The sequence below is a fragment of the Trifolium pratense genome, linkage group LG3 (assembly GCF_020283565.1).
Source record: "Trifolium pratense cultivar HEN17-A07 linkage group LG3, ARS_RC_1.1, whole genome shotgun sequence".
Classification (NCBI taxonomy): domain Eukaryota; kingdom Viridiplantae; phylum Streptophyta; class Magnoliopsida; order Fabales; family Fabaceae; genus Trifolium; species Trifolium pratense.
Window position 1 is genome coordinate 47,215,322 of NC_060061.1, and position 121,896 is coordinate 47,337,217.

The 121,896-nt window shown below is 33.0% G+C and overlaps 9 protein-coding genes, 5 long non-coding RNA genes and 1 pseudogene across 23 annotated transcripts; 8 read left to right on the plus strand and 7 right to left on the minus strand.

Moving 5' to 3' along the window:
• The first annotated feature begins 16,350 nt into the window (after positions 1–16,350).
• On the plus strand, positions 16,351–25,165 carry LOC123917214 (receptor-like protein EIX2). Of its 3 annotated transcripts, none has more exons than XM_045968886.1 (3): positions 16,373–19,159; positions 24,621–24,785; positions 24,897–25,165. In XM_045968886.1, exons 1-3 carry the CDS (start codon positions 16,831–16,833, stop codon positions 24,914–24,916), a joined length of 2,514 nt encoding a protein of 837 aa, XP_045824842.1. In that variant the 5' UTR covers positions 16,373–16,830; the 3' UTR covers positions 24,917–25,165. The 3 variants fall into 3 exon arrangements, with proteins under 3 accessions (XP_045824844.1, XP_045824842.1, XP_045824843.1); XM_045968887.1 differs by lacking the exons at positions 24,621–24,785; positions 24,897–25,165 and adding an exon at positions 19,476–19,778 and having other exon boundaries at positions 16,633–17,665; positions 17,738–19,324; XM_045968888.1 differs by lacking the exons at positions 24,621–24,785; positions 24,897–25,165 and adding an exon at positions 19,476–19,778 and having other exon boundaries at positions 16,351–19,324.
• Positions 22,423–24,528, plus strand: LOC123917217 (receptor-like protein EIX2). The gene has a single exon (XM_045968890.1). The coding sequence runs from the start codon at positions 22,441–22,443 to the stop codon at positions 24,481–24,483; it is 2,043 nt and encodes a 680-aa protein (XP_045824846.1). The 5' UTR covers positions 22,423–22,440; the 3' UTR covers positions 24,484–24,528.
• A 15,741-nt stretch (positions 25,166–40,906) lies between the features above and the next one.
• On the plus strand, positions 40,907–43,513 carry LOC123917216 (receptor-like protein EIX2). Its single transcript, XM_045968889.1, has 2 exons — positions 40,907–43,059; positions 43,211–43,513. The coding sequence occupies exon 1, from the start codon at positions 40,929–40,931 to the stop codon at positions 43,041–43,043; it is 2,115 nt and encodes a 704-aa protein (XP_045824845.1). The 5' UTR covers positions 40,907–40,928; the 3' UTR covers positions 43,044–43,059; positions 43,211–43,513.
• A 3,808-nt stretch (positions 43,514–47,321) lies between these two features.
• On the minus strand, positions 47,322–71,884 carry LOC123917221. Of its 2 annotated transcripts, XR_006812410.1 has the most exons (4): positions 71,825–71,884; positions 47,860–47,928; positions 47,631–47,750; positions 47,322–47,442 (listed from the first exon to the last, which is right to left on the minus strand). It is a non-coding gene; the product is annotated as an uncharacterized LOC123917221 (long non-coding RNA). The 2 variants fall into 2 exon arrangements; XR_006812409.1 differs by lacking the exon at positions 71,825–71,884 and having other exon boundaries at positions 47,860–48,640.
• LOC123917213 (receptor-like protein EIX2) lies at positions 50,066–70,010 on the plus strand. Of its 2 annotated transcripts, XM_045968885.1 has the most exons (3): positions 50,066–50,442; positions 67,500–69,548; positions 69,704–70,010. In XM_045968885.1, the coding sequence occupies exons 1-2, from the start codon at positions 50,094–50,096 to the stop codon at positions 69,530–69,532; spliced, it is 2,382 nt and encodes a 793-aa protein (XP_045824841.1). In that variant the 5' UTR covers positions 50,066–50,093; the 3' UTR covers positions 69,533–69,548; positions 69,704–70,010. The 2 variants fall into 2 exon arrangements, with proteins under 2 accessions (XP_045824841.1, XP_045824840.1); XM_045968884.1 differs by lacking the exon at positions 50,066–50,442 and having other exon boundaries at positions 66,361–69,548.
• Positions 50,468–52,833, plus strand: LOC123917218 (annotated as a pseudogene).
• Positions 54,529–55,282, minus strand: LOC123917220. Of its 3 annotated transcripts, none has more exons than XR_006812408.1 (3): positions 55,196–55,282; positions 54,980–55,038; positions 54,529–54,787 (listed from the first exon to the last, which is right to left on the minus strand). It is a non-coding gene; the product is annotated as an uncharacterized LOC123917220 (long non-coding RNA). The 3 variants fall into 3 exon arrangements; XR_006812406.1 differs by having other exon boundaries at positions 55,185–55,282; XR_006812407.1 differs by having other exon boundaries at positions 54,980–55,029; positions 55,185–55,276.
• On the minus strand, positions 55,449–57,333 carry LOC123917219. 2 transcript variants are annotated; one of them, XR_006812405.1, is made up of 5 exons: positions 57,175–57,333; positions 56,539–56,591; positions 56,167–56,274; positions 55,830–55,931; positions 55,449–55,597 (listed from the first exon to the last, which is right to left on the minus strand). It is a non-coding gene; the product is annotated as an uncharacterized LOC123917219 (long non-coding RNA). The 2 variants fall into 2 exon arrangements; XR_006812404.1 differs by lacking the exon at positions 57,175–57,333 and having other exon boundaries at positions 56,167–56,895.
• Positions 70,287–70,957, minus strand: LOC123917222. The gene is made up of 3 exons (XR_006812411.1): positions 70,889–70,957; positions 70,640–70,779; positions 70,287–70,451 (listed from the first exon to the last, which is right to left on the minus strand). It is a non-coding gene; the product is annotated as an uncharacterized LOC123917222 (long non-coding RNA).
• Positions 71,885–72,756: 872 nt separating the features above from the next.
• LOC123917223 (protein MEI2-like 2) lies at positions 72,757–80,510 on the minus strand. Of its 2 annotated transcripts, none has more exons than XM_045968892.1 (13): positions 80,155–80,510; positions 79,239–79,298; positions 79,013–79,156; positions 78,433–78,917; positions 77,368–77,526; positions 77,163–77,279; positions 76,906–77,057; positions 76,110–76,201; positions 75,073–76,012; positions 74,898–74,982; positions 74,736–74,804; positions 74,315–74,494; positions 72,757–73,519 (listed from the first exon to the last, which is right to left on the minus strand). In XM_045968892.1, exons 2-13 carry the CDS (start codon positions 79,282–79,284, stop codon positions 73,403–73,405), a joined length of 2,586 nt encoding a protein of 861 aa, XP_045824848.1. In that variant the 5' UTR covers positions 79,285–79,298; positions 80,155–80,510; the 3' UTR covers positions 72,757–73,402. The 2 variants fall into 2 exon arrangements, with proteins under 2 accessions (XP_045824848.1, XP_045824849.1); XM_045968893.1 differs by having other exon boundaries at positions 79,239–79,306; positions 80,156–80,447.
• A 9,839-nt stretch (positions 80,511–90,349) lies between these two features.
• LOC123917225 lies at positions 90,350–91,365 on the plus strand. The gene is made up of 3 exons (XR_006812412.1): positions 90,350–90,431; positions 90,582–90,733; positions 91,237–91,365. It is a non-coding gene; the product is annotated as an uncharacterized LOC123917225 (long non-coding RNA).
• A 4,742-nt stretch (positions 91,366–96,107) lies between these two features.
• LOC123917226 (ribose-phosphate pyrophosphokinase 4-like) lies at positions 96,108–100,008 on the minus strand. The gene is made up of 7 exons (XM_045968894.1): positions 99,760–100,008; positions 97,869–98,184; positions 97,533–97,628; positions 97,381–97,449; positions 97,170–97,298; positions 96,583–96,679; positions 96,108–96,495 (listed from the first exon to the last, which is right to left on the minus strand). Exons 1-7 carry the CDS (start codon positions 99,882–99,884, stop codon positions 96,362–96,364), a joined length of 966 nt encoding a protein of 321 aa, XP_045824850.1. The 5' UTR covers positions 99,885–100,008; the 3' UTR covers positions 96,108–96,361.
• A 6,253-nt stretch (positions 100,009–106,261) lies between these two features.
• Positions 106,262–110,883, plus strand: LOC123917227 (glycerol-3-phosphate acyltransferase 1-like). Its single transcript, XM_045968896.1, has 2 exons — positions 106,262–107,111; positions 109,919–110,883. The coding sequence occupies exons 1-2, from the start codon at positions 106,386–106,388 to the stop codon at positions 110,786–110,788; spliced, it is 1,596 nt and encodes a 531-aa protein (XP_045824852.1). The 5' UTR covers positions 106,262–106,385; the 3' UTR covers positions 110,789–110,883.
• A 2,500-nt stretch (positions 110,884–113,383) lies between these two features.
• LOC123915270 lies at positions 113,384–117,176 on the plus strand. Its single transcript, XM_045966408.1, has 5 exons — positions 113,384–113,422; positions 114,466–115,206; positions 115,291–116,109; positions 116,291–116,344; positions 116,611–117,176. Exons 1-4 carry the CDS (start codon positions 113,384–113,386, stop codon positions 116,315–116,317), a joined length of 1,626 nt encoding a protein of 541 aa, XP_045822364.1. The 3' UTR covers positions 116,318–116,344; positions 116,611–117,176.
• A 2,477-nt stretch (positions 117,177–119,653) lies between these two features.
• Positions 119,654–121,238, minus strand: LOC123917229. Of its 2 annotated transcripts, XM_045968898.1 has the most exons (2): positions 121,133–121,237; positions 119,654–121,029 (listed from the first exon to the last, which is right to left on the minus strand). In XM_045968898.1, exon 2 carries the CDS (start codon positions 120,969–120,971, stop codon positions 119,991–119,993), a length of 981 nt encoding a protein of 326 aa, XP_045824854.1. In that variant the 5' UTR covers positions 120,972–121,029; positions 121,133–121,237; the 3' UTR covers positions 119,654–119,990. The 2 variants fall into 2 exon arrangements, with proteins under 2 accessions (XP_045824854.1, XP_045824853.1); XM_045968897.1 differs by having other exon boundaries at positions 119,654–121,238.
• Positions 121,239–121,896: the final 658 nt, after the last annotated feature.

The window sequence follows — 121,896 nt, forward strand, 5'->3', positions numbered from 1 at the left end:
TAACTCATCTCATGTTAAAAACAATTAAAATTTTGCAAGATAGATTTCTATATATTTAATAAATATGACTGTGAAAAAAATTCAAAATTCCGATAGGAGAGATTCTAAACATGAATAAAAAAACTCTTTTAGAAATATAAAGAGTGCATATGAGTTGACTTAAAAACAAGAATCAAATATTGAGACAAAAAATATTTAAAGGACTAAAATATGCTAAAAAGAATACAGGGACTAAAAATAAAATTTAAAATATTTATAGAGATGAAAAATTTCTTTTAACTCTTTTATAAATATATTTTTTACCCGTGCTTGGCACGGGTCCGGATACTAGTAACCTTAAATGGTAAAATTTTATAAAAGTTTGTGCATTTAATACATTGAAAATTTAACTATTTGACTTTTTGAAAGAATAATTTTTTAATACGGAATCATTAAAGAGTGACCCGGGGCACTTGTTGAGAAATTGTTAGGTGAGTCCTCACCTAAGCATTAATGATTAGGCACAATCAATCATATAATTACAAATAATTAATAATTAATTTATGAAATAATTACAACTAATTAATAGAGTAGTAATTAAAACCAAATCTCTACCAATAAGGAAAGAAAAAAAAACATGTACACTTTATAAATAAAAAAAATTCTAATCGCTCAAATTTTTTTGTTTCTAACTAAGCTCTCTTTTTTAATTTTATTTATTTATTTATTTGTTTCAATTATTTTTTCTCTATTTTTTGGGGAAATTTATAGACTGCAAACTATTATGGTTTTGTTTTGTAAAAATGAAATAGTTGATAGTTGATAAACAAATTTATCGATGAGTTAAAAAAAAAAAGTTTATCGATGAGTTCATAACAAATAAATTATAAGGTAGTTTATAGTCAATAAGCTTGCTAATTCAATTTATAGTGTTTAGTAAAATTAATGGTTGGACAAACTTATAATCAATAACTTATTTTGTCAATTAAATCATTCTTCACCTAGGTAAACTTAAAATATAATGAAATAGTGCAAAATAACATGATTGGAACAATTTCTATAAAAAAATAAATAATTGGAATAAGAAATAAACGAAAATATTTTCGTCAAAAAAAAAAAGAAAAATATTTAAACAAACCAAAGAAATAAACGAAAAATATCAAATAAAAAAAGAAATAAACGAAAAATAAAAACTAGAGCTGGAACAAGAAATAATTATATAATGCACACGTTTTTTTTTTCCTTATTTTTAGAGAAGAGATTTGATGTACAAAAAAAAAAAGAGAAGAGATTTGATTTTAATGCCTACTTCATTAATTACTAGTAAGTATTTAATAAATTAATTATTTATAATTATATGATTGGTTGTGCCTAATAATTAATGCTTAGGTGAGGACTCACCTAAGAATTTCTCGCACTTGTTATCAAGACCCATAAAATTTTGATCTCTATTATCCCGTAAATGTAACTCAACTGATCGAGTAAAAAATTACTTTGCTCCGTCACTCGATGGACAGGCGAGTTGGTTGGTCGACGCGTAAAACAAATTATTACTCCAAAAGTTCATATGTTGTTACTATTATTACAACAACAAAAAATATTCTGAGTTATTCGTATAATTTGTTGTACGAAAAATTCCTTCAATAAAATAATTAATACCAACCGACTAATATTTTTTTGAAGCAATTCATATAATTTCTCAATAAAAAATGAAATTGTTATAAAAAAATAACTCACGGGTCGACCCTATCCGATATCTATCCGTTTTTTCAACAAGTTAAATAGGACATATCAACATAGAAGTTCAAGTTCAAAATCTCAACTCATTTTATTTATTTTTCAACTCATTTCATTTAAAATAATAGTTTAAATGAGCCGCCTCACGCGAGCTCGTCGAATTTTTCACACCTACAAATCATTAACCTAAAAATGTGAAATATGGTGAAAAAATCTAACAATTTCAACACAATTATATTCAAACCTTATATGATAATAATGAGTACATCAATATATTAATATTTGGTACCATAAATGTTGAAATGTACCATGATACCAAACATGTTTTTAGGAAGATTCATGGAGTGATAATTAACAAGATTTATTTATAAGAGCTAAATTAGACCTCAAGTTTTGTCATGAACCGTGGAAGGTTAACAACCAAAAGATGTACTTACTAAATTAAACTCTCATCACAAATAAAAGCTTCCAAAACCTAACACCTTTATATGCTGATTGCCTAATGCCTACAATTTCCTCATGTGTTCACTTGCACGGATCCGTAAGCTAGCTCATCAATTTATTGTCTTCAAGTCAATTCTGACACTATCTTGAAATCACAGTTTTACCCCTATCGTAGGTTGTACACTAGTACATATATACTTCCAATATACGTAATATGGTAACCGTATAAACAATTGCGTGGTAACGCTAACCACATGACCAGACAAATATTGGTGAAAAAAATGTTATTAATTAATATTAAAACTTTTTTTTTTGACAAACATTAATATTAAAACTTAAACAATCTAATATTTTAATTCACTAACATACATATATAAATTAACGTTTGACTATAAATGTTATTTTGTTTTTTAAAATGTGAACCTCGTTAATATTTAAAAAGTTGTTTTTTTAGAATTTGACTCTTTAAAGGGGCGTAAGAATAATTAAAGTAGAGAATATATGATGATTTTTATAGGCTAAAGAGTGTGGAGTATTAATTATAAGTCTAGCATATTACGACAAGTTTATAATAATATAGAGAAATTCTTAGATGAGTCCTCACCTAAGCATTAATTATTAGGCACAACCAATCATAAAATTACAACCCATTAATATATTAAATAATTCTAAATAAATAATAGAGTATTAATAAGAGCAAATCTTAACAGATTTTGGAAAATAAGGAAATAATAAAACTCATGCCAACTTGATTTGTTTTTGCGCCAAATTTTTAGTAAGTTATATTCCCTCCCAATTTGTATGTGTGGATGTGGTGACACAATAAAATTGATTTAATTTGTGGTGTTCGATAAAATTAACGGTTGAATTAGCTTATGCCAACTTTTTTATTTTTATATAAACCTTCCTTGCTCACATTAAATTTCACCATAGCATTACAATTTGTTCTTGAATATGCTCTCTCATAAGACACTTCACCTTCGAGATTATTGTTCTTAAACCCTTGTTTAGAACAATAAAATTCTTTTAAGCATGTTTGTTTCTTCTCATTATCATAATATAACTCCTTCCCCTTACGTACATGGTACACTAAAACCCATTTTGAAGGTATGTTCTTGATACAAGTTGTATGCCTCGTCCTTATTATTCACAACTTGACCAAGAAAAATTTCTTTAGATCCATCCATTTCCATATTTTTCCTACAAATAATATAAATGTATTTTAAATGGTGTGAAAGAAAATAGATGTATAATTCTATGATGAAATAATATATGTACCGTTTATAACAATAAAAAAGAAGATAAAGAATATGGACATTCAACCATGTAAATAGAAAAAAACATATAGAAACAATAATATAGATGATGTATAAAAAAGAGAATTACCCTAAGGAAAACAGTTCAACTTTCTTCTTGTTTTGGTTTTGACGGCAACATGACAATTTAGAGGGAATAAAACTGCTAATCACAACCTAGTGCTTGAGTTTTATTATTTCCTAATTTTTCAAGATATGTTAAGATTTGCTCTTATTAATACTCTATTATTTATTTAGAATTATTTAATATATTAATGAGTTGTAATTTTATGATTGGTTGTGCCTAATATTTAATGCTTAGGTGAGGACTCACCTAAGAATTTCTCAATAATATATTAGTTAGGTTTGGTGAATCATCACCAAAATGAAACAAGTGATTTGTTTCATAGACAAGATTCAAGAATCTTATTTAAGTGGTAATTATAGAGTTTGAACTCTGCCTCATGTTTATAGAAAAAATTTAGTTAAGAGATTTATTTTGAACCTAGTATTTTGGTCAAATATATTTTTTGTCTCTATATATTAGCGAATTTTGGTTTTCGTCTCTATAAATAAAATCACAAGTTTTCATCCTGAATTTTTGTTTTGTTGTTTTTTTTAGTCCCTAGAATCTTCTTTTTATATATTATAGTAGCGTTTGTTTTTCTTCAACATAAGTAAATGAATCCCATGAGAACACAATGCTCTAAGATCATAATTCACCATAAACAATTAGAGAATACATCACAGTTGCAGCTCTTTATGCTGTCTTTTGTAGTCGTAGATTGCAGCGCAACCCTATTCTTCTATCTCTTGAAGTCGCGGGTCGCGGCAATTGTGTGTTGAGAGAAGGATTTTACTTTTTTGTTAAAGGAAAATGCTAACTAGGGAACTAGTTAAAGAACCTAATATATAGTAAAATGATTTTGAAACTTGTGTAGTTCATCTTTTCAAAATACTAAAAAAAATGTTCTTTTCGACACAAAAATTTATCTCTTTTAGTTTTCTCGACTAGTGCGACAGATATTAGTTAACCCTTTGTTAAATCTGAGAGATACTTAGATTAAGGTCAATTCACTTTACGCCTTTATTATTTTATTTAAACAAATCAATTTTCTTTTTAATCAAAGCCAACCAAAACTACTTTTAAAGTAATTTTTTAGTATTTTTAAAGGGCCAATCTGAAGTCCCGTTGCCCGGCCCAACCCATGAATAATATAGGTTTGATGGGCTGGCCCAAAAATACATGGTCGCATTTTTGTTTTTTACATCCAAGCATGGATGATGGGACCGACCGATGTGTAAGACTCATTTTTACATCTCTAATAGTTGGGAAAAAAGGTAGAAAAAGGATGATCTAAAATAAATGATCTTGTAGAACATATGAAAAATATGTCATAGAGTAGATTCTTAGATAGAGAAATGATTTCATTTTCTTATTGCAAATAACATGTTAGCCCTAGTTTTAATTTGTATCCATAGGAGGTTTGGTCAAGACTCAGACCTAGGACCTTGGTTGGTTGCATTTTCGATTCTATTATTTTTAAGTTGAAAGATCTCTAATGTTCTCTTTTCTTATACGGAGTATTTTGGTAAACTAAAATATTCTCCGCACGTAACTACAACAACTAATTCTTCAAGTTAATTAAACTCAATTTAAAAAATTGAAAACAAATAATAACTAAATATCCACCACTTATATCACATAATTTCTTTTTCTCTTTTTTCATTACTATCTCTGATCTTGAATATATTAGTAACAAATTTGATGAAACTGAAAATTAAAAACATGATCGAAAAAAGTAACAAGAGAAAAGTGTGTATTTGTGGTGGTAAATATGCTTTAACCACAATCACACGGTAGTGAGTGGTGGCACCCGGGAATAAATGGGAGTGTTATTGTCCCCACAATGACAAGTAACCACGTGAAGTTTTTTTCCTTCATGAGGTTGTGAAGAAGGGAGTATGTGGGGTCCATTAAGGGACCATTTTATATTGTCGGTTACACCTACCGGACAAATGGAAGTTGAAGTTGCTCTCTCACTTTTTGGAGGTGGACTTGTGAATGAAACTGTGATGTCTTATAAGCCACCGTTTCTTCCTTCTAGCTTTCCATTTCTGTTTTTCTGTTATTACAATTTTGTATACTACCATTTGAGTAACATCACGTTATTGTATTATCAGAAGATAGGGCATTAGTTTAAGTGACAAGAGTTTTGAGACCGAAAGTTTGATTTTTGACTATTTTTTTTTTTTTTTTAAACAAGAAAAAAGTTGATGGTTTATAAGTACCACCAACTTATTTACAAAGAAAATACTACAATTGTTGCTGCCAAGGATCGAACCCCTGACCAACAGCCTACACCCGTTCAGTCAGCAAGTGACTATTCATTTGTATAAAAAAAGTTTGATTGAAAAGTGAGAATCAATCTTATGTATCTTTCAACGGAGATTAATTACCATAATCAATGGTAAAAACTTCATATCTATAATATATAGTAACCAATTTTTTTTGTCATTGTTATAAAACACCAATGTAAATTCTGGGATACCAAAGTTTTCACCATGCAATATTTTTTTTTGTACAAAAGAGAGCCTAAGCCCAATAAAAAAACAAAACTAAAGAGTTAGTCTAACATTTTTAGGCATGCAAGTCCCATATAAATCATAAAAAAAAAAACTACGGAGTTCATTAGGAGGAGACTCCACTATCGAACAAATAAAAGAACTCATTGAAATGCTATAATTAGCTAGCCAGTCAACATTTATGTTTCCCTCCCGCCATGTATGACGAACTTGGACTTGCCAATCAAAAGCCAAAAGATTGCGAATGCCTAATCAAAATGAGAGTCACCCCTCCAATAGTGCAATTTCCCGTAATCATGTCAATCAAGAGTTTTGAGTCACTCAACAATGAGATGCAAAATATAATCTCTCCAAGTCATATCCAAACCTATATATAACCCATATCCATGCAATATTTATTATTGTTTCCATTAACATATAGCCCGGCTATTTGCCCAACTAACTATTGATAAGACCCTATTTAATAACGTTACATTATTTAGCTTATATATACTAGTTTATAAGTTCACGTGAGAAATAGATTTGTTTGGTAACATTGTTTTTACAAACTTATAGCTTATTTGTATCATTTAGATTTTCTTTTGCCGCTACTTCTTGCGCGTCCTATACATTTTCATTTTTACTCTTTCACTATTTAAGTAGTGGATGCTATAAAAATGAGAAATTTTGTAAATGCAGTTGATGACTTTTTCGCAAGTGCACGAAAATCACGTAGTAATAAAAATATCGATCCACAGGGATTGTGTGATCAAACTAGTCGAATCGTGTTCATAGACATTATACAGAAAATACACATAAATTGGGGGTATGTTGAGTAATGAATTGCTAGAAAACGTGCTTTATTATAATGGAAAAACGAGGTAGAATCATCGGAATCGCCTAGTCTATAGTTAAACCACATGCAATCTACTATATCATAGGAATCTACTCAAGTGTTAACAACTAGATCGACAAATTAGTGAATCGCAATCTCTTGTCAAAATCCACTCTATTCGTTGTCGATACTCCCCCGATCTCTCGGGCGGAAGCTACCTACAACGAATGATATTAACGCGCGTCAATCGTTCGCTACACTCTATGCCTCAATCTCTCGACCGGAGACACTCGAGTGCTCAATGCAATTCAGTTCAGAAATTAAATCAATACTCTCGCACGTGACTTAACTCGAAATCATTACAACACTAATGAAGGATTATAAAGCATTAAACATCGAATTGCATTAAATCAACACTATGAAAAGAGTAGATTCTTACACATATAGCAGATTACAACTGATCTATCTACATTCTAGACTATCCTAGATCCTACCTCCAAGGAAACTTAGCTCCTCATCGTTCTTCGTTCGCTTCCTCGCTTCATCGCCATGGCTTGTGAATCCATGCTCTCGATGTGCTTGGAGCTATCCTCTGGAGTCTTGAATCGCGATCTTGAAGTTCCAAAACCCAGAATGTAGATCAATTTTGCAGAATTTTCCAACCCGAAAACAGAATTATGCAGAAAATATATATACAGAAGGCAACCACGCCGCGCGCCAGATCTATCACGCCGCGCGTGGTTGCAATTCCATCAACTACGCCGCGCGTGGTAACAGAATCACGCGGCGCGTGATCAAGTCAGAGAACAATCTTCTTCTTCAATCAAGGCTTCACGCCGCGCGTGGTCAAAGCTAGAGGGCAATCCAGTTCCTGAACAAAGCTTCACGCCGCGCGTGGTCAGGTATCACGCCGCGCGTGGTCAGAGTAAAAATCTTGGCTCCCTGTGAGCTCCATCACGCGGCGCGTGATGGACTACGCCCCCAGCGTAGTGAAAATCATTCATTTCCTGCAGTTTTTCCTGTTTTCTTGCAAAACAAGTAATCAAGCTAATGGTTAGATTTCTCTTATATTTATTGCTAAAAACCTACTAAAATGCATCTAATGTTGCTAAAATAGGCATGGATTAGAGAGTGTGACGATTTGTCATCACAACCCCAAACTTAAACCTTTCCTTGTCCTCAAGGAAACAACTTTTACCTCAAGCTTTTGTGTCAAGACCTTGGCATTTTCCTTAAATTCACTCGAATCATACATACGTGAGACTCACCTGATGATCAATGATCCACCTGCAAACAATGCTCAATTGCACAACCGTTCCCGCAAGACATTTTCAAGTAGTTCACACTTTTCGACCAAGGCTCTATGATTTCATCACACTACTCACATGCACTCTTCAGTTTTGGTAGTTCACTCAAATCAACACATCAATGCAAGTCAACAATAATTTTGCAAGTAGTCTAAGAATTCATTCGGTTCACTTTGTGCACACACATTAGAGGTCTTTTAGGGTTATAACGTGGCTTGGCTAGGGTGGATGGTGACATTTTTGGATAAGTAGTAGAAAAACTTGGAGTTAGATCCCCCTATGGTCAAAAATTTCATAAACCAAACCCCTTTTTCCTTTGAACTATAGTGGACTAGAGAACTTTTTCAATCATCAAACAAAGTGTTGCAATTCTTTTGAATTCAAGGCTATCACTTCTTTTCTATATAATTTTGTTTTTTTTTATTCATCTTTCCTTTTTTTTTTTTTTCATTCTCTTCTTTTTCTTCCTTCTTGCCTTGCAATTTTTGAAATTTTTTTTTTTTTTGAAAAATTATTCAATCAACACTTTTATAAGTTCTCTAGCACCCTCACCCCAAACTTTATTTGTTGCTAATTCCAAAGAGCAACCCCAAACTTAGTAGTGAGCAATGCGCATCAACCACTAAGTAGGTGCCTAACCTCCAAGAAAGTCATTCCTTTTTTCATCAAAAAATTTCTTTAAGGTTTTGCAAAAATAACATTTTCTTTTTCAGCTCAAATTGGTTAAGCAAAGGATAATTACAAGTAAGGGTGGATAGAAAGGCTCAAAGGTACCAAGGAACATGCCTCGTGTGTGCTACAAAAGTACCAATCAAAATAAAAAGACGACAAGCAAAATCGAGAGACAATACATGAGTGGATATCACACATAGAAGAAAAGGGAGTGTTTGGCTCAATACCTCTCGGTTGGGTCGAATCAAAGAACCGGTCAAAAAGTGTGCGTTCCCTTCCTTTGCCTCTTGATCACATGAGTGCAACAAGCTATTGCACTGCAGGTTTCACATATCACACACGGAGAAAATCAAGTAATTGATACTCAAGTAACTAGAAGGAACATGCCAAAATATTGAAACAAACTCTAGAGGTAAAAACCATTCCGCATTTAAATAAAAGAAGATTCAAATTCAGAGTACACAAATAAAATATCCAGCCAATATCCAAGCAACATCAAATATTATTACAAACCAACGAAATAAAAGACAATTAAGTAAAGATAGAGATAGAGTAGTAGAATAGAAGCAGCAGCAGCAGAACAGCACGCAGAGAGCCCTTACTTCACAGTTTTTGAACTTCTTACCAACAACAGTGCACGATCTATAATTGAAGAAAAGGAAGGTTAATAGTAGTCACGTGCATTGATTTTAGGACTCACATCTTTTTGAAATACTGAGATAGATGGGTGGATCTGAGGCCTAAAACCAAACACCAGACTGTATACCTTAATACCTGCAAGAACCCTCATGAGATTGAATTAATGAAATGAAGGTTACTGGATTCACTTGCACTGATTTTAGGCTTCACATCGCACTTAAGAACTTTAGTGAAATTGATAGATCTGAAGCCTAAAACCAAGCAGATGAATCTGAACCTTGATGAATGGTGAGTCTTTAGCTAGAACTTGAGAGTTTAAATAATCAGAACAGAGTCACCTGATGACGCCGCGCGTGACTTACTCCACGCCGCGCGTGACCTATTTCAAATTTCTCTCTGGCCCCAAAATCCAACGGTCATGTTGACCAAATTCAAACGGTCAAGTTGACTTGATCACGCCGCGCGTAGCTTTCCTTACGCGGCGCGTGATCACTTTAGCAAAACCACTTTCCTCTCTGCCTTGTTCACGCGGCGCGTGAAAGATACCATGCCGCGCGTGATCACTAGTCAGAGAGCTCACTTATCCACTTTCATCATCACGCCGCGCGTAGGAAGCCTTCACGCTGCGCGTGACTGCACCACGCCCCCAGCGTAGTTCATTTCAACAGTGCTCTGTTTCTGCTCTGTTTGCCGCTGAAAGCTGCGTACCTACCTACATCTTGCAAAACAAAACAACTAATCATTAGAAACCGTTGGGTTGCCTCCCAACCAGCGCTTGTTTAACATCCCGATGCTTGACGTTCCATACCCCTAGGGGTTAAGGAAAAGAAGTGCCACCATGTGGCAAGTAGTGTGCATTCCAAGGTAACTTAAGAGCATGTTTAATAATATGATCATAAACCTGGATTTTAAAACATTGTGGGTCTCCATCATCACACTCCATCTTATCAAAGACATTGAATGTAACCTGCTGATCATCGGTCCTTAGCATGAGCTCGCCCATCTCTACATCGATTAGGGCACGACTGGTTGCTAAGAAGGGTCTACCAAGTAGCAAAGGTTCCCACTCCCTAGTTTCTTCTATGTCTAAGACCACAAAATCCGCGGGAAACACAAATCCAGCAACCTTAACCAATACATCATGGAGAATACCTTCCGGATGCACAACCGATCTATCCGCCAAAGAGAGACTCATCTTTGTCGGCTTTGCTACAGCTCCCGGTATCTTCTTCATCATTGATAACGGCATTAGATTAATGCTAGCACCCAAATCACACAAGGCTTTTTCAATAGTGAGCGTTCCAATGGAACAAGGGATTGTAAAGCTCCCCGGATCTTTCTTTTTCTGAGGTAGCTTCCGTTGAATGAGGGCGCTGCACTCTTCCGTCATACTTACCATTTCATCATCTAATGGTTTTCTTTTCTTTGTGAGCAGCTCCTTCAAAAACTTTGCATAACTTGGCATTTGCTCCAATGCCTCTACTAATGGTATAGCCATCTCAAGCTTGTTCAACACCTTCATGAACTTCTTGAACTCCTTCTCCCGCTCAAGATTCTTAACTTTCTTTCTCCTAGGAAAAGGCATCCTAGCATATGGCGATTCATCAACTCCTTTACCTTTCTCAACCTTCTTACTCTCTTTTTCTTTTATCTCCCTCTGTTTTTCAACTTCTTCTTTCTCATCCTCACTAATCTCCACTTCCTTAGACATATTTTCCTTTTCTACTTTTCCCTCATGTCTCTCATTTTCAACTACAACCTCTTGCTTATTTTCAACTTCTCCCTCAATGACCTTCTTTTTCAAGGGTTTCTCCACAGCTGGCCTTTCCGGTATCTCTCTACTCCTCAAAGTGATTCCATTACAAGTTTCATTTTTCGGATTATCATGAGTGTTTCCACCGAAACCTCCTTGGTTTTGCAACATCGAAAACTGTCTTGACAGCTGACCCATTTGCACCTCAAGATTCTTTATCGAAGCTTCATGATTCTTGTTAGAGGTTGCTTGACTTGATTTCATCGCTTCAAAGTTGCTTTGGGTCATGAGCATGAACTGATTTAGAGTCTCTTCCATCCTTGATGGAGGCCTTTGCTGCTGTTGCGGTGCACCTTGACTTTGCATACCATTCCCCCATCCGGAACCGTTATTGTTGTTGTACGGCTTCCGGAAATTGGCCAAGTAGCGAGCCTCCTCTGAACCCTCCGGGAAGCATCCGCCATTTGGGTGGTCCTGCAAACAAAAATCACAGCGCACATTGTCAATTTTACCTATTGGAGAAGTTTGAACTTGTGGATTGGACAACAGCTTCATCATTGCTTCCATTTGGCTAGTCATGAGCTTTTGCTGTGCCAATAGCGCTGTTTGAGTATCCAATTCCAACACTCCGCCTTTCTTTTTGGCTCCTCTATCATTAGTAGCTCTATACTCGTTTTGAGCCATGCTTTCCACCAATTCTCTTGCTTCAGTTTCGTCACGGTTCTTCAACGAACCACCGGCTGATGCGTCAAGTATCATTCGCGTTTGAGCCCTCAAACCTTGGGTAAACATTTGCATCTGATTGTGGCCATCGAAACCGTGATTCGGACACCTTTTAAGACAAACTTTGAACCTCTCCCAAGCATCATACAACGTCTCACCATCCGCTTGTTCGAAGTTGCTAATTTCAGCCCTCCTTTCTAGGAACTTATGAATAGGGAAGTAACGATCTAAGAACTTCCGCTCCAGCTGTCTCCAAGTCTCAATCGTTCCGGCGGGTATCGTGTCTAACCAATCCTTAGCACGGCCGGTGAGAGAATGCTTGAATAACCTCAGCCTTTTGTCCGATTCGCTCACCCCCGGTGGATCGGTATAGTCGCATGCTTCATAGAAGTGAGACAAGTGTAAGTTCGGGCATTGAGCTTCCGAACCTGAATAAGGATTCTCTTTTAAGGCGGAAAGGACCGTGTTCTTGATGTCGAATGAGACAGGATTCGCCGGCTGAAAGCCTTGATTTGCCAATGCGTCATTGTCTCTCCTCCCATAATCACCAAGGGTACGCCTTGGCGGTTGAGGAACCGGTGGAACCTGTTCTTCCTCCATTGTTGCTACAGTCCGTCCTTGACAGTCCGGTGTATCCCTTAGCAAAGCTGTTCCCCTTGAAGCTTGAGCTTCCCTTGTTGCCTTTCGAATTGCGCGAGCTGTCTTTTCAATCTCTGGATCAAATTGCAGCTCTTGAGGACCTGTTCTCCGCATGCACAATGAAACACACAAGTAGAACTCTCCGGGAGAAAAATATAAAACAGAAAATAATAAAGAAAACACAGAAAATATGAACACTATTGCCTAGTTGAATCAATCACAATCCCCGGCAGCGGCGCCAAAAACTTGATGACTTTTTCGCAAGTGCACGAAAATCACGTAGTAATAAAAATATCGATCCACAGGGATTGTGTGATCAAACTAGTCGAATCGTGTTCATAGACATTATACAGAAAATACACATAAATTGGGGGTATGTTGAGTAATGAATTGCTAGAAAACGTGCTTTGTTATAATGGAAAAACGAGGTAGAATCATCGGAATCGCCTAGTCTATAGTTAAACCACATGCAATCTACTATATCATAGGAATCTACTCAAGTGTTAACAACTAGATCGACAAATTAGTGAATCGCAATCTCTTGTCAAAATCCACTCTATTCGTTGTCGATACTCCCCCGATCTCTCGGGCGGAAGCTACCTACAACGAATGATATTAACGCGCGTCAATCGTTCGCTACACTCTATGCCTCAATCTCTCGACCGGAGACACTCGAGTGCTCAATGCAATTCAGTTCAGAAATTAAATCAATACTCTCGCACGTGACTTAACTCGAAATCATTACAACACTAATGAAGGATTATAAAGCATTAAACATCGAATTGCATTAAATCAACACTATGAAAAGAGTAGATTCTTACACATATAGTAGATTACAACTGATCTATCTACATTCTAGACTATCCTAGATCCTACCTCCAAGGAAACTTAGCTCCTCATCGTTCTTCGTTCGCTTCCTCGCTTCATCGCCATGGCTTGTGAATCCATGCTCTCGATGTGCTTGGAGCTATCCTCTGGAGTCTTGAATCGCGATCTTGAAGTTCCAAAACCCAGAATGTAGATCAATTTTGCAGAATTTTCCAACCCGAAAACAGAATTATGCAGAAAATATATATACAGAAGGCAACCACGCCGCGCGCCAGATCTATCACGCCGCGCGTGGTTGCAATTCCATCAACTACGCCGCGCGTGGTAACAGAATCACGCGGCGCGTGATCAAGTCAGAGAACAATCTTCTTCTTCAATCAAGGCTTCACGCCGCGCGTGGTCAAAGCTAGAGGGCAATCCAGTTCCTGAACAAAGCTTCACGCCGCGCGTGGTCAGGTATCACGCCGCGCGTGGTCAGAGTAAAAATCTTGGCTCCCTGTGAGCTCCATCACGCGGCGCGTGATGGACTACGCCCCCAGCGTAGTGAAAATCATTCATTTCCTGCAGTTTTTCCTGTTTTCTTGCAAAACAAGTAATCAAGCTAATGGTTAGATTTCTCTTATATTTATTGCTAAAAACCTACTAAAATGCATCTAATGTTGCTAAAATAGGCATGGATTAGAGAGTGTGACGATTTGTCATCAGCAGTCTGCTATCTACTTAAGTAGAAGACATTATAATTTTTTTTGGTAGGGTGTCTTTGGGGGTATCCGCTACCTAAGTAGCGTATAAGGATATTTTGGTAAATTTGTACGGTGCACAAGAAAATGGGTAGGGTGGCAAAAGAAATTTTCAATAGCTAATAAGGCATTTTGGACCAAGAAAATCACAAGATGTGGGCCGACAACTAGCAATGAGCCCAATCATACTTATGATATTCCAAAGGATTCTCCTATTTTTTTAAACTAATTTCCCACACTAGATCCCCTTAACATGAGCAGACACTTGAAACTTGGTAAATGATGAGCTAGATTAAGAAACAGAATGTAATGGACAAGATGAATTAGTCCGATGGTGAAGACTTGAGATTTTAGAGTGTTTTTCTCAAGGTTTTATGTTCAAATTCTTTGAGTTCCACTTTTTATATTGGACCAGTCCATATAAAGCGAATCTTTGACTTTAAATGGATCCCTTGCTAGTGGACAGTGAAATTGGTGACCCTTTAATCATTCTGTCCTTAGGCCACCGTATACCAAATCTTTAAAAAAATGTTGCTAAATGTAGTTCAATGATTAACCTTGTCGTAAGGGATCACATTATTTGTACTAGTCCAAAACTCTCTTGATTTGACCCTCTGAGCCTAAAATGAGAAATAGTAACATTATTATATAGTGTGTGATTTACTATCAAAGAGGACTTTCTCATGTTACCTTTAAAAGTGACTCTAAAGTTGTTGATGCTATTGCTTCTAGGAGTGTCGGTATTTCCGAGTTTAGTATGTTAATTTTTCATATTAAGTTGTTATTATTATTATTCCCCAACTTTGAGGTGACGTTTAGTAAGCGTCAAGCAAATATGGGTGCTTACACTATAGTGAGGGCGGCCTATTCTAATGCTAGTCGCTGTCTATTTGAGTCGATTCCTCGTTGTATTGAAACATTTTTGATAAATGAAATGAATTAAGTTTGGTATTGTAAAAAAAAAAAAAGCATCATGCCATACTATTTTTAGGTTTGGAGATTTGAATTGCTGGGTGTGAACTTACTAATGCTAACTTTGTTTAGCTTATTGATTAATGTATATAAATTTCATTTTGATCCGTTGTCTTCCTTTTGAAAGTTATAGTGGAGTTGTTTGTAATAACTAAAATTCATTTAGCTCTGTCATTTTTTCATTTGAAAAGTGTCATTTTGTCAAGTGCAATGTTTTTTTTTGTTAACTATCTGGTTTTGAGGGGAAGGTAAGTAAAGTTGAATCAATGATAATTTTAGTCATTGAGTTCTCTCGAATGATTTATCTTTAACTGAATCTAATTAATCACTTAAGTCCAACCACTTAATCAATCCTATACTTCTACTCGTTTTAACCCTGTCCAAGACCCTTCTTTCTATCCAAGCCCGTCTCTCCCCTAAGCGCGGATTTAGGGCCCCCTCCCTTACTGAATGAATCCCTCACCTCACTTAATCAATCCTATACTTCTACTAGAATTTCTTTGGTTGTCATTGTTGATTCCACAATTTTATATAACACAACAACTAGCATAGATTGAAAATAGAGTGAAAAAAAAAAACCACGATATCGCATATATCTTGAGTAACACTTCTCAGCAATTTCATTGAGAGGTTGCATCAGTCTTGGCAAATGTTGTTTCAACATCAACCCTTGGATGTTGTGACTTCTAACCCTTGGATGTTTGTTATTGAAGTCTTCCAAGTCTTCTTGTTTGGATGTTTCTGGTTTTTTTCTTGCTTCTTTTATACGCCAACAAGTCACTAACTAAGCAATCACACTTCAAGACAAAAATTTTAAAACATGATGAGGTTCAAAGAAATTCCATAAATCTAATTAAGTCTTCATTTGCTTTTACAAAGTCTTTTTGCTTGGAGTTATTTCTTTTTTCAAATAATTAACAAAGGCAACCATACAATATAGTCACAACAGTCATACATCCAAAATGACACTTCGACAACCTGCTAGTTGGTCGCGGGATTTATGCAGCCGATTTTCAGTTAAAAGCTGTTATTTGACGCCACAAAACCTGCTATCGGACCTTGATTTTGATGCAGATTTTGTTGCGGCTGTTCACGTGCACCAACAAAGTTGTGTTTTCTATTTTAAGGACATTGAGACTGTCAGACAATTTGAATGGTTACCACAATTTATATGTTCTTATAGATATAAGAAGATTTATATATGTTAAAATAACACTTTTAAAACTCTTCTTATATTAAAAATATTAAAAACAAAAGTTTGAAGTTGTGTCAAAATAATACAACTCTTGTTATTTCAAAACTTGTATAAACCAAGCTGATATGGTTAAACTATTGTCCACATACTTTCTTATCACAGAATACAAAATTCCAAATGTAAAGCAAACATTTTACCAATAATAATAATAAATTACAAATAATTAGGTACCAAGTTTAAAACATGTGGTTCATAGAAATTATATAATTCTAAGTCTTCATTTTTTTTCAAAGTCTTTCGAACAATCAGTTCTCTGCTTTTGTCCAATTTTGAAACTTCCACAAACCAAGCTGTGAAGCTGATATGGTTAAACTATTGTCCACATACTTTCTTATCACGTAATTCAAACTTCCAAGTTTTCCAATTTATATAACCACACTAGAATCTCCTAAAAAATTATACTCCCATTTCAATTCGATCGTATTTCTTTGATCCAAACAATCACTCATGATGACCATTATCACTACACAAATTCCACTTCTTTTGCTTCTACTTTTATCTTTAACCACATTTCACAAATGCATGTCAATCAATGATCACAAATTGGTTCGATGCAATGAGAAAGATAAAGAGACATTATCAATCTTCAGAAAGGGAATCAATGATAGTTTTGGTCTGCTATCAACATGGTCAACCGAAAAAGATTGTTGTGCATGGAAAGGAGTCTCCTGTGACAACATAACCAACAGAGTTACAAAACTTGATCTCAAATTATCACCTTACTTTGATCCATTTAGAACTTCGACAGGTGAAATCAATATGTGTATTCTAGAACTTGAGTTTCTCAGTTACTTGGATTTGAGTGATAATGATTTTGATGTGATAAGTTTTACAACCATTCAACACAACATCACACATGCATCTAACCTTTTCTACCTTGACTTATCCGACAATGATCTTCAGATGGATAATCTTGATTGGCTTTCTCCACATTCTTCATTGAAATATCTCTACCTTAGTGGAATTGATCTTCATAAGGTAACCAATTGGCTTCAAGCTGTTAATACACTTCCTTCACTATTAGAGTTACAGTTGAGTTATTGCAACCTCAATAACTTCATCATCAACCCATCTATTGAATATTTGAATTTGTCTTCACTTCTAACTCTTGATCTTTCTGTCAACAACATCACCTCTCAGTTACCAAATTGGTTTTTTAATCTCACCAAAGATCTCACCTATCTTAACCTTAGGGACAGCAATATACATGGTGAGATACCTTCAAGCTTGCTAAACCTTCAAAATCTGAGATACCTTGAACTCTCTTATAACCAACTACAAGGTTCACTTCCAGATGGAATAAGCCAACTACCAAATATTCAACACCTTGATCTCTCTTATAACAAACTACAAGGATCACTTCCAGATGGAATAAGCCAACTACCAAATATTCAACACCTTGATCTTAACAGTAACATGTTAAGTGGTTCCAATATTCCTTCTACTTTGGAAAACCTCTCATCCTTAAATTACTTGTCCATTGGTGGTAATAATTTCTCAGGTGAAATTTCAGAAAATACTTTTTCCAAACTCTCTAATTTAGATTGGCTAGATTTGGCAAGTTCTAATTTTGTATTCCAATTTAATTTGGATTGGGTTCCTCCTTTTCAACTCAGTGATCTTTTATTGAGTAATACAAATCAAGGTCCAAACTTTCCATCTTGGATATATACACAGAAGTCACTGCAATCTCTCGACTTATCGAGCTCGGGAATTTCATTGGTAGACACAAACAAGTTTTCGAGCCTTATAGAAAGAATCCCCTATCTTTTTTTGTCAAACAATTCCTTGACTGGGGACATATCAAACCTAACACTAAAGGGAGATATGTTATATTTGAATCGCAATAATTTTACAGGAGGACTCCCAAACATATCACCGAATGCCGGTGGTTATGCCCGTGATGTTGATTTTTCTTACAACTCTTTCTCAGGATCAATTCCACATAGTTGGAAGAACTCGAAATATTTAACAACCATTAACTTGTGGAACAATAAGCTATCTGGTGCAGTTCTGGAGCACGTCTCTGATTGGACACAATTGGGGTTCTTGAACTTGGGAGAAAATGAATTTTCAGGAACCATACGTTTCAAGATGTCACAATACTTATCAGTATTAATATTGAGAGCTAACCAATTTGAAGGGACTATTCCAACACAATTATTCAATCAATCTTCTTTGTTTCATTTAGACCTTGCACATAACAAACTCTCAGGATCTATGCCAAAGTGCATCTATAACTTGACTGAAATGGTTACTTTAACTAGGGAGGACTCATTTGTATATGGTACACTTGAGTTGTTTACAAAAGGTCAAGAATATTATATGGAATATGCTGACAGTATTAGGAAAACTATTGACCTTTCAGCTAATAACTTGTCTGGAGAAGTGCCATCAGAATTATTTCACCTCGTTCAAGCTCAAACGTTAAACTTATCTCACAATAATTTGATTGGTAAAATACCAAAGACGATTGGAGGCATGAAAAATTTAGAATCTCTCGATCTCTCCAATAATAAGCTTTCTGGTGAAATTCCTCAGAGCATGGCTCTCTTAACCTTTTTAGAGGTTTTGAATTTATCTTGCAACAATTTTGATGGAAAAATCCCAATAGGAACTCAACTTCAAGGTTTTAATGTATCAAGCTACATTGGAAACCCAAACCTATGCGGAGCTCCTCTTAATAATTGCACTACGGAAGAAGAAAATCCTAAAAATGCAACTCCGTCTACAGATAATGACTCTATACGAGAATCATTGTATCTAGGCATGGGAGTTGGATTTGCAGCAGGTTTCTGGGGAATTTGTGGTTCTTTGTTTCTTATTAGGAAGTGGAGGCATGCATGCTTTCGGTTTGTTGATGGAGTGGGTGACAAGCTCTATGTAACTTTGATGGTAAAGTTAAATAGTTTTCGCAGAAATTGAGCTCCTGCTAGTGAAGGTTAGTGAAACCTACTTCACAATTTTATTTATCATAATTCATTTATGACTTGTTTCATAATTTATTTATTAATTGTTTCATTGATCAAAATATAGAGTATTTCGTTTTATTTTGTTATTCTATGCATAACTTTTGCTACTTGTTTTATCAGGTGATTCATCATGTGGCTGATTGATCCTGCAAATCATGGTTATGATTTTTCAAAAAGAGCCAAATTGTGATACCACTGTTGCTGAATTTATCTTTCACTTTTTGTAATGTATTTGTTCATTTTGTCAATTGTAATGTTTTGTTCATTCAAAAACTATTGCTCATGTTATGTATCTGTCATCTTATTGGATATTGAAAATAATTTTTCAACAAAACTTAGCTGCCTCAAACTCTACATTGTGTAAAAAACCAATATTGTCATATCTTAAATAAACTGGATTCGAATTTGGCGGGCCGTTCCATATAGACTAAGCTATTTTGACAGCTATAACTCTCCGTACCTGGTACCGGTGGTACATGGTAATATGTTCAGGTAGTTATTGCATTTCAAGATGACTCTAGCGATTAACATTTGACATTTCAAATGAAACTTCAGTCTAACACATTCATATAAGAGAAAATATAGTAGTACTTGAAATTAAAAAACTCCAATAGCATTCTGATGACTACATATGAAACCAGTTCAAATCTTTACAGATATGTATATTCAGATTTTGACTACATATGAAACAAAACACCTATGAAGTAGTAGTTAGCACTTAGCAGTACTAGACCATATGTAAGGTGCCTAGGAACAATATACAAAACAGCCGATCATTCTCAAGCATCTCATCCAAAATGCCATTGGAATTCTCCAACAAAATCACTTGAGCACGATCCATCCGGTTGACGTAGACATATATTCATATATTCAAGTTGCTGGATGCAAATAGTTCCTAGATGGTAACAGAAAAAAATATTTACACAAGCACTTGAAAGTTACATGAATATATTGACCAATTGAAAGTGATACTGAGAATGCATACATAACATAGCAAAACCAAGCTGTACTCAAAACCATGTAAAATTATAATTTAAGCAAATGATGATTATTATGTCAGAAATTGAGTGAAATTTAATTACCTGATCATTATTTTCTTAGGCTTGTGCATCCTTTTCTCAGAATGCTTAGCAAGTTCTTCAGCCTTTCCTTGTAGCAACTTTGTCACTAGTAAACTTTTCCCATTTCTTCTCATGAAAAGCCTGAATAAATTTTCATCCTTCAAATTTCAAAAAATAATTCTACTCATATTTATTATATTACAAACTACGAACATGAAGAATTGAAATATAGAGAGAAAAGTGTAATAACCTTATAAAAAGGGACGACGTGTGAATGAGAGAGCATATTGATGAAAGCATACCCCATATTACAGTTATTCTGTAAGCATAAACAGACATTAGGAAACAGAAATACCAAATGAAAACCTAATCAATTTGTCAATATCAATTTGGTAATGAGGGATGTATATGCCGCCACTTCTGTGATTTAAATTCCCTAATCCAACTGGACGAATCACGAGAAAAGGACTGTGATGAAGACCAGTGTATGTGTTTGGCAAACCCTTCCAATGAAGTTGTCCTAACTGAATTGGATGTCTTAGACAAGATGAAGAAGATCGTGGTCATGGATTCTCCTCGTTTTCATTTACCACAGAACAACGTGGTGGCTGCTTTTCATGTTCATTCTTTTTGCAGTGATATGGCTGCTTTTCATTTTGCATTCTTTTATTCATCCCACCAGAAGAAAGCAGTGATATGGCTGCTTCTCATGTTCATTCTTTTTGCTTACAGATGTAGTTTTGTTATCCATGCTAATCTTCTCCAAGCTACATGGATTTGATTCTAAACTGTTCCCATTCTGTTGCTTATATAAGACTGCAAAACAAACTAACAGAAATACTAATAGAAAAAACCAATCTAACTGACTAAACAGAAATAACTAACAGCCTAAAACCTTATCCTTTGGTTAAGTATTTATTTATGCTCAGACAAATCTTATACTCATGACATTTAGTTATGATAATTAATTACTTTAGTAGAAAGCTTAATTATGTTCTTGATAACTTACTTGGTCATAATTACTGTTTAAGGATCTTGACTTCTCAAATAAAATTCCATCTGTCTATAAAATTTAATCCATTCAAAGGAACTCCCTATTCTGTATTATGAAGAATTATTCCTCATTCAAGTAGAGGATGTTCTCAAGGAAGAACGAGTGGTCGTACAATCCAATAGAATATGAATAATATTCTATGCAGATTAGTTGTGGTTAGTTGGTCTCCAGATCTATGCAGCCAATTTTCAGTTAAAAACTGTTATTTGATGCCGCACAACCTGCTATAGGAAATATATTTTGATGCGGATTTTGTTGCGGCTGTTCAGCATGTTTGGAACACTTCAATTCTGTCAAAATTAGCACGTTCGGATGGAAAACAGAGTGAGTTTGTAATGTTACAATGGTAATGGAAAAGTTCTGCTATTTGATGATTGAAAATTAATTTGGAACAAAACCAAAAATAAACTCTCAAATGTCAGGTTTATATAATTATATTTCATTTTAATTTGTCCGTAAATATCTGTGATATATCATCACATACGTAGTTACTTTACTTAATTTTATTCTAAACATGTGTCACATTTCATTTTAATTTTAAATTGAATTAACCATTCAAAAACATATTTTTTAAAATTTGTGTCAAAATAACACATTTCTTCCTATATTGAAACTTGTACAAACCAAGCTGACATACTTTCTTATCACAGAATACAAAAATTCCAAATGTAAACCAAACATTTTCCCATTAATAATAAATTACAAATAATTTGGCACCAACTTTAAAACATTAGGTTCAAAGAAATTCTATAATTCTAAGTCTTCATTTATTTTTCAAAGTCTTCTAACAATCAGTTTTCTGCTTTTGTACAATTATTATGAAACTTCTAATGTCCACATACTTTCTTATCACTTACTGTAATTCAAACTTCCAATTCTTCCAATTTATATAATCATACAAACATCTCATAACAAATCATACTCCCATTTCAATTGCATCTTATTCTTTGATCCAAACAATCAATCATTCATGACCATTCTTACTTCACAAATGTCACTTCTTTTGCTTCTACTTTTATCGGTAACCACATTCCACAAAATCATGTCTAGCAATGAACACAGATTGGTTCAATGCAATGAGAAAGATCAAGAGGCGTTGTTAAACTTCAAAAAGGGAATCAATGATAGTATTGGTCAACTATCAACATGGTTAACTGAAAAAGATTGTTGTGCTTGGGAAGGAGTCCACTGCGACAACATCACTGGCAGAGTTACAGAACTTCATATTAGTCAATTGCAAGGTGAGATGAACTTGTCTATCCTCGAACTTGAGTTTCTTACTTACTTGGATTTGAGTGAGAATGAATTTGATGTGATAAATATTTCAGCCACTCAACACAACTTCACACATACATCTAACCTTTTCTACCTTGACTTATTCTCCCCCTTTGGTACTCTTCAGATGGAAAATCTTGATTGGCTTTCTCCACTTTCTTCATTGAAATATCTCAACCTTAGTGGAATTGATCTTCATAAGGAAACCAATTGGTTTCGAGCAGTGAATACACTTTCTTCACTATTAGAGTTACACTTGAGTCATTGTAACCTCAACAACTTAATGTTCAACCCATCTATTGAGTATTTGAATTTGTCTTCACTTGTAACTCTTGATCTTTCTGAAAACAACTTCACCTCTCAGTCACCAAATTCGTTTTTTAATCTCACCAAAGATCTCACCTATCTTGATCTTCATTGGAGCAATATACATGGTGAGATACCATCGAGCTTGCTAAACCTTAAAAAATTGAGATTCCTTGATCTCTCTTCAAACCAACTACAAGGATCAATTCCAGATGGAATAGGCCAACTACCAAATATTCAACACCTTGATCTCTCTGTTAACCAACTAAAAGGATCCATTCCTTCAACTGCAGGAAACCTCTCATCGTTACATTACTTAGATATTGGTCTTAATAATTTCTCTGGTGAAATTTCAGAAAAAACTTTTTCCAAACTCTCTAATTTAAATTACATAGACTTAACAGGTTCTAATTTTATTGTATTCCAATTTGATTTGGATTGGGTTCCTCCTTTTCAACTCCATGACCTTAAATTGAGAAATACAAATCCAGGTCCAAATTTTCCATCTTGGATATATACACAGAAGTCATTGCAATTGCTCGACTTATCGAGCTCGGGAATTTCATTGGTAGTTACAAAAAAGTTTTCAATCCTTATAGAAAGAATCCCCTTACTTTTTTTGTCAAACAATTCGATGACTGGAGACATATCAAACCTAACACTAAAGTGTGAAACTTTATATTTGGATCACAATAATTTCACAGGTGGACTCCCAAACATACCGCCAAATGCCATTCAAGTTGATTTGTCTTACAACTCCTTCTCAGGATCAATACCACATAGTTGGAAGGATTTGAAAGATTTATATCATATTAACTTGTGGAGTAATAAGCTATCTGGTGAAGCTCTAGTGCACCTCTCTTATTGGACAAAACTGCAGATCTTGAACTTGGGAGAAAATGAATTTTCTGGAACCATACCAATCAATATGTCACCATACTTAGAGGTGATCATATTGAGAGCTAACCAATTCGAAGGGAATATTCCACAACAGATATTCAACCTCTCTAATTTGTTTCATTTGGACCTCGCAAATAACAAGCTTTCAGGATCTATACAGAATTCTGTCTACAACTTGACTCAAATGGTTGATCATTCTATAACAGATTTTATTACTTTTAGTTCAGTTGAGTTGTTTACAAAAGGACAAGAATATTATATGAGTATAATTCACAAATGTAGAAAAACTATTGACCTTTCAGCTAATAACTTGTCTGGAGAAGTGCCATTGGAATTGTTTCAGCTTGTTCAACTTCAAACGTTAAACTTATCTCACAATAGCTTGATTGGAACAATACCAAATACAATTGGAGGCATGAAATATTTAGAATCTCTCGATCTCTCCAATAATAAGCTTTTTGGGTTATTTAAATTTATCTTGCAACAATTTTCATGGAAAAATCCCAATAGGAACTCAACTTCAAAGTTTTAATGTATCAAGCTACATTGGAAACCCAAACCTATGCGGATCTCCTCTCAATAATTGTACCATAGAAGAAGAAAATCACAAGTCTAGAGGGCATGAAGATGATGACTCTATAAGAGAATCATTGTATCTAGGCATGGGAGTTGGATTTGCAGCAGGTTTCTGGGGAATTTGTGGTTCTTTGTTTCTTATTAGGAAATGGAGGCATGCATACTTTAGGTTTGTTGATGGAGTGGGTGACAAGCTCTATGTAACTTTGATGGTAAAGTTAAATAGCTTTCGCAGAAATCGAGCTCCTGCTAACGAAGGTTAGTGAAACCTACTTCACAGTTTTGATGATCAGCCTAGAGTATTTAGCTTTACTTTTTTATTCTATGCATAACTTATATATCCACTTTATTTGCTACATATTTTATCAGGTGATTCATCAAGTGGCTGATCGATCCTGCAAATCATGGTTATAATTTTTTAAAAAGAGCCAAATTGTGATAACACTGTTGTTGCTGAATTCATCTTTATTCTTTCACTTGATGTAAGGTTTTTGTTCATTTTGTCAATTGTAATGTTTTTGTTCATTCAAAAACTATTGTTCATGTTATGTATCTGTCTTGTTTTTATTGGTTATTGGATATAATTTTCAACAAAACTTAGCTGCTTCAAACACTACATTGTGTAAAAACCAACATTGTCATATCTAAAATAAACTGAATTCGAACTCTACGTACCTGGTATCGTGGTACACGGTAGTTGTTCGATACTCTAGTTTTTCTCATTTGTTCGTTGCAAATGAAATTTGTGGCTTTCTCATATATTAATATAATCAGGTAGTTATCTTCCTATAAGAGAAAATATAGTAGTACAGTACTTGAAAAGAAAATGTATACCTTTCATCACAGCATTCTGATGATATAAAGAGAAACCAATTCCAATCTTTACAGATATGTACATTAACATTTTACATGAAACAAACAGTTAAGATGTTAGCTGTCCTATACCATATGTAACTAACGGCCAATCATGCTTCTCATCGAAATCGCGAATGGAACTCTCCAACAAATCACTTTAGCATGATTCATCGGTTTGACGTAGACATATATTCAAGTTGTTGGATGGAAATAGTTCTTAGATGGTAACAGAGATAAATATTTACACAAGCACATGAAAGATATATGTCAGAAATTGAATGAAATTTTAAGGCTTAATTACACTTTTAGTCCCTTATCTTTATTTTAGGTTTCAAGTTGGTTCCTTATCTTTTAAAAGTTTCAAGTTGGTCCTTATCTTTTCTGCATGTTTCATGTTGGTCCCTCCCGTCAAATTTTTCACTTTTTCCGTTAAATTTGGACATGTGTCATCTTTCCAAGTGTGGTTTCCGTTTTCCACGTGTCCAAATTTAACGGAAAAAGTGAAAAAATTGACGGGAGGGACCAACATGAAACCTGCAAAAAAGATAAGGGACTAACTTGAAACCTAAAATAAAGATAAGGGACCAAACGTGCAATTAAGCCATTAATTACCTGATCATTATTTTCTTAGGCTTGTGCATCCTTTTCTCAAAATACTTAGCAATTTCTTCAGCCTTTTCTTGAATCTGTCATGGACTCCTCAACTGCATTGTGACTGTGTATCTGGAAATGGCGTGTCTGTGACAAGTGAACTATGTATTTATGAATTGTATATTTGCGATTTGTGAGTCTGTGAAATCTGACAAGTGAATGTGTATATGAAGTCTCCTGTATGGATATGCTGTGTCTATTAAGTCTAACCACTTACTCAATCCTATACATTTCGACTGTCATTTTTTCTTTACCGTTTGTAGTCATTAATACATCAACGGCGATTCACCTTATCCGAACAGTAATTAATACATTACACTTCTACTAGAATGTCTTTGGTTGTCATTGTTGATTCCACAATTTTATATAACCAAACAACTAGCATAGATTGAAAATAGAGTGAGAAAAAAAACCACGATATCGCATATATCTTGAGTAACACTTCTCAGCAATTTCATTAAGAGGTTGCATCAGTCTTGGCAAATGTTGTTTCAACTTCAACCCTTGGATGTTGGGACTTCTAACCCTTGGATGTTTGGTCAGAGTTATTGAAGTCTTCCAAGTCTTCTTGTTTGGATGTTTCTGGTTTTTGTCTTGCTTCTTTTATACGCCAACAAGTCACTAACTAAGCAATCACACTCCCACTTCAAGACAAAAATTTTAAAACATGAGGTTCAAAGAAATTCCATAAATCTAGTGTTCATTTTTTTAAAAGTCTTTTTGTTTGGAGTTATTCTTTTTTCAAATAATCAACAAAGTCAACCATACAATATAGTCACAACAGTCATACATCCAAAATGACACTTCGACAAATAAATTTTACAGCAAATTTTAATGATAATTTTGATTGTTGTGAATTCGATAAAATCACACCAATAATAATCTTGATGTGTGGAGCAAATACGATTAAGCAATCAAAATAAGCGAACGGCAATAATAATCACAAATAATGATAAACGGCGAGAAAAGAAAAGGACACAATAAATTGTTTACCCAGTTCAGTCAATGTGACCTAATCTGGGGGAGAGAGCAGCTCTCCGTTCCACTATCAAACTTTGTTCCTTGATTACAATGAGATTCTTAAAAGAGTTGCAAGAAAAATAGAGTTATCCTATTTCTACCCTTTTCCCAAATCTCTTCCCGTGACCAAGAGATTTCAATGAAAGTGTTTCCCAAGGTGATAGAATGATTACCCAACCCTAGAGTCTTCACAAGATGTTTCTCTTATAACCCTAGTTTGTATGTTGGCCTCAGAAACCCTAAAAACTTGTTATGAAAAAACAGAAAACGTGACCCTTTAAATACCCTGCAGCGATTTCCGCCCGAGGCGCAGCTTTTTCCGCCTGAGGCGTAATTTCCGCCTGAAACACCAAAATTTCCGCCTGGGGCGCCAAAACAGAGAGCCCCCTTTTTCCTGCTTCAAATTTCCGCCCGGAACACAGGTTTTTCGCCCGGGGCGGAAAACAGCAGACTAGTGTTGTTTTTCTTCACGTTTTCAAGGCAATTTGCAACAAATCTCCACCTTGCCTTTAAAACGATGGTGATGTCAACTTCCCATCAACCACCGTGCTGCTCTCTCCAACCTCCGTCTACTCTTCAACGAAGTTAATTAAGTCCAAGCAATGCTTGAACTTAGCTCTAGGTAACGATTTGGTGAACATGTCAGCTGGATTCTCCTCTGATGCAATTTTCTGTACCATGATCTCTTTTGTTTCAATCATGTCTCTTACAAAGTGCAACCGGATGTCAATGTGCTTTGTCCTTTCATGATACACCTGGTGATTTGCCAAATGAATGGCACTCTGACTGTCACAATGTATCTTCACACACCCTTGACTAATCCCCATTTCTCCAATCATACCCTTCAACCATATGGCTTCCTTGACCCCTTCAACAAGAGCTATGTATTCTGCTTGAGTTGTTGACAAGGCTACAACAGATTGTTGATTGGCCTTCCACGTTACCGCTGTACCGAACAATGTAAACACAAAACCCGATAAGGATTTTCTAGTGTCTATATTACCTGCATAGTCCGCATCCACATATCCCTCCAAAGCATCTCTTCCTGGATCAGTTCTTGTGTACTTCAGACCACCCTTCAAAGAACCATTCAAATACCTCAGAACCCACTTCAAAGCTTGCCAATGAACTTGGCCCGGATTTGCCATAAACCGACTTACCACACTTATTGCATATGATAAATCAGGCCTACTACAAACCATGCCATACATGATGCTTCCAACCCCACTTGCATAGGGAGTACTCTCCATCTTCTTTCTCTCATCCTCGGATTGAGGACACTGTTTTATCGACAACTTTGAATGGTGACCAAGTGGTGTATTCACTACCTTAGAATCTGTCATTCTAAACCGCTCCACCACTTTCTTCAAATAATCATGCTGAGATAAGAACAACTCACCTTTACTCCGGTCTCTCAAGATATCCATACCAAGTATCCTCTTCGCATTTCCAAGATCCTTCATCTCAAATTCACCATTTAATTTCTCCTTGAGCTTTTGAATCTCATGCTTGTCAGAACTTGCCATAAGAATATCATCTACATAAAGAAGGAGGTAGAGAATGACTTTCTCATTCCTCTTCATCATGTACACACAACTGTCATAGTTGCTTCTCACAAATCCAGTCTTCAATAAGAAATCATCAAACCGACGATACCACTGCCTCGGACTCTGCTTCAACCCATACAAAGATTTCTTCAACAGACATACTTTAGAATTGTCTTCCACAAAACCTTCAGGTTGTTGCATGTAGATAGTTTCTTCTAACTCTCCATGTAAAAAAGCGGTCTTCACATCCATCTGTTCTAACTCAAGATCATACATGTTGACAATAGCCATAAGTACCCTTATAGAACAATGTTTCACTACCGGTGAGAAGATTTCATTGTAATCAATCCCCTCTACCTGAGTAAAACCCTTTGCTACAAGTCTCGCCTTATACCTTGGTGCTTCGACCCCTGGTATACCTTCTTTCCTTTTGAACACCCACTTGCTACCAACTACCCTTTTATTTTTTGGTAATGGCACAAGCTTCCAAGTCTGGTTTTTCTCCAATGAAAGCATTTCCTCATTCATTGCCTTCAGCCAGTCTTTACTATATATGCTTTCTGATGCTTCCCTGAAGTTCTTTGGTTCAGAGTCTTGCACTTCTTCAGCTGCATTCAAAGCATAACAAATAAGGTCAGCATAACCGAGTCTATTAGGTGGTTTAATAACTCTCTTTTCCCTATCTCTTGCAAGCTGATAGTCAGGAACAGTTGTTTCATCACTTCCACTCTCATCAGGTACTTGAGTCTCATCCTCCTTTTCCCTCTCATCAATGGAAGGCTCCACCTCAAACTGAATTCTCTCCATCCCCGTTTCTGGTCTTTTCTCCAGGTCTTTGCACTTCATCCCCATCCGGGTCTCATCAAAAGTGACATCCCTGCTTATGATAAACTTTGATCCTCCAGGCTCCATCTTCCACAGCTTGTAACCTTTCACACCCTCGGGATAACCAATGAAAACACACTTCACAGCTCTAGCATCAAGCTTATCTTGCCTGACATGTGCAAATGCTAAAGCTCCAAAGACTTTCAAGTTAGAGTAGTCTGCCGGCTTGCCACTCCAAACCTCCATAGGTGTCTTTAGATCAATTCCTGTTGATGGACATCTGTTGATCAAATATGCAGCAGTGTTAACTGCCTCTCCCCAGAAACTTTTGGGTAATCCAGCTCCCAACAGCATACATCTCACACGCTCCAGCAAGGTCCTGTTCATCCTTTCAGCCAGACCATTCTGCTGCGGTGTGTATGCAACGGTTCTATGCCTCTTTATACCTAGTTTCCTGCAAAACTCATTAAATTGCTCTGAAACAAACTCCAGGCCATTGTCAGTTCTCAACACTTTCAGTTTAGTTCCTGTTTGATTTTCTATTAAGGTATGCCATTCCTTAAATTTTTCAAATGTGTCACTTTTGTTCTTTATTATGTGAACCCATACCCTTCTAGAATAATCATCAATCATAGTAAGAAAATATGAACCTCCCCCATGAGTGGAAACAGACGCTGGACCCCAAAGGTCCGAGTGAACATACTCAAATGGTCTACTAGAATTATGCACTCCCACCCCAAACTTCACCTTGTGTTGTTTGCCTAATGTGCAGTTATCACAAAATTCTAGTTTGTTCAATTTTTCTTGTCCTAGCAAACCTTGTTTAGCTAGTTCAACTAAACCCCTCTCACTAACATGCCCTAACCTCAAATGCCATAGTTTGGTTATATCTGCAGCCTCTACACTAGTTACTAATGCATTAGAAATAACAGTGGAACCTTCTAAAATATAAAGACCATTAATTTTAGACCCTTTAGCAATTACTAATGCACCATTTGAAATTCTCATTACCCCACATTCAATTCTAGTACAAAACCCTAGACTATCAAACATGCTTATGGAAATTAAATTTCTCTTAAGTTCGGGAATATACCTCACATTCTTCAAAAGGAAATCACGGTCATCAAACATTTTGAGACGGATAGTACCCATACCTTGAACCTTGCACGCCTTATTGTTACCGAGACGGACAACTCCACCTTCTTTAAATTCCAAGGTTTCAAAGTACTCCTTTCTTGGACAAATGTGATATGAGCACCCTGAGTCCATGACCCAGCTTTTCTCAGGTTCCCAACTTGTAACTGTTAGTGCTCCTGCACTCTCATAACCTTCCTCCTCACTAGCGGCAATTTGAACTGACGAACTACCACCACCCCTTCTCTCGGGACAGTCCTTCTTGAAGTGACCTGGTTCATGACAATGGTAACATTTGAACTTGCCACCACCATCACCCTTTGCCCTAGACTTGGACCTGTGTTTCTTCCCTTTTCCTCTCCCTTTGTTTTCACTTCTCCCCCTTGCAATATTCAAGCCTTCTCCACTATCATCAATTTTCATATCTCTGAGTTTAGTCAACTCCTTGGTTCTCAAGGCCGATTGGACTTCATCCAAGGTGATAGTGCCTTCTTTGCCATATAGCAATGCATCCTTGAGATTGTCAAGAGACTTGGGAAAAGCACACAACAGGTGAAACGCTTTGTCCTCATCTTCCAGATTCACATCAATGTTCGCCAAATCGTCAATAATTTTATTGAACTCCGATAGTTGTTCCATTACCGACTTATTCTCCACCATACGAAAGAAAAACAACCGTTCTTTCAAACACTGCTTATGTGCCAAAGACTTCGTCATATACAACGCATCAAGCTTGGTCCACATAGCCACAGCTGTTTTTTCTTTCGCTACTTCTCTCAACACCTTATCCCCAAGGCACAAAATAATCGCACTCAGTGCTTTATTATTCATCTCGGTCTTTTCTGCTGGTGTCAAAGTAGCAGGCATGTGTGCCTCTCCTAGAAGCGCTTCATCACACTTTTGTTGAGTTAGTATTGCCCTCATCTTCACCTTCCACAACCCAAAGTCGTTACTCCCGGTGAACTTCTCGATGTCCCACTTAGAACCCATGATACTTAATTCGTTTGATCCTTTGCCCCACGGTGGGCGCCAATTGTTGTGAATTCGATAAAATCACACCAATAATAATCTTGATGTGTGGAGCAAATACGATTAAGCAATCAAAATAAGCGAACGGCAATAATAATCACAAATAATGATAAACGGCGAGAAAAGAAAAGGACACAATAAATTGTTTACCCAGTTCAGTCAATGTGACCTAATCTGGGGGAGAGAGCAGCTCTCCGTTCCACTATCAAACTTTGTTCCTTGATTACAATGAGATTCTTAAAAGAGTTGCAAGAAAAATAGAGTTATCCTATTTCTACCCTTTTCCCAAATCTCTTCCCGTGACCAAGAGATTTCAATGAAAGTGTTTCCCAAGGTGATAGAATGATTACCCAACCCTAGAGTCTTCACAAGATGTTTCTCTTATAACCCTAGTTTGTATGTTGGCCTCAGAAACCCTAAAAACTTGTTATGAAAAAACAGAAAACGTGACCCTTTAAATACCCTGCAGCGATTTCCGCCCGAGGCGCAGCTTTTTCCGCCTGAGGCGTAATTTCCGCCTGAAACACCAAAATTTCCGCCTGGGGCGCCAAAACAGAGAGCCCCCTTTTTCCTGCTTCAAATTTCCGCCCGGAACACAGGTTTTTCGCCCGGGGCGGAAAACAGCAGACTAGTGTTGTTTTTCTTCACGTTTTCAAGGCAATTTGCAACATTGATGGTTAATTATGTTGAGTCTGTTGGGAGCACTTGAAAAACAGCAGGGGTCTATGCTCTAGGGCCACAAAAGAGGGAGAGGACACATCTCAACTAAATTTTGTACAGCTTATATCAAATATTTTACCTATATAGTGGCTAATGACATTCATATTTAATGAGTTTTGACACTTTGTTATATCTATTTACTATGGAGGTCTTGGAGTAAAATATTTGGATTTTTTTTTTAATTTATTCTGTTAAGTAAACGGATTTTGATATGGACTGGTGCTGAATAGGTTGCTTCGTACGGAAGGTACAATTTGCGCAAGGGTGGATGTATTGAATCAATATAGGTCCTAGAGAAAAAATAGGCCCAAGATATATTGGTTAAGTTTAGGTGATTAATCATGTTCTTGGAAGAATCTAGAAGAATGATGAGTCATTGTTTAGTTTGTTAGGGTTAACCATGCTATATATAATGACATTGGGTGAATGTAAATGATCAAGCAAAATGAATGAAAGAAATTAGTTATTTTAGCTTAGTATAGTTTGTTAGTCTCTTTTAGCAATTATATCTTCAATTTATGAACAACTAAAAAGTTGTTCATAACAGTGGACTCTTCTTATGGCGCGATTTATGCTCAATCGGCAAGGAATATGATTATGAACCAAAATTGGCTTGCCTAATGTAATTCAAAGGGAGCCCGCTAACAGATAAAGTATTTTGTTCTGGATGGATTTTTGGATGGGGAACAACTGTTATGCCAACAGTTCCCTGATTTGTACATGTTAATAACGGACAGAGTCACAAGTCAAAACAGTTGCAGAAAAACGCTGCAGAGATGGTTTTTCGCAAGACGGAAGCTGGAACTGCAGCACTGGTTTCTGCTACAGATATGTTGGAGATTTTAGCAGGTGTGCAGATGCGGAATATGTTGGTCGCCGGATTTATGCAGCCGATTTTCAGTTAAAAGCTGTTATTTGACGCCGCACAACCTGCTATCGGAACTTTATTTTGATCCAGATTTTGTTGCGGCTGTTCAGCAAGTTTGGAACACTTTAATTCTGTCAAAATTATGCGTTCGGGTGGAAAACAGAGTTAGTTTATATGTTACAATGGGTAATGGAAAAGTTTTCCTATTTAATGTTATATTTCATTTACATTTTTTCCATAAATATCTGTGATATATCATCACAAGGAGATGCTTTACTTTCTTATCACAGAATACAAAATTCCAAATGTAAAGCTAACATTTTACCAATAATAATAATAAATTACAAATAATTAGGCACCAAGTTTTAAACATGAGGTTCAAAGAAATTCTATAATTCTAAGTCTTCATTCTTTTTCAAAGTCTTTCTAACTATCTGTTCTCTGCTTTTGTCCAGATATGAAACTTCTACAAAGTACAAACCAAGCTGATATGGTTAAACTATTGTCCTCTTACTTTCTTATTATCACAGAATATACAAAACAATCACCCATTTGAATTACATCTTCCTCTCTGATCCAAACAATCACTCATGATGACCATTCTTACTTCACAAATGCCACTTCTTTTGTTTCTACTTTTATCTTTAACCACATTTTTCAAAACCATGTCTAGCAATGAACCCAGATTGGTTCAATGCAATGAGAAAGATAAAGAGACGTTGTTAATCTTCAAAAAATATTGTGTAATTGTGTTCATGCAAGTTGGTGTCTTTTTTCTTTTTTTTCTCTTTGTCTTTCTGAATTTCACCTAAATTGGATTTTTGAGTATTTCCTTGTGTGTACTCAATGATATAATTTTCTTTAAAGGTTTTAATTTGTATACACCGACGGTATAAAACTTTTTTTCACATACATCTAACAAAATCAAATATTGTGACTGATTGTGTCTGTTTTTTCTCTCAATTTCTTTTTCATTAAACATATCAGTTTTGTTACAATGCATTTTCAAATAGTCCTTTTATTTAACACAGTACATTTTTGGTGCATGAAGCAATGAGAAAGTTTTGTTACCATTCATTTTTGGTGCATATAGCCAATGAAAGTTTGTTACCTTTTGCTGGCAATGTACATACGGCTATTGGTGAAGAGTACCTAAAATGTTGAAGTACTCCTAAAATGGTGAAGTACTCTACATGGTACATACCAGAACCGGGTACGCGTAGGGTACTCGTATGGTACACAACGATCTGTACCCATTTTATTTGGTTGATGGGGATGGTGGATACAGCAAAAACATATCGACAATTGAAAACTCTAATAAAATATTTTGATTTGTATTATATTTTAATTATCTCTCACTTTTGATGAAAATAGTGGAGACGATTGAAAAAGTAAATCTCCAAATCATGATGGTAATAATTCATGCAAAAAACATGTTGCTAATTTTATATTTTAATTTTCTAAAACTACCGTACCCAGTAACCCAGGCAACATGAAGGAAACTTAATAAAATCTTCTTTCTATTATTTTATATATCACTTTAGCATATTAGCTAACATTCTTTTGTATTATATAACTGACTTCAAAATTCAAAGTCTTCCACTAGCCAAGTTTTATCATCTGCATTCCCATTACTCAATGGTAAAAGTAGGGCACACTCTCCGTCCCATAAGAAGAAAAAAAAAGATACATTTATTAAGAAAAATAAAATATATTCGGTAATCGGTTATAATAAGACCTCTTTTACAAAAACATAAGAATTAAAAAAAGTTGTTTTGCCTTGTTAACAATATACTTTCTTTTTCCAAAATTACTCTTCAATTATTAAGAGAGAAATGGTGATCTTTTACTTTTCTTCATTTAATTAGGGGTATTTTGTGAAAAATTATTTAATGCACATTGAACTTTAAAAAGGGTCTTATAAAATGGGACAAATTCTTTTTTGTAAAAATGTCTTATATATTGGGACAGAGGTAGTAATAATTTGAAGTATGACTTTTTGTGTTTTCTTTAAAATAAGTTTCATTAGAAAATGACAAAAGAATTTTATCGGTTATTTTTTTGTTTTGTTTTCACCATGAGTATATATCTGCCCCACTAGACCAGTTCTGACATCAAGTGATTTCAGCTCCCTCCCAATCGTAGTTGCGGGGGATCGAACCGTGGTCCTACCTACCAAGTCCAGCGCTGATCACTACCGGATCAAATAACGATTGATATTTTTAATGGTTATTGATTATGGGAAAATAAAGAAAGAGTAAATTAAATGCAATTTGCAATAAATTTTATGAGAATAAATAAAAGTAAAATTTGAAAATAATAAAAGTCAGTTGTTTTTGTATATAATTTGGGATAATAAAAAGTGATTTTTTTTATGGCCTGTTTTTTTGGCTTTTTTTATAAATGATTTTTGTAGTGTATTGTATTTTTGTTAAAAAAAAATTAACAAAGATATTTTTTATATAAGCTTCAAATGAAAAATCGGTTTAAATAGTCTATCTTAAAGGAAAATGTTAAAGAGTGCATTACTATAGAATCTTCTTCTTGGAATTTGTGCATTTAATGTTTTAAAATTGTAGAATGTTACTCCCCGACCATATTTATAAGAAAAAATCAACAAATTTTTTTGCCCTTAAATATAAGCAAAAGCCACCAAAATCAACTTTATTTAATGCTATTTTTTCAAAATTATCCTCATTACTTGTTCTACTTTTTAAGATGATTATAGAGTCCAATATAAAATTAAAATATTATAAGGTCATTTTAGTAATTGTAATAGAACTTTTACATAAAATCAAGACAAAAAAACAATTTCTTAGTAAGTGTGCGCGCAAATTGAAATATTTGCTTATAAAAGAGACCAGATTCCAACATTAATTTACTTTTTAATTTCCTTTTTTTAACAAGTGTGCTGGGGGCAGTTAGCATGTCGTTGAAGACAAAGCAAAAAGGAAGCTTTTTTCATGCTTTTCCATTAGCTTTTTACGGCTTTTGGACATTTCTTGTTTGAATGTTTTTCGTTTTGTTCTTTCTTTTTTTATACGCCAAATTTCCAAGGGAAGTCACTAAGCAATCACACTCCTACTTTCAAGACAAATCTAAAACATGAGGTTCAAAGAAATTCCATAAATCTAAGTCTTCATTGCTTTTATATGGCTTTTTGTTTGGAGTTATTTCTTTTTCCAAACAATCAGTCCCACTTGCATCACCGTGTGCTATGTCTAGGGGTGTACATGGGTCGGGCAAATCCGGTTGACCCGATCAAACTCACCCAACCCAACCCAAAAAAGTGGGTTGGGTCGGGTAAGTGGGTGTGTATGGATTTCAAAAATGAAAAACCCATAAAAAAAGTTGGGTTACGGGTAAAACCGGACCCAACCCCAAAAACCCACTTACCCACTAGTGCTATGTTTTTTGAAATATTTTTTATGAAAATACTAAAGATTTTTCCATTTGATCCTTAAATATTTTTTATATTGAAAATAAGTTATACTATTTTTTAAGAAAATAGAAAGATTGAATAATTTTTATAAATAAATATGATAATTTATCGCACTATTTAAAAAATAAAAAGAAAAACTTGAATAATTTTCATGAATATATATTATAATTCATCATTTAGTCATTTGATATTAAAAAAAGCAAAAAAAATTATTTGGGTAGCAAACTATCTAACCCGTAAATTAGTGGGTTTACACGAAAAATATGTGATTATTTTTTATTGTGAAAAAAGTTACACTATTTTTCAAGAAAATAATATGGTTCAGTTATTTTTATGAAAAAATATGATGATTCGACATTTAAATATTTAATATAAAAAAATAGAAAATAATTTGGGTAACCCACTACCCAACCCAATCCAACCCGGAAATTAGTGGATTTACCCAACCCGACCCAATGTTATAACGGGTGGTTATTTTCCTCGACCCAATCCGGAGTATCCTATGTGGTTCGGGTTTTGGTTTTGGTCAAACCCAACCCAATCCGGCCCACGTACACCCCTAGCTATGTCGTGTAAAAACAAAAATTATGTATAGTGGATGACTTTGACTAATAAATATAATAATGTGTTGCGACTCATTCATCATACAGTCAAAGGTAATTCAAATATTACCAACAAAAATAAAGTATGGAAAATTGTGGCTAATGACATTCATATTAATTGTGTTCAATGAATGTTTAATGAGTTTTGACAGTTTGTTATATCTATTAACTAAGGATGTTGTTTTTTATTTTGAAAAAATTTCGAAATTGCTATTACTGTAAAAATATTATCGGCTGAGTCGCGGGTGAATATGCTTTCTTTAAGACGTTTCACGTTACTACTCAAAATTGTGCAGAGTAGACTATCAACCGTGAAGTCTCCAAGATAAAACAGTCATCACAATTTTTTTACCGAATTGTTACCGCACTGTAGAATTCGGGCAGAGATACACCCTTCTCTATTGATTCGATGAATCAATTCGATAATTGATACAAGAGTATCAATTCTCTATGGCTGCAAAGCCACTCGATGAAACAATAAAGAAGAAAGAAAGATTTTTTCGGTGAAGAAAAAGACTGCTATAGTGCTATTTATCGTATAATTGCAAAACCGAATTTAATATATCACCAAGACCCGAGTCCGGCCCTGCCCGAGCCGGCCAGACAGCGGCGTGCGTGATATTTGACAAGGAGTGCGTGGTAACCCGTTTACAAAACTAGGTACCCCTTGGGGTCCCCAAGGTGACATTTTTCAATATATAAACACTACTAAGGGTTGTGTTCCCTCCAATGTGGGACTTAAAATTCCTTTTTTCAAATTCACACTCCACTTAGTTCATAGCTTGTGTTTATACTCTACCAAGTTTCTTCCTTCAATTTCCAACAAAGGAGGTCTTGGAGTAAAATATTTGGATTTTTTCAATTTATATTCATGTTAAGTGAACGGATTTTGATATGGACTGGTGCTGAAATTGTTGCTTTGTTCGGAAGGCACACCTTGATAAGTAAGGTGGATTCTTTTTTATGGCACGATTTATGCTCAATCGGCAAGGAATGTGACTATGAACCAAATTGGCTTGGTAATGTAACTCAAAGAGAGACAGATAAAGTATTTTGTTCTGGATGGATTTTTGGACGGGGAATAACTGTTATGCCAACAGTTTCCTGATTTGTACATGTTAGTAACGGACAGATTTGTACATGATTGAAAAATGCTGAAGCAATGGTTAATTTTTCGCAAGATTGGAGCTGGGACTGGCAGAGGGAACTTAACCAGGAGGACCTGGTTTCTGCTGCAGATATGTTGGAGATTTTAGCAGGCGTGCAGATGCGAGACAGCGAGACAGATGTGGTTAGTTGGTCGCCAGATTTTTGCAGCCAATCTTCAGTTCAAAGCTGTTATTTGACGCCGCACAACCTGCTATCAGAATTTGATTTTGTTGCAGATTTTGTTGCGGCTGTTCAGCATGTTTGGAACACTTTAATTCCATCTAAATCAGCGTGTTTGGGTGGATATTGTTTCAAGATATATAACCAACACTTGTAAGACTGTGGAATAGAGGTGTGATCTGCGATGTGCAACAACAGAGTCGTGTTTTCTGTTTTAGCGACATTGAGACCGTTAGACAATGATTGAATTGTTAACAATAATTGAATTGTTAAAATAACACTTTTAAAACTCCAAGTTGAAATTGTAATATTGCTACTTTCGTATTTTCTTAACACAAGCTTTAAAATTTCATGTTTCTCCTATTTTTTCAAGTCTTGTCCTATTTGATGATTGAAAATTTGGAACAAAACCAAAAAGAAACTCTCTCAAATGCCAGGTTTATACAATTATATTCATTTAATTTTTTTCCATAAATATCTGTGAAGCTTCAATCCGGATCCTCGGCTGCCTTAATCCCTGCTGCAATCATGCTGCAACGTGTCCACCATTGGATTGAATTGGCGTGTAATATAATTGTGTGTAATGAAGTTGTAGACTCTGCCTCGCTTCATTCTTCTTTCAACCAGCCACACTGTTTTTTTTGCCACTTTACTTAATTTTATTCTAAACTTCTATCATTTTTCATTTTAATTTTAAATTGAATTAACCATTCAAAAACATATTTTTAAGATTTGAGTCAAAATAATACAACTCTTGTGTTATTTTAAAAGTCAGTTGTTTTTGTTTATAAATCATTTTTGTAGTGTATTGTATTTTTCTTATAAAAAAATTAACAAAGATATTTTCTTTATTAAAGCTTTTGGACACTTCTTTAATTATAAAAGTATTTCAAAATATATTATTGATGAAGTCTTCCAAGTCTTCTTGTTTGGATGTTTCTCGTTTTTTTCTTGCTTTTACAAAGTCTTTTTGTTTGGAGTTATTAGTTTTTTCAAACAATCAGCCCCACTTGCATCACCTTGCTATGCCGTGTAAAAACAAAAATTATGTATAGTGGATGACTTTGACTAATGAACATAATAATGTGTTGCAACTCATTCATTATACACTCAAGGTAATTCAAATATGGATTTTTCTAAACTGTGCAATATTAATATTGCACAGGATAGGATAAGCAATTTCGAGTTTTCAAAATAGCGTAAGGGTAATAATTGAGTATTAATTGTTTTGGCAAGTTTTAGGCAACAGTTTTGAGATGTTGCATAAACAAGTGTTCCCAAAGACAACAAATGTTGTAGTGTTATGGGCAATGTTGTAGTTGTTCTATTTGATGATAGAAAATTTGGAACAAAACCAAAAAGAAACTCTCTAAAATGTCAGGTTTATATAATTATATTTCATTTTAATTTTTTTCCATAAATATCTGTGATGCTTTACTTAAATTTATTCTAAACTTCTATCATATTTCATTTTTATTTTAGATTGAATTAACCATTCAAAAACACATTTTTTAAAATTTGTGTTAAAAAAAAAAAAAACTTATACGAACCAACCTGATCTGGTATAAGATAAGGACCAAAGTGTTACAAAAAAAAAAGATAAAGGACCAAATTGTTACAAAAAAAAAGATAAAGGACCAAACTGTTACAAAAAAATAAGATAAAGGACCTGTAATGTAATTTTGCCAAATAATAATTATTGCAATAGGAAATATGTATTAGGTTATTATTAATTTAATTTAAATATTAATTTTATATTATGTCAATTTACTTTTTTATTTCTTTTTAATAAGGCTTTAGCCTCATTTGGAAAGAAATCAATCAAATGTTTTATCAAACACGTTCTTCTCTAAAAAAACTCTCATTTAATACTATGCATCTATGTTTGCATGATCTTGGTAAAGGATTTTATTCTAAATCATTAGAATCCTTACTCTTGAGACTTGGATTTTATCGATTGGTCCCTAGAATCCACTTTATCCCTACACATACTTTCTTATTATAATCACACTAACATCTCATAACAAATCATACTTCCATCTTCCTCTCTGAGCCAAACAATCACTCATGATGACCATTATCACTACACAAATGCCACTTCTTTTGCTTCTAATTTTATCTTTAACCACATTTCACAAATGCATGTCAATCAATGATCACAAATTGGTTCGATGCAATGAGAAAGATAAAGAGACATTATCAATCTTCAAAAAGGGAATCAATGATAGTTATGGTGACCTATCAACATGGTCAACCGAAAAAGATTGTTGTGCATGGAAAGGAGTCTCCTGTGACAACATAACCAACAGAGTTACAAAACTTGATCTCAAATTACCACCTTACTTAGATTCATCTAGAACTTTGACAGGTGAAATCAATATGTGTATTCTAGAACTTGAGTTTCTCAGTTACTTGGATTTGAGCTTTAATGATTTTGATGTGATAAGTTTTACAACCATTCAACACAACATCACACATGCATCTAACCTTTTGTATCTTGACTTATCTAACCTTATCTACCTTGACTTATCCAACAACGAATATAGTACTCTTCAGATGGATAATCTTGATTGGCTTTCTCCACATTCTTCATTGAAATATCTGAACCTTAGTGGAATTGATCTTCATAAGGTAACCAATTGGCTTCAAGCTGTTAATACACTTCCTTCACTATTAGAATTACAACTGAGTGATTGTAAATTGAACAACTTCATCATCAATCCATCTATTGAGTATTTGAATTTGTCTTCACTTCTAACTCTTGATCTTTCTCTAAACAACATCACCTCTCAGTTACCAAATTGGTTTTTTAATCTCACCAAAGATCTTGCTTATCTTGACCTTTACCATAACAATATACATGGTGAGATACCTTCAAGCTTGCTAAACCTTCAAAATCTGAGATACCTTGATCTCTCTTTTAACAAACTACAAGGTTCAATTTCAGATGGAATAAGCCAACTACCAAATATTCAACACCTTGACCTTTACCGTAACATGTTAAGTGGTTCCAATATTCCTTCTACTTTGGAAAACCTCTCATCCTTAAATTACTTGTCCATTGGTGGTAATAATTTCTCAGGTGAAATTTCAGAAAATACTTTTTCCAAACTCTCTAATTTAGATTGGCTAGATTTGGCAAGTTCTAATTTTGTATTCCAATTTAATTTGGATTGGGTTCCTCCTTTTCAACTCAGTGGTCTTTTATTGAGTAATACAAATCAAGGTCCAAACTTTCCATCTTGGATATATACACAGAAGTCACTGCAATCTCTCGACTTATCGAGCTCAGGAATTTCATTGGTAAATAGAAACAATTTTTCGAGCCTTATAGAAAGAATATCTCATTATCTTGATTTGTCAAACAATTCCTTGACTGGGGACATATCAAACCTAACACTAAAGGGTGATACTTTATATTTGTATCGCAATAGTTTCACAGGAGGACTCCCAAACATATCACTGAATGCCCGTGATGTTGATTTTTCTTACAACTCCTTCTCAGGATCAATTCCACATAGTTGGAAGAACTCGAAAGATTTACTATTCATTAATTTGTGGAATAATAAGCTATCTGGTGAAGTTCTGGAGCACGTCTCTGATTGGACACAATTGTGGTTCGTGAACTTGGGAAAAAATGAATTTTCAGGAACCATACCAATCAAGATGTCACAAAACTTATATGTATTAATATTGAGAGCAAACCAATTTGAAGGGACTATTCCAACACAGTTATTCAATCAATCTTCTTTGTTTCATTTAGACCTTGCACATAACAAACTTTCAGGATCTATGCCAGAGTGCATCTACAACTTGACTCAAATGGTTATTTTTCATCGGGGGGGCTCAATGGTTGGTTCAATTGAGTTGTTTACAAAAGGTCAAGAATATTATATGGAATATGCTGACAGTATTAGGAAAACTATTGACCTTTCAGCTAATAACTTGTCTGGAGAAGTGCCATCAGAATTATTTCACCTCGTTCAAGCTCAAACGTTAAACTTATCTCACAATAATTTGATTGGTAAAATACCAAAGACGATTGGAGGCATGAAAAATTTAGAATCTCTCGATCTCTCCAATAATAAGCTTTCTGGTGAAATTCCTCAGAGCATGGCTCTCTTAACCTTTTTAGAGGTTTTGAATTTATCTTGCAACAATTTTGATGGAAAAATCCCAATAGGAACTCAACTTCAAGGTTTTAATGTATCAAGCTACATTGGAAACCCAAACCTATGCGGAGCTCCTCTTAATAATTGCACTACGGAAGAAGAAAATCCTAAAAATGCAACTCCGTCTACAGATAATGACTCTATACGAGAATCATTGTATCTAGGCATGGGAGTTGGATTTGCAGCAGGTTTCTGGGGAATTTGTGGTTCTTTGTTTCTTATTAGGAAGTGGAGGCATGCATGCTTTCGGTTTGTTGATGGAGTGGGTGACAAGCTCTATGTAACTTTGATGGTAAAGTTAAATAGTTTTCGCAGAAATTGAGCTCCTGCTAGTGAAGGTTAGTGAAACCTACTTCACAATTTTATTTATCATAATTCATTTATGACTTGTTTCATAATTTATTTATTAATTGTTTCATTGATCAAAATATAGAGTATTTCGTTTTATTTTGTTATTCTATGCATAACTTTTGCTACTTGTTTTATCAGGTGATTCATCATGTGGCTGATTGATCCTGCAAATCATGGTTATGATTTTTCAAAAAGAGCCAAATTGTGATACCACTGTTGCTGAATTTATCTTTCACTTTTTGTAATGTATTTGTTCATTTTGTCAATTGTAATGTTTTGTTCATTCAAAAACTATTGCTCATGTTATGTATCTGTCATCTTATTGGATATTGAAAATAATTTTTCAACAAAACTTAGCTGCCTCAAACTCTACATTGTGTAAAAAACCAATATTGTCATATCTTAAATAAACTGGATTCGAATTTGGCGGGCCGTTCCATATAGACTAAGCTATTTTGACAGCTATAACTCTCCGTACCTGGTACCGGTGGTACATGGTAATATGTTCAGGTAGTTATTGCATTTCAAGATGACTCTAGCGATTAACATTTGACATTTCAAATGAAACTTCAGTCTAACACATTCATATAAGAGAAAATATAGTAGTACTTGAAATTAAAAAACTCCAATAGCATTCTGATGACTACATATGAAACCAGTTCAAATCTTTACAGATATGTATATTCAGATTTTGACTACATATGAAACAAACACCTATGAAGTAGTAGTTAGCACTTAGCAGTACTAGACCATATGTAAGGTGCCTAGGAACAATATGTTGTAAAACGGTTTACTGACTTTATAAAAAAAAACAGAAAAACGAATTTTCAAAATTGGCAACGAAACAAATTATTGGCTGAGTCGCGTACTAGGTCGCTTTCTTTAAGACGTTTCGCGGAACTACTCGAATAAGTGCACTGTAGTATATCAACCGCGAAGTCCCCAGGATAAAACAGCCGTTTTCAAAGAAAATACCGATAAACTACTGCACTGTAGTATCGGTCAGAATAACACCAAGTATGGTCGAAAATTTCGAACCACTCTAATTGATATACGAATATCAATTCTACGGTTTACAACCGTTCAAATATTGAAACAACAATAATTTAACGAAGAAAGAAAAAATAGAGAGGAAAGAAAGCAGTTTCTCAGAATGCAGAGAAAAGAAAAGTGATTTACAACTGAAGAAAGTGAAGTGTATTTATAGGCAAGTAGGGAGCTGAAATCAGAGGATTTTTAGGAGCTGAGATAACTCAGTCAAAATTCCAAACGTGGCTAAAAAATAGGACACGCAGGCACACGTATTATTTGACCGTTTTAACAGATACAAATCTGTTCAGACTTGGTCTTAGCACATTTAACATGTGCGAATTAAGGGACACACTAAAAGAAATTTAAATTTCAAAAATTTCTTTTTCTTAGTATTAAAAAATTAATATATCACCCAAGCCCAAGCCCGGCCCGGCCCGAACCGAACCGAACCGAGCCGAGCCGGCCGGTCGGACGGACGGACGGCGGCGGCGGCGCGCGCGCGCGTGTGTGATATTCGACATTGTGTGTGGTCTCCCTTTCTTGATTTAAAGGGAAATTTATTTTCATAGAAATCTGCATCATTAGATTCTATGATCACTTTTTCATTTAGGTCGTAAAACCTATATGCTTTACTGTTTGCTGCGTAACCAATGAATACACATTCATAGGCTCTACTAGCGAGTTTAACTCGCTTCGGGTCCGGTTTACGGACATAGGCTAGACATCCCCAAGTTCTCAAATAAGACAAGTTTGGTTGTCTTTTCTTCAATATTTCATAAGCAGATTCGCTTCTTTTAGATTTGGGAATTCTATTCAAAACAAAGCAGACAGTCAAAATTATTTCCCCCCACCAATGTTTAGCGGCACCAGAATTTAACATAATAGCAACAACTAATTCAGTAAGAGTTCTATTCTTTCTTTCTGCTTTACCATTCATTTCAGGGGAATATGGTGCAGTCGTTTCATGTATAATTCCGTGTTGTTTATAAAAATCATTAAATAAACTAGAATTATATTCGGTTCCCCTATCACTACGAAGTCTTTTGATTTTCGTATTAAATTGATTTTCTATTTCTTTCACAAAAATTTTGAACATGTCAAAAGCATCACTTTTATTTTTCATTAAATAAACAAAAGTATAATCTGAACAATCATCAATAAAAGTGATAAAGTAACGTTTGTTATTCCTAGTCATGGTTCCATCTAGTTCACATATATCAGAATGTATAAGTTCCATTGGTTCAGATTCTCGTATTACTGATTTAAGTTTGCTCTTTGTTATTTTAGCTTGACTACAAAATTCACATTTTTCTATGTCATTAAAACTAAGTTTAGGAATTAATCCTAAGTTACTAATATTAAAAATAGATCGTTTATTAACATGACAAAGTCTAGAATGCCAAATATTAAAATCACACAAAGAGTAAACAGAAGGAGAAATTTTATTAATAATAAATTCATCAACATTCAGCTTAAACATGCCATCAGAGGCGTACCCTTTCCCAATAAAAATACCATTCTTAGTGATGGTGTACATATCAGCCCCAATAGTTTGATTAAACCCAGCCTTATTTAAGAGGAAACCAGAAACAAGATTCTTCTTCATCTCAGGAACATGAAGGACTTCCTTCAAGATAAGAGTCTTTCCAGATGTGAACTTCAGAACCACATCTCCAACACCAGCAACATCAGAGGTGTGAGCATTACCCATCTGCACCTTCTTATTTTCAGCATTCGTGTATGTTTTAAACATAGCACGATCATAACAGACATGGCGGGTAGCGCCAGTATCTATCCACCATCCATCAGTACCACCGACCATATTAATTTCGGTGATCATAGCAGCATATGGCTCATCAGCCACATTCACATTAATATGTGCAAGATTAGCCGGTTTAGGCCTCTTTGGATTTCTGCACTTCTTTGATATATGACCTGTTTTCCAGCAATTGAAGCAGTAAAATGGCTCAACAGCGTCATTTCTAGGAGGTGGTTGTTGCTGATGTTGCTTAGCAATATGGCCCCTAACCGGGTTACCATTCTTAACTCGGTTTTGTACGCGGCTCTGATTCTGATTTTTCAAAGGTTTGCCCGTAGGCTTCAGAGCTGCACCGAATTTCTTTTTATTGGTGTTAGAAACAACCAATATCTTTTCTTCCTCTTTCATATCCTGTTTCCGGGATTCTTCTTCTATACGAAGACGGGTAATCAGACCCTCAATGGAAAATTCCTTTGTCTTATGACGGAGCTGATTCTTAAAATCCTTCCAACTGGGGGGCAGCTTATCAATAATGACAGAAATTTGAAACTGCTCATGTAAAGGCATACCTTCGGTTATAATTTCATGAGCAATCTTCTGCAGTTCATGTGACTGCACTTCCACTGACCTTTCATCAACCATCTGGTATTTCAAATACCTACTCACAGCATACTTCTTCACTCCAGCTTCCTCAGTATCATACTTCTTACTCAGAGCCTCCCACACATCACTGGCTGTATTATAGGTTCTGTAATAATCATACAGATCATCCTCCAATCCATTAATGATATAGTTTTTGCAAACATAATCATTATCAATCCAGAGCTGCCTATCTATTTCTAGTTGCAGCGCTTTTTCTTTAAGCTGTTCTGCCGTGGCCTTGCCTTTGTCTTTCTCGGCAGAGACAGCATCACCGTTGGTGTTAACGGTCTGTTCATTAGTTCCAGAAGCTGAAGCTTCAGCAGGAACCACAGGAATAGGCTGTTTCAAAACGTAGGCACATTTTTTAAGAGTCAGGAAGAAAAACATTTTTTGCTGCCAACGTTTGAGATAACTCAGTCAAAATTCCAAACAGGCACACGTATTATTTGACCGTTTTAAGGGACACACTAAAAGAAATTTAAATTTCAAAAATTTCTTTTTCTTAGTATTAAAAAATTAATATATCACCCAAGCCCGAACCGAGCCGGACGGACGGCGGCGGCGGCGCGCGTGTAATATTCGACATTGTGTGTGATCTCCCTTTCTTACAAAAGTGGGTACCCCAAGGGCACACCCTTGGATTGCCACCTTGTGGTATATAAACACTACCAAGTGGTGTGATTTTTCCAATGTGGGACTCAAAGAGCCTTTTTTCAAATTCACACTACACATGGTTCTAACAAATGTGTTTACTTCAATACCAAGTTTCCTCTTATTCCTTCATCATGTTCCAACACAATATACAAAACAGCCGATCATTCTCAAGCATCTCATCCAAAATGCCATTGGAATTCTCCAACAAATTCACTTGAGCACGATCCATCCGGTTGACGTAGACATATATTCATATATTCAAGTTGCTGGATGCAAATAGTTCCTAGATGGTAACAGAAAAAAATATTTACACAAGCACTTGAAAGTTACATGAATATATTGACCAATTGAAAGTGATACTGAGAATGCATACATAACATAGCAAAACCAAGCTGTACTCAAAACCATGTAAAATTATAATTTAAGCAAATGATGATTATTATGTCAGAAATTGAGTGAAATTTTAATTACCTGATCATTATTTTCTTAGGCTTGTGCATCCTTTTCTCAGAATGCTTAGCAAGTTCTTCAGCCTTTCCTTGTAGCAACTTTGTCACTAGTAAACTTTTCCCATTTCTTCTCATGAAAAGCCTGAATAAATTTTCATCCTTCAAATTTCAAAAAATAATTCTACTCATATTTATTATATTACAAACTACGAACATGAAGAATTGAAATATAGAGAGAAAAGTGTAATAACCTTATAAAAAGGGACGACGTGTGAATGAGAGAGCATATTGATGAAAGCATACCCCATATTACAGTTATTCTGTAAGCATAACAGACATTAGGAAACAGAAATACCAAATGAAAACCTAATCAATTTGTCAATATCAATTTGGTAATGAGGGATGTATATGCCGCCACTTCTGTGATTTAAATTCCCTAATCCAACTGGACGAATCACGAGAAAAGGACTGTGATGAAGACCAGTGTATGTGTTTGGCAAACCCTTCCAATGAAGTTGTCCTAACTGAATTGGATGTCTTAGACAAGATGAAGAAGATCGTGGTCATGGATTCTCCTCGTTTTCATTTACCACAGAACAACGTGGTGGCTGCTTCTCATGTTCATTCTTTTTGCAGTGATATGGCTGCTTTTCATTTTGCATTCTTTTATTCATCCCACCAGAAGAAAGCAGTGATATGGCTGCTTCTCATGTTCATTCTTTTTGCTTACAGATGTAGTTTTGTTATCCATGCTAATCTTCTCCAAGCTACATGGATTTGATTCTAAACTGTTCCCATTCTGTTGCTTATATAAGACTGCAAAACAAACTAACAGAAATACTAATAGAAAAAACCAATCTAACTGACTAAACAGAAATAACTAACAGCCTAAAACCTTATCCTTTGGTTAAGTATTTATTTATGCTCAGACAAATCTTATACTCATGACATTTAGTTATGATAATTAATTACTTTAGTAGAAAGCTTAATTATGTTCTTGATAACTTACTTGGTCATAATTACTGTTTAAGGATCTTGAATTCTCAAATAAAATTCCATCTGTCTATAAAATTTAATCCATTCAAAGGAACTCCCTATTCTGTATTATGAAGAATTATTCCTCATTCAAGTAGAGGATGTTCTCAAGGAAGAACGAGTGGTCGTACAATCCAATAGAATATGAATAATATTCTATGCAGATTAGTTGTGGTTAGTTGGTCTCCAGATCTATGCAGCCAATTTTCAGTTAAAAGTCATCCTAACCTCGAGATAAAAATGCATGCGGTTCGGTTTGGTTCGGTTGATTTTTAAAAAGTCATCCAAACCAAACCAAACCAAACCAATGCGGTTTGGATCGGTTCGGTTGGTGCGGTTTAAAACATAACGATTGTACCGAACAATTTTAAGCATAAAAAAAAATAAAAAATTGAAGTTCCAAAATAACATTGTAGTACCAATAAAAATTATTTATCCAAAATAACATTATAGTAACTTACAATTTTAAATATATAAAAAAATTGAATTTTCAAAATAACATCACGGTACCGATAAAATTTGTTTATTTAAAATAACATTACAACACCAAAATAAAATTTCAGTACAAAAAATAAAAACAACTTGAAGTTCGATTAATTTGGTCGACTGACTTGGTAATTGGGCATGTATATTGGAATATAAATATATTTTCTTTTACGATATTGGAATATAAATATATAATAGTAACTTAATACGGTTTTTGCGGTTATCCGCGGTTTTTGCGGTTTGCGGTTTTGCGGTTTGCGGTTCAGTAAGAAAGCCATCCAAATACATCCAAACCAAATGCGGTTTTTGCGGTTTTCGGTTTGCTTTGGTTCGATTTGCGGTTTTACTTTTGGATTGGTTCGGATACGATCACCCCTAGTTACAATGGTAATAGAAAAGTTCTGCTATTTGATGATTGAAAATTAATTTGGAACAAAACCAAAAATAAACTCTCAAATGTCAGGTTTATATAATTATATTTCATTTTAATTTTTCCGTAAATATCTGTGATATATCATCACATACGTAGTTACTTTACTTAATTTTATTCTAAACATGTGTCACATTTCATTTTAATTTTAAATTGAATTAACCATTCAAAAACATATTTTTTAAAATTTGTGTCAAAATAACACATTTCTTCCTATATTGAAACTTGTACAAACCAAGCTGACATACTTTCTTATCACAGAATACAAAAATTCCAAATGTAAACCAAACATTTTACCATTAATAATAAATTACAAATAATTTGGCACCAAGTTTAAAACCTTAGGTTCAAAGAAATTCTATAATTCTAAGTCTTCATTTATTTTTCAAAGTCTTACATCTTCCTCTCTGATCCAAACAATCACTCATGATGACCATTCTTACTTTACAAATGCTACTTCTTTTGCTTCTACTTTTATCTTTAACCAAATTTCACAAATGCATCTTATTCTTTGATCCAAACAATCAATCATTCATGACCATTCTTACTTCACAAATGTCACTTCTTTTGCTTCTACTTTTATCTTTAACCACATTCCACAAAATCATGTCTAGCAATGAACACAGATTGGTTCAATGCAATGAGAAAGATCAAGAGGCGTTGTTAATCTTCAAAAAGGGAATCAATGATAGTATTGGTCAACTATCAACATGGTTAACTGAAAAAGATTGTTGTGCTTGGGAAGGAGTCCACTGCGACAACATTACTGGCAGAGTTACAGAACTTCATATTAGTCAATTGCAAGGTGAGATGAACTTGTCTATCCTCGAACTTGAGTTTCTTACTTACTTGGATTTGAGTGAGAATGAATTTGATGTGATAAATATTTCATCCACTCAACACAACATCACACATACATCTAACCTTTTCTACCTTGACTTATTCTCCCCCTTTGGTACTCTTCAGATGGAAAATCTTGATTGGCTTTCTCCACTTTCTTCATTGAAATATCTCAACCTTACTGGAATTGATCTTCATAAGGAAACCAATTGGTTTCGAGCAGTGAATACACTTTCTTCACTATTAGAGTTACACTTGAGTCATTGTAACCTCAACAACTTAATGTTCAACCCATCTATTGAGTATTTGAATTTGTCTTCACTTGTAACTCTTGATCTTTCTGAAAACAACTTCACCTCTCAGTCACCAAATTCGTTTTTTAATCTCACCAAAGATCTCACCTATCTTGATCTTCATTGGAGCAATATACATGGTGAGATACCATCGAGCTTGCTAAACCTTAAAAAATTGAGATTCCTTGATCTCTCTTCAAACCAACTACAAGGATCAATTCCAGATGGAATAGGCCAACTACCAAATATTCAACACCTTGATCTCTCTGTTAACCAACTAAAAGGATCCATTCCTTCAACTGCAGGAAACCTCTCATCGTTACATTACTTAGATATTGGTCTTAATAATTTCTCTGGTGAAATTTCAGAAAAAACTTTTTCCAAACTCTCTAATTTAAATTACATAGACTTAACAGGTTCTAATTTTATTGTATTCCAATTTGATTTGGATTGGGTTCCTCCTTTTCAACTCCATGACCTTAAATTGAGAAATACAAATCCAGGTCCAAATTTTCCATCTTGGATATATACACAGAAGTCATTGCAATTGCTCGACTTATCGAGCTCGGGAATTTCATTGGTAGTTACAAAAAAGTTTTCAATCCTTATAGAAAGAATCCCCTTACTTTTTTTGTCAAACAATTCGATGACTGGAGACATATCAAACCTAACACTAAAGTGGGAAACTTTATATTTGGATCACAATAATTTCACAGGTGGACTCCCAAACATACCGCCAAATGCCATTCAAGTTGATTTGTCTTACAACTCCTTCTCAGGATCAATACCACATAGTTGGAAGGATTTGAAAGATTTATATCATATTAACTTGTGGAGTAATAAGCTATCTGGTGAAGCTCTAGTGCACCTCTCTTATTGGACAAAACTGCAGATCTTGAACTTGGGAGAAAATGAATTTTCTGGAACCATACCAATCAATATGTCACCATACTTAGAGGTGATCATATTGAGAGCTAACCAATTCGAAGGGAATATTCCACAACAGATATTCAACCTCTCTAATTTGTTTCATTTGGACCTCGCAAATAACAAGCTTTCAGGATCTATACAGAATTCTGTCTACAACTTGACTCAAATGGTTGATCATTCTATAACAGATTTTATTACTTTTAGTTCAGTTGAGTTGTTTACAAAAGGACAAGAATATTATATGAGTATAATTCACAAATATAGAAAAACTATTGACCTTTCAGCTAATAACTTGTCTGGAGAAGTGCCATTGGAATTGTTTCAGCTTGTTCAACTTCAAACGTTAAACTTATCTCACAATAGCTTGATTGGAACAATACCAAATACAATTGGAGGCATGAAATATTTAGAATCTCTCGATCTCTCCAATAATAAGCTTTTTGGGTTATTTAAATTTATCTTGCAACAATTTTCATGGAAAAATCCCAATAGGAACTCAACTTCAAAGTTTTAATGTATCAAGCTACATTGGAAACCCAAACCTATGCGGATCTCCTCTCAATAATTGTACCATAGAAGAAGAAAATCACAAGTCTAGAGGGCATGAAGATGATGACTCTATAAGAGAATCATTGTATCTAGGCATGGGAGTTGGATTTGCAGCAGGTTTCTGGGGGATTTGTGGTTCTTTGTTTCTTATTAGGAAATGGAGGCATGCATACTTTAGGTTTGTTGATGGAGTGGGTGACAAGCTCTATGTAACTTTGATGGTAAAGTTAAATAGCTTTCGCAGAAATCGAGCTCCTGCTAACGAAGGTTAGTGAAACCTACTTCACAGTTTTGATGATCAGCCTAGAGTATTTAGCTTTACTTTTTTATTCTATGCATAACTTATATATCCACTTTATTTGCTACATATTTTATCAGGTGATTCATCAAGTGGCTGATCGATCCTGCAAATCATGGTTATAATTTTTTAAAAAGAGCCAAATTGTGATAACACTGTTGTTGCTGAATTCATCTTTATTCTTTCACTTGATGTAAGGTTTTTGTTCATTTTGTCAATTGTAATGTTTTTGTTCATTCAAAAACTATTGTTCATGTTATGTATCTGTCTTGTTTTTATTGGTTATTGGATATAATTTTCAACAAAACTTAGCTGCTTCAAACACTACATTGTGTAAAAACCAACATTGTCATATCTAAAATAAACTGAATTCGAACTCTACGTACCTGGTATCGTGGTACACGGTAGTTGTTCGATACTCTAGTTTTTCTCATTTGTTCGTTGCAAATGAAATTTGTGGCTTTCTCATATATTAATATAATCAGGTAGTTATCTTCCTATAAGAGAAAATATAGTAGTACAGTACTTGAAAAGAAAATGTATACCTTTCATCACAGCATTCTGATGATATAAAGAGAAACCAATTCCAATCTTTACAGATATGTACATTAACATTTTACATGAAACAAACAGTTAAGATGTTAGCTGTCCTATACCATATGTAACTAACGGCCAATCATGCTTCTCATCGAAATCGCGAATGGAACTCTCCAACAAATCACTTTAGCATGATTCATCGGTTTGACGTAGACATATATTCAAGTTGTTGGATGGAAATAGTTCTTAGATGGTAACAGAGATAAATATTTACACAAGCACATGAAAGATATATGTCAGAAATTGAATGAAATTTTAAGGCTTAATTACACTTTTAGTCCCTTATCTTTATTTTAGGTTTCAAGTTGGTTCCTTATCTTTTAAAAGTTTCAAGTTGGTCCTTATCTTTTCTGCATGTTTCATGTTGGTCCCTCCCGTCAAATTTTTCACTTTTTCCGTTAAATTTGGACATGTGTCATCTTTCCAAGTGTGGTTTCCGTTTTCCACGTGTCCAAATTTAACGGAAAAAGTGAAAAAATTGACGGGAGGGACCAACATGAAACCTGCAAAAAAGATAAGGGACTAACTTGAAACCTAAAATAAAGATAAGGGACCAAACGTGCAATTAAGCCATTAATTACCTGATCATTATTTTCTTAGGCTTGTGCATCCTTTTCTCAAAATACTTAGCAATTTCTTCAGCCTTTTCTTGAATCTGTCATGGACTCCTCAACTGCATTGTGACTGTGTATCTGGAAATGGCGTGTCTGTGACAAGTGAACTATGTATTTATGAATTGTATATTTGCGATTTGTGAGTCTGTGAAATCTGACAAGTGAATGTGTATATGAAGTCTCCTGTATGGATATGCTGTGTCTATTAAGTCTAACCACTTACTCAATCCTATACATTTCGACTGTCATTTTTTCTTTACCGTTTGTAGTCATTAATACATCAACGGCGATTCACCTTATCCGAACAGTAATTAATACATTACACTTCTACTAGAATGTCTTTGGTTGTCATTGTTGATTCCACAATTTTATATAACCAAACAACTAGCATAGATTGAAAATAGAGTGAGAAAAAAAACCACGATATCGCATATATCTTGAGTAACACTTCACTACAAGAAATTTGACATTTAGTGACGGCAAATGCCCGTAGCTAAAGATCACAAAACCGTTGGTATAGGCCAAAAAACCTACACCAACGGGCGTTTTGTTCCGTGGACTTTACTTCGCTGTACCCACGGAAATTTCCGTTGCAATAGCCTATAGCTACGGCAGTTTCAGTAGTTGGAAAAAATCATGGACCTATACCCACGGCCAATGACACCTATTGAATTTGCTATACCCACGGTGTTGTCCGTTGGTAAACTTTTGGATTTTTATTTTTTATTTTTTTTCTTCATATTTTTACTCAACAAATATATTTTTGCCCTATTTTTCTTAATAGTATTAAATATACACGACTGACTATATTTTTTGTATACATCACTATACTTATGAAACAAAACAAATAAAAAACTTCAATTATATTGAAAAAACAAATCTTACAAGCAAAATAGGTCAAAATGTCAACCTAAAGAGGATCATAATGTATTTAAAAATATACAACAAAGTCAGAACAATCTCAAAACAAAAGTTACAAGATATCATGTCAATTAAATTTTCAAATTACTATGTCAAAATCAAATTAGCTTTAATCTTCCACTCTTCCATCTTCTTTAGTGTTGTCTATACTTTGAGAATTTGTTTGGTTAGAGGAACTAGAACCCCCTGAAACATATTTTAAAAAAAGAATACAAGTTACAAACTGAACTTGATAAATATTTCCATAATATTGAATATGAACTCAAAGGGTAAAATATAATATATCCTAATAGATGGAACCTATTGACAATAAAAGGATACAATTCTATTTTTCAAAGACATCACAGAATCCTCAATGACATGTAAGTAGAATTATACCTAACATTTTTATGCTTGTTATTTGCAGTGTTTACTCTGAGACTAATACCCTGCATGTTCTTGTAAATTAAAAAGCAAGAACGAGTGACTAGATGTCTTAGGTATAATATGTTACAAACAAATGAACTGAAATATTATATAGCATATAGAATTAGGTACTGTAAACAAAAGAGTTATGTCATTGGTAAAATATTCAACTTATCACCTTGAACATACATGTATTGCAAGAAGGAAGTGACAATAAGTAATGTTCATTACAGCACCAGTAGCTTCCATGTGTGATTCAGTCATGGACATCCTGCAATCAATGGATAAAGAGGAAGTTAAATTAAATGAGACTTAAAGAGTAAACAAGTTTAAGTGGCAATAATACTAACTTAGACGTTTTAAGTAAAGTTAGCAAGTCTCTTTTATATAAAATGAATTTATTAACAGAACCCATAGTTCTACAGTAAGTAAGACTTGCCTCTTTTGAATTCACTTTTGAGTTTTTCAACCTTGTTGAATGATGACTTGAATCTACACTTGAACATGGTTATTTTATGTCTTCAAAAGAATCCATCAGTGCTTTTCATCTTAGCATTACCATGAGCTGATTTGGATGGGAGAGTAAGCCTCCTGTAAAATTAAAACATATACAACACAACCAATTATATAAATTTGTGAGATTGATGAGAAGATCAATAACTCTAAAAGACTAGTTAAACCATTTCATATTCTAGATCGGTGCATTGACAAAAATTATAACATAATTGATTGATAAGATAAATGAACTGATGCCAAGTTTGCAGTTCCTCCAAATGGCCTAAACTAAGGATGTAGCTGGAACATAAGCATTTGGACCAATTACCTCCAAATTGCTATGGGTATAGGGCAATTTTCTTGTAGTGTTCATTAGTGTTTGGATACTTGCAGAATTCGTTATATCAGAGATACTGGAAGCATTTGGAACCTATTGAAAATAAAAGAATACAAGTTACAAAGTATATCAACCAGAATATAATAAGAATTATGTAGAACTAATGGTATGTGCTCCACTAATGAGAATCACTTTGTTAAGAGTAGATTACTTCCTGCACCACAATTTTCAATTGCTTGGTAAGGATCCAATTTGTCTACATATTACAACAAATGCTTTTAAATATAAGCACATAATTATTTATCGAAACAAATTTGTGTACATTTACCTGCTTGGAGTTGAGAATTAATGAATGCTAACTTGATTTTGGCGACTATGCCCCTTTCTTGCTAATAGGAAATGCCAAGTTCTCCAATGTTAATTGACATTAATAAGCCTGCACAAAACTTATATATCATTTTTGTATAATTATTTAATACAAAGAGCTCATTTCCAAACAAGAAAACCAAATCAATTCATAAACTAGATAAAGAAATCCACCCATGATTCATGTATGTAATAGAAGAACAAACTAAATAGAGCCGAAAGATACGCCAATGGCTCACAAAACAAAATCGATAAAGCTTGCTGATTTCTAACAGTAATAATCGACCTGCAACACACAATGCAGGAACAGATACGCAGAGTAGATGTGTCATACCAGCAGAGAAGAAACGAACACCAGCTCCAAAAATCTGAACCTGTGAAAAAGATCTGACACAATGCAAGAGCGAGAATAAGGCCAAGGGATCATACTTATGAATTTCTAACCCAACATGGACAAAGATTTTGGATCCAAAAACCATTGGCTTAGAGAACCTAGAAACAAATAATCCCTAATTTTTCACATCTACATACTAGTAATTAGTAATCACTATATTTCATATCTACCAAAATCTAGAAAACCCAAAATCAAAATCCAGAAAGTATAAACAATTAACAACAACCTAGAAACCAAAAACCAACAAAGCGCCATTCAAATAGGACTAAATCTTGTCAGGTTTGAAATTGAGTCGAATATGAAAAACATACAAATATTAATAAAAAAAATTAACACCAAACTTCGAATTGAGCCAAGAACAGAGAAATTTAGTTTGGGATGAAACTAAAGCTAACCACAAATTTAAGGAACAACAAAGTCAATTAGGGTTTTTATATGGGATTTGAGGAAGAACACACAATTCAAATTAAAGCTAATGACAGATGTAAGGAGCGACAAAATCAATTGGGGATTTTATATGAGATTTGAGGAAAACACAATTGAAATTAAAGCTAAACACAATTGAGGAGAACTTACCTGGCGAAGAAAGCGATGGGAAAGAGCCGCGGGAAAGAGATGGGAAAGAGAGCGGCGGTCGACTCAGTGGGAGAGAGCGGCGGTCGATTCAGTGGGAGACCGAAGGATTAAGCGATGGGAAAGAGAATGTGATGATGTTAGGGTTTGAGATCCTTTGAGTTTTTTTTCTTATTATTTTCGGAAATCAAAATCAAAATAAGCAAAAGGTGTCCAGACCTATACCCACGGATAAGAGACACCTACACCTACGGCTAGAACTACTGTGGCTAAAGGTGTCCGTTGGTATATGGAATATTTCTTGTAGTGCTTCTCAGCAATTTCATTGAGAGGTTGCATCAGTCTTGGCAAATGTTGTTTCAACTTCAACCCTTGGATGTTGGGACTTCTAACCCTTGGATGTTTGGTCAGAGTTATTGAAGTCTTCCAAGTCTTCTTGTTTGGATGTTTCTGGTTTTTGTCTTGCTTCTTTTATACGCCAACAAGTCACTAACTAAGCAATCACACTCCCACTTCAAGACAAAAATTTTAAAACATGAGGTTCAAAGAAATTCCATAAATCTAGTGTTCATTTTTTTAAAAGTCTTTTTGTTTGGAGTTATTCTTTTTTCAAATAATCAACAAAGTCAACCATACAATATAGTCACAACAGTCATACATCCAAAATGACACTTCGACAAATAAATTTTACAGCAAATTTTAATGATAATTTTGATGGTTAATTATGTTGAGTCTGTTGGGAGCACCTGAAAAACAGCAGGGGTCTATGCTCTAGGGCCACAAAAGAGGGAGAGGACACATCTCAACTAAATTTTGTACAGCTTATATCAAATATTTTACCTATATAGTGGCTAATGACATTCATATTTAATGAGTTTTGACACTTTGTTATATCTATTTACTATGGAGGTCTTGGAGTAAAATATTTGGATTTTTTTTTTAATTTATTCTGTTAAGTAAACGGATTTTGATATGGACTGGTGCTGAATAGGTTGCTTCGTACGGAAGGTACAATTTGCGCAAGGGTGGATGTATTGAATCAATATAGGTCCTAGAGAAAAAATAGGCCCAAGATATATTGGTTAAGTTTAGGTGATTAATCATGTTCTTGGAAGAATCTAGAAGAATGATGAGTCATTGTTTAGTTTGTTAGGGTTAACCATGCTATATATAATGACATTGGGTGAATGTAAATGATCAAGCAAAATGAATGAAAGAAATTAGTTATTTTAGCTTAGTATAGTTTGTTAGTCTCTTTTAGCAATTATATCTTCAATTTATGAACAACTAAAAAGTTGTTCATAACAGTGGACTCTTCTTATGGCGCGATTTATGCTCAATCGGCAAGGAATATGATTATGAACCAAAATTGGCTTGCCTAATGTAATTCAAAGGGAGCCCGCTAACAGATAAAGTATTTTCTTCTGGATGGATTTTTGGATGGGGAACAACTGTTATGCCAACAGTTCCCTGATTTGTACATGTTAATAACGGACAGAGTCACAAGTCAAAACAGTTGCAGAAAAACGCTGCAGAGATGGTTTTTCGCAAGACGGAAGCTGGAACTGCAGCACTGGTTTTTAGCAGGTGTGCAGATGCGGAATATGTTGGTCGCCGGATTTATGCAGCCGATTTTCAGTTAAAAGCTGTTATTTGACGCCGCACAACCTGCTATCGGAACTTTATTTTGATCCAGATTTTGTTGCGGCTGTTCAGCAAGTTTGGAACACTTTAATTCTGTCAAAATTATGCGTTCGGGTGGAAAACAGAGTTAGTTTATATGTTACAATGGGTAATGGAAAAGTTTTCCTATTTAATGTTATATTTCATTTACATTTTTTCCATAAATATCTGTGATATATCATCACAAGGAGATGCTTTACTTTCTTATCACAGAATACAAAATTCCAAATGTAAAGCTAACATTTTACCAATAATAATAAATTACAAATAATTAGGCACCAAGTTTAAAACATGAGGTTCAAAGAAATTCTATAATTCTAAGTCTTCATTCTTTTTCAAAGTCTTTCTAACTATCTGTTCTCTGCTTTTGTCCAGATATGGTTAAACTATTGTCCTCGTACTTTCTTATTATCAAAACAATCACTCATGATGACCATTCTTACTTCACAAATGCCACTTCTTTTGTTTCTACTTTTATCTTTAACCACATTTTTCAAAACCATGTCTAGCAATGAACCCAGATTGGTTCAATGCAATGAGAAAGATAAAGAGACGTTGTTAATCTTCAAAAAATATTGTGTAATTGTGTTCATGCAAGTTGGTGTCTTTTTTCTTTTTTTTCTCTTTGTCTTTCTGAATTTCACCTAAATTGGATTTTTGAGTATTTCCTTGTGTGTACTCAATGATATAATTTTCTTTAAAGGTTTTAATTTGTATACACCGACGGTATAAAACTTTTTTTCACATACATCTAACAAAATCAAATATTGTGACTGATTGTGTCTGTTTTTTCTCTCAATTTCTTTTTCATTAAACATATCAGTTTTGTTACAATGCATTTTCAAATAGTCCTTTTATTTAACACAGTACATTTTTGGTGCATGAAGCAATGAGAAAGTTTTGTTACCATTCATTTTTGGTGCATATAGCCAATGAAAGTTTGTTACCTTTTGCTGGCAATGTACATACGGCTATTGGTGAAGAGTACCTAAAATGTTGAAGTACTCCTAAAATGGTGAAGTACTCTACATGGTACATACCAGAACCGGGTACGCGTAGGGTACTCGTATGGTACACAACGATCTGTACCCATTTTATTTGGTTGATGGGGATGGTGGATACAGCAAAAACATATCGACAATTGAAAACTCTAATAAAATATTTTGATTTGTATTATATTTTAATTATCTCTCACTTTTGATGAAAATAGTGGAGACGATTGAAAAAGTAAATCTCCAAATCATGATGGTAATAATTCATGCAAAAAACATGTTGCTAATTTTATATTTTAATTTTCTAAAACTACCGTACCCAGTAACCCAGGCAACATGAAGGAAACTTAATAAAATCTTCTTTCTATTATTTTATATATCACTTTAGCATATTAGCTAACATTCTTTTGTATTATATAACTGACTTCAAAATTCAGAGTCTTCCACTAGCCAAGTTTTATCATCTGCACTCCCATTACTCAATGGTAAAAGTAGGGCACACTCTCCGTCCCATAAGAAGAAAAAAGAAATACATTTATTAAGAAAAATAAAATATATTCGGTTATAATAAGACCTCTTTTACAAAAACATAAGAATTAAAAAAAGTTGTTTTGCCTTGTTAACAATATATTTTCTTTTTCCAAAATTACTCTTCAATTACTCCCTCCGGTCCTTATTATAAGAAACAATTTGGAAAAAACACACATACCAAGAAACCTTATCTTTCTTAATAAAAATTCTAAAATTTTACAATCTATTCCAAAATTAACCTTGGTGTATTAATTTATCCTTAGGGAATATATCACTCTAATTAATGCATAACTTTGGAATGGATACAATTTAATAAGGGTAAAAATGGAATTGTAAGAATAAATTTAATGATTGTTTCTTATAAAAAGGACCAAATTTTTTTTCCAAATTGTTTCTTATAAAAAGGACCGGAGGGAGTATTAAGAGAGAAATGGTGATCTTTTACTTTTCTTTATTTAATTAGGGGTATTTTGTGAAATATTATTTAATGCACATTGAACTTTAAAAAGGGTCTTATAAAATGGGACAAATTCTTTTTTGTAAAAATGTCTTATATATTGGGACAGAGGTAGTAATAATTTGAAGTATGACTTTTTGTGTTTTCTTTAAAATAAGTTTCATTAGAAGATGACAAAAGAATTTTATTGGTTATTTTTTTGTTTTGTTTTCACCACGAGTATATATCTGCCCCACTAGACCAGTTCTGACATCAAGTGATTTCAGCCCCCTCTCAATCACAGTAGCGGGGGATCGAACCGTGGTCCTACCTACCAAGTCCAGCGCCGATCACTACCGGATCAAATAACGATTAATATTTTTATTGGTTATTGATTATAGAAAAATAAAGAGAGAGTAAATTAAATGCAATTTGCAATAAATTTTATGAGAATAAATAAAAGTAAAATTTGAAAATTTTAAAAGTCAGTTGTTTTTGTATATAATTTGGGATAATAAAAAGTGATTTTTTTTATGGCCTGTTTTTTTTTTGGCTTTTTTTATAAATGATTTTTGTAGTGTATCGTATTTTTGTTAAAAAAAATTAACAAAGATATTTTTTATATAAGTTTCAAATGAAAAATCGGTTTAAATAGTTTATCGTATAGGAAAATGTTAAAGAGTGCATTACTATAGAATCTTCTTGGAATTTGTGCATTTAATGCTTTAAAATTATAAAATGTTACTCCCCCGACCATATTTATAAGAAAAAGTCAGCAAATTTTTTTGCCCTTAAATATAAGCAAAAACCACCAAAATTAACTTTATTTAATACTATTTTTTCAAAATTATCCTCATTACTTGTTCCACTTTTTAAGATGATTATAGAATTCTAATGTAAAATTAAAATATTATAAGGTCATTTTAGTAATTGTAATAGAACTTTTACATAAAATCAAGATAAAAAAATTATTTCTTAATAAGTGTGCGCGCAAATTGAAATATATGCTTATAAAAGAGACCAGATTCCAACATTAATTTACTTTTTAATTTCCTTTTTTTAACAAGTGTGCTGGGTGACCCTATCTTAAAATGTCGTTGAAGACCAAGCAAAAAGGAAGCTTTTTTCATGCTTTTCCATTAGCTTTTTAAGGCTTTTGGACATTTCTTGTTTGAATGTTTTTCGTTTTGTTCTTTCTTTTTTTATACGCCAAATTTCCAAGGGAAGTCACTAAGCAATCACACTCCTACTTTTAAGACAAATCTAAAACATGAGGTTCAAAGAAATTCCATAAATCTAAGTCTTCAATATTGCTTTTATAAGGCTTTTTGTTTGGAGTTATTTCTGAAATAATTGGAAATGGAGAGGATCCTAACTCCACTTGCATCACCATGTGCTATGTCGTGTAAAAACAAAAATTATGTATAGTGGATGACTTTGACTAATAAATATAATAATGTGTTGCGACTCATTCATCATACAGTCAAAGGTAATTCAAATATTACCAACAAAAATAAAGTATGGAAAATTGTGGCTAATGACATTCATATTAATTGTGTTCAATGAATGTTTAATGAGTTTTGACAGTTTGTTATATCTATTAACTAAGGATGTTGTTTTTTATTTTGAAAAAATTTCGAAATTGCTATTACTGTAAAAATATTATCGGCTGAGTCGCGGGTGAATATGCTTTCTTTAAGACGTTTCACGTTACTACTCAAAATTGTGCAGAGTAGACTATCAACCGTGAAGTCTCCAAGATAAAACAGTCATCACAATTTTTTTACCGAATTGTTACCGCACTGTAGAATTCGGGCAGAGATACACCCTTCTCTATTGATTCGATGAATCAATTCGATAATTGATACAAGAGTATCAATTCTCTATGGCTGCAAAGCCACTCGATGAAACAATAAAGAAGAAAGAAAGATTTTTTCGGTGAAGAAAAAGACTGCTATAGTGCTATTTATCGTATAATTGCAAAACCGAATTTAATATATCACCAAGACCCGAGTCCGGCCCTGCCCGAGCCGGCCAGACAGCGGCGTGCGTGATATTTGACAAGGAGTGCGTGGTAACCCGTTTACAAAACTAGGTACCCCTTGGGGTCCCCAAGGTGACATTTTTCAATATATAAACACTACTAAGGGTTGTGTTCCCTCCAATGTGGGACTTAAAATTCCTTTTTTCAAATTCACACTCCACTTAGTTCATAGCTTGTGTTTATACTCTACCAAGTTTCTTCCTTCAATTTCCAACAAAGGAGGTCTTGGAGTAAAATATTTGGATTTTTTCAATTTATATTCATGTTAAGTGAACGGATTTTGATATGGACTGGTGCTGAAATTGTTGCTTTGTTCGGAAGGCACACCTTGATAAGTAAGGTGGATTCTTTTTTATGGCACGATTTATGCTCAATCGGCAAGGAATGTGACTATGAACCAAATTGGCTTGGTAATGTAACTCAAAGAGAGACAGATAAAGTATTTTGTTCTGGATGGATTTTTGGACGGGGAATAACTGTTATGCCAACAGTTTCCTGATTTGTACATGTTAGTAACGGACAGATTTGTACATGATTGAAAAATGCTGAAGCAATGGTTAATTTTTCGCAAGATTGGAGCTGGGACTGGCAGAGGGAACTTAACCAGGAGGACCTGGTTTCTGCTGCAGATATGTTGGAGATTTTAGCAGGCGTGCAGATGCGAGACAGCGAGACAGATGTGGTTAGTTGGTCGCCAGATTTTTGCAGCCAATCTTCAGTTCAAAGCTGTTATTTGACGCCGCACAACCTGCTATCAGAATTTGATTTTGTTGCAGATTTTGTTGCGGCTGTTCAGCATGTTTGGAACACTTTAATTCCATCTAAATCAGCGTGTTTGGGTGGATATTGTTTCAAGATATATAACCAACACTTGTAAGACTGTGGAATAGAGGTGTGATCTGCGATGTGCAACAACAGAGTCGTGTTTTCTGTTTTAGCGACATTGAGACCGTTAGACAATGATTGAATTGTTAACAATAATTGAATTGTTAAAATAACACTTTTAAAACTCCAAGTTGAAATTGTAATATTGCTACTTTCGTATTTTCTTAACACAAGCTTTAAAATTTCATGTTTCTCCTATTTTTTCAAGTCTTGTCCTATTTGATGATTGAAAATTTGGAACAAAACCAAAAAGAAACTCTCTCAAATGCCAGGTTTATACAATTATATTCATTTAATTTTTTTCCATAACCTCGGCTGCCTTAATCCCTGCTGCAATCATGCTGCAACGTGTCCACCATTGGATTGAATTGGCGTGTAATATAATTGTGTGTAATGAAGTTGTAGACTCTGCCTCGCTTCATTCTTCTTTCAACCAGCCACACTGTTTTTTTGCCACGTTACATTATTTTATTTTTTTTTGTACTTATATTTTAGATTGTGGTATGCTCAATATTTTATTTTCGTTCAGCAACAGTTTAATCTGTTTCGGAAGTTAGTTCTAACATTAAGTGGTTTCATTCTCTTCCGATCGCAGTTGGGGATCGAACCGTGGTCCTCCCTACCAAGTTCAGTGTCAGTCATCACTGAACCAAATAACAATTATTATCGACATTTTATTTTTATACAAAACTAATTTAGAGACTCGTATGTGCGGGTTCGTTAATTTTTATTAAATATTTAAATTTGTTTATATTATAGTAGAAAATTCATTTAGAATAAATTATTCTAAAAAATTAAAAAATATTATTAAAATATAAGTGAAATTATTGTGTTCTTTCTTGTAAAACTTGTCAAATCAATAAAGGTTATACATTATGGGTTCGATCCCCGGCTCATTGTAAACAAAAAAGAAATTTATTTTATTAAATTTATTGTCCTGTGTATATTTTTAAATAAATTGTAGGGTTAAATATATTTTTAGTCCTTACATTTTACCCTATAGTCAATAATACTCCCTACATTTTTTCCGTTACTATTTTTAGTCCTCGCAGTTTAAATTTTAACAGAATGCTGACTTGCCACCTATTTTTATTTAAAAAAATAAAGGATTAAATACATTTTTGTCCTACATTTTACTCTATAGTCAAGAATAGTCCCTACATTTTTAATAAAAAAAGTGCCAAGTTAGCATTTTGTTAAAATTTTCTACTTTAATATAATAATAAATTTAAATATCGAATAAAAATTAATGGACCCGTACATATGGGTCTCTAAATTAGTATTATATAAAAATAAAATATTGAGCATACCACAAAGTCCACAATCTAAAGTATAAGTACAAAATAAATAAATAAATAAATAAATAAAAAGCATAATCTAAAGTGGCAAAAAAAAAAGTGTGGTTGAAAGATAAATTAAGCGAGGCAGTATACAATTTCATTGCACACAAATTACACGCCAATTCAATCCAATGGTGGACACCTTGCAGCATAGATTAACGCAGCCGAGGATCCGGATTGGTGAAGCTTTACTTAATTTTATTCTAAACTTCTATCATTTTTCATTTTAATTTTAAATTGAATAAACATTCAAAAACATATTTTTAAGATTTGAGTCAAAATAATACAACTCTTGTGTTATTTTAAAAGTCAGTTGTTTTTGTTTATAAATCATTTTTGTAGTGTATTGTATTTTTCTTATAAAAAAATTAACAAAGATATTTTCTTTATTAAAGCTTTTGGACACTTCTTTAATTATAAAAGTATTTCAAAATATATTATTGATGAAGTCTTCCAAGTCTTCTTGTTTGGATGTTTCTCGTTTTTTTCTTGCTTTTACAAAGTCTTTTTGTTTGGAGTTATTAGTTTTTTCAAACAATCAGCCCCACTTGCATCACCTTGCTATGCCGTGTAAAAACAAAAATTATGTATAGTGGATGACTTTGACTAATGAACATAATAATGTGTTGCAACTCATTCATTATACACTCAAGGTAATTCAAATATGGATTTTTCTAAACTGTGCAATATTAATATTGCACAGGATAGGATAAGCAATTTCGAGTTTTCAAAATAGCGTAAGGGTAATAATTGAGTATTAATTGTTTTGGCAAGTTTTAGGCAACAGTTTTGAGATGTTGCATAAACAAGTGTTCCCAAAGACAACAAATGTTGTAGTGTTATGGGCAATGTTGTAGTTGTTCTATTTGATGATAGAAAATTTGGAACAAAACCAAAAAGAAACTCTCTAAAATGTCAGGTTTATATAATTATATTTCATTTTAATTTTTTTCCATAAATATCTGTGATGCTTTACTTAAATTTATTCTAAACTTCTATCATATTTCATTTTTATTTTAGATTGAATTAACCATTCAAAAACACATTTTTTAAAATTTGTGTAAAAAAAACTTATACGAACCAACCTGATCTGGTTAAACTATTGTCCACATACGGTAACATGAAATAATAATTATTGTAATAGGAAATATGTATTAGGTTATTATTAATTTAATTTAAATATTAATTTTATATTATGTCAATTTACTTTTTTATTTCTTTTTAATAAGGCTTTAGCCTCATTTGGAAAGAAATCAATCAAATGTTTTATCAAACACGTTCTTCTCTAAAAAACTCTCATTTAATACTATGCATCTATGTTTGCATGATCTCTTTTTGGTAACGGATTTTATTCTAAATCATTATAATCCCTACTCTTAAGACTTGGATTTTATCGATTGGTCCCTAGAATCCACTTTATCCCTACACATACTTTCTTATTATAATCACACTAACATCTCATAACAAATCATACTTCCATCATCCTCTCTGAGCCAAACAATCACTCATGATGACAATTATCACTACACAAATGCCACTTCTTTTGCTTCTACTTTTATCTTTAACCACATTTCACAAATGCATGTCAATCAATGATCACAAATGGGTTCGATGCAATGAGAAAGATAAAGAGACATTATCAATCTTCAAAAAGGGAATCAATGATAGTTATGGTCAGCTATCAACATGGTCAACCGAAAAAGATTGTTGTGCATGGAAAGGAGTCTCCTGTGACAACATAACCAACAGAGTTACAAAACTTGATCTCAAATTACCACCTTACAGAACTTTGACAGGTGAAATCAATATGTGTATTCTAGAACTTGAGTTTCTCAGTTACTTGGATTTGAGCTTGAATGATTTTGATGTGATAAGTTTTACAACCATTCAACACAACATCACACATGCATCTAACCTTTTCTACCTTGACTTATCCAACAACTTTGTAGATAGAAGTAGTACTCTTCAGATGAATAATCTTGATTGGCTTTCTCCACATTCTTCATTGAAATATCTGAACCTTACTGGAATTGATCTTCATAAGGTAACCAATTGGCTTCAAGCTGTTAATACACTTCCTTCACTATTAGAGTTACAGTTGAGTCATTGTTACCTAAACAACTTCATCATCAACCCATCTATTCAGTATTTGAATTTGTCTTCACTTCTAACTCTTGATCTTTCTGTCAACGACATCACCTCTCAGTTACCAAATTGGTTTTTTAATCTCACCAAAGATCTCACTGAACTCATGCTTCAAGAAAACAATATACATGGTGAGATACCTTCAAGCTTGCTAAACCTTCAAAATCTGAGATACCTTGATCTCTCTTTTAACGAACTACAAGGATCACTTCCAGATGGAATAAGCCAACTACCAAATATTCAACACCTTGACCTTAACAGTAACATGTTAAGTTTTACAACCATTCAACACAACATCACACATGCATCTAACCTTTTCTACCTTGACTTATCCTCCACTGATCTTCAGATGGATAATCTTGATTGGCTTTCTCCACTTTCTTCTTTGAAATATCTCTACCTTAGTGGAATTGATCTTCATAAGGTAACCAATTGGCTTCAAGCTGTTAATACACTTCCTTCACTATTAGAGTTACAATTGAGTGAGTGTAACCTGAACAACTTCACCATCAACCCATCGATTGAGTATTTGAATTTGTCTTCACTTCTAACTCTTGATCTTTCTGAAAACAAATTCACCTCTCAGTTACCAAATTGGTTTTTTAATCTCACCAAAGATCTCACTGAACTCATGCTTCAAGAAAACAATATACATGGTGAGATACCTTCAAGCTTGCTAAACCTTCAAAATCTGAGATACCTTGATCTCTCTTTTAACAAACTACAAGGATCACTTCCAGATGGAATAAGCCAACTACCAAATATTCAACACCTTGATCTTAACAGTAACATGTTAAGTGGTTCCAATATTCCTTCAACTTTAGGAAACCTCTCATATTTAAATTACTTGTCCATTGGTCGTAATAATTTCTCAGGTGAAATTTCAGAAAATACTTTTTCCAAACTCTCTAATTTAGATTACCTAGAATTGACAAGTTCTAATTTTGTATTCCAATTTGATTTGGATTGGGTTCCTCCTTTTCAACTCAGTTATCTTTTCTTGAGTAATACAAATCAAGGTCCAAACTTTCCTTCTTGGATATATACACAGAAGTCACTGCAATATCTCGACTTATCGAGCTCGGGAATTTCATTGGTAGATAAAAACAAGTTTTCGAGCCTTATAGAAAGAATATCTGATTATCTTGATTTGTCAAACAATTCCTTGACTGGGGACATATCAAACCTAACACTAAAGGGTGAGTTGATTTTATATTTGTATCGCAATAATTTTACAGGAGGACTCCCAAACATATCACCGAATGTCGGTGATGTTGATTTTTCTTACAACTCCTTCTCAGGGTCAATTCCACATAGTTGGAAGAACTCGAAATATTTAGGATCCATTAATTTGTGGAATAATAAGCTATCTGGTGAAGTTCTGGAGCACGTCTCTGATTGGACACAATTGTGGTTCTTGAACTTGGGAGAAAATGAATTTTCAGGAACCATACCAATCAAGATGTCACAATTATTCTTGAACTTACATGTATTAATATTGAGAGCTAACCAATTTGAAGGGCCTATTCCAACACAATTATTCAATCAATCTTATTTGTTTCATTTAGACCTTGCACATAACAAACTTTCAGGATCTATGCCAGAGTGCATCTACAACTTGACTGCAATGGTTATTTTTAATGGGGAGGGCTCAATTTATGGTTCAATTGAGTTGTTTACAAAAGGTCAACAATATCATATTAAACTTTCCAAAATTAGGAAAACTATTGACCTATCAGCAAATAACTTGTCTGGAAAAGTGCCATTGGAATTATTTCAGCTTGTTCAACTTCAAACCTTAAACTTATCTCACAATAATTTCATTGGAACAATACCAAAGACAATTGGAGGCATGAAACATGTAGAATCTCTCGATCTCTCCAATAATAAGCTTTCTGGTGAAATTCCTCAGAGCATGGCTCTCTTAACCTTCTTGGAGGTTTTTAATTTATCTTGCAACAATTTTCATGGAAAAATCCCAATAGGAACTCAACTTCAAAGTTTTAATGCATCGAGCTACATTGGAAACCCAGACCTATGCGGAGCTCCTCTTAATAATTGTACCCCAAAAGAAGAAAATCCCAAAACTGCAACAACATATCCGGAGAATGAAGATGATGACTCCATACGAGAATCATTGTATCTAGGCATGGGAGTTGGATTTGCAGCAGGTTTCTGGGGAATTTGTGGTTCTTTGTTTCTTATTAGGAAATGGAGGCATGCATGCTTTCGGTTTGTTGATGGAGTGGGTGACAAGCTCTATGTAACTTTGATGGTAAAGTTAAATAGTTTTCGCAGAAATTGAGCTCCTGCTAGTGAAGGTTAGTTAGTGAAACCTACTTCACAATTTTATTTATCATAATTCATCTATGACTTGTTTCATAATTTATTTATTACTTGTTTCATTGATCAAAATATAGAGTATTTCGTTTTATTTTGTTATTCTATGCATAACTTTTGCAACTTGTTTTATCAGGTGATTCATCATGTGGCTGATTGATCCTGCAAATCATGGTTATGATTTTTCAAAAAGAGCCAAATTGTGATACCACTGTTGTTGCTGAATTTATCTTTCACTTTTTGTAATGTTTTTGTTCATTTTGTCAATTGTAATGTTTTTGTTCATTCAAAAACTATTGCTCATGTTATGTATCTGTCATCTTATTGGATATTGAAAATAATTTTTCAACAAAACTTAGCTGCCTCAAACTCTACATTGTGTAAAAAACCAATATTGTCATATCTTAAATAAACTGGATTCGAATTTGGCGGGCCGTTCCATATAGACTAAACTATTTTGACAGCTATAACTCTCCGTACCTGGTACCGGTGGTACATCGTAATATGTTCAGGTAGTTATTGCATTTCAAGATGACTCTAGCGATTAACATTTGACATTTCAAAAGAAACTTCAGTCTAACACATTCATATAAGAGAAAATATAGCATTCTGATGAAATGAAAATAAACCAGTTCAAATCTTTACAGATATGTATATTCAGATTTTGACTACATAAACACCTATGAAGTAGTTGTTAGCACTTAGCAGTACTGGACCATATGTAACGTGCCTGGGAACAATATACAAAACGGCCGATCATTCTCAAGCATCTCATTCTCATCCAAAATGCCATCGGAATTCTCCAACAAAATCACTTGAGCACGATCCATCCGGTTGACGTAGACATATATTCATATATTCAAGTTGCTGGATGGAAATAGTTCCTAGATGGTAACAGAAAGAAATATTTACACAAGCACTTGAAAGTTACATGAATATATTGACCAATTGAAAGTGATACTGAGAATGCATACATAACATAGAAAAACCAAGCTGTACTCAAAACCATGTAAAATTATAATTTAAGCAAATGATGATTATTATGTCAGAAATTGAGTGAAATTTTAATTACCTGATCATTATTTTCTTAGGCTTGTGCATCCTTTTCTCAAAATGCTTAGCAAGTTTTTCAGCCTTTCCTTGAATCTGTGCATAAGCAAGTGTAGCAACTTTGTCACTAGTAAACTTTTCCCATTTCTTCTCATGAAAAGCCTGCATAAATTTTCATCCTTCAAATTTCAAAAGAATAATTCTACTCATATTTCTTATATTACAAACTACGAACATGAAGATTGAAATATAGAGAGAAAAGTGTAATAACCTTATAAAAAGGGACTACGTGTAAATGAGAGAGCATATTGATGAAAGCATACCCCATATTACAGTTATTCTGTAAGCATAAACAAACATTAGGAAACAGAAATACCAAATGAAAACCTAATCAAGTCCCTAATTGCAAAAATATATAGCATACTTTTGAGTCCATTGGAAAGTAAATGAAGTCATAAATTCCATAAATCTTATGGTGATTGTCCTTAATTTCCGAAAGCAGCATCTCTGAAGTATACCTTAAAACCAATTGTCCTTACTTGTAAGGAATGTTTTGAATCATTAGAGTAGTTCTTGTATCTTCCCCACTTACGATATTGTCAATATCAATCTGGAAATGAAGAAGCTATGTTGTTGAGAGAAGCATGAGTGATGTATATGCCACCACTTCTGTGATTTAAATTCCCTAATCCAACTGGACGAATCATGAGAAAAGGACTGTGATGAAGACCAGTGTATGTGTTTGGCAAACCCTTCCATTGAAGTTGGCCTAACTGAATTGGATGTCTTAGACAAGATGAAGAAGATCGTGGTCATGGATTCTCCTCGTTTTCATTTACCACAGAAGAACGTGGTGGCTGATCTTTTTTTATTCATCCCACCAGAAGAACGTGCTTCTCATTTTCATTCTTTTTGCTTACAGATGTAGTTATGTTATCCATGCTCATCTTCTCCTAGCTCTATGGATTTGATTCTAAACTGTTCCCATTCTGCTACTTATATGAGACTGCAAAACAAACTAACAGAAATACTAACAGAAAAAACTAATCTAACTGACTAAACAGAAATAACTAACAGCCTAAAAACCTTATTCTTTGGTTAAGTATTTATTTATGCTCATACAAATCTTATACTCATGAGTCATGACATTTAGTTATGCTAATTAATTACTTTAGTAGCAAGCTTAATTATTTTCTTGATAACTTACTTGGTCATAATTACTGTTTAAGGATCTTGACTTCTCAAATAAAATTCCATCTGTCTATAGAATTTAATCCATTCAAAGGAACTCCCTATTCTGTATTATGAAGAATTATTCCTCATTCAAGTAGAGGATGTTCTCAAGGAAGAACGAGTGGTCGTACAATCCAATAGAATATGAATAATATTTTTGCTTAATTGACGATGTTTAGATCAGATGAATAATATATTCACTTCTGCTTTTTTTATGTAACCGCAACTGCAGCCACAACATCGCTGGTGCGGCGGGCTGCACAATTGCATTGCACCTCAGTTGTGGTGTGATTTTCAATCACATATATGGACCGCATTGTGAGGGCGATAGGTGCCAAAAAAAGGAGTGTAATATTGAAGATCAGTGTATGATGTGTATGATGAATGATGTCCTAGAGAAGATGATGTCCTAGAGAAGATGACGAAGGAGTGTATGCGTATTCAAACATATAAAGGCCAATGGCAGCATGGTTTCCCATATTCTTCAGAACATTGAAACTCCACATTCTGAGGCGCATAAACCCACTTGAGTTGGTTTGGTGGTATTGACTTGGAACCTGGGAATGTGCCAATTTGGGTGGACTAATTTAGTTTCTTCAAAACAAAAAAAAAAAATTGAGGCTCCTCCCGCAGATAAATAGATTCCTCCCTTAGTCGCTATATATAAAATTTTTGCTGTTTTTTTTAATGAATCAACTTTGTACACATTAAGATTGCCTATGCATTAATTAGCAATCCTAGACCATAACTAATGTGTCCAGGAACAGTAATATATCTAAAAAATGAAACTTAGTTTGCTGAATACTTTTCATTTTACATTACTCAAGCAATTAGCATGCGACATTTCAACAGATACTTCGGTCTAACTAAATTTCATATGCTTATCTTTATGGAGAGGATCACACATTCATTTAAGATAAATAAATTAATACTAAAAAGAACCTTCAATATTACAATGTTTCGAGACTTTCACTAACAACATTCTGATGAAACCAGTTCACATCTGTACAGACATGTACATACACATTTGAGACTAAATGAAGCAACAATTACAAACAAGATAGTTCCTTGTTTTCCTTATATACAAACTTTTTTCCATAATTTGGAACTTTGTTTTGGTACATATACATAGTAATATTCCTCAAAAGACCATAATAGCCTCAACAAAGGACCAGAAAAAATAATAAATCCAAGACAGTCATCCTGCACAATCTGGCATGCATGCTGCTGTAGAAACTTACCATCCAGCAATACACTTCCAACTCCAAGTTATTCTTTTCCTCTGGTATTATAAGTTATAACACAATTGTTTCTCTACACATCTTCATTTCTGCTTTTTTTTTTTTTTTGAAGATTATCATGAACTATTAATACATTAAGAGTAGTCTCCTCCCGCAGATAAATGGATACCGCCCTTAATCTTTATACACCATTGTTTTTGTTTTTTGTTTTATGAATCAACTTTGTACACCTTTAGGATAATCTATGCAGTAGTTAGCACTCCTAGACCATATGCAATGTGGCTAGGAACAATAATATATCTAACAAATGGTTAATCTTTCTCGAGGTTCTCGTCCGAATTGCCCTTTGGGCTCTCCAACATATCACCTGAGTAAGATCCATCCGGTTGACGAATGCATATATTCAAGTTGCTGGATAGAAAATGTTCCTAAATGGTAACAGAGATAAATAGTCAGACAAGCACTTGAAAGTTATTACATGAATAAACTGACCAATAAATGTAGCTTTTACAATTAAAGTTGCAATTGAAAGTGATATTTATTATTGACAACTCAAACATTACATAACAAAACTAAGCTATCCTCAAAACCAACTAAGAAATTAAGTAATTTAATACGAGCTCTGCGTACAAATAAACTAAATTCTCAGGACTTATCACTCATGTGGCTAGAATTCATTAAAAGAAGAAACTGATGACTAGTCAGGCCACAAACTCAGGTTTTCTTAGAATTTGGATTGGACCTAACTCAACCCTTACAGAATAAACTTATAAGGTGAGGGTTGATTCCCCCTTATAAAGTAATTTTCAGGCCATATCTTATCCGATGTGGGACTGTTAATAGCAATCATGTCACGTGAACTCCTACATGCGGTGTTATGGTAAATCTTCACCTCTAACTTATCACTCCAACATTGTATACATTTTGATAATGTCAGTAAGAAATCGGTATGATGCACAAGCACAACCTCAATAGTCCAAAACAACAATATAGAATCACGAACTTATTTTTTTTTTAATCTATTCTAAATTACTCATCCAGACCTAAAAAAACCCTTTCTCCAAAACGATCCTAATTATGTTTTATCCTGATTTTTGTAACTAGAAGGAGGAGAGAATGTCGAAAATCCATGTTCAATCTGAAATCCAGTTGTTCTTAATTTATGACATTCAACCAATAAGTCAAGCTAGAAATGTTGTAACTTCAAGCAATTGAGTCAATACCTGGTCACTAGTATCTTGGCCTTCTGAATGAAAGAGGATCGGCCTACACCGCTTATCCTCATTCATTAAGCTTGAATTCTGAAAATGCATCACAAGTGCAGCCTTTCCTTGAATCCGTGCATATGCCAGTGAAGCAACTTTTTCGCTATTAAACTTCTCCCATTTCTTCCCGTTAAAGGCCTGCATAAATTTTCACGACAGTTCTTACAATGCAACCATACATATTACATACTTCTCCATACCAAAACAAGTTCAATACTATAAGGAATTTACCAGAAACTACCATAAACGTTAGGAACAAACATCTATCCATGTGACACAATGTCAAATTTAGGAAATCCTTACATTACAAACTATGCATATGAAAATTAATTATAGATAGAACATTATAACCTCAGGCAAGCAAAGGTAGAATTTAAACCTTATAGAAGGCGACGATGTGTGAAGGAGAGACCATATTGATGAAAGCATAACCCACATTGCACTTATTCTGCAATAAAAGAGTCATTAATAAATAAGTCATGCTGGAATCAGATCCAAAACCATAAATCTCAAATTGAAAAGACATATAAGATGTGCATACTTTAAAATCAATTGGCAAGTAGAGGAAATCATAAGTTCCCTGGTGATTTTCATCAATTGCAGCAAGCAGCATCTTCGAAGTGTACCTGCAATCGCAGCAGACAAAAGTTGTCAAGAAATTCATCACTGGGATTTTGATGGAATCACTAGGATATTTGTTTAGTTGTTGTTCTTACTTGTTAGGAATGTTTTTAATCATTAATGTAGTCCTTGTATCTTCACCATTGATGATTTTGTCAAGATCAAGCTGGTAAAGCTTCTTACTCTCAATTTGGTTCACATTATTGTCAGGTCGCCTACTTCGTCCACGATCACCAAATCCTTCAATGCTAGATAATCCTGGTCCGGCATACAAACTATTTCCAAGAAACAAGGAACCATGACCAGGTAGGGACATCATTCCGAAATTAGGTGAACCAATTTCGCTGGTAGTTGCTGAAAGGCCAAGACCAAGCCCGACAGATGAACGGGAACCCATGTTCATCATAAAATTCCCATCACCGTGATTTGAATTCCCAAATCCGATGGGGCTCATGAGAGAAGCATCAGGTGACTCTGGAAAGTATCTGAAATTTCGTTCAAGAGGAAGGCCAGAAGGAGCAGATCCTACATGATGATGGTGCTGAGAGCCAATAAAAGGATTGCGATGACCCGTGTATGGGAAACCCTGCCTCTGGCTACTAGATGTAAATGGATGCCCAAGGGAAGATGCAGACCAGGCAGATGTGTTTGAATGCTCCGAGTAAGGAGTCGGGCTTCCCCAAAGAAATTGAGGACCAGACAGTGTTCCAACACTCGATGAACTTGAATTTGTTTCACCAAAAGCAGATATAGGCCTAGGACTTGCATTTACTTTTTGTTCAGGAAAGGAGATAGAATGCTGAAAAGCTACTCCTTGTGTTGATCCAGAGTTGGCAAACATATGACTTGAAACTCTTCCAGGGTCCTTGCCAATAGGCGCAATTTTGGGAGATGTTGATGCATGAGGGGAAAGAATTGCAGCCAATCCAGATAAATGGTTGGTGCTTATAGGGCTGGCCTGACCCAAACCAGGAGACTTGCTATAAGAACCTAATGGATTAGGTTCAACAGGACTACTAAATTGCGCCCAGCTACCTGTGAAAAAATTGCCTATTAAATTTACCTAGCAATTGAAGATACATTTCTTCAATGATACAACATGAGAAAACAAATTGCATTAGGAGTTATTTACCTGGGGGAGAATGGGCTATAGGTGAACCCACTTGACTCCTAAAAGTTCGAGCTTCATCTTGTTCCAGTTCTTGAGTCAGTTGTTGCATCAAGCTAACAAGGCAATATGCATCACAGGTTTTATACAGGTGTAATTATATGTATAACATTGCCAAAGATATCAATTACAATATTAGACTAAAGCAAAGAAAAACAGTGGTAGAATGTTAAAACAAAAACGGCAACACGAGATGAAAAGACCAATGCCTCAAGTGTTTCTATATGAATGAAAAATAAAAATGATTGATCAAGAATTTCAAACATACTAAACTCAACACAATCAGAAATCAGAGAAGCCCACAACATGTATAGGACGAGTTTCTCCAAAAGATGAAGGACAAAAATCATGAGAAATAAAAGGAGTGCATAAACCGTGTTGCATCCAGGTAGATTGCAATACATTTGGGGAAAACTGTAAATGAGACCTGTGCTGTGTAATAGTTTTATTTATTAACGTCAAAATTAATAATGAGGGACTAATATCATAATGTTTTGGTTAAATGCACGGATTAAATTAAATTAATAAAAAGAATTATAAACACCATAATCAAATTTTGCTAACTTAATACGGATCAAAAATATATAACTGTTATTAATATATAATAGATGTTCATGAGTGTGCCTCTATTTTCAAAACCTTCAAGCGTTGTCACTACTTTACCTCCATGCACAAAAGAATTAAGAAACCGGATCAAAGAAGAAAAGTTATTGTTACCGGAGATGTTTATGTGTGCAAACCATGATAAAACAGAACTTACTTTCTGCGTGCCCCACCAGGGCGGCTAGGTTCAAGTTTTATGCGTTTGCCGGCAATGTCACTTCGATTCAATGCTTTAAGAGCTGCATCTGCTGCTCTAACATCATAAAATTCAATAAACTTATGGTGTCTCTTATGTGGTGTTTCCCTGATCTGCAATTTTAATACAAAAAATAACGTTACTCTAAGCACTAGATAAAAATTAAGCGAGATTAAAGGAAATAAATACATTTCAGATTAACAGATAAACTATATTACCTCCTTGACCTCACCATAAGCTCCAAATATTTGGCGAAGGTCGTCATTTGATACTGATGGATCTAAATTGAACACTACGAGAGTTCCTTGATTTATATCTTTTTCCGAGGGGTTATCCTTTCAAAACAGAACAACAGAGATAAATAACACATAGGCAACGCCAATAATTATTAGTCAAACATTAAGTAATTCTATAAAATCAAACCTTAGGAATTGAAAAATGAATATCAAGTTTTCTTCGTCTCAGGGGTTTGTTTTGTAAAGCACGCATTGCAGTGCGAGCAGCTCGAATGTCATAGTAAGATATCATCACGAAGCCCCTGTGCTTGCATGCAGTGTACAAAGTTCTGATATCCCCATATTGCTATAACACATGAAATACATAATCAACAATAAGAATTGCAAAAACAAGATGCCAACTTATGGTTCATTGGATTTTATATATCTAGCTGTTATAGTTTCATTCTACACTTTTCATCGGTGTTTTCAATCGCAGACTACTGAAAATAGCGTTTTGTTCAAATTTGTCTATGCTACAACACTATAGCACAAAATATTCTCTATTTGACGACACTTTGTAGTAAATAATAGCGTATCGCAGACCAAGTGATTTGTTCAAAATTCTGCTACTCTAGAGTACTATATCGCCACAATGGCTGCTATTTGACAACCCTTCATATTAAATAGCGTATTGCGGAACAATATCAACTAGTTCAAATTCTGCTACCCTATAGTGCTATCACGCCACTATTCGACAACACTACTTCTCATGTATTTATTAGTTCCATTCCATCTTTATCAGTGATAATAAATGCGCCAGAAAATTATCTTAAATCTTTTTCTTCTTTTTTCTGAATATAGGCTTGTAAAGAGTAGAATCCCACAGGTCCTAACCAGAAATTGCAATTAAAAATGTATCTCGGACGAGACATTTAAACTAATAATCAGTTGAGATATATAATATTGAAAACAATATTCCATACAAAAATGAAATCCAGAGCATCATCCATAGTTTAATCATTCCAAAATGTAAATATTCAGATGAGTACAAAGAAATTCACTTTTAATTTGGTAGTCTCCTAACCCCATGATTACCAAAAACAGATGTGTTCAAAGATGCAATTAGCCCTATTGAAGGATTAGTTACTTGTACAATCTCAAACTTCGATTTGAAAGCAAAAGAAACCAAAGCATGTTCCCCAAAAACATTAAATATTGTGTCCAAATATAAATATACTACGTATTGAAGTATTAGGTAAGTGTGTAATACCTCAAATAGAGTTCTTAATTCCGAGTCCTCGACATTACTGTTGATGTTTCGAACAAACAATGTCCTAGATGGATGCTCACCATACGGATGCTCCCCAGCCACTGTTGCCACGCCATTTGGGATTGCATAAGGTCCAATACCATTTGAAGCAATCCCATCGGATATGCTCATCTTTGAAATACCAAAACTAAGACTCTCTTGGGGTTCAAAATCCATTTCAAATCCCCCTCCATTAACAAACAGATCATTTTCATCCAAATCCTCGAGTTGATTTGGTAACCTACTAAGGTCAAAATCATCCATTATCCCAGCTAAAAGCTCGTCTTCATCATCAGGAAGCATGTTTCCAATGGCGCTGGTTTCAAAATCATCGTCAAAAGGATCATGTCCTTCGTCCTCTTTGTGAACTTTTCCTAATGTTAGCAAGTTATCATCCACCGGTTGACCATATTGTTCAGAATCTTGTTCAGAATCAGTCAAATTTACTGCACATCAGCAAAAAAGGAAAAAAAGAAGTTGCAATAATCAATTTTACTGAATCCAAACCGTTCTAAAAGAGAAGAATATCTAAAAAGCTTACACTTTTCATGTGGAAGAACAGGCAGCGAAGTAGAAAACAAGCTAACATCATTTGAATCATGAAATACATCAGTTGTGTGTGGTATTCTCCATGCGCCACTTCCCACTTTATTCGGAATATTAAGCGAAGAAATCCCAGATAGCCCTACAAAAACAATATCAATTAAAAACAAATCTCTATTAAATCATTTCATTTCAACGTATAAACTAAGAAGACGAAGAAGAACCTGCAGCACCATGAACTGGCAAAGAATCCCCAGAATGTTTGTCCATTTTCGGTCACTTTTCTAGTAACGTTGCAAAATGAGAAAAAACAAGCGACAGATTCCTTAGTATATCAATTAATATAAGATATCATAAAACGATACGAATAACAATTAACAGTCAATAGAAAATTTGTTACAATGAAGTAAACATGCAAAACATTTTGGTATTCCAAATGCTACAATCATTCAATATTTTGCACACAATCATATATCATACTACACGAAAGCGAAAAATTACAAAACTTCAATAAAACAGGTATAAAACATTTAGCAGACAAAACATTTCCCAACTGACACAACAACATATATAGTCAACTATGTTACAAACCTAACAACACATGCCTAAAAAATATGAAACACAAATTGGACACAGATCTATCTATTCTAAGAAAAGCCATGCAAAATTTCAAATGATTATTTATTATTTTTTAAAATGAAAAACTGAAAACATAAAAAAAATAGTTGGTAGTAGGTATGCAACTATGCATTTCAGAACAAGGAAAAACAAAAACTTCATGGTTAATTCAAATTAAGATAAAATTAAAAAATGCTCAGAAAGATTAATCAACTTAACTAATACCCAGAAAAAAATTCCAAAAATTAAATACAGTTACTACCTAAAAAATTTATACACATGGTCCCACCCCAACCAAAGAACATATTTTCTGGTAATTCATGAAAACTTAAGATTATGAAACCAAATAATGGACCCACTTGAAAATTAAACCGATCAAACACATAAAGACCAAATTTTTAAGCGGAAAAACAAAACTTTAGTCAACCCCAACACTTGAAAAACATAAATTCAATGAAAAAAAAAAAAAAAAAAAAAAAATCAAGAAAAAAAATAATAAAAAGAGGAATCATGGAAGAGTACCTTGTGAAACTGAAGAGAGGAGAGATGTTAGAGGAAAATCATGGAAGAAAGTTATTGAAGTAGTAGTTGTTGAAGAGTTTGAGTTGATCACGGAAATTGAGAAGGTAAAGGAAAGGGAAGAAAAAGAGTTTCCGTAGAAGCAGAGAAATTTATTCCTTATACTCTTCTACTTCCTTCTCTGTCGCCGGAAAACCAGAGAACACAGAGTGAAAGAAATTTTCCCGGAAAATAATTAATTTAGAAGGAGAGAAAATGAAAATGAAAAAGAAAAGAAAAACAAAGGAAAATGATTGGAGGGAAGGAAGACAAGCACATGATGGAAATTAATTAATATATTTATTTGTTATTTATATACTACAGTATTGTATATTGTTGGGAAAGTTATATAATAAATAAATAATTTCGTCAAAAAAGAAATATAATAAATATATTTGAAGATTTTTTAAAAAAATGGTAAAAGATTAAGAATTTAATTTATATACATCATCAGTATAAGTTATTTTACACATGCGTCTAATAATATACCAACAAATTATATATAATGTTTAAAAACATATGATATGTCACATTTATTAAATGATGTGACAACACATCATTGAATTCATGTATAAAAAACTTTACATATAATACAAATTAAACTCAAAGATTAATATTATCAACTTAAATGACATTATTTGGTCAAAAATAAAAATAAACTTAAATGATATTATCCCAATTGATTTGAACTATGTGTCCTCAGTTTTAATGATTTTATAAAAGATAAATATCGAACAGAGCGACACGAAAATAGTACATGAATATTATTTATCATATTTATTGTCAAAAATTACTTGCACGGTTAATACAAAAGATTTTGTATTATTAATCAATTGTAATAGTCATTTTTTATAAAATATTTGGTATAACTATTTATAAAGTTATAAATGTATAGTTCATTCTATTTTAGTTCAATTGGTAGAGATATCGCATTATATGTGCAGGAGTCCGAGTTCGATCCCAAGACATTCCACTTATTCACTTTTAAGCTAGATTTTCTAGCCACTAAACTACATGACTAAAAAAAATATATTTCATTGACCACCAAAATATTATAATATGTAGAGATCGAAGTTTAAATTTCAAAATATGCACTTTTTTTATAAGCAAAATATGCACTTATTTACATTAATAGGAAAAATATATTTGCAAAAAAAAAAATTTACTTTTTGAAAAAAAAAAGAAGAAGAAGAGTTAAACATACTTTTTTTTTATGAAAAATCATTTATTTAAAAACTAAAGATATTTAAATAAGAATTTATTGATATGCATCATGATTTATAATAAGTAGTACTCCTTCCGTCCCAAAATATAAGTAAAAGTGGATGTATTTGGTCTAAATCTTTAACCAAATACATTAAGTTTTTTGACCAACTTTTGTTTATATTTTAGAACGGATGGAGTATTAATTAACAAGTCTTACAAGAGGGTGGGAATGATAGCTTAATTGGTTAAACTAGTTGAGCTAAGGGTGAAGGAGCAGGAGGTCCAGGATTCAAGTCCTGACAAGAAAAAAAAAACTAACATCGTAATACTATCAACTAATATTGTTTATTAAAAATAAAAAAAATGAAAAACAAAAGTCTTACAAGAAAGTTTTATAATACAGATATTCTAAAATATTTTTAAGAGTGGCCTTTTGCCCTCTATGTAATCCAAAAATTAATATTTTTAAGAGTATTTAATATAATAATTTTTTTTGACAAATTATATAATAATATTTTTACTCATAAAAAGATGATATAACAATATTGTTCAATGTTTTTATCAAATAAATAATAATAATAATAATAAATTGTTCAATGTATAAATAATTAATAATATTATTTATCAAAAACATGCACTTATGTACATTAATAGGAGAAATATATTTACAGAAAACAATTAAATTTACTTTTTGACGAAAAAAAGGGTTAAGCTTAATTTTTTTTATGAAAAATCATTCAATAAAACTATTTAAATAAGAATTTATTGATATGCATCATGATTTATAATAAGTAGTATTAATTAACAAGAATTCAATCACGTTTTATAATACAGATATTCTAATATATTTTTAAGAGTGGGCTTTTGCCCTATATGTAATCCAAAAAAATGTATTTTTAAGAGTATATAATATAATAATTTTTTTTTTACAAGTATAAAATAATGTTACCTAAAGAAAAAGTATATAATAATGTTTTTACTCATAAAAAGATCATATAATAATATTGTTCAATGTTTTATAAAAAAAATAATAAATTGTTCAATGTATAAATAAATAATAATATATAAAAAATACTATTATTTAAATAATATTGTTTTCTTCTATTCACCCAATTATGCTATATTTGAATTGTATTTGGAGTCCGTTGACACGAGTGCTTCATATTCAACACTCGTCGAGTTCTCAAGCTAAAATATAAAATACTCCATTTTATTATCCCAACACTAATTATTTTTATATATATAAAATGAAATAAAAGTTCATGCCTGTGCTTCCAAGACACTTGCTAAACATACCAAAATTTTAAGATAAATTTCTTTATTCTTTATTTTTTGTCAATTAATCTAATGGTCACCTTAAAGGTGAATAAGTTGAGTGTTCTGGTTCGAACTCCGGTTCCTTCATATATAGTATGATATTCATTACTACTAAGCTAAACTCATGAGAAAAAGTTTCTTTATTCTTATTAATATGTTTAATCGGAGACACTGTTTATATTTTTCTAAAATAAAAAATAACAACAATGAATTAGTCTAGGTAATAGGAGTTTTTGACCTTAAATAGATGAAGGATATTTAATTTCTAACCCTTACTCATGAATAGATGGTAGATATTTGATTTCAAACACTACATATCATTTAGTAAAAAAATAAAAAGAAACTTACATATATTTGGTTGATAATAAAAAAAAAAAGATAAATGGTTATTTATCCTCGTAAAGTTAGCAAAATTTTATTTACCCAGATGCGTGATTTTTTTTTTCTATTTACTCTCATGCAACACGAAGATTCTCTCATTTTATTACTTCTTGGGTGGACAACTAGACACCTAATATACATTTTCGATGATCTGACATGCACACATGAATATAAATTTAATTTATATTTATTTCTAATTCCACGTGAGCTAACAATAATAGCAGAGCTAACAATATAAATTTAATTTATATTTAATATAAATTTAGTTTGTTTTGCACTCTCATTCTCATAATAACATAATGGGATCAGTTTAGAATTAAATCCACTTCCTTTCCAGGTAATTATCCAGAGATCTTGCAGCAGATGAGCATGGACAGCAAAATGGAAAAGCATCCGTCTCCACATTCTTCTGGTGTGGGGAGTGAAAAAAGGATCAGCCGATGTTTTCTTCTACTGCGAATGTAATAGCAGAGCAACCATTACATTTTTGTAGAAGAAAGCACCGGCTGATTCTCTTTTTCATTCACACCGCTACAAGAACGTGATGGTTGCTCTTCTTTTACATTCACCGCAGAAGAACGCACTGGCTGATCCTCTTTTTCATTCACAGTACGCTACAAGAACGTTATGGTTGCTCTTCTTTTTAATTCAACGCAGAAGAAAGCACCAGGACAGCAAAAACAGGCGCGGAATACGCACAAACCTGGTGGAAAAACAGCAGCCCACATCGAACAATAAGGACCATGACGAGGCAACACCATAACCAGGTGCGGAATACACACAAACCGGATAGTGCATCCACAATATGCAATAAACATACCAAAAGCATGCCAAATCCTATTAACCAATTTTCTTCAATGAAACATTTAGAATTACATGATGCACTTAAGCCAGAATAAACAGAACAAAATGGTACCCAATATTGCAAGATTGTAAGCAACGTCATTCATAGGGTTGACACCGACTATTTGGAGGCCCGGCGTTAAAAATGGAACCCTTAATAAAAAAACGCAAACAATTCAAAAAGAATAATCCTCATTTATATTGTAAATAACATCAATAATATAAAAATAGCCGTCCTTGTAGAAATTGTCGATCAAGCCTCCCTTCTAGCAATTTTTAAAGCAAACTTGTCGATCAAGTCTCCCTTCTAGCTACTTAAAAAAGCCTCCCTTCTAACAAGTTTTAAAACAAATTTGTCAATCAAGTGTTTATATTGTATATTTTTCAAGTAATCATTCTCAATTGAAATCAATACTAAGCCATTAACTCTTTTTTATTGTAACACAGACCACAAATAAAACTTCAAATTGAGGCCTACTACATTTTTTTTTTTAAAACAACCTATTTTTCAACCATTTGTTTTTAAGCCCCCAAAAAATGATGAAGGCTTCTTTGCACTTGTTGCAGGCCGGCCTTGGTCATTCACAATATTGCAAGATTAAAATCATACATATGCAAAACAAACATTCGGCATTTCAGGTATATGTAATCGTTAGAATGTGTACTTACCTCGGAAAGCTTTCTACTTATGTGATTCTTCATTGAAATTGTGAATTCTTGAATCCCTGATTACATGCTAAGAAGGTTTGGATTTTGTGAGAAATGGAGAGAGTGTGGATGCGCTTGTGTTTGTGCAGGAAGTAGGTCGGTACTTGTGAATGGTAGCCCAACGAAAGAAATCAATATCCCAAAGGGATTTAAACAAGGAGATCCACTAGCTCCCTTCCTTTTCTTGGTGGCAGAAGGGTTTAGCGGGATCATGAGGAAAGCGGTAGAAGTGAATTGTTTCAAAGGATTTATTGTGGGCCAACAGGGTGTGGTTATTTCTCATCTTCAATATGCAGATGATACTCATTTGCTAATTGTTGTGAATTCGAACCGAAAACTACACCAATAATAAACTCAAGTGTGTGGACTCAAGTGTGTGGAGCAAAGCGATTAAGCAACCAAAACTAACTTATGGAATAAACAATAAACACAAAGTGAAATAAAAGCGATAAAGACACGAATATTTACTTATCCAGTTCGGTCCAATAATGACATAGTTTGGGGGAGAGAGCAGCTCTCCGTTCCACTATCAAACTTGTTCTTTTTTATTACAAAAAGATCCAATACAAGAGTTGCAAGAATTTAGAGTTTTCCTAAATTCTACAATTTTCCCGAATCTCTCACCGTGACCAAGAGATTCAATGATAATGATTACAAGATGGAAATAAAGTGATTAGAATCCCAATATATACCCTAGAAACAACCTTCTTAGTATCTAGCCTCAAAGTTGATGAAAAATCCTTGAAATCTGCACTTTCTCTCTCCTGTGACGGCTGAACAATAAACATAACAGCAATATATACTGCTACCTGCACATGGGGCGCAGGAACTGACGCATGATGCGCAGAGGCCAGTAGCCTGCCCCCATGTTGCGCCTGATGCGCAAGAAACAGGGTATGGAGCGCAAATTCCAGCAGCCAACACAGTTTTGATCATTATTTTACAAGGCAACTCTCAACACTAATTAAATGTTGTACACCCATTTGGTAATTTACACCCACATAATCATAAATATGTGCAACCAATAAACAACCTATTTAAACAGTTTTTTCCAATTTGCATAGTTTCTATTTCAAGAAACTTGTTTCATCATTTTTTTAAATAAACTGGAGCATGAAAAATTCATCGTTTTTTTAGGTAAAAATTCATCGTTTTTGGTTTTAAGGTGAGTAGAGGCAAGAAGCATGTATAAAAAAAATTAAACTGAGCATGAAAAATAAAATAAAGTGTAGTTCACGTGAATCCAAATAACATAGGCTTACATAATTATTTTTTTACGCAAGCAAGCCTAACATAAAATTAGAAAATAATTTTTTGTTAAAAATAAATAAAATTGGATTGTATATATTTTCTCAAGTTGTCTTTTTTTTTTTTTATATATCTCCTGGATTGTCTTGTGTTTGTTATGGTTGTATATATTTATAATTGTTTGGGTGTAAATTAGCAAATGGGTGCACATCATTTAATAAATTTTACCTAACTAACCCCAAATTTCCTAGTGTTAAATAAGTAAATATCAAGGGTTTTTTTTTGTCCTATTAGAAAATGTGCACATTGTTAATTTACACCTTAATGTTTTTAGTTTGTTGTAAATTAGCAACCTCATATATATATAGGGAAGAGATCAAATTACACCGGTGTAACATTTGAGTAAGGTTACACCGCTCAATAACGCTTTAGCGAATACAAATTTTACAAAATTCACCGTTGAATTGAAAGCTTATATCGTATAGATCATCTATGTTGAATTGTATAAAAATCTAAAATCGTTTAATATATTTTTGAGATAGATCAAGATTAACGGTATTCAATAAAAACATATAAATAAATTCAATATTTAATAAAATAAAATTGACTAGCTTTCTTTATTGATTCAATTGACTAGTTTTGTTTTACTCAATTGAAATATTAAATAAATTCAATATTAAATTGGCTAGCTTTTCTTTTATTGACTCAATTGACTAGATTTTGTTTTTTTATACTCAATTGACTAGCTTTCTTAACCAACATTAAATTTATTTATTTTAATTACGAAAAAAAAACAACAAAATTAGATATTTTTATTTATCTTTAACTTCAAATAAAGTATATATAATAAAAAATAATTACACTCGTCTACTCTTATCTATTCGATGTTTGAATTATATTTTTTATATCTTATGTTCAAATTGCATTCCTTATTTAATTTGGTCAATTTTAGTATATTTCAATTTTTATTTATATTTTTTCTAATTTATGAATTGACTATATGACATTAAATTCCATTATTCACAAACACTCACATTTTATGTTATATAAGTAGCTAATTGTCTGCCTCGGAACCCATGAAACAATTTTTTTTCTTCAGTTTTTTAGGTTGAGTATATAATCTGAGACAATGACTATTCCATCAAACAATGTCGACTCTTCTTCTTCAGCAACACCTACTGAGGTGTCTGGTGCTTTATCCACCTTTGACAATCTGACTCCACTCGAGCTTATACTTTCTTATTTCGAAGAAGGCATAAGCTCTGGTGCGAATGAAGAGATAGGAATCATAAATCGGGACCTAAGGAAATATCTGATTCGAAATGAGGATGATGATGATAGTAATAGTTCCGCCGATGAAACAGGTTTTTTTATTTGATTTTAATAATTATTTTTTGTGTTTGAACAAAAGTGGTTCTTTTGCTTAAGTAACAATGGCATAACAAAATGAACATAAATAGGTTTTGTCTGACCTATTGATTTTATTGTATTTAGATTAGATGCATTTTACTTAATAGGTTTGATCATATATCAAGTCCTTAATTTAGCTCAGAATTTCTTAAGTATCATTGTATATTTGAATTGTCATTAAGACCTTTAAATCTAACCCTTTTCAATTTTTTTGCAAAATCAAAATTTTTCCCCTAATTTTGGAGAATTTAGATCATTTCAAGCACACAAATAAGGGACTTAATCTCACATTTGTTTCCCTTTCTTGTTGGTATTATCTAACCTAGTGCATCTAAAATAGTGTAAGACATACAATCAATTTTATTTATTTATTTTGAGAGGTAGTACTTTGAATGTCATGCAAATGGAATTCTTGTGTAATAAATAACTTGTTGATGTTGATCCATTTTAAACTTAACAGAAGGTACTACAATTTTCAATTCACTTATCTTGAGTGATGATTTATGGAACCCGCGGAATGTTGATTGGACATTGCATGACAACAATCATGTTTCCAGGGGAAACACCAAACATGAACCAAGCTCTGATTCTCTTATGCCACCATCTCAGGAAAATGTGTATGTTCCAAGCTCAAGTGATGTTTCCTCCGATGATGATACCATAAGCAATGCCTCACACATTGCTTTTGCAAAAGATATTTCCATAGCAAAAAGGTAATAATCCTTTAAAGTTGCACTAACCTACTATGATGATAGTTATATATATGAATGTACAATGTTACACATATCCAATGATTAAATTTTGGTGAAGGTTTTATGCCGACAGCTCTGGGGTGGCGGATGCACCAGATACCGTCGTCAATGAAGAGGATGTTCGAGAGAGAAGTAATAAGGCTACTTTTGCTCAAGAGTTGTTTATGTCAACTTTATTCTCAGAGTAATTAATAGAACAAATAATTGTGCCTTGTAAGGAACTATTTAATTGTATTTTCAATAGCTTTGGTGCTTGTTGATGCTTGTAAAAATTGCAGGCATTGGATTTTATTATGGTGCATGAGTTTTTTTATTAAAAGATTATAACAAAACTTTAGCATATTGGATGCTACCAAATTGGATGGTTGGCTTTTTTTATTGTCATGTGGTTATTGAACAATTTAGTGACATTTATAAATAACTTTGTGTTTTACATTTCTTTATTCTCACTGTGTCATGATACACATATTTTGATGATAATAAAATTTATGATGGTATAATCAACTTTTTTCATCAGAAGATCAATTCATTCACCCAACGTACGCCTTGGATATGGACTTCAGGGGGTTCCAATCTGCTTCAATTCAATCACTTTGCTTTTTATCAAAGCATCTCACTTTTACTCTAATACTTGCTTCTTCTCCCTCTTGCTACCACATTTTCTATCAACCGTCTTATTTTCATTCCCTTTAAGCTTGAATCATGGTTTCTCTTCTCCCTGTGGTTTTTCATTTGTCATTTTCCCATGCCTAGGGAAAGAAAAAAACATTCACTTTCCCTCTGGTTTTCAATTTGTCATTTTCCTCACGCCTAGGGAAAGAAAAAAGTTATTTTCTCGCTCGGATTTTCAGTTTGTCCTTTTCCCCGCATCCAGGGAAAGTAAAAGGCCTTTCGAAATCCATCAAAACAAAACATTTCAACTTTTTAATACTTTTTTGTTGAGAAAGGGTAAAGCGATTTCTTGAAACAATGAAAATACCTAAAATCATTCTGAACTCTTCTTATTTTTCTTCTTCTTCACCAATTCCTCCTAAGGAGCATCAAGGTGTTTCAGCTTTTGACAATCTAGTTTCAATGAGGCATGAACTTTCAAATATCTTGGCACCGAAAATTCGTATTGTGAATGAGATTGACGATTCTGCTCATAAAAAAGGTTATTTTTTATTTTTTTTTTAATTATCTTTCTCTATGAGCTTGTTGATTCTGTATGGTGTATATGAAAGCTTGTTTTTTGCTCAACAATGCCAAAACAAAAATGAAAAATATGTTGGCATAACTAGATTAATATGTTCTATTTGATCTATCAAGGTTTTTCTTCCTGGGTGTATTTTGTTGAATAGATTTGATCATATGTTAACTTCTTAATTTAGCTGAGGATTTTCTTGAGTATTTTTTTTATATTTGGATGAAGAAAAAGAGAGGTTAAAAATTAAACCTTTTCATTGTTATGGAGCTTTTTACACTAGTTGGAGTAGTCATGAAAGTCTCTAAACCTAACCCATTTCAAAACTATGTTGAAAAGAAATTAAATTTCCCCTAATTTAGAGAAATTGGATGATTTCAAGCACACAAATAAGGAGTGTAACCTCACATATTTTTTAGCATCATTCTTTTTCTTTCTTGTTGGTATTTTGTGAGCTTGTGCCTCTGGATTTGTGTAAGACACCATTAGTTTTTTTTTTCTTCTATTTTATTAAATTTATTTTGATATTGCACTTTGTATGTCATGAAAATAGGATTTCTTGTGCTAGAAATATTTTTCTGATGTTGATCCATTTTATTTTGAACTTAACGAAGATACTGTGTTGTTGAATATTCCAGTTGACCTGGATGAGGTTTATTTGTCGATTGTTAAATGTCCGTTATGCAATTTCGACATTGAAGTTTACTCACGTCGTGGCCATTCCGAAGATTATCAAACATGTAATATGGTATGACTTCTTGGATTTGAAGATTTATCATTTATGTTTAACGTCGTAATTTATTGCTAAAGTAATTTTATTTTTCTTTTCGTTTTTGTTAGAAATAATATAAAACCATTAATGTGGTCATATCCTAACAGTTAGATTTTGTTTCCTTTTCCTAGTTTCCTTGATTGATTATTCATAAGTGGTCTACTATTGAATTTGTTATAATTTATAAAAATGAATGTACTTTCTTAGTTGCTAATGAAATTGAACAAAAGCATTTTTAAACTTTTAACACAGGTGTATCATTTGTTTTTTAACAAAAGACATTACTTTGTTATAATAGAAATTTGATATTTGATTGACTGGTTCACTGTTTCTATATCAGATTTGTCCTGTGTGTGATGAAAAATTTGGAGAGAATGAAATTAGAACAGTTCATAATACAAGTTATCCAATCTTGCGAAAGGTATCTGTTATTTATTATCATATGATTTATGTATTGTTTAATTGTCACATACGACAGTTCATCTTAGGAGTCATTGATTCTTATCTAACATAGTTGAAGATTTTGATATAACGATGTATAATTTCTAAATAGCGTATTTGGAACCTGCAGAAACATGGTGTCTCGAATGTTGCTTGGGAAATACCTCATGACAAGAAAGTTTCTTCTTGGGATAATGATTTTCTCTTGGTTTCGGATGAAGAAGATACAATCAGTAATGCCTCGGACATTACTGATACAAAAGACATCTTCATTGAAAAAAGGTACGATCATTTTTCCATTTATATGTTGTAACGGGGGTATGCTTTTGTGAATAAAAATTTACCAAGTTCTTGGATGTTATAAATATTAAATGAACTCATAAGAATAGTGTATATTATAATATGATAGCATTCTATCTCATCGACTGTGTTCTCTACATTAAATAAAAATATTGTTTCTCGTGGTATGAAAAATATATATAGATGATTGTGTTATCATAGATTTCCAAATTGTTGTAAACTTTATGGTATATTTCTAAATTATATGGGATCTATAAGATATCACTAAGATTTTATTCAGCAGTACATTTTCCATAGTGTCTGTCTATGTTCATAATTATGCATGCCAATAAAAACATGTAGTAACATAACACTCACTTAAATATTCTGTATTTGTTGAATTGAGATACAATTCAATCAATATTACTCTAAATTTTGCTCTAACCTAATATGATTATATTTACTACACATACCCAATGCTGAAATTTTGGTGGTTATGTTTGCAGCTCTGAGGGGGTAGATGCATCAGATATCGATGATGAACAGGACATTCAAGAGAGAAGTAACAAGGCTGGATTTTCTCAAGAGTTGCTTATGTCAACTATATTCTTAGAATAATTGAATAGATAGTCATCTATTTGCTTGAAACTTCATAATTAATTACTTCTTTCAAGATTGCTTTGATACTTGTAATAATTACAAGTTAACTTTTTTTTGGGACCAAATTACAGGTTGATTTTATTGTGTGAGTGAGTTATAAACAAAAACAATAGTATAATTATGATATTTTATTATGGTAAATGAGTGAGTATTAAAATATCTAGGATACAATATATATATATATATATATATATATATATATATATATATATATATATATATATATATATATGGGTTTTCTAACTTAGACCCTAGTTAGGTCTAAGTTAGCAAGGTGCACCTTTTCAATTGGACCAAAATACCCATTCTTTTTAATTAATTAACCAAAATACCCATCAATGGACGCAGATCCAGTGTCGCGCGCGTACCGAAGGACCATGGTTACAGACCGTTGATTTCCATCAGACAGCCAAGATCTGATCTCATCAAGACTGTATGATCCATCCGACAGCCCAGATCATCCTGATCCATCAGATTCCAGCGCGTGCGCCACACTGGATTACACCCTGGAGAGAGAAAAATTTGCTTTTTAAAAGTAGGACACGTGTCACACAATGGTTGGCTGGACGTGATTTTTGTTCATTTAATACTTTGAACTCAATTATTTCGTTGTAAATTAATTTTTTATTTTTTTTTTATACCAAAATTCATAATTTTTTTTTTCCTACAAATAGAGACTTGGTTCGTTTGATTTGGACACCGAAAAAAAATGCAATTTTTCACTACCTTAATCTCATTTTTTGTCTACTAAATACGTTACTTGTGTGTTGTAATTTAACACGCACCACTCAACCAACTCACTGAAACCATTATACCAGGAAAATAGTAGATAATATTCTGGAACTTTTGGTATATTTTATGAAATTTTTGGAGACCTGAAACTATTTTTAGTTAATTAAATGAGATAAAACGGTAATTAAAAACTAGTGTTTGCTTCTGAAACCATTTTACTGGTAGAATGGTTGCACATAGTTGTATTCTGAAACCATTTTACTGGTAGAATGGTTTCAATGAGTAATTTATTAATTGTGTTTGCTTCTGAAACCATTTATCTGGTACAATGGTTTCAGAGAGTTGTAATCTGAAACCATTTTGCTGGTAGAATGGTTTCAGTAAGTTGATTATTAGTTATTTGCTTCTGAAACCATTTAGCTTGTAGAATGGTTGCACATAGTTGTATTCTGAAACCATTTTACTGGTAGAATGGTTTCAGTGAGTAATTTATTAATTGTGTTTGCTTCTGAAACCATTTATCTGGTACAATGGTTTCAGAGAGTTGTAATCTGAAACCATTTTGTTGGTAGAATGGTTTCAGTGAGTTGATGTAAGGTAGTGAAAAATGAGATTAAGGTAGTGAAAAATTGGGTTTTTTTTCTGTGTCCAAATCAAACGAACCAAGTCTCTATTTGTAGAGAAAAAAAAATTATGAATTTTGGTATAAAAAAAAAAAAATTAATTTACAACGAAATAATTGAGTTCAAAGTATTAAACGGAAAAAAATCACGCCCAGCCGATCAGACAGCGACACGTGTCCTGCTTTTAAAAAGTAGATTCTTCTCTCTAGGGTGTAATCCAGTGTGGTGCACGCGCTGGAATCTGATGGATTCGGATGATCTGGGCTGTCTGATTGATCAGACAGTCTTGATGAGATCAGATCTTGGCTGTCTGATGGAAATCAACGGTTTGTAACCATGGTCCTGCGGTACGCGCGCGACACTGGATCCGCGTCCATTGATGGTAATTTGGTTAATTAATTAAAAAGAATGGGTATTTTTGTCCAACTGAAAAGGTGCACCTTGCTAACTTAGACCCAACTGGGTCTAAGTTAGCAGCCCCTATATATATATATATATATATATATATATATATATATATATATATATATATATATATATATATAGAGGAGGGATCTGTTGACTTCAGGAGTAAGTCTTCATTGACTTACTCTGCTTAATAACTCGATATCGGCATTATATTTTTTCAATCCATCCGTTAAATTCAAAGATCTTATTGAGTAGATCAACTCCACAAATTTTTATAAAAATTCAAAAAATGTAGTTATGTATTTAGACTATTGAAATTCAACGGTTTTTTAAAAAGTTTGTCACACCTTCAATTGAAGTTATTAGAAAAAGTGTCAAACAGTTTTGAATTTTATTGGATTGAAGAAATATAATGCAGATATCGAGTTAGCATGTTAACATTCTCCTAAAAATAAAATCCAACTAATAATATCTTACTACATTTTACTGATATAAAAATTACTTAATCATTATCTTATAATATATTATAAACTAAGAGTATAGAGGGTTTGTGTCCCCTCAAAGGGATTGTGCAGTGTTTTGAGTCGTTTATTGGGTTAGCACTAGTGTGACATGTTGTTGTGTGGTCTATTTGGACCTTTTGGAATGATATTATTTTTGCCAGAGGGTCTTCAGGGGTCGAGAAGGTGTTGGATAGGGTGAAACTCGGCTCTTGGAAATGGTTTCTAGACAAAAACTTTACTAGCTCATGTTCTTTTTCTGAGTGTGGGAGATGCAAGATCTCCTGTGTTGGGCCCAATAGGGTATGGTGGGGATGACTTACGTTCCTATTATGGGATCCGTTGAGTTGGCTCTCATGGCGTGATTATTGTCTTTGGCTAGTTTTCCTCTTTTTCTCCTTTATGTTGGCGACCATGGGCAGGTTTGGTCGTTTTCGATCACTTCAGCTTCTTCGGTTTTTCTTTTATTATTTTTTTAGTTTTTTGGTTAGTGTATTTCTAGTATTCTTGCTTTGTACATTGACCTACTTCTCTTTATATATATATATATATATATATATATATATATATATATATATATATATATATATATATATATAATATTTTTATATTTTTCTTTTATTAGTATTATTTTTATAGTTTTGCAAATGACAATACAATAATAGCATAGTTTGATAAACATAGATTTTCAAGTACAAGAAATTAAATTACAATTAAAATTAAGGTCTTTCAAGAAAATTTAATATATATTCGGGTGAGTGAATGAGTTTCGGGTGTGGGTTTGATACAACTCAAACCCACACTCATATATTAGGGTGTCACCCGAACCCAACCCAGTCAACTCGGATTTCGCCCGTTGACTTGAGTTTGGGTTCGGGTGGGTCTATCGGATTTGGGTTTTCCCGCCATCCCTATTTTTAGAGGGATTGAAATAAAAGTTAAAAATATGCATTTTTTGTGATTCATATTATTTTGTTCTGCAACTTTTTTCTTGAAGCCGAACGGAGGTAGTGAAAAAGTAGAGGCTTGAAGGCGTGTGTTATGACTTATGATTCAAACTAGCACATGTGGCAATATACTTAGCATAACATAATTGGTTCGGGGAAATGGACACATGGCTAGTGATCCTAAAATCAAGGAACCATTGGGTTGTGCTCAATAGTGGGTATGAAGAAAATGGATGAAGTCTCTCCTCTCTTCTTTTGGTACTCTCTTTGTAGAGTAATGGTTAAGTCTTAGACTTAATCTTCTTCTATATTTTCTTTAATGCTTCTTTTGTACTAAGAATACCAATTTTAATTGGGTTCTCATCTATCAATTTTACTTTTAATTCAATAATCAATTTGCAATTATCAATTTATCATATCTTCAATTTTGGGAACCCTTACAGCGTCGTGTTGGATGGAGAGAGCGGTGGTTGTGTGACAAGGAGTAGGGGTGGGCATGGTTTGATTTTGGAAGAAAACTGAACCGAACCGAACTAAACTGTTTTCAAAATTTATAGTAACCGAACCAAACTGTTTGTCTTTCGAACTGAACCGAACCGAATTGTTAAAGTGGTTCGGTTTTATGGTTTTGAACCAAACCATAACTAATTTTTCACTAAAAATTAGTGAACCATTAAACCAAACTAAACCGAACCAAACTGATAACCATGAACCGAACTGTTTCAGTTCAGTTTTAAAACTGTTAGTTTTGGTTCAATTTTTTTTAGTTTAGTTTGGTGGTTCGGTTTGGTTTTTGGGTTTTTTTGCCCCCACCTAACAAGGAGAAGAACAAAGGTCACGCGAGAGAGAAAAGAGAAGATAATGAAAGATTTGTTAGGCATGAGGCATGCTTATTTTTGTTTTGTTTTATTTAATGATTTTTTAGGTTTTAACTTTGAATGCTTTGTGAGATTTTTTTCTTTCTTGAAGATAATAAAAGATTTGTTAGATTTATGTGTTTTAAAATTAGTCAGTGGACTATACCAAAAAAAAAAAAAAATAAAAATTAGTCAGTGGACATTTAATGTCTTTTCACACAATTTTAAATTTTTTCACAAAAAATAATGACAAGCCAATGTTTCTACCACACGCGATAGTGGTCTAATCAGCAAATTCTGACCACATCAACATTTTTTAGTGACATGTCAAAACGAAGGATTAATATGAAAGGAATAAAAACCAAAGTTTCTTAATTCATTTCTCTCCAAAACTTTGTTCACCATTGGTGCTGAAAATGTAGATTTTGAGTTGTGTGGTGTGACTGTGGACTATCAATTTATATATTTTCCTGCAATTTTCATATTTTGAAAACATTCAACAATTTTCTTATTTTCAAGGTCAATAAAAATGTCTCCCTCTATAATATAAGTGATGATGTATCTCTCATGCAAGTTTGCATCAATTTTTTATAATATCCATATGAAAGATAACAATATGTATATAGAATTTTAAACAATGATTCCAAAAATGATTCAAATTCTAATGCCGGTTGAGGAGTAATTTCTCAGGCATGATTTTGCATTCAAATGTCTTGTACCATAGTTAGCATTGAACATAGTTCAATAAGATAGGGTTCAAAATGTTAGAAATTAAATTCACAGGTTTCTGTGTGCTAAGCTCAAAGCAATGCACATAATAAGTGAAACGATATTATGGCAATAATGTTAAACTCGGAAAAAATTGTACAAGAGCCCCTTTATTCACAAAGCTCAATTTTTGGCTTCAAATTTGAAGGGCATTAGCAATTGACCCTGCTAGACTCAATACTTCAAACGGAGCTTGATTTGCTAGAGCTTTGACAGTAACTGGGCAAGAATCTGTGATCCAAAAGTAGGAAAATGCTTTCTCCGAGGCTTCTGCAAGTTACAGATAAAATCGCAATAAGATTCAAATATATGAAAATATAGGAATGTACAAGTATGTGAGATTGGGGCAGGACTAACCATCTTTATGAGTGAATCGCAACCATGATTGGTTAGGGAACACGCCGTGTGTAACATAGGCACTCACTTTTGCTGCGCCATTGGCTGCCAATACTTTCTGAGGGAAAGCAACAGGTAAAAAGATAAAAATGTTGTGTTGCATGACGAAGACACATGCACTGAAAATAGACATAAGCCGATACACATACACGTGTATATAGAAATTGATGGCCTATTTGGTTTGAGAAATCGATTTCTATTGACTATATTTCGGACCTAAAATCCTCTGTATCGCTTTTCTAATGTATCGTTTACTTTTGGTCTTATTGAGCCATTTTAAAATGCGTCTTAGTATGTTGAGAAAAAGGGTCGTTTATAAACTACCCTTACGTCAATTCCCAAACAATCTAGGACTTTTTAGTTTACTGAAAAGAAAACATGTTGGTAGTTTTGTAATCAAAACCTAAAAAATATGGAAATAATACGTTTTCTCAAACCAATTAAGTATTGCTTATTTTCGGTTTGCAAACACATCTTTAATCATCAAACATAAACAATATTTTTTCCGAAAAAATAAACATTTTATGATTCAGAAATTGATAACTGACCTGACATTCGATCAGGGTGCCTCCAGATTGGACCAAATCATCAACAATCACAACATGATGACCAGAGACATGACCTTCCTTGAGCCGAACTATCCTCTTGTCACCTTCACGTACCTTTGTACATACAACCTGCCACTCCAAAATTTCAGACAACTATAAACAAAAAAATATAAATATAAATAAACTACATATATCCTTATTGGAGACCAACCACTGAATAATTGTCAAACTGCTTGTGGAATCGCTTCCATGCACCGTCATCTGGAAACGCAATAACTACCTGATAATAACAAAAAGAAATTCAGGCTGCAGGTATGTCAATTTTTCATGCAATAACTACCTGATAATATGTAGAATACTCACATTATCAGCATCAGGAAGTTGTTGCAGACGTTCCTTTAGAAGAGGAATACCAGTCTCAAACAACGGCAAAACCTCATCTCCGAAATAAAACCTCTCCTGCGTAATTTCAAATCATGATGACTACTAAAAACTATAATTCACTGTTATAACATCAAGTACAATTCCTAAGCATGCTCCTAAAACTCAATAAAATACAATGATGAAGCCATGATTTACTAAAAGTTTGAGAAAATGTTATAAAAGAAAAGTTCATAAGTTTTCTTTTGTCGAACCTAAGGACCTTAAATACAAAAAACCTATAATAAAACTTCCTTTGAATGCATTAAAAACACAAACCTGCAATGCATGAATGTCATATATGACTAAACTAGTAGGGCCACCTCTTGAAATTGGAATATTTGACAACATCCTTGCAAGGGTGAAGGCAGTTGCTACATCTCCTTCTTCTTCCATTCGTTCCATTGATCCAGTTGGGAAGAAAGGCAATACCAATGTGAAAGAAGCAACAAATAGGCGGGGGAGTGCATATATAACAGAAAGTTGTTCAAAGACTTGAGCTGGAGAGCTGAATGATGCCAAAAAGGCAACATGTTGACCTCGGAGATCTTCTGCATTATTTATAAATATATTTGGAAACCCATCGGCAAAAGACCTGGATAAGCATAAAATAAATCTGGTATCAATTACGTCAAAAATAAAAAACCTACATTCGACATTCAGTTTGTTTGTTTGTAATGTTATAAGTACAGGTTGAATTTTATTTGAGAAATCAAGATCCCCAAACTGCGGAGGATACGGGGAAAAGAGACATAACTCAGGCAATTGGGATGACCAAGAATATAACTAAGATTGCTACTGAAGTACTTTTTTTTTGGTACATCAACGAAATGGCAAAGCCATCATAAACTCACGCACACAAGTGAGGGAGCCGGGGTTCGAACCCCGGTCATGGCGTCCGGACTAACAATTTCGGCATTATTTTGTCAGTTGAGCTAGGACTTGTGGACAATTGCTACTGAAGTTCAAATTAGCATAACTAAATATCATGAGGATAAAATTTCAGACAAATGTCGTTGAAAATATCAAAAACTAAATGCAGACAGTATAATTTCTTCCAAACAAAAAAACGATAACCTTGTAGTACTATATGGCTTGGATCCATTGCGAATCTATTCTAGATAGTGTTGTTAAATTGTAGCTATGGCGCGGCAGGTTTTTTGTCAACCGTCATGGTCATAGGCGATTTGTGAAGGGGATACCTGCCATGGTAGCGCAATAGGACACAATTTTGTGTTTAAAAGGCGGATTTTAGACCATCCACCATCGATAACTCCGAATTGTAGGTAGTCTCACCATGCAAATCCTACGATATTCTAAAGCAATGTTCACTATTGACATACATTGCCCCGTTATCACCATTAATGTCTTCATTAACTCATCCACCACTGAATTTATAGTCCTTCCTTCCTATTTTATGGGTCAAGATTGGCTGCAGTAATTATTACACACTGTTTTTAATCTAAACCGCCAATCTGAGATCGCACGGCCTAAATTAAAAACTCCATCTTCTCATCTAAAACGATCTCAGCTGTTGGTTTATGATCGAATGGCTAAAATCTATTACAGCGCCATGCTGTAACTGCGTTTAATCCTTGTCCCTATTTTATGAATCAGAATCATTCTTTTCAAAAATAATTTTATACACATTTACTGATCAGCTCAACTAGTTAGTATTAACTCAAATCTTTCAAGTTTTGTAAGTTGCCATTGACAACCAACAATTAAAATTTCTTAAAACCATTGAAAACAATTGACCAGAACATTGTGATCTCTTTCTGACCATTCAGTGTTACACCTGAAACTAGTTATAATAGGTATCATCTCCAAACCTTAAAATTGTATCACAGTGATTCAAAGAATTTAGTTTATGAAACCCTTCAATTACTACACAGTTAATTCAGCCTAACATTAACAAAATATAATCTTTTCATTCAAAAAATTAAATTTTTTAAGGGGACTAATATCAACTTGAATTTTTTTAAACAAAGACACGAAATTGAAACCTAAAATAAACTTAAGAACCAGACATACAAAATTGATAGTCAAAGACAAGTACACAAATATCAGCAGTATCTAACAGAACCTTAACATCAAAGAGGCATAACTATATGCAAAAAAAAAAAAAAAAAAAAACAGAAACAAGAAAAGTGTAGGAGAGGAACCTAACCTCCATTTGATGTTCTGGAGAGTGATGTTAGTGGGAGAGTGAGAAGCAACTTTGTTGGCAAGTTGTTCACAATCAGTTGAGTAGAAAAGATTAACATGTTTCTTTGGAGACTTTAATAATGCCATTGTTGTTGTGTTTAGAAAAGCAAAAGCGTGGAGAGAAAGCAGAAAGAAGAAGAAATAGAATATAAAAAATAAGGGTTTTTGGTTTAGTCAGTCTTAGAAGAAGCGAAGAAGATACGGAGGGAACAGAGTTACAATGTTTTGGGTCGGGTCGGGTATACTTTGTTGACCAATGTTAGTTTTTTTTGGTTTTAACGTCTGGCTCATAGGGGAAGGGGTCTTAGTAGTCCAGTGTTCGGGGTGTGTTCTGAAATCAAATAGTTTTAGTTCCCTCCCGAATGCAGTTGCTGGGATCGAACCGTGGTCTTCCCTATCAAATTCAGCGTCAATCACTACAGAACCAACTAATATTTGGTATGACCATGTTAGTTTAGTCAACTAGTGTCAGTCAATTAAAAAAAAAAAAGCTGTCTTGTGTCACGTGACATTTTTATGCCAAATTTGGGTGTGGCTGCGCAACCGGGGGTAACATGCCGCATCACCATTGAGTCAGCCAGTTAGGAGTGTGCAAGAAACATGAGTTATAATTTTTTTTTTTTATTTATAATTAGTTGGGGATCGAACCTAGAATTTACAGCATACTACTTAAATTCCTCACCACTAAATCAAACTTAATGACATAGATGAGTTATAATTTAGGTTTAATTAGTAAAATGATCCCTTAAAGACATTTTAGGTTTCATAATGGTCTCTTAAAGAAAAAAATGTTCGTTTTGGTCCCTTAACTATATGACCGTTAGTTGTAATGGTCCCTTCCGTCATGTTTTAACACCAAATGTATTAGGTGGACTAACATTACATTTGTTCCACCATAGACTCTTAATTTAAACCGTTTGATCTTATGCAAAAAACAATAGCCATTGAATTTTGAAAGTCCACTGTATCCAACTGTGCACCATTAGCAACTAATGTTTTTCTCTATTTCTTCATCTTCTTCCTTAGCTTCTTTTTAACCTTCATCATCATATTCATAACATCTTTAATCAAAACTAAAAAAATATACTTTAAGCCAAAAAAATTAAAAATTATAAAATCTTAAAAAAAATAAATTCCTGAACTTCATTACATCTGGGAAGAATGAAACCCATGAAATGGGCTTGGTATTTGGACCATGTTTCAAACACAATGTCAGCAAAGAAGAGAGGGAGTATGGAGTTTTCTTGATGCGAGAATTGAATGAACAGTAAGTCAGTAACAGTTTGGGAAGAACGAAACCCATGAACAGTTCGTCTCCTTCCTTTGATTGAACATCGCCGATCTGACGCTTGTTGATACCGCGGACTGATTTCTTTCACCCCCAGCAAATTCATGTCATCGTTTTCGCACAAGATCCTTGTTGCTACGACAACCAGATTTCAATTTGATTATGTTGTTGTAATTAAGGATTTATGAAAATGATGATGAAGATGGTGTTGTTTGAAAATCTGCATTTTTTAGAGGAATTTATGAAACTGATGATGAAGATAATGAAGAAGAGAGGAAGGAAGAAGATGAAGAAAATGGTGAAGAACATGAGATCTGCAAAAAAAATACTTTCCTTTGTTTTTTTTTTTTTTAAAAAAATGACTTGCCACGTCATCACAATTTAACGTTTTCAGTGAAAATTAGACGGAAGGGACCATTATGACTAACATTCATATCTTTAAGGGACTAAAACGAGTCTTTTTTTCTTTAAGGGACCATTATAAGACCTAAAATGTCTTTAAGGGACCATTTTACTAATTAAGCCTATAATTTAACATTGATCAAATTATGAGTTAATGTTATTATAATTTAACCGAGGTAATTTTCTTCAAAAAATAATAATTTAATAGAGGTAATTTTAGTCCTATAAAATCACGAAATTTTAAGTTTAGTCTTCATCAAAATTTAATAATAATTGTTTTGTGAATTTAGTTCGTTTTATAGAAATATTGAATTTTATATGTAGGAATTGAAATTTAAATTCGGACACTGCATTTATCCATTTAAAAGGTGAAATTTTAGTTACTACAGCCAACTTGATAAAAGTAATTAATAATATGTTTAAGAGCACTCACGATGTTGATATGAGAAATTCACTTATGGCCATTTTAAGCCTAACAAATCTAGACCTCAACGAAGTTGATCTGAGAAATATGAACTTGTTTCGGACGAAAACAAAAACCAGCACGACAATGAGGAGGTCTTGACGCATAAACAAACCTAGAAACACAGTCACGAAGAACTACAATCTTCAACACCATCACAAAACCTATAACCCATAAACAAACACATGCAGGTTCACATCGGTTTTTTATTAGACTCCTCAGATTAGTCGGTTTTTAGATCGGATATTGAGTTTTCAAAAAAAAAAGAAGAAAAAAAATTAAAGCCACCCATAAGAAATCGTTAGAGGAGAAACCAAATTCAATTCTTGATAGAATAATTTTGTTGCTAAACTTTTCTTATCTCACGGTAAACTTTAAATTACCAAAGTTCTTTCTCTTGAGATTAAAAATAAAATGTAACAAAGCACATTGAAAAAATAAACAAAAGAAAAGCTACCCATGTTTGATTCCACGCTTGGAGCCTTCAAAATTAATTATCAACCTGTAAAATTGATTTTTGACATGTTTATAGCTATTTAGTAGAATTTTCATTTTAGTCCCTGAATTTTTTTTTCACACTTTTTAGTTCTTGAAGTTTTTTCCGTTAATATTTTTAGTCCGTACTTTTCATTCAACTCGTGTATACTTTCACATTTTTGAATGATATTTTGTATTCATGTTTATAATATTATAAGAACATCTCCAATAAAAATTTAAAATTTGTTAACATAAGATTAATTATTTATGTATTTTTATGTGGAAAAAACTAAAAAAAAAAAATCATATTTAATTCATCTTTTGTTAAAAAAATTTAAACTTTTGTAACATAGATTCATATAATATACTAAACATGACCGCATAAACACATTTAAAATGATATGCACGAATTGAATGAAAAATACGGACTAAAAACATTGACGGGAAAAACCCTAGGGACTAAAAAATGTGAAAAAAAGCTTCAGAAACTAAAAATAAAAATTATGAAAAACTATAGAGATCAAAAACATATTTAACCCTAAAATTTATTGTTCAACTCACTTTTATATACACATTCAACCTACTTTTAATCAAAACCAATTTTACAAAATTAATTCATTCAAAATAATTTTTTATCATAAAATCAAACATGCAAACCATTGTTTGTACTTTTCACCGCCGCCAGACATTTTGGTTTCCCTCTAACTCTACATTTTTCAAAGACCATTGGGGAAGAAATTACAGTAAAATTAAAATGTTTTCACTCTCCAAACAATGTCTTGCTTTTTGAGGAAATGGAATTTCATGGATTTGGTACTATTTTTGCAATGTACTTGCATTGTATTTCACTCTTATTACTACGTGGTGATGAAAATGAAATGATGCCATAAAAGTGCATTTCATATGCTAAAAGTGTCAGTTGTACTATATTTGGTTTGAAAACTATTCGTGATAAATTTTGGGGCAAAAGATTTGAAACTTTATATTGAAATTTTATCCTCTTACTAAATTATTTCATCAAATCCTATATATAAAAAACATTTTACTTTTTAGATTCATTTTAGAATTGATGTATTTAGACAAGAGGAAATATATGACAACTTTTTATCTTAACTACAAATTTTCTTAAATACTAAAATAATTTTTTTTTCGCTAGATATCGTATAAAAGACAACAAATTGTATAATATCTTAAAAGTTTATCCTGTACTTTTTGTTATGTGTTCGTTCTATTCTATATTTATTTTTGCACATCAAACGGATCCTAAAATTTGTTTAATTTGTGATGCACATGGTTTGAATTTGGTTACTAAGACTTTATTATTGGCTTGTGCAATACGCAATTATGAATTTATTTTAAGTCGTTTCAACATTTTTATAGGACTTGCTTAATTTTTTTTTTTGAACCAATATTGCTTAATTTCTTATTTGTTTGTATGTTGATTAGTTTTCCTTAATTGAATAGAAAGTTGATAAGGAGCAATTAAAAGAAACACATACAATGTCATGGGAAGTCAGGTATATATGATTTTTGAGACAATTCAATATTCATAAGGCTTGAGGTTGTGATCATTTTGTTTATAAATCATTTGTGATTGTGGGTGTATGTGATATGGACTTTATTTTTTTATCTTAACTTTTGGTTCTCAAAAGAAAGAGTCTGATGTCAACACTCGTTTAAGTCAAAATTTAAATTTGGATTATCCTGAATAGTCCCTATAAATTTATTTAAGAACCAAAATCAGTTTTATGGTTGTTGATGCTTTAACTAATTGACATTTCTTTTTTTTAATCTTTAAGATAGATCGAGTTGTTGAATGGAAAAGATATCCACGATGATTATATTAATACTTTTTTTTTGTTACAATATTAATACATTTTTAACTGACAACTACTGTACTAAACATGACTGATAATGATAATTCATTAAAGATTAGCGGTTGCTATTGTTATTGGCCTTATTACCTAAACACAACACTATAATTTATGGCTATTGTTCAAACATTACTTCGAAAGAAAAAACAATGAAGTTAGACAAATCAATTGCGTCTAAATGAGAGATTGATGGTAAATGAGAATATCCATAATTGAGTAAGGGAGGACTTGGTCTAAAATATTCATCCCTACCAAAATATAAAAATTTATTGAGAATTGCACGTATGTTCATCCATAATTTTGATTACGAATATTTTTAATTGTTTATTAGTAAAAATTATAAAAATTTAATATTTTAAAAATATTTATCGAAACAAATCAAATAAGATTTTATATGATAATATTTAGATTTATATACTTTTAAAAAAATACTTTCAAAACAAAGACATATAAATAATGTATTTAGTCAAATGAGGTCTTTTTTTTTTTGACTAAAAATAAAGGATATTCATTCATTCAAACGGATAGAATACATCGATGTAATACAAATTCAAATTTGCTAAAAACAAAAAGGATGAATCTGCAAACAAACTCACAGCATCCATGTTAATAGCATAAAACGGCATATATGTAGTCAAATGAGGTCTTATAAAATGATACGGGGGAATAATATGGTTTTAGGGGACGCAATGTTCTTTTTTGGTGTTAGTGTGCTTTTTTATGTTTTTTGTTGTAGTTTTGATTTTTTTTTCTAGCAGTTTGTATTTTTGTTTGTCTTTATTTAGATGGTAGATATCTGGTTGTGAATATTTTTGGTACTTATTTTTATTCTAACTTTTTTTATCCTTATTATATATATATGGATTTGCTAATGCACACCCACTGTTTTTTATGAAGGTTTGCATTAGCAACATACTAGTACATCTTAAGGTGTATTTAACTACTTTTTAGTTATAACTTGCTAACACACACTAAGGTGTATTTAACTACTTTTTAGTTATCATTTGCTAACACACACCTTCTAAAAATTAAGTAGGTGTATTATAGCAAATGCCTATAGGAGTTGCTAACGTACACCCACTTATTTTTTAGAAGGTGTGCATTAGCAACATGCACCCTAAGGTATATTTAACTACTTTTTAGTTATAACTTGCTAACACACACTAAGGTGTATTTAACAACTTTTTAGTTAACTTGCTATACACAAAATAGAACATTGCGTCCCCTCAAATCATATTACTCCCTCTGTCCAATTTTATAAGACCTCATTTGACTAAATATATTATTTATATGCCTTATTTTAAACGTATTTTTTTAAAGTATATAAATCTAAATTTTATAATATTATATTGTCCTTAAAAAAAAGTGTTCATGATTGACGAAAGGAGGCTTCAAATTAAAGTTGAAGCAAAAAATAAAACGGCTTCTCTTTATACCCATGTTTCTTTTTCTCCTTTTGGATTTCTTTTTTTGTCCTTCAATAGAAATTTCGATTTTTGTTTTTCAAATTTTTCCTGGATTTGAACGAGAAAAACTTTGGTTTCTACGTTCCGAATTTTTTTCAAGGGCACAATTGGATTTTTGAAGAAGCTGTTAAATAGACCCACTCAGCCCGGTCCGGCCCAGTGGGCCAGGCTATATAAGTGGGCCAAATTGGCCCGAGCCAATTATGATTTGGATATGCATTAATGCGTCTGGTCCCATACGAGTCATGCGGGCTAATGGGTCAGTTCGATCTATTTTATTTTATTTTTTTCGTTTATTCAATCTTTTTTATGTCACTTTAATGTATTAGTTCCTCATAATTATCAATTTATGCCCAATGTGCTAGTCCAATCCAATCCCTATTTTCATATGGAATACCTGAACTTGGAAGGTGGAGTTAATTAATGCAAGTAGTGTATGTATTTATGCAAGTAGTATAAGTCTATATAATCTACTTTCCCTTGTAGTTCAGCAACATACCATTTCAATTATACTATAAATATTCTCACTATATCTTCCTTTTTCATCACAAAATTGTCGGTTACATCATCTCAACCATCATAACCAATTAAATTAAATTGAGAGAAACTTAAAAAAGAATGTTTCTATTAGCACTCATAAGCCTCACAAAATGGTTTTGGTACCATATGATTGTTAAATCATGTTATCAAACTGCAAAAAAATTGAAAAGTTATAGCTTTAATTTGTTTGATCTTTCATCTAAACCACTTCATCAACCTTCAATTTTTCCTAGTATTTTGAATTGTGATTTAAAAGGTAGAGAGTCACAAACACTTGTTTGTGACATTCATAGTGTCCTATTAAGAACTCATTCTTTCTTTCCTTATTTCATGCTAATTGCTTTTGAAGGTGGTAGCATTTTAAGAGCTTTTATATTACTTTCTTCATGTCCTATATTATGGTTTTTAAGCTATGAACTTAAGCTTAAAGTTATGATCTTCATAACTTTTTGTGGACTTAAAATAAAGGACATGGAAATGATAGCAAGAGTTGTTTTACCAAAGTTTTACATGGAGAATCTTAATCTTATGCCTTATGAGGTTTTGGTTTCAGCAAAGTGTAGAGTTTTCATCACTTCTGTTCCTAGAGTTATGGTTGAGGGATTTTTGAAGGAATATTTGAATGGTGATGATGTTATAGCTACTGAATTGCAAAGTGTTGGATGTTACTTCACTGGTTTGATCTCTAAGCATGGTTTGGTTGTTAAGCATAGTGCAATAATGGATTATTTTGGAGATAAAAAACCTGATTTAGGGATTGGAAGCACATGTGTCAATGATCATCATTTTATATCATGTTGCAAGGTATATTTCAAGCTAGATTATGCTTTTTACTACTATATTTTTTTTAAACATAATACTAGTGTGAATTTGCACTAGCTTTACCGGTGACTAATCAATAAGGTTGGTCTGAATTATTTAGAGGTCTTGATCGAATATTTAAAATAGACCCTTAACAAAAAAAAAAATAATTAAAAGTATCACTCTCTATTAATTTAAATTGTAAATAATATAAAAAGCACAAAAAATAATTATCATTATATGTAACATCAAAAAAGACATCCTTATAATTAAAGATTAAATTTGATGCAAAGATTGAAAATGGCCTATTAGTTGAGTTTTTAATAGGTTTGACATATAATAGTTTCAATACTTAGATTTTTTTTTAAAAAAAAAAATTATTGATTTTAATTTAATTTAAAATGACTAGAATTATGCAAAAAGAAATTTGGAAATGAAGGAGTTTGAACCAATGACTTTGCACTCTAAAATATCACGATCTATCATTAATTTATTGATACACATTTGATATTTTATGCACATTTACAAATATATAACTATTATTATAAAGCTTCAAAATTTTGAAATCTAATAATATGTCATAGCACCCCCAACGCATGGGTGCGAGTCAGACCTGCTAATCAGCATCAAAGATTTTGGTTGACCACTTTTAGTGATTTTTAAATTCAAATGTAAATCTGAAATCTTGTTTAATAGATTTAAGTAAAGTTCCACTTTTTTTTTTTTTGAAGGGAAGTCAAGTTCCACTTTAGACAATATAATGTGTGGTATTTTTAGCTATGTTATACCGTTAGTATTAATTTAAACTATAAATTTTTATAACATATTTTGGTTGAAAAAAAGGGAAGGATTAAATTTTTAATTTAAGTAAAATATACACATTAGCTCTTGAAATGAAAGGAATAATAGATTATCATAAAACAATTTTAATAATTCACTTAAACAAACATAATAAATTATTTTCTTTTCTCTTTTCCTTTAGAATCCTCATAAAAAGAGTTCATATCCATGTATATAATTCACTTAACATATATTTAATTGAGACAGAGAAAGACTTCATATCCTTGTCAGGACTTGTAACACCAAGTCTTGAAGTATAGTACCCCCACATCTAATCTTCTTACCCCACAAATCCCTGTGATCTTCATCTTCCTACCCCACAACCACAAGCCCAGTAAATTTCCCATTGGGTCTATAATCAGTTTGCTGGAAAAGTTTTTGAAAATTTCTCATCCCACCTACCCACTTTCTCACCACACCTCTGGAAATTCCATTTTTGCCCTTGGTCAAAAAATTCGGAACGCGTTTTCCGAATTTTTTTGCCTTCAAAAACAACTTTGTAATGTGTTTTCGGAATTTTTTCCAAATTTGAACTAAAAAAATTCGGAAAACGCGTTCCGAATTTTTTGACCAAGGGCAAAAATGGAATTTCCAGGGGTGTGGTGAGAAAGTGGGTAGTGAGATGAGAAATTTTCAAAGTTTTTTATGTTATCTCTTTAGGCCTCCATGGGCCATGGTTCCTTTTCACCCTTTGGATTTTACTTTTTTGCCCTTCAATAAACACTTCAGTTTCTACGAACCGAATTTTTTATCAAGGACAAAATTGGAATAGTTGGGGGTATAAAAGATACATCGGGGGCCCGAAGAGAAAACATCAAAGTTTTTTGTAGTTTGATTTGTGTAGGGTAAATTCGTTTGATTTTTTGGAAGAAAAGTGGAGAGTTCTACTTCTTGTTGTTCTTTTTTAAATTAAATTAATAATATCATAGAGTATTTGTTTTAAATATGAATTAAGTGTGACTGAAGTATTAATTACGTGATTATTTATCATGCTCTTTCAATTATTTTATAATAACATTAATTATATAAAATAAATTCGCAATCAGAGCTTAAGAATATTCACAAAACTGTGACCGATCGAAGTGTTTTTTGTGTGAAAAGTGATGCCAGCAAAATTGTGACTTAAGAATTTTCCTATCAAAATCCTCCAAAAATCAATTCGCAAACAGTGCTTAAGAATATTTTTTGTCTAAAAAGTGATGCCGACAAAATTGAAATTTATCAAAAACACGAGGGACCTAGTAGCCACATACACGCACACATGGAACAGAAAGTATGAAAACGTAGAATTAAACGTTCGTCAACTATACACTTGTTACTTGCTAATGTAATGATAATCTCTACCCCTCAATTTGTTCGTTTGTAATTCTCTTCTTTGGATTTTATCCCTCTTTATAAACAAAAAAAAAGTTAATGTTCTGGTCCGCAACAAGTAGAACAAGTGACAATAATTAAATTGAATCCATTAATTATAAAAAAAAAAATTGTGAAATCCTCAAATTAGAATGTGTGGCAAGTAATGTACCAAAAAAAAAAAAAATTGTGTGGCAAGTCTAAACCCACAGCTGTACGTTTTTCCGGTTTATAGCATATTAGTTATTATTATTTTATATATTTATAGCATATTGATTATAATTGGTACTATTTAACAACTATTGCTAACTACATTATTACCAATAAGAATAATGCTAGCAACACACTCTTTAACAAACACACTCTCTTTATTGGTTGAAATTCACATGGGTCCCATAAAAAAATGTGGACTCATATAACTTTTATGGGACCCATATAAATTTTAACCAATAGAAGAGAGTGTGTTGAAGTGTGTTTGTTAAAGAGTGTGTTGCTAGCACTCCTCTTACGATAAACAATAAACTATAAACTATACACCTATAATAATGAATTTCAGTTTCCCATTAATTATTCTATCTTAATTCTCATCTAACTCCAGCAATATATGATAATGACAGGAAGCTTATGTGGTGAGCAATGAAATAAGTCCAAAATCAATCATGCAAAGAGAAAAATATCCAAAACCATTAATATTCCATGATGGAAGACTAGCATTTTACCCTACACCTTCATCAACTCTCTACATGTTCATGTGGCTTCCAATTGCAATTCCATTATCAATTTATAGATTATTTCTTGGAACAATTGTTTATTACAAATGGGGTCTTGCATTAGTAGGATATAGTGGTATTACTATAACTATCAAAGGCTATGATAACACTAAAAATAATTTAGAAAAAAATAAAGGAGTACTTTATGTTTGTAATCATAGATCATTATTAGATCCTGTTTTTCTAAGCATGAGTTTAAGAAAAACATTAACAACTGTAACTTATAGCTTAAGTAAAGTGTCTGAAATTATGTCTCCTATTAAGACAATGAGTTTAACAAGAGATAGAGAACAAGATAGAGAAACAATGCAAAGGTTACTTGGTGAAGGTGATTTAGTTGTTTGTCCTGAAGGAACAACTTGTAGGGAACCTTATCTTTTAAGGTTTAGTTCACTTTTTGCTGAACTTGCTGATGAGATTGTGCCTGTTGCTATGCAAGCTAATGTGAGTTTGTTTTATGGTACAACAGCTAGTGGATTAAAATGGTTGGATTCATTTTTGTTTTTGATGAATCCATGGCCAACTTATATTATTGAATTACTTGAAAAAGTTCCAAAAGAATTCACTTGTGCTGGTGGAAAGTCTCGTTTTGAAGTTGCTAATTATATACAAAGAGAGTTGGGGATTGCTTTGGGATTTGAGTGTACAAATATTACTAGAAGGGATAAATATATGATGTTAGCTGGAAATGAAGGTGTTGTTCATAAAAAGAAGTGAAAATTGTGGTGATTGAAGTTTCACATTCAAGATGTGTACAGTATAATTCTGGTTTGAAATTAATATCTCTCTCTCTCTCTCTCTATATATATATATATATATATATATATATATATATAATGTGATCTACTCCCTCCCGCCATAAATATATAATATAAGTAAAAGTGTATTTTTTAGATTCATTGAATAACAAAAGTATATGGTCTGTATTATAGTCCAGATACATCTGTTATTTAATATGAATCTAAAAAAAAATACAATTTTCCTTATATTTATGGTCGGAGTATTTATCAACTACTCCCTCCGGTTCTTTTTATAAGAAACTTTTGACTTTTCAGGTTCATTCAATAATTAATGTATTCGGAGAGAGTATCTTGTATTCATGGCGATGTGTACAACTTTGTTTCTAAAAGAGTGAAAGGAAAAAGAGTATGGTTATGAATATATACTTGTAATTAAATTATCATTTCATACATACTTGTATCTCATTTACTCGAGAAATAATTAATAGTGTGTATTGCAATACAGTACATATTTTTCATTATTTTATTATCAAAAAGAATATTGTATTACAAGAATGTTGTACAAAAGAATTCAAATATTATTACTGCTAAAAAACATTGTTTCAAAAAAAAAAAAAATTCTATTTTGGATGAATGTATACAATTCAAGCTTATTACAACTTTTTTTTTTCCAGTAGCATAGTTATAGAAATTTCACCTTAAAAGTATATAAATGGAGTGTCTGGTGTTCAAACCTCAGTTCTACATATATATGTGATATTCCTACAATTGAGCTAAGCAAGTTAGGATCCTCTCCATTTCCAATTATTTCCATTTCCTCCATTATTATATAATTTTAGGAATATAAATGTAAAAGTGTAACATTAAGTGGGTCCAAATATCATTTATACACCCAAAAACATTTAAAAACTTTGGTAATGAAAGAAATGGAAACAATAGAAAATGGAGAGGATCCCAACTCGAGCTAAGCCCATGGGTCAAGCTTATTACATTTTATTTTGGGTAAAGATCGATGTATGGAATTTGAATGTTCAATCTGCGCATCATCAATGTTCAATGTTCATAGTTTTTTATTTTTAAAAAATAAAAAAGTTATATTATTTCATTATTAAAGTACGAATAATAAATTCTAAAAAAAATAGAAATAATTAATACAAGCATTAAATTTGATCTAGTGGTGACGTGTTTGAATAGTATGCCAGAAAGTATGGGTTCGATCATCAACTCTATTGTGAATCAAACAAAAAGTAGGAATAATACAAGATAAGATTAAATCGAAAAATTTGGTGACTAACATAAAAAATTAGAACTCTTAAAACACTTAAAAAAAATTTACCTTTCTTCAAACTTTCAATATATATGGGGAAAAACTCTAACCACACTAACTTATCAAAGCGGAATTTCTCTATCAAAGGAAGGACATATTTACAAGGATTTGGACAAGTGTGGGTTTATGTTGTCGTGTATGTAAATATAATACCATTTTTCAAATTTCTCAAGTTACATACGATTTCTCTTTTTGAAGGAAAATAAAAAGTTTCATACGATTTTTGGAAATTACGAAAAGTACTTATATATGGTCAAATACATATCAAACTAAAAAACTGTGTATCTATGTCCTTTTTCTCTCTCAACTTTTTTTAAATTTTATAATTATTATATATTTAGAGAAAAAATAATATGTACTGGAAGTGTAAAATTACCGTCAACCAATATCAACCATATTTTCCGCACATCACCCCATTAAACTCGATTTTCTTAAGATGATATGGAATAATACTTCATTCTTATTTGTTGTCAATATAAAATTAATTTACACTAACGGTACGTATTCTTTAAACTCATATTTTTATTAGTGCATTTCTTCAAATCATTGAAAGCAAGAGGGTCCTATAGGTATTTAATTGTGATTGTGATAGTGTAAAAATCTGTTGCACCAAGAAAATTGTGACCCTATGTAGGACAAGGTTGGTGTGACTTTCAGTCGATTCGGACCTTCTGATTAGTGGCCGTTTGTTATAGCTTATTTTATATAAAAATCACTTTTTTTTATAAAAATAATCACTTTTAAATGTTTTGCATCTGTTTGTTACATATTTTTAAAATAATCAGAAGCTAAAAATAATCAGAAAACAGTTAAAAATAAGAAGCTACTAAAAGTAGCTTAATAATAGTTTTTTTTAGAGGAGAGAGAAAAAAAATGTTATAAACAGGAAAGTTATTTGTAATTAAAAAAATTACTTTTATAAGTTGTATTCAAACAAACTAAAGAATATTTTATTATAAAAAGTGATTTTTATTATAATAAACAAACACAAAGTAAATTCAACTTTTCTAAAAATCTCTAAAAACTAATCTCTAAATTATTTTACATCAAAATCACTATTTATGAGGGCTACGAATAATATAATATTTTCTATTCTAAAGTTTTGTATAGTGTGTCTATGTTCACCACTTTTTATCATTCTTATGGTGGGATCAAGATCACCTACAGTTGAACTCAACTGCAGGGCCACACAGTGGAGTAAATTGTCCTACTATTATTTAAATAATTTAAATAAATTATAAGAACATGGCTAAAAGTAGGGGCGGACCCAGTAATGAATTCTTAGTGTGGCTAAATTTTTCAGCATTACTAAAAAAAATTCATCATCATCCCAATAATTCAGTTAAACAACAAACAATATATAAAATTACTACTAATACAATATGTATATCCAAAAAAAGAACACCAATAATAATCCATAAAATTTCTATTAAAAAAAAATCAATAAACTAACAACTATATCCATAAAACTTCAAAATTTCTATTCGAAAAAAAAAACTATAACTTATTGAATATATATGTTAAATCATACATATTACTATTGTTTGATAGTTTATTTTGATAAACTAATTCAATTAGCTTATAACTTATTATTTTTTATTCCAATTTTACCTATGTCATCTACTAATTGAAAAACTTAAACCTATTGTTTTATGTTAGTTCAATCGTTAATTTCACTCAGTACTACAACTTCAATTAGTTATCCACAATTTTTTGACAAACAAAATCAAAGTTGATTATTAAAAACATACAAAATATATAACTTCAAATAATACACTATGTATAACCAACCAATGACTTGAAATCAACAATAGTAGACTATAAACTAATATTTACACTAATACTTAAATTAATGTGTACCGAGAGACATACAGTCATTAATAATAAACTCTAAAGTAATATTTACATTAACATTTGTATGAATATGTATAAACAATAATGTAAAATTATTTATAAAATTATTATTATTATTTTTAGAAAAAATTTGGACTGGACTGGTGTGACTATAGCCACACCATGCTTCACACAGGTCCGCCCCTGGCTAAAAGGCTCTATAAACTCAACTGCATGATATCTATTTCCCTTGTGGTGTCAACCTTCACATTGTCTTTTATTCTCAAATCTTTGTCATCACTCATTTTAAGTTCATGGTGGACTGTCCCATAAAACTTCTCAACTAACAGTTTTACTTTAATCCACCAAACTATATCTAGATCATGTTCGTTTTGTAGGTGGAAAATTGTCGACTACAATATTATTACAAATAATTGAATATTGCTTATAAGAAATTTTGATTTGTCTCTTGATATATTAATTTGATTGAACAGGTTGCATTTCGTAAATTCAACTGTTTAGCCTTAGCCGACTACCCTGAGCTAAAAGATTTGTGGTATGGCCAACTTAATCACATTGTGTTTTGTAATCTTAAATCCCTAGTGGTGCAAAGATGTGGTTTTTTATCACATGTACTTCTACCATCAAATGTAATGCAAGCTCTGCGTGGATTGGAAGATTTAAAAGTAACAAACTGTGACTCGTTAGAAGCAGTGTTTGATGTGAAAGGTTTGAAGTCTAGAGAAATATTGATAAAACAAAGCACTCAGTTGAAAAGTTTGACTTTATCTAGTTTACCAAAATTGAAGCACATATGGAATGAGGATCCTCTTGAAGTTATCAGCTTTGGAAATTTATGCAAAGTGGAGGTTTCTATGTGTCCAATCTTGTTATATATCTTTTCATCATCATTGTGCCATGATCTTGGACATCTTGAAATGCTTGATATACTGTCTTGTGGAGTTGTGGAAATTGTAGCAATAGAAGAAGGTTCGATGGAAAACAACTTTTGTTTCCCCCAACTGAATACAATGGTACTACGTCGTTTGACAAACCTCAAGAGATTTTATCGGGGAAAACATTCTTTAGAGTGCCCTTCATTGAAGATTTTGAATGTATACCATTGTGAAGCATTAAGAATGTTTTCCTTCAACCATTTAGACTTCCAAGAGCCTAATGCCATGGGCGAAAATTATGATATGCTATATCAACAAGCTCTATTTTCTATTGAAAAGGTAAATCCCACCATACCATTTTTTTACTTGTACGTTTCATAAACTAGTAGTATTAATTTTCGTTTTTGATGTTTAATTTTTCAGTTGAGCCCCAACCTGGAGATGTTGGCCATAAATAGCATGGATGTGTTGGAGATAGTGAATCAAGAAAATATCTTTCATAAAATTGAATTTCTACGTTTGCAATGCTTCGACGAAACCCCAACTATTTTTCTGAATGATATCCATACATCATTTCCTAATCTTAAAAAAATTCAAGTGCGTAATAGTTCTTTTGAAATATTGTTCCCCACTAAAGGAACCACTGATTATTTCAATATGGAGATTTCAAATCAAATAGGAATTTTGTGGATTTATGAATTGGAAAATCTCAAGCACATCTGGCAGGAAGACTTTCCATTGGATCATCCTCTGCTGAAATATCTTGAAGAGTTGTTTGTATCAAGTTGTCCAAGTTTGATAAGCTTGGTACCATCGTCAACATCTTTCACAAATTTAACATTTTTGAAAGTGGACAATTGCAAAGAGCTTATTTATTTAATAACATCCTCAACAGCTAAAAGTCTTGTACAACTCACAACATTAAAAATAATGAATTGTGAGAAGATGTTGGATGTTGTGAAACAGATTGATGAAGAAAAAGCAGAGCAAAACATCATATTTGAAAACTTGGAAAACTTAGAATTTACTTCTTTGCCAAGTTTTAGAAGCTTCTGCTATGAGAAACAAGCATTTGTATTCCCATCTTTCATACGTTTCATTGTTAAAGGGTGCCCTCGAATGGAGATATTCTCATCAGGAGTCACGGTAGCACCATACCTGACAAAAATTCTTGTGGAAGAAGGAAAGATGAGATGGAAAGGTGACCTTAACAGAACTATTGATCAATTGTTCATAGAAAAGGTACACAATTGTCATTGTTAATTAATTATGAATTGTTTACTTATTATTCAGTAGCCATTTTCCAATTATTTTAAGTACTTTGACATGAATGTTGTGAATTGTGAATTTCTTGAGCAATCATTATGTAGTTAAGGGATGATATATTTGTTACTAATAATGAATGTTACCATATTGTCAACAGGAAGTCCCACATTCTAATGTTGAATGAGACCATTATATCATTAGTATTTGCAAGGTACAGAACATGAAATTCTTCTCTTTTAAACATTTTAATTTTTATCCGTGGAGAACTATTATTCGCATCATTTGATAGTGAAGTGTTTTGTTTATTTTTAAACTCGATAGTTTTGGGTTAAATTTTGTTTATTTGTTTGTGTTGGAAGTTTCCTTTGACTGGAATCAGATTCTCAGCTTGTCAATCTGGATTTTGAAAACTTTTTTATTGTTCTTCTCATTACTAGGTGGCTTAATTGTTTAGCTTGTTGTGTCTCATATTTTCAGGAAAGATAATCGGTGTGCTGACAGGATTGTCTCTCTTGCGCTTAGTATGTGTTTGGTTTTGCGGTGGACAGAATTGATTTTGACAGAATTGAGTTTGACATAATTGATTTTAATAGAATTGAGTTTGATAGAATTGATTTATGTTTGGATATATTCATACAAAAGTGAGTTGAACAAAGAATTTGAGTGTAAAAATCAATTCTAGAATGAGAAGCTACAATTTCTAGCTTCAAGTAGAATCCATTCTGGAGGCAGAATCAATTCTACTTTTGAGGAACCAAACAAGTCAGAATCCATTCTACATGTCCAGAATCAATTCTGGCTACTCCAGAATTGAAACCAAACATACACTTAGTGGTTCTAGTTTCACTTGGTGGGTTCATGTTCTCTCTGATGTCTCCGGAGCTTATCATTGTAATAGGCTTGGTCTTCTTGAATTCAAATTGCACTCTTTTTTTCTTAATCAAGGTTTTATCCCGGTGGGTTTTCCTTATTAAGGTTTTTAATGAGGCAGTTGAACAACTTATTTGGTTTGTACTATTGTTACCTTGGATTTTGTTCTAGTTCCCCAAGCTTTTTATTTTTAATAATATTTGGTTAGAATTGAACGTTTTGGTTGGGGGGTGCAAAAATTTCAACATTGTTGGTATGTTTGCAGCCAACTAACAGTTATTACTAACAAAGTTAAAAATAAATATCAATGGAGTTTGGTCTAGCAGAAAGAGATACACTCTCACAATATCACAAACTAAAATTTAAATATCACTAAGGGTCCGTTTGATCTGCTAAATATAAAGACGGGACAGAACAGTACAGTACAAGACAGAACAGCACAGGACAAACGTTTAAGGTATTGAACAAACTCTGTGTTATACGATGTTTGGTGGATAAAATGTTATTTTGGTATTTTAGACAACTTGTGCTGAGGACAAAAAGTTGTCCCGTGGTTCGGTGGGGGACAAGAATTTCAAGTTTTGTCCGGTCCCTTGGCCCCTAGTTTGTCCAGTACCAGGAACAGTTTTAAAATCAAACACAGTACAACAGAAGTTGTCCTGTCCAGTTCCTTATTTTTTAGCAGATCAAACGCACCCTAAATGAGGTACACACATTAGTGTGTGAGTGTGTGACATGCCTCAAATAAGATTATTTATAGTGGAGAGAATCAATAACAAAAGAAATAAAAAAGTTAAACATAAATCAATCCTTGTTTTGGATAAGTTAGACATATTTCTTTAATTTTCGAAAGCATAAAAATATATTAATATGCACGGATTTTGCAAACAAAAAAAAAAAAAAAAAAACTTACATCAAAATGAAGCAGAAAATGTTTGCTTGGTTGCTGGAAGTGGTAATCAACTTTTATGGTGTTATACTTTGATGTTTTTGTGTAGACAGAAATTCCTAAATTGAATAATGGAATTTAATGTCCTAAAAAGAGAAACGTAAAAAATTAAGACATTAAGTTCAAGTGATTAATGATTTTCCCTAAGACGAATTGTTTAGAAGAACTCGAGTTCATTTAAGTTAAAGATAAATAGATATTATGCGAAATTCGTGAATAATAATCGTGTCTATTAGTAATTTAGTATTATTTCTCTTGTCCTTGACATTATACTCTAGAAAAGCTGGCTACACTTATTCAGCCAATCATTACCTTATGATTACAACTAACTACAACTCATTCCTTCTAGAAACTTCTAGTTACAAGGACAATTTCAGTAAAATACTAAAAAATAAATTATTTAAGATTAGTGATAACCTATTAGTGGAAAGTAGGGAACATCTTCAACAAATCATAGTAAAATTTCCAAGTTTCCAATTCAAGAGGTGTGTCCTTCCACTGAACCCAACACTTTTGTGGCAGCAATATGACCACGCTTAGGACATAGTTTCAGCTAAGATGAGTGGCAATCCTCCCAGGATTAGGACATAGTTTCAGCTAAGATAGATGAAATACATTGTCAATTTCAACACTTTTGGATATTAGGACATATATGGCCTCAACATAGTCCCCCAAAATATTAACCTTAATAAAACTGAACAATTAAATTAAACAAGGACCAAATGCAATTACATAACCCCTCCTGGCTTCAGCCTTGTACCAAATTTAATACCATCCATCACATTTGTATATACTATAATAACAAATCAAGGCAATTGCTAACATGGATCAGTGTCAAAAAATTATCATATACTTTAATTACTGTCAATAGACGACGATACTCAAGAAATATAAACTCATGACTCATTTTCTATAGCTTAAACGGTGACCTTCAATACCATATGCACTTTTGTTTCCTCTTATTTTAATCAAACACGTATCAATTAAGTCATTTTTTCAATTATAAAAACTATGAACTAACCTTCTAGATCCAAGAGACGATATTTATCATTGTTGATATTCAATCGACATGGTACGCCAACAAACATACATGAACTCCTTCCTCCCATAACAGTAGTACCATCTCACATTTTCAGAACCACACATTACAAATTGCTCACACCAATAATAATGAATACTACATTTAACCCCACTACATCAACTTAACTCAAAATATACTAGATATGGCACATCATCAAGTATGAAATCACTACAACAAATAAACTCAAAATGTCACCTTACTGTCAGTTATAATAAATTGTAAGAAAAAACTGATGAAGTACCGGAAACAAACCGCTCTGAATGTTCAACCCTATCTTGTTTCACACAAATGTTGCCTAAGAAAATTATGTTTGAATCTCTTGAGACATCTAAGAGCATCTCAACCTACGATTATTTTATTCTTCAACCTGACATTGTATTTTTCTACTACTATGAACTCAGAATATAAGAATGATAGCAGGCATGATGTTGTACTGATTATCTTCCACCAAGAAAAGGTTATTACAGTGCAAAGACATCATTATAGATTGAAGACAATATGGACTTAGGCAAAACTAGAGGATGTGCTAAGATATATGGCACAATCAGAGTTAACAGTTGCCTCCTCATTATATATTAGAGCAGAATCAGAATTGGAAGTAACATCAGACAGAAAAAGAATTATCAGTAACATACCATGCATGATAGTACTCCAAAATATATTCTAAATTTTGTTAGTGTAAATACACAGATGCCCTCATAACAGAAGACTAAAGGACTTTTTTTTTTATCAAATACTACATAGGAAAAGGTAAAAAACACCATTGGTACACCTAACTAGTAAAAACTGATTATCTAGGGAAGTTTCAAATCTAAATGAAACAAAACAAACACAGGTTGAAGATCAGGTCTAAAAACAAGTAAGCCGTAAATGAAAATCACAAAAAAATTAATAATCAACTTCTCCTATGAAGTATAACTACTAAATATCTTGAAAGCGTAGAGCATATCCAGATGATCAATCGGAATTCTGACCTTTATATGCATCCAATAAGAGTGGATAATCCTTCTGAAAAGCGGTAAGATATCTCTCCCAAAATGTTTTCTCCCTTATCATAATAAAGGTATTTATGCTCAAACTACTCTTTATGAAACCCTTTGACATCAAAATCTTAATAACTGTACATCTAGGGACAATTGTTTTCTCCAAGCTACGGTTAAAAACCGAAGGGCATCTAGCAATGTCGTATGGTGTAAAACCCATATCGTTCACCAAGAAACTCATTATTTTTTGAATCTTTTTTGCCGAGGTCGCCATACATCGAGGATACTTTTGGAACACCAAAAGACAGATATCTTTCGACCATCCCCACCTCTCAAAAATCTTCAATTTCAATTCCCACGTCTCTTTGTTCATCCTTGCAATTACTGGAACTGCCAAAACAAAATTCGACTTCAAAGGATCGAACCCCATTTCCTTAACTAAATTAACAGCCTCAACAAATCTAGAATGCTTGGCGAATGCTCCACTGGGAAAATTGGTTACCATAAAGGAAACCGAATGTTGAGGCACACCAAGATTCCTTAAAACCTCAATGTTTGGAACCATGGAATCAGGGTAAACGTTGGTTGTCCAATTCTTCATAACTGAAATTAGCTCTTTATCATTGCGAACAAGGGTCCTGATAATGTGATAACGAGGTATAATGTTTTCCTCCAAACTTCTTTTAAAAAAGGTAGTGTTACCAATTAGGATTTTAGGGAGATCAGTGGTTGAAACCCCAATAGATAGCAAAAACTCGAGTTTAGGCAAAAGGGTCTTTTCAGGGTTTGATAAAAGTACTCTAGGATGTTTCTTAACAAGGGTTGATATTTGGGAATCAGAGAAGTCATAGTTTCTGAGAAGTTGAATTACAGCATTTGGGCCATCATCAGAGTTTTTAAGTTTAAGGGATGTTTCAGGGGACAACCCAGCTGAGTTAATGATGTTTGATAACATAAAAGAGTCATCTTGATTTGTGTTGGAAACAGAAACAGATAAATTAGAAAAATGATTGCTGCAATGAACAGTTAAAGTAGAGTGAAGTGTAGTAGTATGAGTGAAAACATGAAAGAGATTGAATTTTAACATTGAATCAGTAAACAACAACATGGTCTTACCAGATTGAATGTCATGCAAAATGCTTGGAATTTGTTCTTCTTGTAGTGATGAAATCTGGGAAAGAGTTTCCAATGGATGAGGGTTACACCCTTATCAACTTAACTTTGTTTATTTTAAAACTCAATTAAATACGGTTAATTTTAATCAGTCTCAATAATATATTAAATTATTTTTAATTTTTTTAAGTTTTTTATGGATGATCTATACCATATAAATTTTGTGAAATTCGTATTTATTATAATAGTATTGATCACTTGTCCACGGTAGACCTATGTAGCATCAACCGATATAAGTATTTCTCGTAGGTTAAAGAAAAGAAAAGCAAAAGTAACAAGTGAAAATATTAGGATTCGAACTTCAATCCTACATATTATATGGGTTTAACTACACATTTAGTCCGTCTAAAAAATATTAAGTTGGTCCTTACATTGCAATTGTTTGCATTAGTTGGTCTTTGCCGTCATTTTTGTCACATGTGACAGACGGTTTGCATATGTGGACAGACACTTGATCACTTGACATGTGTATGGTTGAAACAGTGTTATTGACAAAACTATCGTAAATGACTAACTAATACAAACGGTGGAAACGTAAATGACCAAATTGATGCTTTATAAACATAAGACGCCTAATTAAAACTTAAAATAAACGTAAGATACCAAATCTATAATTAAACATAGGGTCATGATAAACAGTGTCTCGTGTACTTGTTAAACATACCAAAAAAGAAAATAAATGGTAATAATAAGCTAACTTTTTTTGT

Coding starts and splice junctions, on each gene's coding strand:
- LOC123917214 (XM_045968886.1), top strand. CDS start 16,831: ATGATGACCATTATCACTACACAAATTCCACTTCTTTTGCTTCTACTT. Junction 19,160..24,620: donor ATTGTATCTAGGCATGGGAG/TTGGATTTGCAG, acceptor TAGGCATGGGAG/TTGGATTTGCAGCAGGTTTC. Junction 24,786..24,896: donor TCGAGCTCCTGCTAACGAAG/GTTAGTGAAACC, acceptor ATATTTTATCAG/GTGATTCATCAAGTGGCTGA.
- LOC123917217 (XM_045968890.1), top strand. CDS start 22,441: ATGACCATTCTTACTTCACAAATGTCACTTCTTTTGCTTCTACTTTTA.
- LOC123917216 (XM_045968889.1), top strand. CDS start 40,929: ATGTGTATTCTAGAACTTGAGTTTCTCAGTTACTTGGATTTGAGCTTT.
- LOC123917213 (XM_045968884.1), top strand. CDS start 66,590: ATGATGACAATTATCACTACACAAATGCCACTTCTTTTGCTTCTACTT.
- LOC123917223 (XM_045968892.1), bottom strand. CDS start 79,284: ATGGACAAACATTCTGGGGATTCTTTGCCAGTTCATGGTGCTGCAG. Junction 77,280..77,367: donor TTCATTTTTCAATTCCTAAG/GTTTGATTTTAT, acceptor CTGTTTTGAAAG/GATAACCCCTCGGAAAAAGA. Junction 73,520..74,314: donor GCCAAGATACTAGTGACCAG/GTATTGACTCAA, acceptor GTTACCATTTAG/GAACATTTTCTATCCAGCAA.
- LOC123917226 (XM_045968894.1), bottom strand. CDS start 99,884: ATGGCATTATTAAAGTCTCCAAAGAAACATGTTAATCTTTTCTACTCA. Junction 97,450..97,532: donor AACTTCCTGATGCTGATAAT/GTGAGTATTCTA, acceptor TGTTATTATCAG/GTAGTTATTGCGTTTCCAGA. Junction 96,496..96,582: donor GCGATTCACTCATAAAGATG/GTTAGTCCTGCC, acceptor TGTAACTTGCAG/AAGCCTCGGAGAAAGCATTT.
- LOC123917227 (XM_045968896.1), top strand. CDS start 106,386: ATGTTTCTATTAGCACTCATAAGCCTCACAAAATGGTTTTGGTACCAT. Junction 107,112..109,918: donor ATTTTATATCATGTTGCAAG/GTATATTTCAAG, acceptor TGATAATGACAG/GAAGCTTATGTGGTGAGCAA.
- LOC123915270 (XM_045966408.1), top strand. CDS start 113,384: ATGGCTAAAAGTAGGGGCGGACCCAGTAATGAATTCTTA. Junction 113,423..114,465: donor GACCCAGTAATGAATTCTTA/GTGTGGCTAAAT, acceptor TTGATTGAACAG/GTTGCATTTCGTAAATTCAA. Junction 116,110..116,290: donor ATCAATTGTTCATAGAAAAG/GTACACAATTGT, acceptor TATTGTCAACAG/GAAGTCCCACATTCTAATGT.
- LOC123917229 (XM_045968897.1), bottom strand. CDS start 121,124: ATGTTGTTGTTTACTGATTCAATGTTAAAATTCAATCTCTTTCATGTT.